Genomic DNA, 143,790 nt, shown 5'->3' on the forward strand with positions numbered 1-143,790 from the left:
GAAGTTTCTGAGAATCCTTCTCTCTAGTTTTTATGTGAAGATATTTCCTTTTCCAACATAGGCCTCAAGGTGCTCCGAATAAACACTTGCAGATTCTACAAACGTAATGTTTCAAAACTGTTCTATCAAAAGGAACGTTCAAGTCTGTGAGTTGAATGCACTCATTGCAAAGAAGTTTCTCAGAATGTTTCTGTCTAGTTTTTAGGTGAAGAGATTTCATTTCCCAGCACAGGCCTCAAAGCGCTCCAAATATCCACTTGAAGATTCTATAAGAAGAGTGTTTCCAAACTGCTCTTTCAAAAGGAAGCTTCAAGTCTGTGAGTTGAATGCATTCATCACAAAGAAGTTTCTGAGAATGCGTCCGTCTAGTTTCTATATGAGGATATTTCCTTTTCCAACATAGGCCTCAAAGCGCTCCAAATAAACACATGCAGATTCTACAAAAGGAGTGTTTCAAAACTGTTCTATCAAAGGGAACGTTCAAGTCTGTGAGTTGAATGCACTCATCACACAGAAGTTTCTCAGAATGCTTCTGTCTAGTTTTTAGGTGAAGAGATTTCATTTCCCAGCATAGGCCTCAAAGCCCTCCAAATATCCACTTGCAGATTCTACGAAAAGAGTGTTTCAAAGCTGCTCTTTCAAAAGCAAGGTTCAAGTCTTTGTGTTGAATGCACTCATCAGAAAGAAGTTTCTGAGAATGCTTCTGTCTAGTTCTTACGTGAAGATATTTCCTCTTCCAGCTTAGGCCTCAAAGCGCTCCAAATGAACACTTGCAAATTCTACAAAAAGAGTGTTTCAATAGAGTTCTATCAAAAGGAACGTTCAAGTCTGTGAGTTGAATGCACTTATCATACAGAAGTTACCTGGAATGCTTCTGTCTAGTTTTTATGTGAAGACATTTCCTTTTCCAGCATAGGCCTCAAAGCGCTCCAAATATCCACTTGCAGATTCTACCAAAAGAGTGTTTCAAAACTGCTCTATCAAAAGCAAGCTTCAACACTGTGAGTAGAATGCACTCATCACAAAGAAGTTTCTGAGAATGCTTCTGTCTAGTTTTTATGTGCAGATATTTCCTTTTCCAACATAGGCCTCAAAGCGCTCCAAATAAACACTTGCAGATTCTACAAAAGGAGTGTTTCAAAACTGCTCTTTCGAGAGGAACGTTCAAGTCTGTGAGTTGAATGCACTCATCACACAGAAGTTTCTGAGAATGCTTCTGTCTAGTTTTTTTGTGAAGATATTTCCTTTTCCAGCATAGGCCTCCGAACGCTCCAAATATCCTCTTGCAGATTCTACAAAAAGAGTGTTTCAAAACTGTTCTATCAAAAGGAAGGTTCAACTCTGTGAGTTGAACGAATGCATCGTGAAGAACTTTCTGAGAATGCTTCTCTGTAGTTTTTAGGTGAAGATATTCCATATCCCAGCACTGGCCTCGAAGTGCTCCAAATAACCACTTGCAGATTTTACCAAAAGAGTGTTTCCAAACTGCTCTTTCTATAGGGAAGTTCAAGTCTGTGAGTTGAATGCACTCAACACAAAGAAGTTTCTGAGAATGCTTCTGTTCAGTTTTTATGTGAAGATATTTCCTTTCCCAGCATAGGCCTCAAACGGCTCCAAATATCCACTTGCAGATTCTACAAAAAGAGTGTTTCCAAACTTCTCTATCAATTGGTAGGTTCAACTCTGTGAGTTGAATGAACTCATCACAAAGAAGTTTCTGAGAATCCTTCTCTCTAGTTTTTATGTGAAGATATTTCCTTTTCCAACATAGGCCTCAAGGTGCTCTGAATAAACACTTGCAGATTCTACAAACGTAATGTTTCAAAACTGTTCTATCAAAAGGAACGTTCAAGTCTGTGAGTTGAATGCACTCATTGCAAAGAAGTTTCTCAGAATGTTTCTGTCTAGTTTTTAGGTGAAGAGATTTCATTTCCCAGCATAGGCCTCAAAGCGCTCCAAATATCCACTTGAAGATGCTATAAGAAGAGTGTTTCCAAACTGCTCTTTCAAAAGGCAGCCTCAAGTCTGTGAGTTGAATGCATTCATCACAAAGAAGTTTCTGAGAATGCTTCCGTCTAGTTTCTATATGAAGATATTTCCTTTTCCAACATAGGCCTCAAAGCGCTCCAAATAAACACATGCAGATTCTACAAAAGGAGTGTTTCAAAACTGTTCTATCAAAGGGAACGTTCAAGTCTGTGAGTTGAATGCACTCATCACACAGAAGTTTCTCAGAATGCTTCTGTCTAGTTTTTAGGTGAAGAGATTTCATTTCCCAGCATAGGCCTCAAAGCCCTCAAAATATCCACTTGCAGATTCTACGAAAAGAGTGTTTCAAAGCTGCTCTTTCAAAAGCAAGGTTCAAGTCTGTGTGTTGAATGCACTCATCAGAAAGAAGTTTCTGAGAATGCTTCTGTCTAGTTCTTACGTGAAGATATTTCCTTTTCCAGCTTAGGCCTCAAAGCGCTCCAAATGAACACTTGCAAATTCTACAAAAGGAGTGTTTCAAAAGAGTTCTATCAAAAGGAACGTTCAAGTCTGTGAGTTGAATGCACTTATCATACAGAAGTTTCCTGGAATGTTTCTGTCTAGTTTTTATGTGAAGACATTTCCTTTTCCAGCATAGGCCTCAAAGCGCTCCAAATATCCACTTGCAGATTCTACCAAAAGAGTGTTTCAAAACTGCTCTATCTAAAGCAAGCTTCAACACTGTGAGTAGAATGCACTCATCACAAAGAAGTTTCTGAGAATGCTTCTGTCTAGTTTTTATGTGCAGATATTTCCATTTCCAACAGAGGCCTCAAAGCGCTCCAAATAAACACTTGCAGATTCTACAAAAGGAGTGTTTCAAAACTGCTCTTTCGAGAGGAACGTTCAAGTCTGTGAGTTGAATGCACTCATCACACAGAAGTTTGTGAGAATGCTTCTGTCTAGTTTTTATGTGAAGATATTTCCTTTTCCAGCATAGGCCTCCGAACGCTCCAAATATCCTCTTGCAGATTCTACAAAAAGAGTGTTTCAAAACTATTCTATCAAAAGGAAGTTTCAACTCTGTGAGTTGAATGAATGCATGGTGAAGAATTTTCTGAGAATGCTTCTCTGTAGTTTTTAGGTGAAGATATTCCATATCCCAGCACAGGCCTCGAAGTGCTCCAAATAACCACTTGCAGATTTTACCAAAAGAGTGTTTCCAAACTGCTCTTTCTATAGGGAAGTTCAAGTCTGTGAGTTGAATGCACTCAACACAAAGAAGTTTCTGAGAATGCTTCTGTTCAGTTTTTATGTGAAGATATTTCCTTTTCCAGCATAGGCCTCAAACGGCTCCAAATATCCACTTGCAGATTCTACAAAAAGAGTGTTTCCAAACTTCTCTATCAATTGGTAGGTTCAACTCTGTGAGTTGAATGAACTCATCACAAAGAAGTTTCTGAGAATCCTTCTCTCTAGTTTTTATGTGAAGATATTTCCTTTTCCAACATAGGCCTCAAGGTGCTCCGAATAAACACTTGCAGATTCTACAAACGTAATGTTTCAAAACTGTTCTATCAAAAGGAACGTTCAAGTCTGTGAGTTGAATGCACTCATTGCAAAGAAGTTTCTCAGAATGTTTCTGTCTAGTTTTTAGGTGAAGAGATTTCATTTCCCAGCACAGGCCTCAAAGCGCTCCAAATATCCACTTGAAGATTCTATAAGAAGAGTGTTTCCAAACTGCTCTTTCAAAAGGAAGCTTCAAGTCTGTGAGTTGAATGCATTCATCACAAAGAAGTTTCTGAGAATGCGTCCGTCTAGTTTCTATATGAAGATATTTCCTTTTCCAACATAGGCCTCAAAGCGCTCCAAATAAACACATGCAGATTCTACAAAAGGAGTGTTTCAAAACTGTTCTATCAAAGGGAACGTTCAAGTCTGTGAGTTGAATGCACTCATCACACAGAAGTTTCTCAGAATGCTTCTGTCTAGTTTTTAGGTGAAGAGATTTCATTTCCCAGCATAGGCCTCAAAGCCCTCCAAATATCCACTTGCAGATTCTACGAAAAGAGTGTTTCAAAGCTGCTCTTTCAAAAGCAAGGTTCAAGTCTGTGTGTTGAATGCACTCATCAGAAAGAAGTTTCTGAGAATGCTTCTGTCTAGTTCTTACGTGAAGATATTTCCTTTTCCAGCTTAGGCCTCAAAGCGCTCCAAATGAACACTTGCAAATTCTACAAAAGGAGTGTTTCAATAGAGTTCTATCAAAAGGAACGTTCAAGTCTGTGAGTTGAATGCACTTATCATACAGAAGTTACCTGGAATGCTTCTGTCTAGTTTTTATGTGAAGACATTTCCTTTTCCAGCATAGGCCTCAAAGCGCTCCAAATATCCACTTGCAGATTCTACCAAAAGAGTGTTTCAAAACTGCTCTATCAAAAGCAAGCTTCAACACTGTGAGTAGAATGCACTCATCACAAAGAAGTTTCTGAGAATGCTTCTGTCTAGTTTTTATGTGCAGATATTTCCTTTTCCAACATAGGCCTCAAAGCGCTCCAAATAAACACTTGCAGATTCTACAAAAGGAGTGTTTCAAAACTGCTCTTTCGAGAGGAACGTTCAAGTCTGTGAGTTGAATGCACTCATCACACAGAAGTTTCTGAGAATGCTTCTGTCTAGTTTTTATGTGAAGATATTTCCTTTTGCAGCATAGGCCTCCGAACGCTCCAAATATCCTCTTGCAGATTCTACAAAAAGAGTGTTTCAAAACTGTTCTATCAAAAGGAAGGTTCAACTCTGTGAGTTGAACGAATGCATCGTGAAGAACTTTCTGAGAATGCTTCTCTGTAGTTTTTAGGTGAAGATATTCCATATCCCAGCACAGGCCTCGAAGTGATCCAAATAACCACTTGCAGATTTTACCCAAAGAGTGTTTCAAAACTGCTCTTTCTATAGGGAAGTTCAAGTCTGTGAGTTGAATGCACTCAACACAAAGAAGTTTCTGAGAATGCTTCTGTTCAGTTTTTATGTGAAGATATTTCCTTTTCCAGCATAGGCCTCAAACGGCTCCAAATATCCACTTGCAGATTCTACAAAAAGAGTGTTTCCAAACTTCTCTATCAATTGGTAGGTTCAACTCTGTGAGTTGAATGAACTCATCAAAAAGAAGTTTCTGAGAATCATTCTCTCTAGTTTTTATGTGAAGATATTTCCTTTTCCAACATAGGCCTCAAGGTGCTCCGAATAAACACTTGCAGATTCTACAAACGTAATGTTTCAAAACTGTTCTATCAAAAGGAACGTTCAAGTCTGTGAGTTGAATGCACTCATTGCAAAGAAGTTTCTCAGAATGTTTCTGTCTAGTTTTTAGGTGAAGAGATTTCATTTCCCAGCACAGGCCTCAAAGCGCTCCAAATATCCACTTGAAGATTCTATAAGAAGAGTGTTTCCAAACTGCTCTTTCAAAAGGCAGCCTCAAGTCTGTGAGTTGAATGCATTCATCACAAAGAAGTTTCTGAGAATGCTTCCGTCTAGTTTCTATATGAAGATATTTCCTTTTCCAACATAGGCCTCAAAGCGCTCCAAATAAACACATGCAGATTCTACAAAAGGAGTGTTTCAAAACTGTTCTATCAAAGGGAACGTTCAAGTCTGTGAGTTGAATGCACTCATCACACAGAAGTTTCTCAGAATGCTTCTGTCTAGTTTTTAGGTGAAGAGATTTCATTTCCCAGCATAGGCCTCAAAGCCCTCCAAATATCCACTTGCAGATTCTACGAAAAGAGTGTTTCAAAGCTGCTCTTTCAAAAGCAAGGTTCAAGTCTGTGTGTTGAATGCACTCATCAGAAAGAAGTTTCTGAGAATGCTTCTGTCTAGTTCTTACGTGAAGATATTTCCTTTTCCAGCTTAGGCCTCAAAGCGCTCCAAATGAACACTTGCAAATTCTACAAAAGGAGTGTTTCAAAAGAGTTCTATCAAAAGGAACGTTCAAGTCTGTGAGTTGAATGCACTTATGATACAGAAGTTTCCTGGAATGCTTCTGTCTAGTTTTTATGTGAAGACATTTCCTTTTCCAGCATAGGCCTCAAAGCGCTCCAAATATCCACTTGCAGACTCTACCAAAAGAGTGTTTCAAAACTGCTCTATCAAAAGCAAGCTTCAACACTGTGAGTAGAATGCACTCATCACAAAGAAGTTTCTGAGAATGCTTCTGTCTAGTTTTTATGTGCAGATATTTCCTTTTCCAACAGAGGCCTCAAAGCGCTCCAAATAAACACTTGCAGATTCTACAAAAGGAGTGTTTCAAAACTGCTCTTTCGAGAGGAACGTTCAAGTCTGTGAGTTGAATGCACTCATCACACAGAAGTTTCTGAGAATGCTTCTGTCTAGTTTTTATGTGAAGATATTTCCTTTTCCAGCATAGGCCTCCGAACGCTCCAAATATCCTCTTGCAGATTCTACAAAAAGAGTGTTTCAAAACTATTCTATCAAAAGGAAGTTTCAAATCTGTGAGTTGAATGAATGCATCGTGAAGAATTTTCTGAGAATGCTTCTCTGTAGTTTTTAGGTGAAGATATTCCATATCCCAGCACAGGCCTCGAAGTGCTCCAAATAACCACTTGCAGATTTTACCAAAAGAGTGTTTCAAAACTGCTCTTTCTATAGGGAAGTTCAAGTCTGTGAGTTGAATGCACTCAACACAAAGAAGTTTCTGAGAATGCTTCTGTTCAGTTTTTATGTGAAGATATTTCCTTTTCCAGCATAGGCCTCAAACGGCTCCAAATATCCACTTGCAGATTCTACAAAAAGAGTGTTTCCAAACTTCTCTATCAATTGGTAGGTTCAACTCTGTGAGTTGAATGAACTCATCACAAAGAAGTTTCTGAGAATCCTTCTCTCTAGTTTTTATGTGAAGATATTTCCTTTTCCAACATAGGCCTCAAGGTGCTCCGAATAAACACTTGCAGATTCTACAAACGTAATGTTTCAAAACTGTTCTATCAAAAGGAACGTTCAAGTCTGTGAGTTGAATGCACTCATTGCAAAGAAGTTTCTCAGAATGTTTCTGTCTAGTTTTTAGGTGAAGAGATTTCATTTCCCAGCACAGGCCTCAAAGCGCTCCAAATATCCACTTGAAGATTCTATAAGAAGAGTGTTTCCAAACTGCTCTTTCAAAAGGCAGCCTCAAGTCTGTGAGTTGAATGCATTCATCACAAAGAAGTTTCTGAGAATGCTTCCGTCTAGTTTCTATATGAAGATATTTCCTTTTCCAACATAGGCCTCAAAGCGCTCCAAATAAACACATGCAGATTCTACAAAAGGAGTGTTTCAAAACTGTTCTATCAAAGGGAACGTTCAAGTCTGTGAGTTGAATGCACTCATCACACAGAAGTTTCTCAGAATGCTTCTGTCTAGTTTTTAGGTGAAGAGATTTCATTTCCCAGCATAGGCCTCAAAGCCCTCCAAATATCCACTTGCAGATTCTACGAAAAGAGTGTTTCAAAGCTGCTCTTTCAAAAGCAAGGTTCAAGTCTGTGTGTTGAATGCACTCATCAGAAAGAAGTTTCTGAGAATGCTTCTGTCTAGTTCTTACGTGAAGATATTTCCTTTTCCAGCTTAGGCCTCAAAGCGCTCCAAATGAACACTTGCAAATTCTACAAAAGGAGTGTTTCAAAAGAGTTCTATCAAAAGGAACGTTCAAGTCTGTGAGTTGAATGCACTTATCATACAGAAGTTTCCTGGAATGCTTCTGTCTAGTTTTTATGTGAAGACATTTCCTTTTCCAGCATAGGCCTCAAAGCGCTCCAAATATCCACTTGCAGACTCTACCAAAAGAGTGTTTCAAAACTGCTCTATCAAAAGCAAGCTTCAACACTGTGAGTAGAATGCACTCATCACAAAGAAGTTTCTGAGAATGCTTCTGTCTAGTTTTTATGTGCAGATATTTCCTTTTCCAACAGAGGCCTCAAAGCGCTCCAAATAAACACTTGCAGATTCTACAAAAGGAGTGTTTCAAAACTGCTCTTTCGAGAGGAACGTTCAAGTCTGTGAGTTGAATGCACTCATCACACAGAAGTTTCTGAGAATGCTTCTGTCTAGTTTTTATGTGAAGATATTTCCTTTTCCAGCATAGGCCTCCGAACGCTCCAAATATCCTCTTGCAGATTCTACAAAAAGAGTGTTTCAAAACTATTCTATCAAAAGGAAGTTTCAAATCTGTGAGTTGAATGAATGCATCGTGAAGAATTTTCTGAGAATGCTTCTCTGTAGTTTTTAGGTGAAGATATTCCATATCCCAGCACAGGCCTCGAAGTGCTCCAAATAACCACTTGCAGATTTTACCAAAAGAGTGTTTCAAAACTGCTCTTTCTATAGGGAAGTTCAAGTCTGTGAGTTGAATGCACTCAACACAAAGAAGTTTCTGAGAATGCTTCTGTTCAGTTTTTATGTGAAGATATTTCCTTTTCCAGCATAGGCCTCAAACGGCTCCAAATATCCACTTGCAGATTCTACAAAAAGAGTGTTTCCAAACTTCTCTATCAATTGGTAGGTTCAACTCTGTGAGTTGAATGAACTCATCACAAAGAAGTTTCTGAGAATCCTTCTCTCTAGTTTTTATGTGAAGATATTTCCTTTTCCAACATAGGCCTCAAGGTGCTCCGAATAAACACTTGCAGATTCTACAAACGTAATGTTTCAAAACTGTTCTATCAAAAGGAACGTTCAAGTCTGTGAGTTGAATGCACTCATTGCAAAGAAGTTTCTCAGAATGTTTCTGTCTAGTTTTTAGGTGAAGAGATTTCATTTCCCAGCACAGGCCTCAAAGCGCTCCAAATATCCACTTGAAGATTCTATAAGAAGAGTGTTTCCAAACTGCTCTTTCAAAAGGAAGCTTCAAGTCTGTGAGTTGAATGCATTCATCACAAAGAAGTTTCTGAGAATGCGTCCGTCTAGTTTCTATATGAAGATATTTCCTTTTCCAACATAGGCCTCAAAGCGCTCCAAATAAACACATGCAGATTCTACAAAAGGAGTGTTTCAAAACTGTTCTATCAAAGGGAACGTTCAAGTCTGTGAGTTGAATGCACTCATCACACAGAAGTTTCTCAGAATGCTTCTGTCTAGTTTTTAGGTGAAGAGATTTCATTTCCCAGCATAGGCCTCAAAGCCCTCCAAATATCCACTTGCAGATTCTACGAAAAGAGTGTTTCAAAGCTGCTCTTTCAAAAGCAAGGTTCAAGTCTGTGTGTTGAATGCACTCATCAGAAAGAAGTTTCTGAGAATGCTTCTGTCTAGTTCTTACGTGAAGATATTTCCTTTTCCAGCTTAGGCCTCAAAGCGCTCCAAATGAACACTTGCAAATTCTACAAAAGGAGTGTTTCAATAGAGTTCTATCAAAAGGAACGTTCAAGTCTGTGAGTTGAATGCACTTATCATACAGAAGTTACCTGGAATGCTTCTGTCTAGTTTTTATGTGAAGACATTTCCTTTTCCAGCATAGGCCTCAAAGCGCTCCAAATATCCACTTGCAGATTCTACCAAAAGAGTGTTTCAAAACTGCTCTATCAAAAGCAAGCTTCAACACTGTGAGTAGAATGCACTCATCACAAAGAAGTTTCTGAGAATGCTTCTGTCTAGTTTTTATGTGCAGATATTTCCTTTTCCAACATAGGCCTCAAAGCGCTCCAAATAAACACTTGCAGATTCTACAAAAGGAGTGTTTCAAAACTGCTCTTTCGAGAGGAACGTTCAAGTCTGTGAGTTGAATGCACTCATCACACAGAAGTTTCTGAGAATGCTTCTGTCTAGTTTTTATGTGAAGATATTTCCTTTTCCAGCATAGGCCTCCGAACGCTCCAAATATCCTCTTGCAGATTCTACAAAAAGAGTGTTTCAAAACTGTTCTATCAAAAGGAAGGTTCAACTCTGTGAGTTGAACGAATGCATCGTGAAGAACTTTCTGAGAATGCTTCTCTGTAGTTTTTAGGTGAAGATATTCCATATCCCAGCACAGGCCTCGAAGTGATCCAAATAACCACTTGCAGATTTTACCCAAAGAGTGTTTCAAAACTGCTCTTTCTATAGGGAAGTTCAAGTCTGTGAGTTGAATGCACTCAACACAAAGAAGTTTCTGAGAATGCTTCTGTTCAGTTTTTATGTGAAGATATTTCCTTTTCCAGCATAGGCCTCAAACGGCTCCAAATATCCACTTGCAGATTCTACAAAAAGAGTGTTTCCAAACTTCTCTATCAATTGGTAGGTTCAACTCTGTGAGTTGAATGAACTCATCACAAAGAAGTTTCTGAGAATCCTTCTCTCTAGTTTTTATGTGAAGATATTTCCTTTTCCAACATAGGCCTCAAGGTGCTCCGAATAAACACTTGCAGATTCTACAAACGTAATGTTTCAAAACTGTTCTATCAAAAGGAACGTTCAAGTCTGTGAGTTGAATGCACTCATTGCAAAGAAGTTTCTCAGAATGTTTCTGTCTAGTTTTTAGGTGAAGAGATTTCATTTCCCAGCACAGGCCTCAAAGCGCTCCAAATATCCACTTGAAGATTCTATAAGAAGAGTGTTTCCAAACTGCTCTTTCAAAAGGCAGCCTCAAGTCTGTGAGTTGAATGCATTCATCACAAAGAAGTTTCTGAGAATGCTTCCGTCTAGTTTCTATATGAAGATATTTCCTTTTCCAACATAGGCCTCAAAGCGCTCCAAATAAACACATGCAGATTCTACAAAAGGAGTGTTTCAAAACTGTTCTATCAAAGGGAACGTTCAAGTCTGTGAGTTGAATGCACTCATCACACAGAAGTTTCTCAGAATGCTTCTGTCTAGTTTTTAGGTGAAGAGATTTCATTTCCCAGCATAGGCCTCAAAGCCCTCCAAATATCCACTTGCAGATTCTACGAAAAGAGTGTTTCAAAGCTGCTCTTTCAAAAGCAAGGTTCAAGTCTGTGTGTTGAATGCACTCATCAGAAAGAAGTTTCTGAGAATGCTTCTGTCTAGTTCTTACGTGAAGATATTTCCTTTTCCAGCTTAGGCCTCAAAGCGCTCCAAATGAACACTTGCAAATTCTACAAAAGGAGTGTTTCAAAAGAGTTCTATCAAAAGGAACGTTCAAGTCTGTGAGTTGAATGCACTTATCATACAGAAGTTTCCTGGAATGCTTCTGTCTAGTTTTTATGTGAAGACATTTCCTTTTCCAGCATAGGCCTCAAAGCGCTCCAAATATCCACTTGCAGACTCTACCAAAAGAGTGTTTCAAAACTGCTCTATCAAAAGCAAGCTTCAACACTGTGAGTAGAATGCACTCATCACAAAGAAGTTTCTGAGAATGCTTCTGTCTAGTTTTTATGTGCAGATATTTCCTTTTCCAACAGAGGCCTCAAAGCGCTCCAAATAAACACTTGCAGATTCTACAAAAGGAGTGTTTCAAAACTGCTCTTTCGAGAGGAACGTTCAAGTCTGTGAGTTGAATGCACTCATCACACAGAATTTTCTGAGAATGCTTCTGCCTAGTTTTTATGTGAAGATATTTCCTTTTCCAGCATAGGCCTCCGAACGCTCCAAATATCCTCTTGCAGATTCTACAAAAAGAGTGTTTCAAAACTGTTCTATCAAAAGGAAGGTTCAACTCTGAGAGTTGAACGATTGCATCGTGAAGAACTTTCTGAGAATGCTTCTCTGTAGTTTTTAGGTGAAGATATTCCATATCCCAGCACGGGCCTCGAAGTGCTCCAAATAACCACTTGCAGATTTTACCAAAAGAGTGTTTCAAAACTGCTCTTTCTATAGGGAAGTTCAAGTCTGTGAGTTGAATGCACTCAACACAAAGAAGTTTCTGAGAATGCTTCTGTTCAGTTTTTATGTGAAGATATTTCCTTTCCCAGCATAGGCCTCAAACGGCTCCAAATATCCACTTGCACATTCTACAAAAAGAGTGTTTCCAAACTTCTCTATCAATTGGTAGGTTCAACTCTGTGAGTTGAATGAACTCATCACAAAGAAGTTTCTGAGAATCCTTCTCTCTAGTTTTTATGTGAAGATATTTCCTTTTCCAACATAGGCCTCAAGGTGCTCCGAATAAACACTTGCAGATTCTACAAACGTAATGTTTCAAAACTGTTCTATCAAAAGGAACGTTCAAGTCTGTGAGTTGAATGCACTCATTGCAAAGAAGTTTCTCAGAATGTTTCTGTCTAGTTTGTAGGTGAAGAGATTTCATTTCCCATCATAGGCCTCAAAGCGCTCCAAATATCCACTTGAAGATTCTATAAGAAGAGTGTTTCCAAACTGCTCTTTCAAAAGGAAGCTTCAAGTCTGTGAGTTGAATGCATTCATCACAAAGAAGTTTCTGAGAATGCTTCCGTCTAGTATCTATATGAAGATATTTCCTTTTCCAACATAGGCCACAAAGCGCTCCAAATAAACACATGCAGATTCTACAAAAGGAGTGTTTCAAAACTGTTCTATCAAAGGGAACGTTCAAGTCTGTGAGTTGAATGCACTCATCACACAGAAGTTTCTCAGAATGCTTCTCTCTAGTTTTTAGGTGAAGAGATTTCATTTCCCAGCATAGGCCTCAAAGCGCTCCAAATATCCACTTGCAGATTCTACGAAAAGAGTGTTTCAAAGCTGCTCTTTCAAAAGCAAGGTTCAAGTCTGTGTGTTGAATGCACTCATCAGAAAGAAGTTTCTGAGAATGCTTCTGTCTAGTTCTTACGTGAAGATATTTCCTTTTCCAGCTTAGGCCTCAAAGCGCTCCAAATGAACACTTGCAAATTCTACAAAAGGAGTGTTTCAAAAGAGTTCTATCAAAAGGAACGTTCAAGTCTGTGAGTTGAATGCACTTATCATACAGAAGTTTCCTGGAATGCTTCTGTCTAGTTTTTATGTGAAGACATTTCCTTTTCCAGCATAGGCCTCAAAGCGCTCCAAATATCCACTTGCAGATTCTACCAAAAGAGTGTTTCAAAACTGCTCTATCAAAAGCAAGCTTCAACACTGTGAGTAGAATGCACTCATCACAAAGAAGTTTCTGAGAATGCTTCTGTCTAGTTTTTATGTGCAGATATTTCCATTTCCAACAGAGGCCTCAAAGCGCTCCAAATAAACACTTGCAGATTCTACAAAAGGAGTGTTTCAAAACTGCTCTTTCGAGAGGAACGTTCAAGTCTGTGAGTTGAATGCACTCATCACACAGAAGTTTCTCAGAATGCTTCTGTCTAGTTTTTATGTGAAGATATTTCCTTTTCCTGAATAGGCCTCCGAACGCTCCAAATATCCTCTTGCAGATTCTACAAAAAGAGTGTTTCAAAACTGTTCTATCAAAAGGAAGGTTCAACTCTGTGAGTTGAATGAATGCATCGTGAAGAACTTTCTGAGAATGCTTCTCTGTAGTTTTTAGGTGAAGATATTCCATATCCCAGCACAGGCCTCGAAGTGCTCCAAATACCCACTTGCAGATTTTACCAAAAGAGTGTTTCCAAACTGCTCTTTCTATAGGGAAGTTCAAGTCTGTGAGTTGAATGCACTCAACACAAAGAAGTTTCTGAGAATGCTTCTGTTCAGTTTTTATGTGAAGATATTTCCTTTTCCAGCATAGGCCTCAAACGGCTCCAAATATCCACTTGCAGATTCTACAAAAAGAGTGTTTCCAAACTTCTCTATCAATTGGTAGGTTCAACTCTGTGAGTTGAATGAACTCATCACAAAGAAGTTTCTGAGAATCCTTCTCTCTAGTTTTTATGTGAAGATATTTCCTTTTCCAACATAGGCCTCAAGGTGCTCCGAATAAACACTTGCAGAGTCTACAAACGTAATGTTTCAAAACTGTTCTATCAAAAGGAACGTTCAAGTCTGTGAGTTGAATGCACTCATTGCAAAGAAGTTTCTCAGAATGTTTCTGTCTAGTTTTTAGGTGAAGAGATTTCATTTCCCAGCATAGGCCTCAAAGCGCTCCAAATATCCACTTGAAGATTCTATAAGAAGAGTGTTTCCAAACTGCTCTTTCAAAAGGAAGCTTCAAGTCTTTGAGTTGAATGCATTCATCACAGAGAAGTTTCTGAGAATGCTTCCGTCTAGTTTCTATATGAAGATATTTCCTTTTCCAACATAGGCCTCAAAGCGCTCCAAATAAACACATGCAGATTCTACAAAAGGAGTGTTTCAAAACTGTTCTATCAAAGGGAACGTTCAAGTCTGTGAGTTGAATGCAATCATCACACAGAAGTTTCTCAGAATGCTTCTGTCTAGTTTTGAGGTGAAGAGATTTCATTTCCCAGCATAGGCCTCAAAGCGCTCCAAATATCCACTTGCAGATTCTACGAAAAGAGTGTTTCAAAGCTGCTCTTTCAAAAGCAAGGTTCAATTCTGTGTGTTGAATGCACTCATCAGAAAGAAGTTTCTGAGAATGCTTCTGTCTAGTTCTTACGTGAAGATATTTCCTTTTCCAGCTTAGGCCTCAAAGCGCTCCAAATGAACACTTGCAAATTCTACAAAAGGAGTGTTTCAAAAGAGTTCTATCAAAAGGAACGTTCAAATCTGTGAGTTGAATGCACTTATCATACAGAAGTTTCCTGGAATGCTTCTGTCTAGTTTTTATGTGAAGACATTTCCTTTTCCAGCATAGGCCTCAAAGCGCTCCAAATATCCACTTGCAGACTCTACCAAAAGAGTGTTTCAAAACTGCTCTATCAAAAGCAAGCTTCAACACTGTGAGTAGAATGCACTCATCACAAAGAAGTTTCTGAGAATGCTTCTGTCTAGTTTTTATGTGCAGATATTTCCTTTTCCAACAGAGGCCTCAAAGCGCTCCAAATAAACACTTGCAGATTCTACAAAAGGAGTGTTTCAAAACTGCTCTTTCAAGAGGAACGTTCAAGTCTGTGAGTTGAATGCACTCATCACACAGAAGTTTGTGAGAATGCTTCTGTCTAGTTTTTATGTGAAGATATTTCCTTTTCCAGCATAGGCCTCCGAACGCTCCAAATATCCTCTTGCAGATTCTACAAAAAGAGTGTTTCAAAACTATTCTATCAAAAGGAAGTTTCAACTCTGTGAGTTGAATGAATGCATCGTGAAGAACTTTCTGAGAATGCTTCTCTGTAGTTTTTAGGTGAAGATATTCCATATCCCAGCACAGGCCTCGAAGTGCTCCAAATAACCACTTGCAGATTTTACCAAAAGAGTGTTTCAAAACTGCTCTTTCTATAGGGAAGTTCAAGTCTGTGAGTTGAATGCACTCAACACAAAGAAGTTTCTGAGAATGCTTCTGTTCAGTTTTTATGTGAAGATATTTCCTTTCCCAGCATAGGCCTCAAACGGCTCCAAATATCCACTTGCAGATTCTACAAAAAGAGTGTTTCCAAACTTCTCTATCAATTGGTAGGTTCAACTCTGTGAGTTGAATGAACTCATCACAAAGAAGTTTCTGAGAATCCTTCTCTCTAGTTTTTATGTGAAGATATTTCCTTTTCCAACATAGGCCTCAAGGTGCTCCGAATAAACACTTGCAGATTCTACAAACGTAATGTTTCAAAACTGTTCTATCAAAAGGAACGTTCAAGTCTGTGAGTTGAATGCACTCATTGCAAAGAAGTTTCTCAGAATGTTTCTGTCTAGTTTTTAGGTGAAGAGATTTCATTTCCCAGCACAGGCCTCAAAGCGCTCCAAATATCCACTTGAAGATTCTATAAGAAGAGTGTTTCCAAACTGCTCTTTCAAAAGGAAGCTTCAAGTCTGTGAGTTGAATGCATTCATCACAAAGAAGTTTCTGAGAATGCGTCCGTCTAGTTTCTATATGAGGATATTTCCTTTTCCAACATAGGCCTCAAAGCGCTCCAAATAAACACATGCAGATTCTACAAAAGGAGTGTTTCAAAACTGTTCTATCAAAGGGAACGTTCAAGTCTGTGAGTTGAGTGCACTCATCACACAGAAGTTTCTCAGAATGCTTCTGTCTAGTTTTTAGGTGAAGAGATTTCATTTCCCAGCATAGGCCTCAAAGCCCTCCAAATATCCACTTGCAGATTCTACGAAAAGAGTGTTTCAAAGCTGCTCTTTCAAAAGCAAGGTTCAAGTCTGTGTGTTGAATGCACTCATCAGAAAGAAGTTTCTGAGAATGCTTCTGTCTAGTTCTTACGTGAAGATATTTCCTTTTCCAGCTTAGGCCTCAAAGCGCTCCAAATGAACACTTGCAAATTCTACAAAAAGAGTGTTTCAATAGAGTTCTATCAAAAGGAACGTTCAAGTCTGTGAGTTGAATGCACTTATCATACAGAAGTTACCTGGAATGCTTCTGTCTAGTTTTTATGTGAAGACATTTCCTTTTCCAGCATAGGCCTCAAAGCGCTCCAAATATCCACTTGCAGATTCTACCAAAAGAGTGTTTCAAAACTGCTCTATCAAAAGCAAGCTTCAACACTGTGAGTAGAATGCACTCATCACAAAGAAGTTTCTGAGAATGCTTCTGTCTAGTTTTTATGTGCAGATATTTCCTTTTCCAACATAGGCCTCAAAGCGCTCCAAATAAACACTTGCAGATTCTACAAAAGGAGTGTTTCAAAACTGCTCTTTCGAGAGGAACGTTCAAGTCTGTGAGTTGAATGCACTCATCACACAGAAGTTTCTGAGAATGCGTCTGTCTAGTTTTTATGTGAAGATATTTCCTTTTCCAGCATAGGCCTCCGAACGCTCCAAATATCCTCTTGCAGATTCTACAAAAAGAGTGTTTCAAAACTGTTCTATCAAAAGGAAGGTTCAACTCTGTGAGTTGAACGAATGCGTCGTGAAGAACTTTCTGAGAATGCTTCTCTGTAGTTTTTAGGTGAAGATATTCCATATCCCAGCACAGGCCTCGAAGTGCTCCAAATAACCACTTGCAGATTTTACCCAAAGAGTGTTTCAAAACTGCTCTTTCTATAGGGAAGTTCAAGTCTGTGAGTTGAATGCACTCAACACAAAGAAGTTTCTGAGAATGCTTCTGTTCAGTTTTTATGTGAAGATATTTCCTTTTCCAGCATAGGCCTCAAACGGCTCCAAATATCCACTTGCAGATTCTACAAAAAGAGTGTTTCCAAACTTCTCTATCAATTGGTAGGTTCAACTCTGTGAGTTGAATGAACTCATCACAAAGTAGTTTCTGAGAATCATTCTCTCTAGTTTTTATGTGAAGATATTTCCTTTTCCAACATAGGCCTCAAGGTGCTCCGAATAAACACTTGCAGATTCTACAAACGTAATGTTTCAAAACTGTTCTATCAAAAGGAACGTTCAAGTCTGTGAGTTGAATGCACTCATTGCAAAGAAGTTTCTCAGAATGTTTCTGTCTAGTTTTTAGGTGAAGAGATTTCATTTCCCAGCATAGGCCTCAAAGCGCTCCAAATATCCACTTGAAGATGCTATAAGAAGAGTGTTTCCAAACTGCTCTTTCAAAAGGCAGCCTCAAGTCTGTGAGTTGAATGCATTCATCACAAAGAAGTTTCTGAGAATGCTTCCGTCTAGTTTCTATATGAAGATATTTCCTTTTCCAACATAGGCCTCAAAGCGCTCCAAATAAACACATGCAGATTCTACAAAAGGAGTGTTTCAAAACTGTTCTATCAAAGGGAACGTTCAAGTCTGTGAGTTGAATGCACTCATCACACAGAAGTTTCTCAGAATGCTTCTGTCTAGTTTTTAGGTGAAGAGATTTCATTTCCCAGCATAGGCCTCAAAGCCCTCCAAATATCCACTTGCAGATTCTACGAAAAGAGTGTTTCAAAGCTGCTCTTTCAAAAGCAAGGTTCAAGTCTGTGTGTTGAATGCACTCATCAGAAAGAAGTTTCTGAGAATGCTTCTGTCTAGTTCTTACGTGAAGATATTTCCTTTTCCAGCTTAGGCCTCAAAGCGCTCCAAATGAACACTTGCAAATTCTACAAAAGGAGTGTTTCAAAAGAGTTCTATCAAAAGGAACGTTCAAGTCTGTGAGTTGAATGCACTTATCATACAGAAGTTTCCTGGAATGCTTCTGTCTAGTTTTTATGTGAAGACATTTCCTTTTCCAGCATAGGCCTCAAAGCGCTCCAAATATCCACTTGCAGATTCTACCAAAAGAGTGTTTCAAAACTGCTCTATCAAAAGCAAGCTTCAACACTGTGAGTAGAATGCACTCATCACAAAGAAGTTTCTGAGAATGCTTCTGTCTAGTTTTTATGTGCAGATATTTCCTTTTCCAACATAGGCCTCAAAGCGCTCCAAATAAACACTTGCAGATTCTACAAAAGGAGTGTTTCAAAACTGCTCTTTCGAGAGGAACGTTCAAGTCTGTGAGTTGAATGCACTCATCACACAGAAGTTTCTGAGAATGCTTCTGTGTAGTTTTTATGTGAAGATATTTCCTTTTCCAGCATAGGCCTCCGAACGCTCCAAATATCCTCTTGCAGAATCTACAAAAAGAGTGTTTCAAAACTGTTCTATCAAAAGGAAGGTTCAACTCTGTGAGTTGAATGATGCATCGTGAAGAACTTTCTGAGAATGCTTCTCTGTAGTTTTTAGGTGAAGATATTCCATATCCCAGCACAGGCCTCGAAGTGCTCCAAATAACCACATGCAGATTTTACCAAAAGAGTGTTTCCAAACTGCTCTTTCTATAGGGAAGTTCAAGTCTGTGAGTTGAATGCACTCAACAAAAAGAAGTTTCTGAGAATGCTTCTGTTCAGTTTTTATGTGAAGATATTTCCTTTCCCAGCATAGGCCTCAAACGGCTCCAAATATCCACTTGCAGATTCTACAAAAAGAGTGTTTTCAAACTTCTCTATCAATTGGTAGGTTCAACTCTGTGAGTTGAATGAACTCATCACAAAGAAGTTTCTGAGAATCCTTCTCTCTAGTTTTTATGTGAAGATATTTCCTTTTCCAACATAGGCCTCAAGGTGCTCCGAATAAACACTTGCAGATTCTACAAACGTAATGTTTCAAAACTGTTCTATCAAAAGGAACGTTCAAGTCTGTGAGTTGAATGCACTCATTGCAAAGAAGTTTCTCAGAATGTTTCTGTCTAGTTTTTAGGTGAAGAGATTTCATTTCCCATCATAGGCCTCAAAGCGCTCCAAATATCCACTTGAAGATTCTATAAGAAGAGTGTTTCCAAACTGCTCTTTCAAAAGGAAGCTTCAAGTCTGTGAGTTGAATGCATTCATCACAAAGAAGTTTCTGAGAATGCTTCCGTCTAGTTTCTATATGAAGATATTTCCTTTTCCAACATAGGCCTCAAAGCGCTCCAAATAAACACATGCAGATTCTACAAAAGGAGTGTTTCAAAACTGTTCTATCAAAGGGAACGTTCAAGTCTGTGAGTTGAATGCACTCATCACACAGAAGTTTCTCAGAATGCTTCTGTCTAGTTTTTAGGTGAAGAGATTTCATTTCCCAGCATAGGCCTCAGAGCCCTCCAAATATCCACTTGCAGATTCTACGAAAAGAGTGTTTCAAAGCTGCTCTTTCAAAAGCAAGGTTCAAGTCTGTGTGTTGAATGCACTCATCAGAAAGAAGTTTCTGAGAATGCTTCTGTCTAGTTCTTACGTGAAGATATTTCCTTTTCCAGCTTAGGCCTCAAAGCGCTCCAAATGAACACTTGCAAATTCTACAAAAGGAGTGTTTCAAAAGAGTTCTATCAAAAGGAACGTTCAAGTCTGTGAGTTGAATGCACTTATCATACAGAAGTTTCCTGGAATGCTTCTGTCTAGTTTTTATGTGAAGACATTTCCTTTTCCAGCATAGGCCTCAAAGCGCTCCAAATATCCACTTGCAGATTCTACCAAAAGAGTGTTTCAAAACTGCTCTATCAAAAGCAAGCTTCAACACTGTGAGTAGAATGCACTCATCACAAAGAAGTTTCTGAGAATGCTTCTGTCTAGTTTTTATGTGCAGATATTTCCTTTTCCAACATAGGCCTCAAAGCGCTCCAAATAAACACTTGCAGATTCTACAAAAGGAGTGTTTCAAAACTGCTCTTTCGAGAGGAACGTTCAAGTCTGTGAGTTGAATGCACTCATCACACAGAAGTTTCTGAGAATGCTTCTGTCTAGTTTTTATGTGAAGATATTTCCTTTTCCAGCATAGGCCTCCGAACGCTCCAAATATCCTCTTGCAGATTCTACAAAAAGAGTGTTTCAAAACTGTTTTATCAAAAGGAAGGTTCAACTCTGTGAGTTGAATGAATGCATCGTGAAGAACTTTCTGAGAATGCTTCTCTGTAGTTTTTAGGTGAAGATATTCCATATCCCAGCACAGGCCTCGAAGTGCTCCAAATAACCACTTGCAGATTTTACCAAAAGAGTGTTTCAAAACTGCTCTTTCTATAGGGAAGTTCAAGTCTGTGAGTTGAATGCACTCAACACAAAGAAGTTTCTGAGAATGCTTCTGTTCAGTTTTTATGTGAAGATATTTCCTTTTCCAGCATAGGCCTCAAACGGCTCCAAATATCCACTTGCAGATTCTACAAAAAGAGTGTTTCCAAACTTCTCTATCAATTGGTAGGTTCAACTCTGTGAGTTGAATGAACTCATCACAAAGAAGTTTCTGAGAATCCTTCTCTCTAGTTTTTATGTGAAGATATTTCCTTTTCCAACATAGGCCTCAAGGTGCTCCGAATAAACACTTGCAGAGTCTACAAACGTAATGTTTCAAAACTGTTCTATCAAAAGGAACGTTCAAGTCTGTGAGTTGAATGCACTCATTGCAAAGAAGTTTCTCAGAATGTTTCTGTCTAGTTTTTAGGTGAAGAGATTTCATTTCCCAGCATAGGCCTCAAAGCGCTCCAAATATCCACTTGAAGATTCTATAAGAAGAGTGTTTCCAAACTGCTCTTTCAAAAGGAAGCTTCAAGTCTTTGAGTTGAATGCATTCATCACAGAGAAGTTTCTGAGAATGCTTCCGTCTAGTTTCTATATGAAGATATTTCCTTTTCCAACATAGGCCTCAAAGCGCTCCAAATAAACACATGCAGATTCTACAAAAGGAGTGTTTCAAAACTGTTCTATCAAAGGGAACGTTCAAGTCTGTGAGTTGAATGCAATCATCACACAGAAGTTTCTCAGAATGCTTCTGTCTAGTTTTGAGGTGAAGAGATTTCATTTCCCAGCATAGGCCTCAAAGCCCTCCAAATATCCACTTGCAGATTCTACGAAAAGAGTGTTTCAAAGCTGCTCTTTCAAAAGCAAGGTTCAAGTCTGTGTGTTGAATGCACTCATCAGAAAGAAGTTTCTGAGAATGCTTCTGTCTAGTTCTTACGTGAGGATATTTCCTTTTCCAGCTTAGGCCTCAAAGCGCTCCAAATGAACACTTGCAAATTCTACAAAAGGAGTGTTTCAAAAGAGTTCTATCAAAAGGAACGTTCAAATCTGTGAGTTGAATGCACTTATCATACAGAAGTTTCCTGGAATGCTTCTGTCTAGTTTTTATGTGAAGACATTTCCTTTTCCAGCATAGGCCTCAAAGCGCTCCAAATATCCACTTGCAGACTCTACCAAAAGAGTGTTTCAAAACTGCTCTATCAAAAGCAAGCTTCAACACTGTGAGTAGAATGCACTCATCACAAAGAAGTTTCTGAGAATGCTTCTGTCTAGTTTTTATGTGCAGATATTTCCTTTTCCAACAGAGGCCTCAAAGCGCTCCAAATAAACACTTGCAGATTCTACAAAAGGAGTGTTTCAAAACTGCTCTTTCAAGAGGAACGTTCAAGTCTGTGAGTTGAATGCACTCATCACACAGAAGTTTGTGAGAATGCTTCTGTCTAGTTTTTATGTGAAGATATTTCCTTTTCCAGCATAGGCCTCCGAACGCTCCAAATATCCTCTTGCAGATTCTACAAAAAGAGTGTTTCAAAACTATTCTATCAAAAGGAAGTTTCAACTCTGTGAGTTGAATGAATGCATCGTGAAGAACTTTCTGAGAATGCTTCTCTGTAGTTTTTAGGTGCAGATATTCCATATCCCAGCACAGGCCTCGAAGTGCTCCAAATAACCACTTGCAGATTTTACCAAAAGAGTGTTTCAAAACTGCTCTTTCTATAGGGAAGTTCAAGTCTGTGAGTTGAATGCACTCAACACAAAGAAGTTTCTGAGAATGCTTCTGTTCAGTTTTTATGTGAAGATATTTCCTTTTCCAGCATAGGCCTCAAACGGCTCCAAATATCCACTTGCAGATTCTACAAAAAGAGTGTTTCCAAACTTCTCTATCAATTGGTAGGTTCAACTCTGTGAGTTGAATGAACTCATCACAAAGAAGTTTCTGAGAATCCTTCTCTCTAGTTTTTATGTGAAGATATTTCCTTTTCCAACATAGGCCTCAAGGTGCTCCGAATAAACACTTGCAGATTCTACAAACGTAATGTTTCAAAACTGTTCTATCAAAAGGAACGTTCAAGTCTGTGAGTTGAATGCACTCATTGCAAAGAAGTTTCTCAGAATGTTTCTGTCTAGTTTTTAGGTGAAGAGATTTCATTTCCCAGCACAGGCATCAAAGCGCTCCAAATATCCACTTGAAGATTCTATAAGAAGAGTGTTTCCAAACTGCTCTTTCAAAAGGAAGCTTCAAGTCTGTGAGTTGAATGCATTCATCACAAAGAAGTTTCTGAGAATGCGTCCGTCTAGTTTCTATATGAAGATATTTCCTTTTCCAACATAGGCCTCAAAGCGCTCCAAATAAACACATGCAGATTCTACAAAAGGAGTGTTTCAAAACTGTTCTATCAAAGGGAACGTTCAAGTCTGTGAGTTGAATGCACTCATCACACAGACGTTTCTCAGAATGCTTCTGTCTAGTTTTTAGGTGAAGAGATTTCATTTCCCAGCATAGGCCTCAAAGCCCTCCAAATATCCACTTGCAGATTCTACGAAAAGAGTGTTTCAAAGCTGCTCTTTCAAAAGCAAGGTTCAAGTCTGTGTGTTGAATGCACTCATCAGAAAGAAGTTTCTGAGAATGCTTCTGTCTAGTTCTTACGTGAAGATATTTCCTTTTCCAGCTTAGGCCTCAAAGCGCTCCAAATGAACACTTGCAAATTCTACAAAAGGAGTGTTTCAATAGAGTTCTATCAAAAGGAACGATCAAGTCTGTGAGTTGAATGCACTTATCATACAGAAGTTACCTGGAATGCTTCTGTCTAGTTTTTATGTGAAGACATTTCCTTTTCCAGCATAGGCCTCAAAGCGCTCCAAATATCCACTTGCAGATTCTACCAAAAGAGTGTTTCAAAACTGCTCTATCAAAAGCAAGCTTCAACACTGTGAGAAGAATGCACTCATCACAAAGAAGTTTCTGAGAATGCTTCTGTCTAGTTTTTATGTGCAGATATTTCCTTTTCCAACATAGGCCTCAAAGCGCTCCAAATAAACACTTGCAGATTCTACAAAAGGAGTGTTTCAAAACTGCTCTTTCGAGAGGAACGTTCAAGTCTGTGAGTTGAATGCACTCATCACACAGAAGTTTCTGAGAATGCTTCTGTCTAGTTTTTATGTGAAGATATTTCCTTTTCCAGCATAGGCCTCCGAACGCTCCAAATATCCTCTTGCAGATTCTACAAAAAGAGTGTTTCAAAACTGTTCTATCAAAAGGAAGGTTCAACTCTGTGAGTTGAACGAATGCATCGTGAAGAACTTTCTGAGAATGCTTCTCTGTAGTTTTTAGGTGAAGATATTCCATATCCCAGCACAGGCCTCGAAGTGCTCCAAATAACCACTTGCAGATTTTACCCAAAGAGTGTTTCAAAACTGCTCTTTCTATAGGGAAGTTCAAGTCTGTGAGTTGAATGCACTCAACACAAAGAAGTTTCTGAGAATGCTTCTGTTCAGTTTTTATGTGAAGATATTTCCTTTTCCAGCATAGGCCTCAAACGGCTCCAAATATCCACTTGCAGATTCTACAAAAAGAGTGTTTCCAAACTTCTCTATCAATTGGTAGGTTCAACTCTGTGAGTTGAATGAACTCATCACAAAGAAGTTTCTGAGAATCATTCTCTCTAGTTTTTATGTGAAGATATTTCCTTTTCCAACATAGGCCTCAAGGTGCTCCGAATAAACACTTGCAGACTCTACAAACGTAATGTTTCAAAACTGTTCTATCAAAAGGAACGTTCAAGTCTGTGAGTTGAATGCACTCATTGCAAAGAAGGTTCTCAGAATGTTTCTGTCTAGTTTTTAGGTGAAGAGATTTCATTTCCCAGCACAGGCCTCAAAGCGCTCCAAATATCCACTTGAAGATTCTATAAGAAGAGTGTTTCCAAACTGCTCTTTCAAAAGGCAGCCTCAAGTCTGTGAGTTGAATGCATTCATCACAAAGAAGTTTCTGAGAATGCTTCCATCTAGTTTCTATATGAAGATATTTCCTTTTCCAACATAGGCCTCAAAGCGCTCCAAATAAACACATGCAGATTCTACAAAAGGAGTGTTTCAAAACTGTTCTATCAAAGGGAACGTTCAAGTCTGTGAGTTGAATGCACTCATCACACAGAAGTTTCTCAGAATGCTTCTGTCTAGTTTTTAGGTGAAGAGATTTCATTTCCCAGCATAGGCCTCAAAGCCCTCCAAATATCCACTTGCAGATTCTACGAAAAGAGTGTTTCAAAGCTGCTCTTTCAAAAGCAAGGTTCAAGTCTGTGTGTTGAATGCACTCATCAGAAAGAAGTTTCTGAGAATGCTTCTGTCTAGTTCTTACGTGAAGATATTTCCTTTTCCAGCTTAGGCCTCAAAGCGCTCCAAATGAACACTTGCAAATTCTACAAAAGGAGTGTTTCAAAAGAGTTCTATCAAAAGGAACGTTCAAGTCTGTGAGTTGAATGCACTTATCATACAGAAGTTTCCTGGAATGCTTCTGTCTAGTTTTTATGTGAAGACATTTCCTTTTCCAGCATAGGCCTCAAAGCGCTCCAAATATCCACTTGCAGATTCTACCAAAAGAGTGTTTCAAAACTGCTCTATCAAAAGCAAGCTTCAACACTGTGAGTAGAATGCACTCATCACAAAGAAGTTTCTGAGAATGCTTCTGTCTAGTTTTTATGTGCAGATATTTCCTTTTCCAACATAGGCCTCAAAGCGCTCCAAATAAACACTTGCAGATTCTACAAAAGGAGTGTTTCAAAACTGCTCTTTTGAGAGGAACGTTCAAGTCTGTGAGTTGAATGCACTCATCACACAGAAGTTTCTGAGAATGCTTCTGTGTAGTTTTTATGTGAAGATATTTCCTTTTCCAGCATAGGCCTCCGAACGCTCCAAATATCCTCTTGCAGAATCTACAAAAAGAGTGTTTCAAAACTGTTCTATCAAAAGGAAGGTTCAACTCTGTGAGTTGAATGATGCATCGTGAAGAACTTTCTGAGAATGCTTCTCTGTAGTTTTTAGGTGAAGATATTCCATATCCCAGCACAGGCCTCGAAGTGCTCCAAATAACCACTTGCAGATTTTACCAAAAGAGTGTTTCCAAACTGCTCTTTCTATAGGGAAGTTCAAGTCTGTGAGTTGAATGCACTCAACACAAAGAAGTTTCTGAGAATGCTTCTGTTCAGTTTTTATGTGAAGATATTTCCTTTCCCAGCATAGGCCTCAAACGGCTCCAAATATCCACTTGCAGATTCTACAAAAAGAGTGTTTCCAAACTTCTCTATCAATTGGTAGGTTCAACTCTGTGAGTTGAATGAACTCATCACAAAGAAGTTTCTGAGAATCCTTCTCTCTAGTTTTTATGTGAAGATATTTCCTTTTCCAACATAGGCCTCAAGGTGCTCCGAATAAACACTTGCAGAGTCTACAAACGTACTGTTTCAAAACTGTTCTATCAAAAGGAACGTTCAAGTCTGTGAGTTGAATGCACTCATTGCAAAGAAGTTTCTCAGAATGTTTCTGTCTAGTTTTTAGGTGAAGAGATTTCATTTCCCAGCACAGGCCTCAAAGCGCTCCAAATATCCACTTGAAGATTCTATAAGAAGAGTGTTTCCAAACTGCTCTTTCAAAAGGAAGCTTCAAGTCTGTGAGTTGAATGCATTCATCACAAAGAAGTTTCTGAGAATGCGTCCGTCTAGTTTCTATATGAGGATATTTCCTTTTCCAACATAGGCCTCAAAGCGCTCCAAATAAACACATGCAGATTCTACAAAAGGAGTGTTTCAAAACTGTTCTATCAAAGGGAACGTTCAAGTCTGTGAGTTGAATGCACTCATCACACAGAAGTTTCTCAGAATGCTTCTGTCTAGTTTTTAGGTGAAGAGATTTCATTTCCCAGCATAGGCCTCAAAGCCCTCCAAATATCCACTTGCAGATTCTACGAAAAGAGTGTTTCAAAGCTGCTCTTTCAAAAGCAAGGTTCAAGTCTGTGTGTTGAATGCACTCATCAGAAAGAAGTTTCTGAGAATGCTTCTGTCTAGTTCTTACGTGAAGATATTTCCTTTTCCAGCTTAGGCCTCAAAGCGCTCCAAATGAACACTTGCAAATTCTACAAAAGGAGTGTTTCAATAGAGTTCTATCAAAAGGAACGATCAAGTCTGTGAGTTGAATGCACTTATCATACAGAAGTTACCTGGAATGCTTCTGTCTAGTTTTTATGTGAAGACATTTCCTTTTCCAGCATAGGCCTCAAAGCGCTCCAAATATCCACTTGCAGATTCTACCAAAAGAGTGTTTCAAAACTGCTCTATCAAAAGCAATCTTCAACACTGTGAGTAGAATGCACTCATCACAAAGAAGTTTCTGAGAATGCTTCTGTCTAGTTTTTATGTGCAGATATTTCCTTTTCCAACATAGGCCTCAAAGCGCTCCAAATAAACACTTGCAGATTCTACAAAAGGAGTGTTTCAAAACTGCTCTTTCGAGAGGAACGTTCAAGTCTGTGAGTTGAATGCACTCATCACACAGAAGTTTCTGAGAATGCTTCTGTCTAGTTTTTATGTGAAGATATTTCCTTTTCCAGCATAGGCCTCCGAACGCTCCAAATATCCTCTTGCAGATTCTACAAAAAGAGTGTTTCAAAACTGTTCTATCAAAAGGAAGGTTCAACTCTGTGAGTTGAACGAATGCATCGTGAAGAACTTTCTGAGAATGCTTCTCTGTAGTTTTTAGGTGAAGATATTCCATATCCCAGCACAGGCCTCGAAGTGCTCCAAATAACCACTTGCAGATTTTACCCAAAGAGTGTTTCAAAACTGCTCTTTCTATAGGGAAGTTCAAGTCTGTGAGTTGAATGCACTCAACACAAAGAAGTTTCTGAGAATGCTTCTGTTCAGTTTTTATGTGAAGATATTTCCTTTCCCAGCATAGGCCTCAAACGGCTCCAAATATCCACTTGCAGATTCTACAAAAAGAGTGTTTCCAAACTTCTCTATCAATTGGTAGGTTCAACTCTGTGAGTTGAATGAACTCATCACAAAGAAGTTTCTGAGAATCATTCTCTCTAGTTTTTATGTGAAGATATTTCCTTTTCCAACATAGGCCTCAAGGTGCTCCGAATAAACACTTGCAGACTCTACAAACGTAATGTTTCAAAACTGTTCTATCAAAAGGAACGTTCAAGTCTGTGAGTTGAATGCACTCATTGCAAAGAAGTTTCTCAGAATGTTTCTGTCTAGTTTTTAGGTGAAGAGATTTCATTTCCCAGCACAGGCCTCAAAGCGCTCCAAATATCCACTTGAAGATTCTATAAGAAGAGTGTTTCCAAACTGCTCTTTCAAAAGGAAGCTTCAAGTCTGTGAGTTGAATGCATTCATCACAAAGAAGTTTCTGAGAATGCGTCCGTCTAGTTTCTATATGAGGATATTTCCTTTTCCAACATAGGCCTCAAAGCGCTCCAAATAAACACATGCAGATTCTACAAAAGGAGTGTTTCAAAACTGTTCTATCAAAGGGAACGTTAAAGTCTGTGAGTTGAATGCACTCATCACACAGAAGTTTCTCAGAATGCTTCTGTCTAGTTTTTAGGTGAAGAGATTTCATTTCCCAGCATAGGCCTCAAAGCCCTCCAAATATCCACTTGCAGATTCTACGAGAAGAGTGTTTCAAAGCTGCTCTTTCAAAAGCAAGGTTCAAGTCTGTGTGTTGAATGCACTCATCAGAAAGTAGTTTCTGAGAATGCTTCTGTCTAGTTCTTACGTGAAGATATTTCCTTTTCCAGCTTAGGCCTCAAAGCGCTCCAAATGAACACTTGCAAATTCTACAAAAGGAGTGTTTCAATAGAGTTCTATCAAAAGGAACGTTCAAGTCTGTGAGTTGAATGCACTTATCATACAGAAGTTACCTGGAATGCTTCTGTCTAGTTTTTATGTGAAGACATTTCCTTTTCCAGCATAGGCCTCAAAGCGCTCCAAATATCCACTTGCAGATTCTACCAAAAGAGTGTTTCAAAACTGCTCTATCAAAAGCAAGCTTCAACACTGTGAGTAGAATGCACTCATCACAAAGAAGTTTCTGAGAATGCTTCTGTCTAGTTTTTATGTGCAGATATTTCCTTTTCCAACATAGGCCTCAAAGCGCTCCAAATAAACACTTGCAGATTCTACAAAAGGAGTGTTTCAAAACTGCTCTTTCGAGAGGAACGTTCAAGTCTGTGAGTTGAATGCACTCATCACACAGAAGTTTCTGAGAATGCTTCTGTCTAGTTTTTATGTGAAGATATTTCCTTTTCCAGCATAGGCCTCCGAACGCTCCAAATATCCTCTTGCAGAATCTACAAAAAGAGTGTTTCAAAACTGTTCTATCAAAAGGAAGGTTCAACACTGTGAGTTGAATGATGCGTCATGAAGAACTTTCTGAGAATGCTTCTCTGTAGTTTTTAGGTGAAGATATTCCATATCCCAGCACAGGCCTCGAAGTGCTCCAAATAACCACATGCAGATTTTACCAAAAGAGTGTTTCCAAACTGCTCTTTCTATAGGGAAGTTCAAGTCTGTGAGTTGAATGCACTCAACACAAAGAAGTTTCTGAGAATGCTTCTGTTCAGTTTTTATGTGAAGATATTTCCTTTCCCAGCATAGGCCTCAAACGGCTCCAAATATCCACTTGCAGATTCTACAAAAAGAGTGTTTCCAAACTTCTCTATCAATTGGTAGGTTCAACTCTGTGAGTTGAATGAACTCATCACAAAGAAGTTTCTGAGAATCCTTCTCTCTAGTTTTTATGTGAAGATATTTCCTTTTCCAACATAGGCCTCAAGGTGCTCCGAATAAACACTTGCAGATTCTACAAACGTAATGTTTCAAAACTGTTCTATCAAAAGGAACGTTCAAGTCTGTGAGTTGAATGCACTCATTGCAAAGAAGTTTCTCAGAATGTTTCTGTCTAGTTTTTAGGTGAAGAGATTTCATTTCCCATCATAGGCCTCAAAGCGCTCCAAATATCCACTTGAAGATTCTATAAGAAGAGTGTTTCCAAACTGCTCTTTCAAAAGGAAGCTTCAAGTCTGTGAGTTGAATGCATTCATCACAAAGAAGTTTCTGAGAATGCTTCCGTCTAGTTTCTATATGAAGATATTTCCTTTTCCAACATAGGCCTCAAAGCGCTCCAAATAAACACATGCAGATTCTACAAAAGGAGTGTTTCAAAACTGTTCTATCAAAGGGAACGTTCAAGTCTGTGAGTTGAATGCACTCATCACACAGAAGTTTCTCAGAATGCTTCTGTCTAGTTTTTAGGTGAAGAGATTTCATTTCCCAGCATAGGCCTCAAAGCCCTCCAAATATCCACTTGCAGATTCTACGAAAAGAGTGTTTCAAAGCTGCTCTTTCAAAAGCAAGGTTCAAGTCTGTGTGTTGAATGCACTCATCAGAAAGAAGTTTCTGAGAATGCTTCTGTCTAGTTCTTACGTGAAGATATTTCCTTTTCCAGCTTAGGCCTCAAAGCGCTCCAAATGAACACTTGCAAATTCTACAAAAGGAGTGTTTCAAAAGAGTTCTATCAAAAGGAACGTTCAAGTCTGTGAGTTGAATGCACTTATCGTACAGAAGTTTCCTGGAATGCTTCTGTCTAGTTTTTATGTGAAGACATTTCCTTTTCCAGCATAGGCCTCAAAGCGCTCCAAATATCCACTTGCAGATTCTACCAAAAGAGTGTTTCAAAACTGCTCTATCAAAAGCAAGCTTCAACACTGTGAGTAGAATGCACTCATCACAAAGAAGTTTCTGAGAATGCTTCTGTCTAGTTTTTATGTGCAGATATTTCCTTTTCCAACATAGGCCTCAAAGCGCTCCAAATAAACACTTGCAGATTCTACAAAAGGAGTGTTTCAAAACTGCTCTTTCGAGAGGAACGTTCAAGTCTGTGAGTTGAATGCACTCATCACACAGAAGTTTCTGAGAATGCTTCTGTGTAGTTTTTATGTGAAGATATTTCCTTTTCCAGCATAGGCCTCCGAACGCTCCAAATATCCTCTTGCAGAATCTACAAAAAGAGTGTTTCAAAACTGTTCTATCAAAAGGAAGGTTCAACTCTGTGAGTTGAATGATGCATCGTGAAGAACTTTCTGAGAATGCTTCTCTGTAGTTTTTAGGTGAAGATATTCCATATCCCAGCACAGGCCTCGAAGTGCTCCAAATAACCACATGCAGATTTTACCAAAAGAGTGTTTCCAAACTGCTCTTTCTATAGGGAAGTTCAAGTCTGTGAGTTGAATGCACTCAACAAAAAGAAGTTTCTGAGAATGCTTCTGTTCAGTTTTTATGTGAAGATATTTCCTTTCCCAGCATAGGCCTCAAACGGCTCCAAATATCCACTTGCAGATTCTACAAAAAGAGTGTTTTCAAACTTCTCTATCAATTGGTAGGTTCAACTCTGTGAGTTGAATGAACTCATCACAAAGAAGTTTCTGAGAATCCTTCTCTCTAGTTTTTATGTGAAGATATTTCCTTTTCCAACATAGGCCTCAAGGTGCTCCGAATAAACACTTGCAGATTCTACAAACGTAATGTTTCAAAACTGTTCTATCAAAAGGAACGTTCAAGTCTGTGAGTTGAATGCACTCATTGCAAAGAAGTTTCTCAGAATGTTTCTGTCTAGTTTTTAGGTGAAGAGATTTCATTTCCCATCATAGGCCTCAAAGCGCTCCAAATATCCACTTGAAGATTCTATAAGAAGAGTGTTTCCAAACTGCTCTTTCAAAAGGAAGCTTCAAGTCTGTGAGTTGAATGCATTCATCACAAAGAAGTTTCTGAGAATGCTTCCGTCTAGTTTCTATATGAAGATATTTCCTTTTCCAACATAGGCCTCAAAGCGCTCCAAATAAACACATGCAGATTCTACAAAAGGAGTGTTTCAAAACTGTTCTATCAAAGGGAACGTTCAAGTCTGTGAGTTGAATGCACTCATCACACAGAAGTTTCTCAGAATGCTTCTGTCTAGTTTTTAGGTGAAGAGATTTCATTTCCCAGCATAGGCCTCAGAGCCCTCAAAATATCCACTTGCAGATTCTACGAAAAGAGTGTTTCAAAGCTGCTCTTTCAAAAGCAAGGTTCAAGTCTGTGTGTTGAATGCACTCATCAGAAAGAAGTTTCTGAGAATGCTTCTGTCTAGTTCTTACGTGAAGATATTTCCTTTTCCAGCTTAGGCCTCAAAGCGCTCCAAATGAACACTTGCAAATTCTACAAAAGGAGTGTTTCAAAAGAGTTCTATCAAAAGGAACGTTCAAGTCTGTGAGTTGAATGCACTTATCTTACAGAAGTTTCCTGGAATGCTTCTGTCTAGTTTTTATGTGAAGACATTTCCTTTTCCAGCATAGGCCTCAAAGCGCTCCAAATATCCACTTGCAGATTCTACCAAAAGAGTGTTTCAAAACTGCTCTATCAAAAGCAAGCTTCAACACTGTGAGTAGAATGCACTCATCACAAAGAAGTTTCTGAGAATGCTTCTGTCTAGTTTTTATGTGCAGATATTTCCTTTTCCAACATAGGCCTCAAAGCGCTCCAAATAAACACTTGCAGATTCTACAAAAGGAGTGTTTCAAAACTGCTCTTTCGAGAGGAACGTTCAAGTCTGTGAGTTGAATGCACTCATCACACAGAAGTTTCTGAGAATGCTTCTGTCTAGTTTTTATGTGAAGATATTTCCTTTTCCAGCATAGGCCTCCGAACGCTCCAAATATCCTCTTGCAGATTCTACAAAAAGAGTGTTTCAAAACTGTTTTATCAAAAGGAAGGTTCAACTCTGTGAGTTGAATGAATGCATCGTGAAGAACTTTCTGAGAATGCTTCTCTGTAGTTTTTAGGTGAAGATATTCCATATCCCAGCACAGGCCTCGAAGTGCTCCAAATACCCACTTGCAGATTTTACCAAAAGAGTGTTTCCAAACTGCTCTTTCTATAGGGAAGTTCAAGTCTGTGAGTTGAATGCACTCAACACAAAGAAGTTTCTGAGAATGCTTCTGTTCAGTTTTTATGTGAAGATATTTCCTTTTCCAGCATAGGCCTCAAACGGCTCCAAATATCCACTTGCAGATTCTACAAAAAGAGTGTTTCCAAACTTCTCTATCAATTGGTAGGTTCAACTCTGTGAGTTGAATGAACTCATCACAAAGAAGTTTCTGAGAATCCTTCTCTCTAGTTTTTATGTGAAGATATTTCCTTTTCCAACATAGGCCTCAAGGTGCTCCGAATAAACACTTGCAGAGTCTACAAACGTAATGTTTCAAAACTGTTCTATCAAAAGGAACGTTCAAGTCTGTGAGTTGAATGCACTCATTGCAAAGAAGTTTCTCAGAATGTTTCTGTCTAGTTTTTAGGTGAAGAGATTTCATTTCCCAGCATAGGCCTCAAAGCGCTCCAAATATCCACTTGAAGATTCTATAAGAAGAGTGTTTCCAAACTGCTCTTTCAAAAGGAAGCTTCAAGTCTTTGAGTTGAATGCATTCATCACAGAGAAGTTTCTGAGAATGCTTCCGTCTAGTTTCTATATGAAGATATTTCCTTTTCCAACATAGGCCTCAAAGCGCTCCAAATAAACACATGCAGATTCTACAAAAGGAGTGTTTCAAAACTGTTCTATCAAAGGGAACGTTCAAGTCTGTGAGTTGAATGCAATCATCACACAGAAGTTTCTCAGAATGCTTCTGTCTAGTTTTGAGGTGAAGAGATTTCATTTCCCAGCATAGGCCTCAAAGCGCTCCAAATATCCACTTGCAGATTCTACGAAAAGAGTGTTTCAAAGCTGCTCTTTCAAAAGCAAGGTTCAATTCTGTGTGTTGAATGCACTCATCAGAAAGAAGTTTCTGAGAATGCTTCTGTCTAGTTCTTACGTGAAGATATTTCCTTTTCCAGCTTAGGCCTCAAAGCGCTCCAAATGAACACTTGCAAATTCTACAAAAGGAGTGTTTCAAAAGAGTTCTATCAAAAGGAACGTTCAAATCTGTGAGTTGAATGCACTTATCATACAGAAGTTTCCTGGAATGCTTCTGTCTAGTTTTTATGTGAAGACATTTCCTTTTCCAGCATAGGCCTCAAAGCGCTCCAAATATCCACTTGCAGACTCTACCAAAAGAGTGTTTCAAAACTGCTCTATCAAAAGCAAGCTTCAACACTGTGAGTAGAATGCACTCATCACAAAGAAGTTTCTGAGAATGCTTCTGTCTAGTTTTTATGTGCAGATATTTCCTTTTCCAACAGAGGCCTCAAAGCGCTCCAAATAAACACTTGCAGATTCTACAAAAGGAGTGTTTCAAAACTGCTCTTTCAAGAGGAACGTTCAAGTCTGTGAGTTGAATGCACTCATCACACAGAAGTTTGTGAGAATGCTTCTGTCTAGTTTTTATGTGAAGATATTTCCTTTTCCAGCATAGGCCTCCGAACGCTCCAAATATCCTCTTGCAGATTCTACAAAAAGAGTGTTTCAAAACTATTCTATCAAAAGGAAGTTTCAACTCTGTGAGTTGAATGAATGCATCGTGAAGAACTTTCTGAGAATGCTTCTCTGTAGTTTTTAGGTGAAGATATTCCATATCCCAGCACAGGCCTCGAAGTGCTCCAAATAACCACTTGCAGATTTTACCAAAAGAGTGTTTCAAAACTGCTCTTTCTATAGGGAAGTTCAAGTCTGTGAGTTGAATGCACTCAACACAAAGAAGTTTCTGAGAATGCTTCTGTTCAGTTTTTATGTGAAGATATTTCCTTTCCCAGCATAGGCCTCAAACGGCTCCAAATATCCACTTGCAGATTCTACAAAAAGAGTGTTTCCAAACTTCTCTATCAATTGGTAGGTTCAACTCTGTGAGTTGAATGAACTCATCACAAAGAAGTTTCTGAGAATCCTTCTCTCTAGTTTTTATGTGAAGATATTTCCTTTTCCAACATAGGCCTCAAGGTGCTCCGAATAAACACTTGCAGATTCTACAAACGTAATGTTTCAAAACTGTTCTATCAAAAGGAACGTTCAAGTCTGTGAGTTGAATGCACTCATTGCAAAGAAGTTTCTCAGAATGTTTCTGTCTAGTTTTTAGGTGAAGAGATTTCATTTCCCAGCACAGGCCTCAAAGCGCTCCAAATATCCACTTGAAGATTCTATAAGAAGAGTGTTTCCAAACTGCTCTTTCAAAAGGAAGCTTCAAGTCTGTGAGTTGAATGCATTCATCACAAAGAAGTTTCTGAGAATGCGTCCGTCTAGTTTCTATATGAGGATATTTCCTTTTCCAACATAGGCCTCAAAGCGCTCCAAATAAACACATGCAGATTCTACAAAAGGAGTGTTTCAAAACTGTTCTATCAAAGGGAACGTTCAAGTCTGTGAGTTGAGTGCACTCATCACACAGAAGTTTCTCAGAATGCTTCTGTCTAGTTTTTAGGTGAAGAGATTTCATTTCCCAGCATAGGCCTCAAAGCCCTCCAAATATCCACTTGCAGATTCTACGAAAAGAGTGTTTCAAAGCTGCTCTTTCAAAAGCAAGGTTCAAGTCTGTGTGTTGAATGCACTCATCAGAAAGAAGTTTCTGAGAATGCTTCTGTCTAGTTCTTACGTGAAGATATTTCCTTTTCCAGCTTAGGCCTCAAAGCGCTCCAAATGAACACTTGCAAATTCTACAAAAAGAGTGTTTCAATAGAGTTCTATCAAAAGGAACGTTCAAGTCTGTGAGTTGAATGCACTTATCATACAGAAGTTACCTGGAATGCTTCTGTCTAGTTTTTATGTGAAGACATTTCCTTTTCCAGCATAGGCCTCAAAGCGCTCCAAATATCCACTTGCAGATTCTACCAAAAGAGTGTTTCAAAACTGCTCTATCAAAAGCAAGCTTCAACACTGTGAGTAGAATGCACTCATCACAAAGAAGTTTCTGAGAATGCTTCTGTCTAGTTTTTATGTGCAGATATTTCCTTTTCCAACATAGGCCTCAAAGCGCTCCAAATAAACACTTGCAGATTCTACAAAAGGAGTGTTTCAAAACTGCTCTTTCGAGAGGAACGTTCAAGTCTGTGAGTTGAATGCACTCATCACACAGAAGTTTCTGAGAATGCGTCTGTCTAGTTTTTATGTGAAGATATTTCCTTTTCCAGCATAGGCCTCCGAACGCTCCAAATATCCTCTTGCAGATTCTACAAAAAGAGTGTTTCAAAACTGTTCTATCAAAAGGAAGGTTCAACTCTGTGAGTTGAACGAATGCGTCGTGAAGAACTTTCTGAGAATGCTTCTCTGTAGTTTTTAGGTGAAGATATTCCATATCCCAGCACAGGCCTCGAAGTGCTCCAAATAACCACTTGCAGATTTTACCCAAAGAGTGTTTCAAAACTGCTCTTTCTATAGGGAAGTTCAAGTCTGTGAGTTGAATGCACTCAACACAAAGAAGTTTCTGAGAATGCTTCTGTTCAGTTTTTATGTGAAGATATTTCCTTTTCCAGCATAGGCCTCAAACGGCTCCAAATATCCACTTGCAGATTCTACAAAAAGAGTGTTTCCAAACTTCTCTATCAATTGGTAGGTTCAACTCTGTGAGTTGAATGAACTCATCACAAAGTAGTTTCTGAGAATCATTCTCTCTAGTTTTTATGTGAAGATATTTCCTTTTCCAACATAGGCCTCAAGGTGCTCCGAATAAACACTTGCAGATTCTACAAACGTAATGTTTCAAAACTGTTCTATCAAAAGGAACGTTCAAGTCTGTGAGTTGAATGCACTCATTGCAAAGAAGTTTCTCAGAATGTTTCTGTCTAGTTTTTAGGTGAAGAGATTTCATTTCCCAGCATAGGCCTCAAAGCGCTCCAAATATCCACTTGAAGATGCTATAAGAAGAGTGTTTCCAAACTGCTCTTTCAAAAGGCAGCCTCAAGTCTGTGAGTTGAATGCATTCATCACAAAGAAGTTTCTGAGAATGCTTCCGTCTAGTTTCTATATGAAGATATTTCCTTTTCCAACATAGGCCTCAAAGCGCTCCAAATAAACACATGCAGATTCTACAAAAGGAGTGTTTCAAAACTGTTCTATCAAAGGGAACGTTCAAGTCTGTGAGTTGAATGCACTCATCACACAGAAGTTTCTCAGAATGCTTCTGTCTAGTTTTTAGGTGAAGAGATTTCATTTCCCAGCATAGGCCTCAAAGCCCTCCAAATATCCACTTGCAGATTCTACGAAAAGAGTGTTTCAAAGCTGCTCTTTCAAAAGCAAGGTTCAAGTCTGTGTGTTGAATGCACTCATCAGAAAGAAGTTTCTGAGAATGCTTCTGTCTAGTTCTTACGTGAAGATATTTCCTTTTCCAGCTTAGGCCTCAAAGCGCTCCAAATGAACACTTGCAAATTCTACAAAAGGAGTGTTTCAAAAGAGTTCTATCAAAAGGAACGTTCAAGTCTGTGAGTTGAATGCACTTATCATACAGAAGTTTCCTGGAATGCTTCTGTCTAGTTTTTATGTGAAGACATTTCCTTTTCCAGCATAGGCCTCAAAGCGCTCCAAATATCCACTTGCAGATTCTACCAAAAGAGTGTTTCAAAACTGCTCTATCAAAAGCAAGCTTCAACACTGTGAGTAGAATGCACTCATCACAAAGAAGTTTCTGAGAATGCTTCTGTCTAGTTTTTATGTGCAGATATTTCCTTTTCCAACATAGGCCTCAAAGCGCTCCAAATAAACACTTGCAGATTCTACAAAAGGAGTGTTTCAAAACTGCTCTTTCGAGAGGAACGTTCAAGTCTGTGAGTTGAATGCACTCATCACACAGAAGTTTCTGAGAATGCTTCTGTGTAGTTTTTATGTGAAGATATTTCCTTTTCCAGCATAGGCCTCCGAACGCTCCAAATATCCTCTTGCAGAATCTACAAAAAGAGTGTTTCAAAACTGTTCTATCAAAAGGAAGGTTCAACTCTGTGAGTTGAATGATGCATCGTGAAGAACTTTCTGAGAATGCTTCTCTGTAGTTTTTAGGTGAAGATATTCCATATCCCAGCACAGGCCTCGAAGTGCTCCAAATAACCACATGCAGATTTTACCAAAAGAGTGTTTCCAAACTGCTCTTTCTATAGGGAAGTTCAAGTCTGTGAGTTGAATGCACTCAACAAAAAGAAGTTTCTGAGAATGCTTCTGTTCAGTTTTTATGTGAAGATATTTCCTTTCCCAGCATAGGCCTCAAACGGCTCCAAATATCCACTTGCAGATTCTACAAAAAGAGTGTTTTCAAACTTCTCTATCAATTGGTAGGTTCAACTCTGTGAGTTGAATGAACTCATCACAAAGAAGTTTCTGAGAATCCTTCTCTCTAGTTTTTATGTGAAGATATTTCCTTTTCCAACATAGGCCTCAAGGTGCTCCGAATAAACACTTGCAGATTCTACAAACGTAATGTTTCAAAACTGTTCTATCAAAAGGAACGTTCAAGTCTGTGAGTTGAATGCACTCATTGCAAAGAAGTTTCTCAGAATGTTTCTGTCTAGTTTTTAGGTGAAGAGATTTCATTTCCCATCATAGGCCTCAAAGCGCTCCAAATATCCACTTGAAGATTCTATAAGAAGAGTGTTTCCAAACTGCTCTTTCAAAAGGAAGCTTCAAGTCTGTGAGTTGAATGCATTCATCACAAAGAAGTTTCTGAGAATGCTTCCGTCTAGTTTCTATATGAAGATATTTCCTTTTCCAACATAGGCCTCAAAGCGCTCCAAATAAACACATGCAGATTCTACAAAAGGAGTGTTTCAAAACTGTTCTATCAAAGGGAACGTTCAAGTCTGTGAGTTGAATGCACTCATCACACAGAAGTTTCTCAGAATGCTTCTGTCTAGTTTTTAGGTGAAGAGATTTCATTTCCCAGCATAGGCCTCAGAGCCCTCCAAATATCCACTTGCAGATTCTACGAAAAGAGTGTTTCAAAGCTGCTCTTTCAAAAGCAAGGTTCAAGTCTGTGTGTTGAATGCACTCATCAGAAAGAAGTTTCTGAGAATGCTTCTGTCTAGTTCTTACGTGAAGATATTTCCTTTTCCAGCTTAGGCCTCAAAGCGCTCCAAATGAACACTTGCAAATTCTACAAAAGGAGTGTTTCAAAAGAGTTCTATCAAAAGGAACGTTCAAGTCTGTGAGTTGAATGCACTTATCATACAGAAGTTTCCTGGAATGCTTCTGTCTAGTTTTTATGTGAAGACATTTCCTTTTCCAGCATAGGCCTCAAAGCGCTCCAAATATCCACTTGCAGATTCTACCAAAAGAGTGTTTCAAAACTGCTCTATCAAAAGCAAGCTTCAACACTGTGAGTAGAATGCACTCATCACAAAGAAGTTTCTGAGAATGCTTCTGTCTAGTTTTTATGTGCAGATATTTCCTTTTCCAACATAGGCCTCAAAGCGCTCCAAATAAACACTTGCAGATTCTACAAAAGGAGTGTTTCAAAACTGCTCTTTCGAGAGGAACGTTCAAGTCTGTGAGTTGAATGCACTCATCACACAGAAGTTTCTGAGAATGCTTCTGTCTAGTTTTTATGTGAAGATATTTCCTTTTCCAGCATAGGCCTCCGAACGCTCCAAATATCCTCTTGCAGATTCTACAAAAAGAGTGTTTCAAAACTGTTTTATCAAAAGGAAGGTTCAACTCTGTGAGTTGAATGAATGCATCGTGAAGAACTTTCTGAGAATGCTTCTCTGTAGTTTTTAGGTGAAGATATTCCATATCCCAGCACAGGCCTCGAAGTGCTCCAAATAACCACTTGCAGATTTTACCAAAAGAGTGTTTCAAAACTGCTCTTTCTATAGGGAAGTTCAAGTCTGTGAGTTGAATGCACTCAACACAAAGAAGTTTCTGAGAATGCTTCTGTTCAGTTTTTATGTGAAGATATTTCCTTTTCCAGCATAGGCCTCAAACGGCTCCAAATATCCACTTGCAGATTCTACAAAAAGAGTGTTTCCAAACTTCTCTATCAATTGGTAGGTTCAACTCTGTGAGTTGAATGAACTCATCACAAAGAAGTTTCTGAGAATCCTTCTCTCTAGTTTTTATGTGAAGATATTTCCTTTTCCAACATAGGCCTCAAGGTGCTCCGAATAAACACTTGCAGAGTCTACAAACGTAATGTTTCAAAACTGTTCTATCAAAAGGAACGTTCAAGTCTGTGAGTTGAATGCACTCATTGCAAAGAAGTTTCTCAGAATGTTTCTGTCTAGTTTTTAGGTGAAGAGATTTCATTTCCCAGCATAGGCCTCAAAGCGCTCCAAATATCCACTTGAAGATTCTATAAGAAGAGTGTTTCCAAACTGCTCTTTCAAAAGGAAGCTTCAAGTCTTTGAGTTGAATGCATTCATCACAGAGAAGTTTCTGAGAATGCTTCCGTCTAGTTTCTATATGAAGATATTTCCTTTTCCAACATAGGCCTCAAAGCGCTCCAAATAAACACATGCAGATTCTACAAAAGGAGTGTTTCAAAACTGTTCTATCAAAGGGAACGTTCAAGTCTGTGAGTTGAATGCAATCATCACACAGAAGTTTCTCAGAATGCTTCTGTCTAGTTTTGAGGTGAAGAGATTTCATTTCCCAGCATAGGCCTCAAAGCCCTCCAAATATCCACTTGCAGATTCTACGAAAAGAGTGTTTCAAAGCTGCTCTTTCAAAAGCAAGGTTCAAGTCTGTGTGTTGAATGCACTCATCAGAAAGAAGTTTCTGAGAATGCTTCTGTCTAGTTCTTACGTGAGGATATTTCCTTTTCCAGCTTAGGCCTCAAAGCGCTCCAAATGAACACTTGCAAATTCTACAAAAGGAGTGTTTCAAAAGAGTTCTATCAAAAGGAACGTTCAAATCTGTGAGTTGAATGCACTTATCATACAGAAGTTTCCTGGAATGCTTCTGTCTAGTTTTTATGTGAAGACATTTCCTTTTCCAGCATAGGCCTCAAAGCGCTCCAAATATCCACTTGCAGACTCTACCAAAAGAGTGTTTCAAAACTGCTCTATCAAAAGCAAGCTTCAACACTGTGAGTAGAATGCACTCATCACAAAGAAGTTTCTGAGAATGCTTCTGTCTAGTTTTTATGTGCAGATATTTCCTTTTCCAACAGAGGCCTCAAAGCGCTCCAAATAAACACTTGCAGATTCTACAAAAGGAGTGTTTCAAAACTGCTCTTTCAAGAGGAACGTTCAAGTCTGTGAGTTGAATGCACTCATCACACAGAAGTTTGTGAGAATGCTTCTGTCTAGTTTTTATGTGAAGATATTTCCTTTTCCAGCATAGGCCTCCGAACGCTCCAAATATCCTCTTGCAGATTCTACAAAAAGAGTGTTTCAAAACTATTCTATCAAAAGGAAGTTTCAACTCTGTGAGTTGAATGAATGCATCGTGAAGAACTTTCTGAGAATGCTTCTCTGTAGTTTTTAGGTGCAGATATTCCATATCCCAGCACAGGCCTCGAAGTGCTCCAAATAACCACTTGCAGATTTTACCAAAAGAGTGTTTCAAAACTGCTCTTTCTATAGGGAAGTTCAAGTCTGTGAGTTGAATGCACTCAACACAAAGAAGTTTCTGAGAATGCTTCTGTTCAGTTTTTATGTGAAGATATTTCCTTTTCCAGCATAGGCCTCAAACGGCTCCAAATATCCACTTGCAGATTCTACAAAAAGAGTGTTTCCAAACTTCTCTATCAATTGGTAGGTTCAACTCTGTGAGTTGAATGAACTCATCACAAAGAAGTTTCTGAGAATCCTTCTCTCTAGTTTTTATGTGAAGATATTTCCTTTTCCAACATAGGCCTCAAGGTGCTCCGAATAAACACTTGCAGATTCTACAAACGTAATGTTTCAAAACTGTTCTATCAAAAGGAACGTTCAAGTCTGTGAGTTGAATGCACTCATTGCAAAGAAGTTTCTCAGAATGTTTCTGTCTAGTTTTTAGGTGAAGAGATTTCATTTCCCAGCACAGGCATCAAAGCGCTCCAAATATCCACTTGAAGATTCTATAAGAAGAGTGTTTCCAAACTGCTCTTTCAAAAGGAAGCTTCAAGTCTGTGAGTTGAATGCATTCATCACAAAGAAGTTTCTGAGAATGCGTCCGTCTAGTTTCTATATGAAGATATTTCCTTTTCCAACATAGGCCTCAAAGCGCTCCAAATAAACACATGCAGATTCTACAAAAGGAGTGTTTCAAAACTGTTCTATCAAAGGGAACGTTCAAGTCTGTGAGTTGAATGCACTCATCACACAGACGTTTCTCAGAATGCTTCTGTCTAGTTTTTAGGTGAAGAGATTTCATTTCCCAGCATAGGCCTCAAAGCCCTCCAAATATCCACTTGCAGATTCTACGAAAAGAGTGTTTCAAAGCTGCTCTTTCAAAAGCAAGGTTCAAGTCTGTGTGTTGAATGCACTCATCAGAAAGAAGTTTCTGAGAATGCTTCTGTCTAGTTCTTACGTGAAGATATTTCCTTTTCCAGCTTAGGCCTCAAAGCGCTCCAAATGAACACTTGCAAATTCTACAAAAGGAGTGTTTCAATAGAGTTCTATCAAAAGGAACGATCAAGTCTGTGAGTTGAATGCACTTATCATACAGAAGTTACCTGGAATGCTTCTGTCTAGTTTTTATGTGAAGACATTTCCTTTTCCAGCATAGGCCTCAAAGCGCTCCAAATATCCACTTGCAGATTCTACCAAAAGAGTGTTTCAAAACTGCTCTATCAAAAGCAAGCTTCAACACTGTGAGTAGAATGCACTCATCACAAAGAAGTTTCTGAGAATGCTTCTGTCTAGTTTTTATGTGCAGATATTTCCTTTTCCAACATAGGCCTCAAAGCGCTCCAAATAAACACTTGCAGATTCTACAAAAGGAGTGTTTCAAAACTGCTCTTTCGAGAGGAACGTTCAAGTCTGTGAGTTGAATGCACTCATCACACAGAAGTTTCTGAGAATGCTTCTGTCTAGTTTTTATGTGAAGATATTTCCTTTTCCAGCATAGGCCTCCGAACGCTCCAAATATCCTCTTGCAGATTCTACAAAAAGAGTGTTTCAAAACTGTTCTATCAAAAGGAAGGTTCAACTCTGTGAGTTGAACGAATGCGTCGTGAAGAACTTTCTGAGAATGCTTCTCTGTAGTTTTTAGGTGAAGATATTCCATATCCCAGCACAGGCCTCGAAGTGCTCCAAATAACCACTTGCAGATTTTACCCAAAGAGTGTTTCAAAACTGCTCTTTCTATAGGGAAGTTCAAGTCTGTGAGTTGAATGCACTCAACACAAAGAAGTTTCTGAGAATGCTTCTGTTCAGTTTTTATGTGAAGATATTTCCTTTTCCAGCATAGGCCTCAAACGGCTCCAAATATCCACTTGCAGATTCTACAAAAAGAGTGTTTCCAAACTTCTCTATCAATTGGTAGGTTCAACTCTGTGAGTTGAATGAACTCATCACAAAGAAGTTTCTGAGAATCCTTCTCTCTAGTTATTATGTGAAGATATTTCCTTTTCCAACATAGGCCTCAAGGTGCTCCGAATAAACACTTGCAGAGTCTACAAACGTAATGTTTCAAAACTGTTCTATCAAAAGGAACGTTCAAGTCTGTGAGTTGAATGCACTCATTGCAAAGAAGTTTCTCAGAATGTTTCTGTCTAGTTTTTAGGTGAAGAGATTTCATTTCCCAGCATAGGCCTCAAAGCGCTCCAAATATCCACTTGAAGATTCTATAAGAAGAGTGTTTCCAAACTGCTCTTTCAAAAGGAAGCTTCAAGTCTTTGAGTTGAATGCATTCATCACAGAGAAGTTTCTGAGAATGCTTCCGTCTAGTTTCTATATGAAGATATTTCCTTTTCCAACATAGGCCTCAAAGCGCTCCAAATAAACACATGCAGATTCTACAAAAGGAGTGTTTCAAAACTGTTCTATCAAAGGGAACGTTCAAGTCTGTGAGTTGAATGCAATCATCACACAGAAGTTTCTCAGAATGCTTCTGTCTAGTTTTGAGGTGAAGAGATTTCATTTCCCAGCATAGGCCTCAAAGCCCTCCAAATATCCACTTGCAGATTCTACGAAAAGAGTGTTTCAAAGCTGCTCTTTCAAAAGCAAGGTTCAAGTCTGTGTGTTGAATGCACTCATCAGAAAGAAGTTTCTGAGAATGCTTCTGTCTAGTTCTTACGTGAGGATATTTCCTTTTCCAGCTTAGGCCTCAAAGCGCTCCAAATGAACACTTGCAAATTCTACAAAAGGAGTGTTTCAAAAGAGTTCTATCAAAAGGAACGTTCAAATCTGTGAGTTGAATGCACTTATCATACAGAAGTTTCCTGGAATGCTTCTGTCTAGTTTTTATGTGAAGACATTTCCTTTTCCAGCATAGGCCTCAAAGCGCTCCAAATATCCACTTGCAGACTCTACCAAAAGAGTGTTTCAAAACTGCTCTATCAAAAGCAAGCTTCAACACTGTGAGTAGAATGCACTCATCACAAAGAAGTTTCTGAGAATGCTTCTGTCTAGTTTTTATGTGCAGATATTTCCTTTTCCAACAGAGGCCTCAAAGCGCTCCAAATAAACACTTGCAGATTCTACAAAAGGAGTGTTTCAAAACTGCTCTTTCAAGAGGAACGTTCAAGTCTGTGAGTTGAATGCACTCATCACACAGAAGTTTGTGAGAATGCTTCTGTCTAGTTTTTATGTGAAGATATTTCCTTTTCCAGCATAGGCCTCCGAACGCTCCAAATATCCTCTTGCAGATTCTACAAAAAGAGTGTTTCAAAACTATTCTATCAAAAGGAAGTTTCAACTCTGTGAGTTGAATGAATGCATCGTGAAGAACTTTCTGAGAATGCTTCTCTGTAGTTTTTAGGTGCAGATATTCCATATCCCAGCACAGGCCTCGAAGTGCTCCAAATAACCACTTGCAGATTTTACCAAAAGAGTGTTTCAAAACTGCTCTTTCTATAGGGAAGTTCAAGTCTGTGAGTTGAATGCACTCAACACAAAGAAGTTTCTGAGAATGCTTCTGTTCAGTTTTTATGTGAAGATATTTCCTTTTCCAGCATAGGCCTCAAACGGCTCCAAATATCCACTTGCAGATTCTACAAAAAGAGTGTTTCCAAACTTCTCTATCAATTGGTAGGTTCAACTCTGTGAGTTGAATGAACTCATCACAAAGAAGTTTCTGAGAATCCTTCTCTCTAGTTTTTATGTGAAGATATTTCCTTTTCCAACATAGGCCTCAAGGTGCTCCGAATAAACACTTGCAGATTCTACAAACGTAATGTTTCAAAACTGTTCTATCAAAAGGAACGTTCAAGTCTGTGAGTTGAATGCACTCATTGCAAAGAAGTTTCTCAGAATGTTTCTGTCTAGTTTTTAGGTGAAGAGATTTCATTTCCCAGCACAGGCATCAAAGCGCTCCAAATATCCACTTGAAGATTCTATAAGAAGAGTGTTTCCAAACTGCTCTTTCAAAAGGAAGCTTCAAGTCTGTGAGTTGAATGCATTCATCACAAAGAAGTTTCTGAGAATGCGTCCGTCTAGTTTCTATATGAAGATATTTCCTTTTCCAACATAGGCCTCAAAGCGCTCCAAATAAACACATGCAGATTCTACAAAAGGAGTGTTTCAAAACTGTTCTATCAAAGGGAACGTTCAAGTCTGTGAGTTGAATGCACTCATCACACAGACGTTTCTCAGAATGCTTCTGTCTAGTTTTTAGGTGAAGAGATTTCATTTCCCAGCATAGGCCTCAAAGCCCTCCAAATATCCACTTGCAGATTCTACGAAAAGAGTGTTTCAAAGCTGCTCTTTCAAAAGCAAGGTTCAAGTCTGTGTGTTGAATGCACTCATCAGAAAGAAGTTTCTGAGAATGCTTCTGTCTAGTTCTTACGTGAAGATATTTCCTTTTCCAGCTTAGGCCTCAAAGCGCTCCAAATGAACACTTGCAAATTCTACAAAAGGAGTGTTTCAATAGAGTTCTATCAAAAGGAACGATCAAGTCTGTGAGTTGAATGCACTTATCATACAGAAGTTACCTGGAATGCTTCTGTCTAGTTTTTATGTGAAGACATTTCCTTTTCCAGCATAGGCCTCAAAGCGCTCCAAATATCCACTTGCAGATTCTACCAAAAGAGTGTTTCAAAACTGCTCTATCAAAAGCAAGCTTCAACACTGTGAGTAGAATGCACTCATCACAAAGAAGTTTCTGAGAATGCTTCTGTCTAGTTTTTATGTGCAGATATTTCCTTTTCCAACATAGGCCTCAAAGCGCTCCAAATAAACACTTGCAGATTCTACAAAAGGAGTGTTTCAAAACTGCTCTTTCGAGAGGAACGTTCAAGTCTGTGAGTTGAATGCACTCATCACACAGAAGTTTCTGAGAATGCTTCTGTCTAGTTTTTATGTGAAGATATTTCCTTTTCCAGCATAGGCCTCCGAACGCTCCAAATATCCTCTTGCAGATTCTACAAAAAGAGTGTTTCAAAACTGTTCTATCAAAAGGAAGGTTCAACTCTGTGAGTTGAACGAATGCGTCGTGAAGAACTTTCTGAGAATGCTTCTCTGTAGTTTTTAGGTGAAGATATTCCATATCCCAGCACAGGCCTCGAAGTGCTCCAAATAACCACTTGCAGATTTTACCCAAAGAGTGTTTCAAAACTGCTCTTTCTATAGGGAAGTTCAAGTCTGTGAGTTGAATGCACTCAACACAAAGAAGTTTCTGAGAATGCTTCTGTTCAGTTTTTATGTGAAGATATTTCCTTTTCCAGCATAGGCCTCAAACGGCTCCAAATATCCACTTGCAGATTCTACAAAAAGAGTGTTTCCAAACTTCTCTATCAATTGGTAGGTTCAACTCTGTGAGTTGAATGAACTCATCACAAAGTAGTTTCTGAGAATCATTCTCTCTAGTTTTTATGTGAAGATATTTCCTTTTCCAACATAGGCCTCAAGGTGCTCCGAATAAACACTTGCAGATTCTACAAACGTAATGTTTCAAAACTGTTCTATCAAAAGGAACGTTCAAGTCTGTGAGTTGAATGCACTCATTGCAAAGAAGTTTCTCAGAATGTTTCTGTCTAGTTTTTAGGTGAAGAGATTTCATTTCCCAGCATAGGCCTCAAAGCGCTCCAAATATCCACTTGAAGATGCTATAAGAAGAGTGTTTCCAAACTGCTCTTTCAAAAGGCAGCCTCAAGTCTGTGAGTTGAATGCATTCATCACAAAGAAGTTTCTGAGAATGCTTCCGTCTAGTTTCTATATGAAGATATTTCCTTTTCCAACATAGGCCTCAAAGCGCTCTAAATAAACACATGCAGATTCTACAAAAGGAGTGTTTCAAAACTGTTCTATCAAAGGGAACGTTCAAGTCTGTGAGTTGAATGCACTCATCACACAGAAGTTTCTCAGAATGCTTCTGTCTAGTTTTTAGGTGAAGAGATTTCATTTCCCAGCATAGGCCTCAAAGCCCTCCAAATATCCACTTGCAGATTCTACGAAAAGAGTGTTTCAAAGCTGCTCTTTCAAAAGCAAGGTTCAAGTCTGTGTGTTGAATGCACTCATCAGAAAGAAGTTTCTGAGAATGCTTCTGTCTAGTTCTTACGTGAAGATATTTCCTTTTCCAGCTTAGGCCTCAAAGCGCTCCAAATGAACACTTGCAAATTCTACAAAAGGAGTGTTTCAAAAGAGTTCTATCAAAAGGAACGTTCAAGTCTGTGAGTTGAATGCACTTATCATACAGAAGTTTCCTGGAATGCTTCTGTCTAGTTTTTATGTGAAGACATTTCCTTTTCCAGCATAGGCCTCAAAGCGCTCCAAATATCCACTTGCAGATTCTACCAAAAGAGTGTTTCAAAACTGCTCTATCAAAAGCAAGCTTCAACACTGTGAGTAGAATGCACTCATCACAAAGAAGTTTCTGAGAATGCTTCTGTCTAGTTTTTATGTGCAGATATTTCCTTTTCCAACATAGGCCTCAAAGCGCTCCAAATAAACACTTGCAGATTCTACAAAAGGAGTGTTTCAAAACTGCTCTTTCGAGAGGAACGTTCAAGTCTGTGAGTTGAATGCACTCATCACACAGAAGTTTCTGAGAATGCTTCTGTGTAGTTTTTATGTGAAGATATTTCCTTTTCCAGCATAGGCCTCCGAACGCTCCAAATATCCTCTTGCAGAATCTACAAAAAGAGTGTTTCAAAACTGTTCTATCAAAAGGAAGGTTCAACTCTGTGAGTTGAATGATGCATCGTGAAGAACTTTCTGAGAATGCTTCTCTGTAGTTTTTAGGTGAAGATATTCCATATCCCAGCACAGGCCTCGAAGTGCTCCAAATAACCACATGCAGATTTTACCAAAAGAGTGTTTCCAAACTGCTCTTTCTATAGGGAAGTTCAAGTCTGTGAGTTGAATGCACTCAACAAAAAGAAGTTTCTGAGAATGCTTCTGTTCAGTTTTTATGTGAAGATATTTCCTTTCCCAGCATAGGCCTCAAACGGCTCCAAATATCCACTTGCAGATTCTACAAAAAGAGTGTTTTCAAACTTCTCTATCAATTGGTAGGTTCAACTCTGTGAGTTGAATGAACTCATCACAAAGAAGTTTCTGAGAATCCTTCTCTCTAGTTTTTATGTGAAGATATTTCCTTTTCCAACATAGGCCTCAAGGTGCTCCGAATAAACACTTGCAGATTCTACAAACGTAATGTTTCAAAACTGTTCTATCAAAAGGAACGTTCAAGTCTGTGAGTTGAATGCACTCATTGCAAAGAAGTTTCTCAGAATGTTTCTGTCTAGTTTTTAGGTGAAGAGATTTCATTTCCCATCATAGGCCTCAAAGCGCTCCAAATATCCACTTGAAGATTCTATAAGAAGAGTGTTTCCAAACTGCTCTTTCAAAAGGAAGCTTCAAGTCTGTGAGTTGAATGCATTCATCACAAAGAAGTTTCTGAGAATGCTTCCGTCTAGTTTCTATATGAAGATATTTCCTTTTCCAACATAGGCCTCAAAGCGCTCCAAATAAACACATGCAGATTCTACAAAAGGAGTGTTTCAAAACTGTTCTATCAAAGGGAACGTTCAAGTCTGTGAGTTGAATGCACTCATCACACAGAAGTTTCTCAGAATGCTTCTGTCTAGTTTTTAGGTGAAGAGATTTCATTTCCCAGCATAGGCCTCAGAGCCCTCCAAATATCCACTTGCAGATTCTACGAAAAGAGTGTTTCAAAGCTGCTCTTTCAAAAGCAAGGTTCAAGTCTGTGTGTTGAATGCACTCATCAGAAAGAAGTTTCTGAGAATGCTTCTGTCTAGTTCTTACGTGAAGATATTTCCTTTTCCAGCTTAGGCCTCAAAGCGCTCCAAATGAACACTTGCAAATTCTACAAAAGGAGTGTTTCAAAAGAGTTCTATCAAAAGGAACGTTCAAGTCTGTGAGTTGAATGCACTTATCATACAGAAGTTTCCTGGAATGCTTCTGTCTAGTTTTTATGTGAAGACATTTCCTTTTCCAGCATAGGCCTCAAAGCGCTCCAAATATCCACTTGCAGATTCTACCAAAAGAGTGTTTCAAAACTGCTCTATCAAAAGCAAGCTTCAACACTGTGAGTAGAATGCACTCATCACAAAGAAGTTTCTGAGAATGCTTCTGTCTAGTTTTTATGTGCAGATATTTCCTTTTCCAACATAGGCCTCAAAGCGCTCCAAATAAACACTTGCAGATTCTACAAAAGGAGTGTTTCAAAACTGCTCTTTCGAGAGGAACGTTCAAGTCTGTGAGTTGAATGCACTCATCACACAGAAGTTTCTGAGAATGCTTCTGTCTAGTTTTTATGTGAAGATATTTCCTTTTCCAGCATAGGCCTCCGAACGCTCCAAATATCCTCTTGCAGATTCTACAAAAAGAGTGTTTCAAAACTGTTTTATCAAAAGGAAGGTTCAACTCTGTGAGTTGAATGAATGCATCGTGAAGAACTTTCTGAGAATGCTTCTCTGTAGTTTTTAGGTGAAGATATTCCATATCCCAGCACAGGCCTCGAAGTGCTCCAAATAACCACTTGCAGATTTTACCAAAAGAGTGTTTCAAAACTGCTCTTTCTATAGGGAAGTTCAAGTCTGTGAGTTGAATGCACTCAACACAAAGAAGTTTCTGAGAATGCTTCTGTTCAGTTTTTATGTGAAGATATTTCCTTTTCCAGCATAGGCCTCAAACGGCTCCAAATATCCACTTGCAGATTCTACAAAAAGAGTGTTTCCAAACTTCTCTATCAATTGGTAGGTTCAACTCTGTGAGTTGAATGAACTCATCACAAAGAAGTTTCTGAGAATCCTTCTCTCTAGTTTTTATGTGAAGATATTTCCTTTTCCAACATAGGCCTCAAGGTGCTCCGAATAAACACTTGCAGAGTCTACAAACGTAATGTTTCAAAACTGTTCTATCAAAAGGAACGTTCAAGTCTGTGAGTTGAATGCACTCATTGCAAAGAAGTTTCTCAGAATGTTTCTGTCTAGTTTTTAGGTGAAGAGATTTCATTTCCCAGCATAGGCCTCAAAGCGCTCCAAATATCCACTTGAAGATTCTATAAGAAGAGTGTTTCCAAACTGCTCTTTCAAAAGGAAGCTTCAAGTCTTTGAGTTGAATGCATTCATCACAGAGAAGTTTCTGAGAATGCTTCCGTCTAGTTTCTATATGAAGATATTTCCTTTTCCAACATAGGCCTCAAAGCGCTCCAAATAAACACATGCAGATTCTACAAAAGGAGTGTTTCAAAACTGTTCTATCAAAGGGAACGTTCAAGTCTGTGAGTTGAATGCAATCATCACACAGAAGTTTCTCAGAATGCTTCTGTCTAGTTTTGAGGTGAAGAGATTTCATTTCCCAGCATAGGCCTCAAAGCGCTCCAAATATCCACTTGCAGATTCTACGAAAAGAGTGTTTCAAAGCTGCTCTTTCAAAAGCAAGGTTCAAGTCTGTGTGTTGAATGCACTCATCAGAAAGAAGTTTCTGAGAATGCTTCTGTCTAGTTCTTACGTGAGGATATTTCCTTTTCCAGCTTAGGCCTCAAAGCGCTCCAAATGAACACTTGCAAATTCTACAAAAGGAGTGTTTCAAAAGAGTTCTATCAAAAGGAACGTTCAAATCTGTGAGTTGAATGCACTTATCATACAGAAGTTTCCTGGAATGCTTCTGTCTAGTTTTTATGTGAAGACATTTCCTTTTCCAGCATAGGCCTCAAAGCGCTCCAAATATCCACTTGCAGACTCTACCAAAAGAGTGTTTCAAAACTGCTCTATCAAAAGCAAGCTTCAACACTGTGAGTAGAATGCACTCATCACAAAGAAGTTTCTGAGAATGCTTCTGTCTAGTTTTTATGTGCAGATATTTCCTTTTCCAACAGAGGCCTCAAAGCGCTCCAAATAAACACTTGCAGATTCTACAAAAGGAGTGTTTCAAAACTGCTCTTTCAAGAGGAACGTTCAAGTCTGTGAGTTGAATGCACTCATCACACAGAAGTTTGTGAGAATGCTTCTGTCTAGTTTTTATGTGAAGATATTTCCTTTTCCAGCATAGGCCTCCGAACGCTCCAAATATCCTCTTGCAGATTCTACAAAAAGAGTGTTTCAAAACTATTCTATCAAAAGGAAGTTTCAACTCTGTGAGTTGAATGAATGCATCGTGAAGAACTTTCTGAGAATGCTTCTCTGTAGTTTTTAGGTGCAGATATTCCATATCCCAGCACAGGCCTCGAAGTGCTCCAAATAACCACTTGCAGATTTTACCAAAAGAGTGTTTCAAAACTGCTCTTTCTATAGGGAAGTTCAAGTCTGTGAGTTGAATGCACTCAACACAAAGAAGTTTCTGAGAATGCTTCTGTTCAGTTTTTATGTGAAGATATTTCCTTTTCCAGCATAGGCCTCAAACGGCTCCAAATATCCACTTGCAGATTCTACAAAAAGAGTGTTTCCAAACTTCTCTATCAATTGGTAGGTTCAACTCTGTGAGTTGAATGAACTCATCACAAAGAAGTTTCTGAGAATCCTTCTCTCTAGTTTTTATGTGAAGATATTTCCTTTTCCAACATAGGCCTCAAGGTGCTCCGAATAAACACTTGCAGATTCTACAAACGTAATGTTTCAAAACTGTTCTATCAAAAGGAACGTTCAAGTCTGTGAGTTGAATGCACTCATTGCAAAGAAGTTTCTCAGAATGTTTCTGTCTAGTTTTTAGGTGAAGAGATTTCATTTCCCAGCACAGGCATCAAAGCGCTCCAAATATCCACTTGAAGATTCTATAAGAAGAGTGTTTCCAAACTGCTCTTTCAAAAGGAAGCTTCAAGTCTGTGAGTTGAATGCATTCATCACAAAGAAGTTTCTGAGAATGCGTCCGTCTAGTTTCTATATGAAGATATTTCCTTTTCCAACATAGGCCTCAAAGCGCTCCAAATAAACACATGCAGATTCTACAAAAGGAGTGTTTCAAAACTGTTCTATCAAAGGGAACGTTCAAGTCTGTGAGTTGAATGCACTCATCACACAGACGTTTCTCAGAATGCTTCTGTCTAGTTTTTAGGTGAAGAGATTTCATTTCCCAGCATAGGCCTCAAAGCCCTCCAAATATCCACTTGCAGATTCTACGAAAAGAGTGTTTCAAAGCTGCTCTTTCAAAAGCAAGGTTCAAGTCTGTGTGTTGAATGCACTCATCAGAAAGAAGTTTCTGAGAATGCTTCTGTCTAGTTCTTACGTGAAGATATTTCCTTTTCCAGCTTAGGCCTCAAAGCGCTCCAAATGAACACTTGCAAATTCTACAAAAGGAGTGTTTCAATAGAGTTCTATCAAAAGGAACGATCAAGTCTGTGAGTTGAATGCACTTATCATACAGAAGTTACCTGGAATGCTTCTGTCTAGTTTTTATGTGAAGACATTTCCTTTTCCAGCATAGGCCTCAAAGCGCTCCAAATATCCACTTGCAGATTCTACCAAAAGAGTGTTTCAAAACTGCTCTATCAAAAGCAAGCTTCAACACTGTGAGTAGAATGCACTCATCACAAAGAAGTTTCTGAGAATGCTTCTGTCTAGTTTTTATGTGCAGATATTTCCTTTTCCAACATAGGCCTCAAAGCGCTCCAAATAAACACTTGCAGATTCTACAAAAGGAGTGTTTCAAAACTGCTCTTTCGAGAGGAACGTTCAAGTCTGTGAGTTGAATGCACTCATCACACAGAAGTTTCTGAGAATGCTTCTGTCTAGTTTTTATGTGAAGATATTTCCTTTTCCAGCATAGGCCTCCGAACGCTCCAAATATCCTCTTGCAGATTCTACAAAAAGAGTGTTTCAAAACTGTTCTATCAAAAGGAAGGTTCAACTCTGTGAGTTGAACGAATGCATCGTGAAGAACTTTCTGAGAATGCTTCTCTGTAGTTTTTAGGTGAAGATATTCCATATCCCAGCACAGGCCTCGAAGTGCTCCAAATAACCACTTGCAGATTTTACCCAAAGAGTGTTTCAAAACTGCTCTTTCTATAGGGAAGTTCAAGTCTGTGAGTTGAATGCACTCAACACAAAGAAGTTTCTGAGAATGCTTCTGTTCAGTTTTTATGTGAAGATATTTCCTTTTCCAGCATAGGCCTCAAACGGCTCCAAATATCCACTTGCAGATTCTACAAAAAGAGTGTTTCCAAACTTCTCTATCAATTGGTAGGTTCAACTCTGTGAGTTGAATGAACTCATCACAAAGAAGTTTCTGAGAATCATTCTCTCTAGTTTTTATGTGAAGATATTTCCTTTTCCAACATAGGCCTCAAGGTGCTCCGAATAAACACTTGCAGACTCTACAAACGTAATGTTTCAAAACTGTTCTATCAAAAGGAACGTTCAAGTCTGTGAGTTGAATGCACTCATTGCAAAGAAGGTTCTCAGAATGTTTCTGTCTAGTTTTTAGGTGAAGAGATTTCATTTCCCAGCACAGGCCTCAAAGCGCTCCAAATATCCACTTGAAGATTCTATAAGAAGAGTGTTTCCAAACTGCTCTTTCAAAAGGCAGCCTCAAGTCTGTGAGTTGAATGCATTCATCACAAAGAAGTTTCTGAGAATGCTTCCATCTAGTTTCTATATGAAGATATTTCCTTTTCCAACATAGGCCTCAAAGCGCTCCAAATAAACACATGCAGATTCTACAAAAGGAGTGTTTCAAAACTGTTCTATCAAAGGGAACGTTCAAGTCTGTGAGTTGAATGCACTCATCACACAGAAGTTTCTCAGAATGCTTCTGTCTAGTTTTTAGGTGAAGAGATTTCATTTCCCAGCATAGGCCTCAAAGCCCTCCAAATATCCACTTGCAGATTCTACGAAAAGAGTGTTTCAAAGCTGCTCTTTCAAAAGCAAGGTTCAAGTCTGTGTGTTGAATGCACTCATCAGAAAGAAGTTTCTGAGAATGCTTCTGTCTAGTTCTTACGTGAAGATATTTCCTTTTCCAGCTTAGGCCTCAAAGCGCTCCAAATGAACACTTGCAAATTCTACAAAAGGAGTGTTTCAAAAGAGTTCTATCAAAAGGAACGTTCAAGTCTGTGAGTTGAATGCACTTATCATACAGAAGTTTCCTGGAATGCTTCTGTCTAGTTTTTATGTGAAGACATTTCCTTTTCCAGCATAGGCCTCAAAGCGCTCCAAATATCCACTTGCAGATTCTACCAAAAGAGTGTTTCAAAACTGCTCTATCAAAAGCAAGCTTCAACACTGTGAGTAGAATGCACTCATCACAAAGAAGTTTCTGAGAATGCTTCTGTCTAGTTTTTATGTGCAGATATTTCCTTTTCCAACATAGGCCTCAAAGCGCTCCAAATAAACACTTGCAGATTCTACAAAAGGAGTGTTTCAAAACTGCTCTTTTGAGAGGAACGTTCAAGTCTGTGAGTTGAATGCACTCATCACACAGAAGTTTCTGAGAATGCTTCTGTGTAGTTTTTATGTGAAGATATTTCCTTTTCCAGCATAGGCCTCCGAACGCTCCAAATATCCTCTTGCAGAATCTACAAAAAGAGTGTTTCAAAACTGTTCTATCAAAAGGAAGGTTCAACTCTGTGAGTTGAATGATGCATCGTGAAGAACTTTCTGAGAATGCTTCTCTGTAGTTTTTAGGTGAAGATATTCCATATCCCAGCACAGGCCTCGAAGTGCTCCAAATAACCACTTGCAGATTTTACCAAAAGAGTGTTTCCAAACTGCTCTTTCTATAGGGAAGTTCAAGTCTGTGAGTTGAATGCACTCAACACAAAGAAGTTTCTGAGAATGCTTCTGTTCAGTTTTTATGTGAAGATATTTCCTTTCCCAGCATAGGCCTCAAACGGCTCCAAATATCCACTTGCAGATTCTACAAAAAGAGTGTTTCCAAACTTCTCTATCAATTGGTAGGTTCAACTCTGTGAGTTGAATGAACTCATCACAAAGAAGTTTCTGAGAATCCTTCTCTCTAGTTTTTATGTGAAGATATTTCCTTTTCCAACATAGGCCTCAAGGTGCTCCGAATAAACACTTGCAGATTCTACAAACGTAATGTTTCAAAACTGTTCTATCAAAAGGAACGTTCAAGTCTGTGAGTTGAATGCACTCATTGCAAAGAAGTTTCTCAGAATGTTTCTGTCTAGTTTTTAGGTGAAGAGATTTCATTTCCCAGCACAGGCCTCAAAGCGCTCCAAATATCCACTTGAAGATTCTATAAGAAGAGTGTTTCCAAACTGCTCTTTCAAAAGGAAGCTTCAAGTCTGTGAGTTGAATGCATTCATCACAAAGAAGTTTCTGAGAATGCGTCCGTCTAGTTTCTATATGAGGATATTTCCTTTTCCAACATAGGCCTCAAAGCGCTCCAAATAAACACATGCAGATTCTACAAAAGGAGTGTTTCAAAACTGTTCTATCAAAGGGAACGTTCAAGTCTGTGAGTTGAATGCACTCATCACACAGAAGTTTCTCAGAATGCTTCTGTCTAGTTTTTAGGTGAAGAGATTTCATTTCCCAGCATAGGCCTCAAAGCCCTCCAAATATCCACTTGCAGATTCTACGAAAAGAGTGTTTCAAAGCTGCTCTTTCAAAAGCAAGGTTCAAGTCTGTGTGTTGAATGCACTCATCAGAAAGAAGTTTCTGAGAATGCTTCTGTCTAGTTCTTACGTGAAGATATTTCCTTTTCCAGCTTAGGCCTCAAAGCGCTCCAAATGAACACTTGCAAATTCTACAAAAGGAGTGTTTCAATAGAGTTCTATCAAAAGGAACGATCAAGTCTGTGAGTTGAATGCACTTATCATACAGAAGTTACCTGGAATGCTTCTGTCTAGTTTTTATGTGAAGACATTTCCTTTTCCAGCATAGGCCTCAAAGCGCTCCAAATATCCACTTGCAGATTCTACCAAAAGAGTGTTTCAAAACTGCTCTATCAAAAGCAATCTTCAACACTGTGAGTAGAATGCACTCATCACAAAGAAGTTTCTGAGAATGCTTCTGTCTAGTTTTTATGTGCAGATATTTCCTTTTCCAACATAGGCCTCAAAGCGCTCCAAATAAACACTTGCAGATTCTACAAAAGGAGTGTTTCAAAACTGCTCTTTCGAGAGGAACGTTCAAGTCTGTGAGTTGAATGCACTCATCACACAGAAGTTTCTGAGAATGCTTCTGTCTAGTTTTTATGTGAAGATATTTCCTTTTCCAGCATAGGCCTCCGAACGCTCCAAATATCCTCTTGCAGATTCTACAAAAAGAGTGTTTCAAAACTGTTCTATCAAAAGGAAGGTTCAACTCTGTGAGTTGAACGAATGCATCGTGAAGAACTTTCTGAGAATGCTTCTCTGTAGTTTTTAGGTGAAGATATTCCATATCCCAGCACAGGCCTCGAAGTGCTCCAAATAACCACTTGCAGATTTTACCCAAAGAGTGTTTCAAAACTGCTCTTTCTATAGGGAAGTTCAAGTCTGTGAGTTGAATGCACTCAACACAAAGAAGTTTCTGAGAATGCTTCTGTTCAGTTTTTATGTGAAGATATTTCCTTTCCCAGCATAGGCCTCAAACGGCTCCAAATATCCACTTGCAGATTCTACAAAAAGAGTGTTTCCAAACTTCTCTATCAATTGGTAGGTTCAACTCTGTGAGTTGAATGAACTCATCACAAAGAAGTTTCTGAGAATCATTCTCTCTAGTTTTTATGTGAAGATATTTCCTTTTCCAACATAGGCCTCAAGGTGCTCCGAATAAACACTTGCAGACTCTACAAACGTAATGTTTCAAAACTGTTCTATCAAAAGGAACGTTCAAGTCTGTGAGTTGAATGCACTCATTGCAAAGAAGTTTCTCAGAATGTTTCTGTCTAGTTTTTAGGTGAAGAGATTTCATTTCCCAGCACAGGCCTCAAAGCGCTCCAAATATCCACTTGAAGATTCTATAAGAAGAGTGTTTCCAAACTGCTCTTTCAAAAGGCAGCCTCAAGTCTGTGAGTTGAATGCATTCATCACAAAGAAGTTTCTGAGAATGCTTCCGTCTAGTTTCTATATGAAGATATTTCCTTTTCCAACATAGGCCTCAAAGCGCTCCAAATAAACACATGCAGATTCTACAAAAGGAGTGTTTCAAAACTGTTCTATCAAAGGGAACGTTCAAGTCTGTGAGTTGAATGCACTCATCACACAGAAGTTTCTCAGAATGCTTCTGTCTAGTTTTTAGGTGAAGAGATTTCATTTCCCAGCATAGGCCTCAAAGCCCTCCAAATATCCACTTGCAGATTCTACGAAAAGAGTGTTTCAAAGCTGCTCTTTCAAAAGCAAGGTTCAAGTCTGTGTGTTGAATGCACTCATCAGAAAGAAGTTTCTGAGAATGCTTCTGTCTAGTTCTTACGTGAAGATATTTCCTTTTCCAGCTTAGGCCTCAAAGCGCTCCAAATGAACACTTGCAAATTCTACAAAAGGAGTGTTTCAAAAGAGTTCTATCAAAAGGAACGTTCAAGTCTGTGAGTTGAATGCACTTATCATACAGAAGTTTCCTGGAATGCTTCTGTCTAGTTTTTATGTGAAGACATTTCCTTTTCCAGCATAGGCCTCAAAGCGCTCCAAATATCCACTTGCAGATTCTACCAAAAGAGTGTTTCAAAACTGCTCTATCAAAAGCAAGCTTCAACACTGTGAGTAGAATGCACTCATCACAAAGAAGTTTCTGAGAATGCTTCTGTCTAGTTTTTATGTGCAGATATTTCCTTTTCCAACATAGGCCTCAAAGCGCTCCAAATAAACACTTGCAGATTCTACAAAAGGAGTGTTTCAAAACTGCTCTTTTGAGAGGAACGTTCAAGTCTGTGAGTTGAATGCACTCATCACACAGAAGTTTCTGAGAATGCTTCTGTCTAGTTTTTATGTGAAGATATTTCCTTTTCCAGCATAGGCCTCCGAACGCTCCAAATATCCTCTTGCAGATTCTACAAAAAGAGTGTTTCAAAACTGTTCTATCAAAAGGAAGGTTCAACTCTGTGAGTTGAATGAATGCATCATGAAGAACTTTCTGAGAATGCTTCTCTGTAGTTTTTAGGTGAAGATATTCCATATCCCAGCACAGGCCTCGAAGTGCTCCAAATACCCACTTGCAGATTTTACCAAAAGAGTGTTTCAAAACTGCTCTTTCTATAGGGAAGTTCAAGTCTGTGAGTTGAATGCACTCAACACAAAGAAGTTTCTGAGAATGCTTCTGTTCAGTTTTTATGTGAAGATATTTCCTTTTCCAGCATATGCCTCAAACGGCTCCAAATATCCACTTGCAGATTCTACAAAAAGAGTGTTTCCAAACTTCTCTATCAATTGGTAGGTTCAACTCTGTGAGTTGAATGAACTCATCACAAAGAAGTTTCTGAGAATCCTTCTCTCTAGTTTTTATGTGAAGATATTTCCTTTTCCAACATAGGCCTCAAGGTGCTCCGAATAAACACTTGCAGATTCTACAAACGTAATGTTTCAAAACTGTTCTATCAAAAGGAACGTTCAAGTCTGTGAGTTGAATGCACTCATTGCAAAGAAGTTTCTCAGAATGTTTCTGTCTAGTTTTTAGGTGAAGAGATTTCATTTCCCAGCACAGGCCTCAAAGCGCTCCAAATATCCACTTGAAGATTCTATAAGAAGAGTGTTTCCAAACTGCTCTTTCAAAAGGCAGCCTCAAGTCTGTGAGTTGAATGCATTCATCACAAAGAAGTTTCTGAGAATGCTTCCGTCTAGTTTCTATATGAAGATATTTCCTTTTCCAACATAGGCCTCAAAGCGCTCCAAATAAACACATGCAGATTCTACAAAAGGAGTGTTTCAAAACTGTTCTATCAAAGGGAACGTTCAAGTCTGTGAGTTGAATGCACTCATCACACAGAAGTTTCTCAGAATGCTTCTGTCTAGTTTTTAGGTGAAGAGATTTCATTTCCCAGCATAGGCCTCAAAGCCCTCCAAATATCCACTTGCAGATTCTACGAAAAGAGTGTTTCAAAGCTGCTCTTTCAAAAGCAAGGTTCAAGTCTGTGTGTTGAATGCACTCATCAGAAAGAAGTTTCTGAGAATGCTTCTGTCTAGTTCTTACGTGAAGATATTTCCTTTTCCAGCTTAGGCCTCAAAGCGCTCCAAATGAACACTTGCAAATTCTACAAAAGGAGTGTTTCAAAAGAGTTCTATCAAAAGGAACGTTCAAGTCTGTGAGTTGAATGCACTTATCATACAGAAGTTTCCTGGAATGCTTCTGTCTAGTTTTTATGTGAAGACATTTCCTTTTCCAGCATAGGCCTCAAAGCGCTCCAAATATCCACTTGCAGATTCTACCAAAAGAGTGTTTCAAAACTGCTCTATCAAAAGCAAGCTTCAACACTGTGAGTAGAATGCACTCATCACAAAGAAGTTTCTGAGAATGCTTCTGTCTAGTTTTTATGTGCAGATATTTCCTTTTCCAACATAGGCCTCAAAGCGCTCCAAATAAACACTTGCAGATTCTACAAAAGGAGTGTTTCAAAACTGCTCTTTTGAGAGGAACGTTCAAGTCTGTGAGTTGAATGCACTCATCACACAGAAGTTTCTGAGAATGCTTCTGTCTAGTTTTTATGTGAAGATATTTCCTTTTCCAGCATAGGCCTCCGAACGCTCCAAATATCCTCTTGCAGATTCTACAAAAAGAGTGTTTCAAAACTGTTCTATCAAAAGGAAGGTTCAACTCTGTGAGTTGAATGAATGCATCATGAAGAACTTTCTGAGAATGCTTCTCTGTAGTTTTTAGGTGAAGATATTCCATATCCCAGCACAGGCCTCGAAGTGCTCCAAATACCCACTTGCAGATTTTACCAAAAGAGTGTTTCAAAACTGCTCTTTCTATAGGGAAGTTCAAGTCTGTGAGTTGAATGCACTCAACACAAAGAAGTTTCTGAGAATGCTTCTGTTCAGTTTTTATGTGAAGATATTTCCTTTTCCAGCATATGCCTCAAACGGCTCCAAATATCCACTTGCAGATTCTACAAAAAGAGTGTTTCCAAACTTCTCTATCAATTGGTAGGTTCAACTCTGTGAGTTGAATGAACTCATCACAAAGAAGTTTCTGAGAATCCTTCTCTCTAGTTTTTATGTGAAGATATTTCCTTTTCCAACATAGGCCTCAAGGTGCTCCGAATAAACACTTGCAGATTCTACAAACGTAATGTTTCAAAACTGTTCTATCAAAAGGAACGTTCAAGTCTGTGAGTTGAATGCACTCATTGCAAAGAAGTTTCTCAGAATGTTTCTGTCTAGTTTTTAGGTGAAGAGATTTCATTTCCCAGCACAGGCCTCAAAGCGCTCCAAATATCCACTTGAAGATTCTATAAGAAGAGTGTTTCCAAACTGCTCTTTCAAAAGGCAGCCTCAAGTCTGTGAGTTGAATGCATTCATCACAAAGAAGTTTCTGAGAATGCTTCCGTCTAGTTTCTATATGAAGATATTTCCTTTTCCAACATAGGCCTCAAAGCGCTCCAAATAAACACATGCAGATTCTACAAAAGGAGTGTTTCAAAACTGTTCTATCAAAGGGAACGTTCAAGTCTGTGAGTTGAATGCACTCATCACACAGAAGTTTCTCAGAATGCTTCTGTCTAGTTTTTAGGTGAAGAGATTTCATTTCCCAGCATAGGCCTCAAAGCCCTCCAAATATCCACTTGCAGATTCTACGAAAAGAGTGTTTCAAAGCTGCTCTTTCAAAAGCAAGGTTCAAGTCTGTGTGTTGAATGCACTCATCAGAAAGAAGTTTCTGAGAATGCTTCTGTCTAGTTCTTACGTGAAGATATTTCCTTTTCCAGCTTAGGCCTCAAAGCGCTCCAAATGAACACTTGCAAATTCTACAAAAGGAGTGTTTCAAAAGAGTTCTATCAAAAGGAACGTTCAAGTCTGTGAGTTGAATGCACTTATCATACAGAAGTTTCCTGGAATGCTTCTGTCTAGTTTTTATGTGAAGACATTTCCTTTTCCAGCATAGGCCTCAAAGCGCTCCAAATATCCACTTGCAGATTCTACCAAAAGAGTGTTTCAAAACTGCTCTATCAAAAGCAAGCTTCAACACTGTGAGTAGAATGCACTCATCACAAAGAAGTTTCTGAGAATGCTTCTGTCTAGTTTTTATGTGCAGATATTTCCTTTTCCAACATAGGCCTCAAAGCGCTCCAAATAAACACTTGCAGATTCTACAAAAGGAGTGTTTCAAAACTGCTCTTTCGAGAGGAACGTTCAAGTCTGTGAGTTGAATGCACTCATCACACAGAAGTTTCTGAGAATGCATCTGTGTAGTTTTTATGTGAAGATATTTCCTTTTCCAGCATAGGCCTCCGAACGCTCCAAATATCCTCTTGCAGAATCTACAAAAAGAGTGTTTCAAAACTGTTCTATCAAAAGGAAGGTTCAACTCTGTGAGTTGAATGATGCATCGTGAAGAACTTTCTGAGAATGCTTCTCTGTAGTTTTTAGGTGAAGATATTCCATATCCCAGCACAGGCCTCGAAGTGCTCCAAATAACCACTTGCAGATTTTACCAAAAGAGTGTTTCCAAACTGCTCTTTCTATAGGGAAGTTCAAGTCTGTGAGTTGAATGCACTCAACACAAAGAAGTTTCTGAGAATGCTTCTGTTCAGTTTTTATGTGAAGATATTTCCTTTCCCAGCATAGGCCTCAAACGGCTCCAAATATCCACTTGCAGATTCTACAAAAAGAGTGTTTCCAAACTTCTCTATCAATTGGTAGGTTCAACTCTGTGAGTTGAATGAACTCATCACAAAGAAGTTTCTGAGAATCCTTCTCTCTAGTTTTTATGTGAAGATATTTCCTTTTCCAACATAGGCCTCAAGGTGCTCCGAATAAACACTTGCAGATTCTACAAACGTAATGTTTCAAAACTGTTCTATCAAAAGGAACGTTCAAGTCTGTGAGTTGAATGCACTCATTGCAAAGAAGTTTCTCAGAATGTTTCTGTCTAGTTTTTAGGTGAAGAGATTTCATTTCCCAGCACAGGCCTCAAAGCGCTCCAAATATCCACTTGAAGATTCTATAAGAAGAGTGTTTCCAAACTGCTCTTTCAAAAGGAAGCTTCAAGTCTGTGAGTTGAATGCATTCATCACAAAGAAGTTTCTGAGAATGCTTCCGTCTAATTTCTATATGAAGATATTTCCTTTTCCAACATAGGCCTCAAAGCGCTCCAAATAAACACATGCAGATTCTACAAAAGGAGTGTTTCAAAACTGTTCTATCAAAGGGAACGTTCAAGTCTGTGAGTTGAATGCACTCATCACACAGAAGTTTCTCAGAATGCTTCTGTCTAGTTTTTAGGTGAAGAGATTTCATTTCCCAGCATAGGCCTCAAAGCCCTCCAAATATCCACTTGCAGATTCTACGAAAAGAGTGTTTCAAAGCTGCTCTTTCAAAAGCAAGGTTCAAGTCTGTGTGTTGAATGCACTCATCAGAAAGAAGTTTCTGAGAATGCTTCTGTCTAGTTCTTACGTGAAGATATTTCCTTTTCCAGCTTAGGCCTCAAAGCGCTCCAAATGAACACTTGCAAATTCTACAAAAGGAGTGTTTCAAAAGAGTTCTATCAAAAGGAACGTTCAAGTCTGTGAGTTGAATGCACTTATCTTACAGAAGTTTCCTGGAATGCTTCTGTCTAGTTTTTATGTGAAGACATTTCCTTTTCCAGCATAGGCCTCAAAGCGCTCCAAATATCCACTTGCAGATTCTACCAAAAGAGTGTTTCAAAACTGCTCTATCAAAAGCAAGCTTCAACACTGTGAGTAGAATGCACTCATCACAAAGAAGTTTCTGAGAATGCTTCTGTCTAGTTTTTATGTGCAGATATTTCCTTTTCCAACATAGGCCTCAAAGCGCTCCAAATAAACACTTGCAGATTCTACAAAAGGAGTGTTTCAAAACTGCTCTTTCGAGAGGAACGTTCAAGTCTGTGAGTTGAATGCACTCATCACACAGAAGTTTCTGAGAATGCTTCTGTCTAGTTTTTATGTGAAGATATTTCCTTTTCCAGCATAGGCCTCCGAACGCTCCAAATATCCTCTTGCAGAATCTACAAAAAGAGTGTTTCAAAACTGTTCTATCAAAAGGAAGGTTCAACTCTTTGAGTTGAATGATGCATCGTGAAGAACTTTCTGAGAATGCTTCTCTGTAGTTTTTAGGTGAAGATATTCCATATCCCAGCACAGGCCTCGAAGTGCTCCAAATAACCACTTGCAGATTTTACCAAAAGAGTGTTTCCAAACTGCTCTTTCTATAGGGAAGTTCAAGTCTGTGAGTTGAATGCACTCAACACAAAGAAGTTTCTGAGAATGCTTCTGTTCAGTTTTTATGTGAAGATATTTCCTTTCCCAGCATAGGCCTCAAACGGCTCCAAATATCCACTTGCAGATTCTACAAAAAGAGTGTTTCCAAACTTCTCTATCAATTGGTAGGTTCAACTCTGTGAGTTGAATGAACTCATCACAAAGAAGTTTCTGAGAATCCTTCTCTCTAGTTTTTATGTGAAGATATTTCCTTTTCCAACATAGGCCTCAAGGTGCTCCGAATAAACACTTGCAGATTCTACAAACGTAATGTTTCCAAACTGTTCTATCAAAAGGAACGTTCAAGTCTGTGAGTTGAATGCACTCATTGCAAAGAAGTTTCTCAGAATGTCTCTGTCTAGTTTGTAGGTGAAGAGATTTCATTTCCCAGCACAGGCCTCAAAGCGCTCCAAATATCCACTTGAAGATTCTATAAGAAGACTGTTTCCAAACTGCTCTTTCAAAAGGAAGCTTCAAGTCTGTGAGTTGAATGCATTCATCACAAAGAAGTTTCTGAGAATGCTTCCGTCTAGTTTCTATATGAAGATATTTCCTTTTCCAACATAGGCCACAAAGCGCTCCAAATAAACACATGCAGATTCTACAAAAGGAGTGTTTCAAAACTGTTCTATCAAAGGGAACGTTCAAGTCTGTGAGTTGAATGCACTCATCACACAGAAGTTTCTCAGAATGCTTCTGTCTAGTTTTTAGGTGAAGAGATTTCATTTCCCAGCATAGGCCTCAAAGCGCTCCAAATATCCACTTGCAGATCCTACGAAAAGAGTGTTTCAAAGCTGCTCTTTCAAAAGCAAGGTTCAAGTCTGTGTGTTGAATGCACTCATCAGAAAGAAGTTTCTGAGAATGCTTCTGTCTAGTTCTTACGTGAAGATATTTCCTTTTCCAGCTTAGGCCTCAAAGCGCTCCAAATGAACACTTGCAAATTCTACAAAAGGAGTGTTTCAAAAGAGTTCTATCAAAAGGAACGTTCAAGTCTGTGAGTTGAATGCACTTATCATACAGAAGTTTCCTGGAATGTTTCTGTCTAGTTTTTATGTGAAGACATTTCCTTTTCCAGCATAGGCCTCAAAGTGCTCCAAATATCCACTTGCAGATTCTACCAAAAGAGTGTTTCAAAACTGCTCTTTCTATAGGGAAGTTCAAGTCTGTGAGTTGAATGCACTCAACACAAAGAAGTTTCTGAGAATGCTTCTGTTCAGTTTTTATGTGAAGATATTTCCTTTTCCAGCATAGGCCTCAAACGGCTCCAAATATCCACTTGCAGATTCTACAAAAAGAGTGTTTCCAAACTTCTCTATCAATTGGTAGGTTCAACTCTGTGAGTTGAACGAACTCATCACAAAGAAGTTTCTGAGAATCCTTCTCTCTAGTTTTTATGTGAAGATATTTCCTTTTCCAACATAGGCCTCAAGGTGCTCCGAATAAACACTTGCAGATTCTACAAACGTAATGTTTCAAAACTGTTCTATCAAAAGGAACGTTCAAGTCTGTGAGTTGAATGCACTCATTGCAAAGAAGTTTCTCAGAATGTTTCTGTCTAGTTTTTAGGTGAAGAGATTTCATTTCCCAGCACAGGCCTCAAAGCGCTCCAAATATCCACTTGAAGATTCTATAAGAAGAGTGTTTCCAAACTGCTCTTTCAAAAGGAAGCTTCAAGTCTGTGAGTTGAATGCATTCATCACAAAGAAGTTTCTGAGAATGCTTCCGTCTAGTTTCTATATGAAGATATTTCCTTTTCCAACATAGGCCTCAAAGCGCTCCAAATAAACACATGCAGATTCTACAAAAGGAGTGTTTCAAAACTGTTCTATCAAAGGGAACGTTCAAGTCTGTGAGTTGAATGTACTCATCACACAGAAGTTTCTCAGAATGCTTCTGTCTAGTTTTTAGGTGAAGAGATTTCATTTCCCAGCATAGGCCTCAAATCCCTCCAAATATCCACTTGCAGATTCTACGAAAAGAGTGTTTCAAAGCTGCTCTTTCAAAAGCAAGGTTCAAGTCTGTGTGTTTAATGCACTCATCAGAAAGAAGTTTCTGAGAATGCTTCTGTCTAGTTCTTACGTGAAGATATTTCCTTTTCCAGCTTAGGCCTCAAAGCGCTCCAAATGAACACTTGCAAATTCTACAAAAGGAGTGTTTCAAAAGAGTTCTATCAAAAGGAACGTTCAAGTCTGTGAGTTGAATGCACTTATCATACAGAAGTTTCCTGGAATGCTTCTGTCTAGTTTTTATGTGAAGACATTTCCTTTTCCAGCATAGGCCTCAAAGCGCTCCAAATATCCACTTGCAGATTCTACCAAAAGAGTGTTTCAAAACTGCTCTATCAAAAGCAAGCTTCAACACTGTGAGTAGAATGCACTCATCACAAAGAAGTTTCTGAGAATGCTTCTGTCTAGTTTTTATGTGCAGATATTTCCATTTCCAACAGAGGCCTCAAAGCGCTCCAAATAAACACTTGCAGATTCTACAAAAGGAGTGTTTCAAAACTGCTCTTTCGAGAGGAACGTTCAAGTCTGTGAGTTGAATGCACTCATCACACAGAATTTTCTGAGAATGCTTCTGCCTAGTTTTTATGTGAAGATATTTCCTTTTCCAGCATAGGCCTCCGAACGCTCCAAATATCCTCTTGCAGATTCTACAAAAAGTGTGTTTCAAAACTGTTCTATCAAAAGGAAGGTTCAACTCTGAGAGTTGAATGAATGCATCGTGAAGAACTTTCTGAGAATGCTTCTCTGTAGTTTTTAGGTGAAGATATTCCATATCCCAGCACGGGCCTCGAAGTGCTCCAAATAACCACTTGCAGATTTTACCAAAAGAGTGTTTCAAAACTGCTCTTTCTATAGGGAAGTTCAAGTCTGTGAGTTGAATGCACTCAACACAAAGAAGTTTCTGAGAATGCTTCTGTTCAGTTTTTATGTGAAGATATTTCCTTTCCCAGCATAGGCCTCAAACGGCTCCAAATATCCACTTGCAGATTCTACAAAAAGAGTGTTTCCAAACTTCTCTATCAATTGGTAGGTTCAACTCTGTGAGTTGAATGAACTCATCACAAAGAAGTTTCTGAGAATCCTTCTCTCTAGTTTTTATGTGAAGATATTTCCTTTTCCAACATAGGCCTCAAGGTGCTCCGAATAAACACTTGCAGACTCTACAAACGTAATGTTCCAAAACTGTTCTATCAAAAGGAACGTTCAAGTCTGTGAGTTGAATGCACTCATTGCAAAGAAGTTTCTCAGAATGTTTCTGTCTAGTTTTTAGGTGAAGAGATTTCATTTCCCAGCATAGGCCTCAAAGCGCTCCAAATATCCACTTGAAGATTCTATAAGAAGAGTGTTTCCAAAATGCTCTTTCAAAAGGAAGCTTCAAGTCTGTGAGTTGAATGCATTCATCACAAAGAAGTTTCTGAGAATGCTTCCGTCTAGTTTCTATATGAAGATATTTCCTTTTCCAACATAGGCCTCAAACCGCTCCAAATAAACACATGCAGATTCTACAAAAGGAGTGTTTCAAAACTGTTCTATCAAAGGGAACGTTCAAGTCTGTGAGTTGAATGCACTCATCACACAGAAGTTTCTCAGAATTCTTCTGTGTAGTTTTTAGGTGAAGAGATTTCATTTCCCAGCATAGGCCTCAAAGCGCTCCAAATATCCACTTGCAGATTCTACGAAAAGAGTGTTTCAAAGCTGCTCTTTCAAAAGCAAGGTTCAAGTCTGTGTGTTGAATGCACTCATAAGAAAGAAGTTTCTGAGAATGCTTCTGTCTAGTTCTTACGTGAAGATATTTCCTTTTCCAGCTTAGGCCTCAAAGCGCTCCAAATGAACACTTGCAAATTCTACAAAAGGAGTGTTTCAAAAGAGTTCTATCAAAAGGAACGTTCAAGTCTGTGAGTTGAATGCACTTATCATACAGAAGTTTCCTGGAATGCTTCTGTCTAGTTTTTATGTGAAGACATTTCCTTTTCCAGCATAGGCCTCAAAGCGCTCCAAATATCCACTTGCAGATTCTACCAAAAGAGTGTTTCAAAACTGCTCTATCAAAAGCAAGCTTCAACACTGTGAGTAGAATGCACTCATCACAAAGAAGTTTCTGAGAATGCTTCTGTCTAGTTTTTATGTGCAGATATTTCCATTTCCAACAGAGGCCTCAAAGCGCTCCAAATAAACACTTGCAGATTCTACAAAAGGAGTGTTTCAAAACTGCTCTTTCGAGAGGAACGTTCAAGTCTGTGAGTTGAATGCACTCATCACACAGAATTTTCTGAGAATGCTTCTGCCTAGTTTTTATGTGAAGATATTTCCTTTTCCAGCATAGGCCTCCGAACGCTCCAAATATCCTCTTGCAGATTCTACAAAAAGAGTGTTTCAAAACTGTTCTATCAAAAGGAAGGTTCAACTCTGAGAGTTGAATGAATGCATCGTGAAGAACTTTCTGAGAATGCTTCTCTGTAGTTTTTAGGTGAAGATATTCCATATCCCAGCACGGGCCTCGAAGTGCTCCAAATAACCACTTGCAGATTTTACCAAAAGAGTGTTTCAAAACTGCTCTTTCTATAGGGAAGTTCAAGTCTGTGAGTTGAATGCACTCAACACAAAGAAGTTTCTGAGAATGCTTCTGTTCAGTTTTTATGTGAAGATATTTCCTTTCCCAGCATAGGCCTCAAACGGCTCCAAATATCCACTTGCAGATTCTACAAAAAGAGTGTTTCCAAACTTCTCTATCAATTGGTAGGTTCAACTCTGTGAGTTGAATGAACTCATCACAAAGAAGTTTCTGAGAATCCTTCTCTCTAGTTTTTATGTGAAGATATTTCCTTTTCCAACATAGGCCTCATGGTGCTCCGAATAAACACTTGCAGATTCTACAAACGTAATGTTTCAAAACTGTTCTATCAAAAGGAACGTTCAAGTCTGTGAGTTGAATGCACTCATTGCAAAGAAGTTTCTCAGAATGTTTCTGTCTAGTTTTTAGGTGAAGAGATTTCATTTCCCAGCACAGGCCTCAAAGCGCTCCAAGTATCCACTTGAAGATTCTATAAGAAGAGTGTTTCCAAACTGCTCTTTCAAAAGGAAGCTTCAAGTCTGTGAGTTGAATGCATTCATCACAAAGAAGTTTCTGAGAATGCTTCCGTCTAGTTTCTATATGAAGATATTTCCTTTTCCAACATAGGCCACAAAGCGCTCCAAATAAACACATGCAGATTCTACAAAAGGAGTGTTTCAAAACTGTTCTATCAAAGGGAACGTTCAAGTCTGTGAGTTGAATGCACTCATCACACAGAAGTTTCTCAGAATGCTTCTGTCTAGTTTTTAGGTGAAGAGATTTCATTTCCCAGCATAGGCCTCAAAGCCCTCCAAATATCCACTTGCAGATTCTACGAAAAGTGTGTTTCAAAGCTGCTCTTTCAAAAGCAAGGTTCAAGTCTGTGTGTTGAATGCACTCATCGGAAAGAAGTTTCTGAGAATGCTTCTGTCTAGTTCTTACGTGAAGATATTTCCTTTTCCAGCTTAGGCCTCAAAGCGCTCCAAATGAACACTTGCAAATTCTACAAAAGGAGTGTTTCAAAAGAGTTCTATCAAAAGGAACGTTCAAGTCTGTGAGTTGAATGCACTTATCATACAGAAGTTTCCTGGAATGCTTCTGTCTAGTTTTTATGTGAAGACATTTCCTTTTCCAGCATAGGCCTCAAAGCGCTCCAAATATCCACTTGCAGATTCTACCAAAGGAGTGTTTCAAAACTGCTCTATCAAAAGCAAGCTTCAACACTGTGAGTAGAATGCACTCATCACAAAGAAGTTTCTGAGAATGCTTCTGTCTAGTTTTTATGTGCAGATATTTCCTTTTCCAACATAGGCCTCAAAGCGCTCCAAATAAACACTTGCAGATTCTACAAAAGGAGTGTTTCAAAACTGCTCTTTCAAGAGGAACGTTCAAGTCTGTGAGTTGAATGCACTCATCACACAGAAGTTTCTGAGAATGCTTCTGTCTAGTTTTTATGTGAAGATATTTCCTTTTCCAGCATAGGCCTCCGAACGCTCCAAATATCCTCTTGCAGATTCTACAAAAAGAGTGTTTCAAAACTGTTCTATCAAAAGGAAGGTTCAACTCTGTGAGTTGAATGAATGCATCGTGAAGAACTTTCTGAGAATGCTTCTCTGTAGTTTTTAGGTGAAGATATTCCATATCCCAGCACAGGCCTCGAAGTGCTCCAAATAACCACTTGCAGATTTTACCAAAAGAGTGTTTCAAAACTGCTCTTTCTATAGGGAAGTTCAAGTCTGTGAGTTGAATGCACTCAACACAAAGAAGTTTCTGAGAATGCTTCTGTTCAGTTTTTATGTGAAGATATTTCCTTTTCCAGCATAGGCCTCAAACGGCTCCAAATATCCACTTGCAGATTCTACAAAAAGAGTGTTTCCAAACTTCTCTATCAATTGGTAGGTTCAACTCTGTGAGTTGAACGAACTCATCACAAAGAAGTTTCTGAGAATCCTTCTCTCTAGTTTTTATGTGAAGATATTTCCTTTTCCAACATAGGCCTCAAGGTGCTCCGAATAAATACTTGCAGATTCTACAAACGTAATGTTTCAAAACTGTTCTATCAAAAGGAACGTTCAAGTCTGTGAGTTGAATGCACTCATTGCAAAGAAGTTTCTCAGAATGTTTCTGTCTAGTTTGTAGGTGAAGAGATTTCATTTCCCAGCACAGGCCTCAAAACGCTCCAAATATCCACTTGAAGATTCTATAAGAAGAGTGTTTCCAAACTGCTCTTTCAAAAGGAAGCTTCAAGTCTGTGAGTTGAATGCATTCATCACAAAGAAGTTTCTGAGAATGCTTCCGTCTAGTTTCTATATGAAGATATTTCCTTTTCCAACATAGGCCTCAAAGCGCTCCAAATAAACACATGCAGATTCTACAAAAGGAGTGTTTCAAAACTGTTCTATCAAAGGGAACGTTCAAGTCTGTGAGTTGAATGTACTCATCACACAGAAGTTTCTCAGAATGCTTCTGTCTAGTTTTTAGGTGAAGAGATTTCATTTCCCAGCATAGGCCTCAAATCCCTCCAAATATCCACTTGCAGATTCTACGAAAAGAGTGTTTCAAAGCTGCTCTTTCAAAAGCAAGGTTCAAGTCTGTGTGTTGAATGCACTCATCAGAAAGAAGTTTCTGAGAATGCTTCTGTCTAGTTCTTACGTGAAGATATTTCCTTTTCCAGCTTAGGCCTCAAAGCGCTCCAAATGAACACTTGCAAATTCTACAAAAGGAGTGTTTCAAAAGAGTTCTATCAAAAGGAACGTTCAAGTCTGTGAGTTGAATGCACTTATCATACAGAAGTTTCCTGGAATGCTTCTGTCTAGTTTTTATGTGAAGACATTTCCTTTTCCAGCATAGGCCTCAAAGCGCTCCAAATATCCACTTGCAGATTCTACCAAAAGAGTGTTTCAAAACTGCTCTATCAAAAGCAAGCTTCAACACTGTGAGTAGAATGCACTCATCACAAAGAAGTTTCTGAGAATGCTTCTGTCTAGTTTTTATGTGCAGATATTTCCATTTCCAACAGAGGCCTCAAAGCGCTCCAAATAAACACTTGCAGATTCTACAAAAGGAGTGTTTCAAAACTGCTCTTTCGAGAGGAACGTTCAAGTCTGTGAGTTGAATGCACTCATCACACAGAATTTTCTGAGAATGCTTCTGCCTAGTTTTTATGTGAAGATATTTCCTTTTCCAGCATAGGCCTCCGAACGCTCCAAATATCCTCTTGCAGATTCTACAAAAAGAGTGTTTCAAAACTGTTCTATCAAAAGGAAGGTTCAACTCTGAGAGTTGAATGAATGCATCGTGAAGAACTTTCTGAGAATGCTTCTCTGTAGTTTTTAGGTGAAGATATTCCATATCCCAGCACGGGCCTCGAAGTGCTCCAAATAACCACTTGCAGATTTTACCAAAAGAGTGTTTCAAAACTGCTCTTTCTATAGGGAAGTTCAAGTCTGTGAGTTGAATGCACTCAACACAAAGAAGTTTCTGAGAATGCTTCTGTTCAGTTTTTATGTGAAGATATTTCCTTTCCCAGCATAGGCCTCAAACGGCTCCAAATATCCACTTGCAGATTCTACAAAAAGAGTGTTTCCAAACTTCTCTATCAATTGGTAGGTTCAACTCTGTGAGTTGAATGAACTCATCACAAAGAAGTTTCTGAGAATCCTTCTCTCTAGTTTTTATGTGAAGATATTTCCTTTTCCAACATAGGCCTCAAGGTGCTCCGAATAAACACTTGCAGACTCTACAAACGTAATGTTTCAAAACTGTTCTATCAAAAGGAACGTTCAAGTCTGTGAGTTGAATGCACTCATTGCAAAGAAGTTTCTCAGAATGTTTCTGTCTAGTTTTTAGGTGAAGAGATTTCATTTCCCAGCATAGGCCTCAAAGCGCTCCAAATATCCACTTGAAGATTCTATAAGAAGAGTGTTTCCAAAATGCTCTTTCAAAAGGAAGCTTCAAGTCTGTGAGTTGAATGCATTCATCACAAAGAAGTTTCTGAGAATGCTTCCGTCTAGTTTCTATATGAAGATATTTCCTTTTCCAACATAGGCCTCAAAGCGCTCCAAATAAACACATGCAGATTCTACAAAAGGAGTGTTTCAAAACTGTTCTATCAAAGGGAACGTTCAAGTCTGTGAGTTGAATGCACTCATCACACAGAAGTTTCTTAGAATTCTTCTGTGTAGTTTTTAGGTGAAGAGATTTCATTTCCCAGCATAGGCCTCAAAGCGCTCCAAATATCCACTTGCAGATTCTACGAAAAGAGTGTTTCAAAGCTGCTCTTTCAAAAGCAAGGTTCAAGTCTGTGTGTTGAATGCACTCATCAGAAAGAAGTTTCTGAGAATGCTTCTGTCTAGTTCTTACGTGAAGATATTTCCTTTTCCAGCTTAGGCCTCAAAGCGCTCCAAATGAACACTTGCAAATTCTACAAAAGGAGTGTTTCAAAAGAGTTCTATCAAAAGGAACGTTCAAGTCTGTGAGTTGAATGCACTTATCATACAGAAGTTTCCTGGAATGCTTCTGTCTAGTTTTTATGTGAAGACATTTCCTTTTCCAGCATAGGCCTCAAAGCGCTCCAAATATCCACTTGCAGATTCTACCAAAAGAGTGTTTCAAAACTGCTCTATCAAAAGCAAGCTTCAACACTGTGAGTAGAATGCACTCATCACAAAGAAGTTTCTGAGAATGCTTCTGTCTAGTTTTTATGTGCAGATATTTCCATTTCCAACAGAGGCCTCAAAGCGCTCCAAATAAACACTTGCAGATTCTACAAAAGGAGTGTTTCAAAACTGCTCTTTCGAGAGGAACGTTCAAGTCTGTGAGTTGAATGCACTCATCACACAGAATTTTCTGAGAATGCTTCTGCCTAGTTTTTATGTGAAGATATTTCCTTTTCCAGCATAGGCCTCCGAACGCTCCAAATATCCTCTTGCAGATTCTACAAAAAGTGTGTTTCAAAACTGTTCTATCAAAAGGAAGGTTCAACTCTGAGAGTTGAATGAATGCATCGTGAAGAACTTTCTGAGAATGCTTCTCTGTAGTTTTTAGGTGAAGATATTCCATATCCCAGCACGGGCCTCGAAGTGCTCCAAATAACCACTTGCAGATTTTACCAAAAGAGTGTTTCAAAACTGCTCTTTCTATAGGGAAGTTCAAGTCTGTGAGTTGAATGCACTCAACACAAAGAAGTTTCTGAGAATGCTTCTGTTCAGTTTTTATGTGAAGATATTTCCTTTCCCAGCATAGGCCTCAAACGGCTCCAAATATCCACTTGCAGATTCTACAAAAAGAGTGTTTCCAAACTTCTCTATCAATTGGTAGGTTCAACTCTGTGAGTTGAATGAACTCATCACAAAGAAGTTTCTGAGAATCCTTCTCTCTAGTTTTTATGTGAAGATATTTCCTTTTCCAACATAGGCCTCAAGGTGCTCCGAATAAACACTTGCAGACTCTACAAACGTAATGTTTCAAAACTGTTCTATCAAAAGGAACGTTCAAGTCTGTGAGTTGAATGCACTCATTGCAAAGAAGTTTCTCAGAATGTTTCTGTCTAGTTTTTAGGTGAAGAGATTTCATTTCCCAGCATAGGCCTCAAAGCGCTCCAAATATCCACTTGAAGATTCTATAAGAAGAGTGTTTCCAAAATGCTCTTTCAAAAGGAAGCTTCAAGTCTGTGAGTTGAATGCATTCATCACAAAGAAGTTTCTGAGAATGCTTCCGTCTAGTTTCTATATGAAGATATTTCCTTTTCCAACATAGGCCTCAAAGCGCTCCAAATAAACACATGCAGATTCTACAAAAGGAGTGTTTCAAAACTGTTCTATCAAAGGGAACGTTCAAGTCTGTGAGTTGAATGCACTCGTCACACAGAAGTTTCTCAGAATTCTTCTGTGTAGTTTTTAGGTGAAGAGATTTCATTTCCCAGCATAGGCCTCAAAGCGCTCCAAATATCCACTTGCAGATTCTACGAAAAGAGTGTTTCAAAGCTGCTCTTTCAAAAGCAAGGTTCAAGTCTGTGTGTTGAATGCACTCATCAGAAAGAAGTTTCTGAGAATGCTTCTGTCTAGTTCTTACGTGAAGATATTTCCTTTTCCAGCTTAGGCCTCAAAGCGCTCCAAATGAACACTTGCAAATTCTACAAAAGGAGTGTTTCAAAAGAGTTCTATCAAAAGGAACGTTCAAGTCTGTGAGTTGAATGCACTTATCATACAGAAGTTTCCTGGAATGCTTCTGTCTAGTTTTTATGTGAAGACATTTCCTTTTCCAGCATAGGCCTCAAAGCGCTCCAAATATCCACTTGCAGATTCTACCAAAAGAGTGTTTCAAAACTGCTCTATCAAAAGCAAGCTTCAACACTGTGAGTAGAATGCACTCATCACAAAGAAGTTTCTGAGAATGCTTCTGTCTAGTTTTTATGTGCAGATATTTCCATTTCCAACAGAGGCCTCAAAGCGCTCCAAATAAACACTTGCAGATTCTACAAAAGGAGTGTTTCAAAACTGCTCTTTCGAGAGGAACGTTCAAGTCTGTGAGTTGAATGCACTCATCACACAGAATTTTCTGAGAATGCTTCTGCCTAGTTTTTATGTGAAGATATTTCCTTTTCCAGCATAGGCCTCCGAACGCTCCAAATATCCTCTTGCAGATTCTACAAAAAGAGTGTTTCAAAACTGTTCTATCAAAAGGAAGGTTCAACTCTGAGAGTTGAATGAATGCATCGTGAAGAACTTTCTGAGAATGCTTCTCTGTAGTTTTTAGGTGAAGATATTCCATATCCCAGCACGGGCCTCGAAGTGCTCCAAATAACCACTTGCAGATTTTACCAAAAGAGTGTTTCAAAACTGCTCTTTCTATAGGGAAGTTCAAGTCTGTGAGTTGAATGCACTCAACACAAAGAAGTTTCTGAGAATGCTTCTGTTCAGTTTTTATGTGAAGATATTTCCTTTCCCAGCATAGGCCTCAAACGGCTCCAAATATCCACTTGCAGATTCTACAAAAAGAGTGTTTCCAAACTTCTCTATCAATTGGTAGGTTCAACTCTGTGAGTTGAATGAACTCATCACAAAGAAGTTTCTGAGAATCGTTCTCTCTAGTTTTTATGTGAAGATATTTCCTTTTCCAACATAGGCTTCATGGTGCTCCGAATAAACACTTGCAGATTCTACAAACGTAATGTTTCAAAACTGTTCTATCAAAAGGAACGTTCAAGTCTGTGAGTTGAATGCACTCATTGCAAAGAAGTTTCTCAGAATGTTTCTGTCTAGTTTTTAGGTGAAGAGATTTCATTTCCCAGCACAGGCCTCAAAGCGCTCCAAGTATCCACTTGAAGATTCTATAAGAAGAGTGTTTCCAAACTGCTCTTTCAAAAGGAAGCTTCAAGTCTGTGAGTTGAATGCATTCATCACAAAGAAGTTTCTGAGAATGCTTCCGTCTAGTTTCTATATGAAGATATTTCCTTTTCCAACATAGGCCACAAAGCGCTCCAAATAAACACATGCAGATTCTACAAAAGGAGTGTTTCAAAACTGTTCTATCAAAGGGAACGTTCAAGTCTGTGAGTTGAATGCACTCATCACACAGAAGTTTCTCAGAATGCTTCTGTCTAGTTTTTAGGTGAAGAGATTTCATTTCCCAGCATAGGCCTCAAAGCCCTCCAAATATCCACTTGCAGATTCTACGAAAAGTGTGTTTCAAAGCTGCTCTTTCAAAAGCAAGGTTCAAGTCTGTGTGTTGAATGCACTCATCGGAAAGAAGTTTCTGAGAATGCTTCTGTCTAGTTCTTACGTGAAGATATTTCCTTTTCCAGCTTAGGCCTCAAAGCGCTCCAAATGAACACTTGCAAATTCTACAAAAGGAGTGTTTCAAAAGAGTTCTATCAAAAGGAACGTTCAAGTCTGTGAGTTGAATGCACTTATCATACAGAAGTTTCCTGGAATGCTTCTGTCTAGTTTTTATGTGAAGACATTTCCTTTTCCAGCATAGGCCTCAAAGCGCTCCAAATATCCACTTGCAGATTCTACCAAAGGAGTGTTTCAAAACTGCTCTATCAAAAGCAAGCTTCAACACTGTGAGTAGAATGCACTCATCACAAAGAAGTTTCTGAGAATGCTTCTGTCTAGTTTTTATGTGCAGATATTTCCTTTTCCAACATAGGCCTCAAAGCGCTCCAAATAAACACTTGCAGATTCTACAAAAGGAGTGTTTCAAAACTGCTCTTTCAAGAGGAACGTTCAAGTCTGTGAGTTGAATGCACTCATCACACAGAAGTTTCTGAGAATGCTTCTGTCTAGTTTTTATGTGAAGATATTTCCTTTTCCAGCATAGGCCTCCGAACGCTCCAAATATCCTCTTGCAGATTCTACAAAAAGAGTGTTTCAAAACTGTTCTATCAAAAGGAAGGTTCAACTCTGTGAGTTGAATGAATGCATCGTGAAGAACTTTCTGAGAATGCTTCTCTGTAGTTTTTAGGTGAAGATATTCCATATCCCAGCACAGGCCTCGAAGTGCTCCAAATAACCACTTGCAGATTTTACCAAAAGAGTGTTTCAAAACTGCTCTTTCTATAGGGAAGTTCAAGTCTGTGAGTTGAATGCACTCAACACAAAGAAGTTTCTGAGAATGCTTCTGTTCAGTTTTTATGTGAAGATATTTCCTTTTCCAGCATAGGCCTCAAACGGCTCCAAATATCCACTTGCAGATTCTACAAAAAGAGTGTTTCCAAACTTCTCTATCAATTGGTAGGTTCAACTCTGTGAGTTGAACGAACTCATCACAAAGAAGTTTCTGAGAATCCTTCTCTCTAGTTTTTATGTGAAGATATTTCCTTTTCCAACATAGGCCTCAAGGTGCTCCGAATAAATACTTGCAGATTCTACAAACGTAATGTTTCAAAACTGTTCTATCAAAAGGAACGTTCAAGTCTGTGAGTTGAATGCACTCATTGCAAAGAAGTTTCTCAGAATGTTTCTGTCTAGTTTGTAGGTGAAGAGATTTCATTTCCCAGCACAGGCCTCAAAACGCTCCAAATATCCACTTGAAGATTCTATAAGAAGAGTGTTTCCAAACTGCTCTTTCAAAAGGAAGCTTCAAGTCTGTGAGTTGAATGCATTCATCACAAAGAAGTTTCTGAGAATGCTTCCGTCTAGTTTCTATATGAAGATATTTCCTTTTCCAACATAGGCCTCAAAGCGCTCCAAATAAACACATGCAGATTCTACAAAAGGAGTGTTTCAAAACTGTTCTATCAAAGGGAACGTTCAAGTCTGTGAGTTGAATGTACTCATCACACAGAAGTTTCTCAGAATGCTTCTGTCTAGTTTTTAGGTGAAGAGATTTCATTTCCCAGCATAGGCCTCAAATCCCTCCAAATATCCACTTGCAGATTCTACGAAAAGAGTGTTTCAAAGCTGCTCTTTCAAAAGCAAGGTTCAAGTCTGTGTGTTGAATGCACTCATCAGAAAGAAGTTTCTGAGAATGCTTCTGTCTAGTTCTTACGTGAAGATATTTCCTTTTCCAGCTTAGGCCTCAAAGCGCTCCAAATGAACACTTGCAAATTCTACAAAAGGAGTGTTTCAAAAGAGTTCTATCAAAAGGAACGTTCAAGTCTGTGAGTTGAATGCACTTATCATACAGAAGTTTCCTGGAATGCTTCTGTCTAGTTTTTATGTGAAGACATTTCCTTTTCCAGCATAGGCCTCAAAGCGCTCCAAATATCCACTTGCAGATTCTACCAAAAGATTGTTTCAAAACTGCTCTATCAAAAGCAAGCTTCAACACTGTGAGTAGAATGCACTCATCACAAAGAAGTTTCTGAGAATGCTTCTGTCTAGTTTTTATGTGCAGATATTTCCATTTCCAACAGAGGCCTCAAAGCGCTCCAAATAAACACTTGCAGATTCTACAAAAGGAGTGTTTCAAAACTGCTCTTTCGAGAGGAACGTTCAAGTCTGTGAGTTGAATGCACTCATCACACAGAAGTTTCTGAGAATGCTTCTGCCTAGTTTTTATGTGAAGATATTTCCTTTTCCAGCATAGGCCTCCGAACGCTCCAAATATCCTCTTGCAGATTCTACAAAAAGAGTGTTTCAAAACTGTTCTATCAAAAGGAAGGTTCAACTCTGAGAGTTGAATGAATGCATCGTGAAGAACTTTCTGAGAATGCTTCTCTGTAGTTTTTAGGTGAAGATATTCCATATCCCAGCACGGGCCTCGAAGTGCTCCAAATAACCACTTGCAGATTTTACCAAAAGAGTGTTTCAAAACTGCTCTTTCTATAGGGAAGTTCAAGTCTGTGAGTTGAATGCACTCAACACAAAGGAGTTTCTGAGAATGCTTCTGTTCAGTTTTTATGTGAAGATATTTCCTTTCCCAGCATAGGCCTCAAACGGCTCCAAATATCCACTTGCAGATTCTACAAAAAGAGTGTTTCCAAACTTCTCTATCAATTGGTAGGTTCAACTCTGTGAGTTGAATGAACTCATCACAAAGAAGTTTCTGAGAATCCTTCTCTCTAGTTTTTATGTGAAGATATTTCCTTTTCCAACATAGGCTTCATGGTGCTCCGAATAAACACTTGCAGATTCTACAAACGTAATGTTTCAAAACTGTTCTATCAAAAGGAACGTTCAAGTCTGTGAGTTGAATGCACTCATTGCAAAGAAGTTTCTCAGAATGTTTCTGTCTAGTTTTTAGGTGAAGAGATTTCATTTCCCAGCACAGGCCTCAAAGCGCTCCAAGTATCCACTTGAAGATTCTATAAGAAGAGTGTTTCCAAACTGCTCTTTCAAAAGGAAGCTTCAAGTCTGTGAGTTGAATGCATTCATCACAAAGAAGTTTCTGAGAATGCTTCCGTCTAGTTTCTATATGAAGATATTTCCTTTTCCAACATAGGCCACAAAGCGCTCCAAATAAACACATGCAGATTCTACAAAAGGAGTGTTTCAAAACTGTTCTATCAAAGGGAACGTTCAAGTCTGTGAGTTGAATGCACTCATCACACAGAAGTTTCTCAGAATGCTTCTGTCTAGTTTTTAGGTGAAGAGATTTCATTTCCCAGCATAGGCCTCAAAGCCCTCCAAATATCCACTTGCAGATTCTACGAAAAGTGTGTTTCAAAGCTGCTCTTTCAAAAGCAAGGTTCAAGTCTGTGTGTTGAATGCACTCATCGGAAAGAAGTTTCTGAGAATGCTTCTGTCTAGTTCTTACGTGAAGATATTTCCTTTTCCAGCTTAGGCCTCAAAGCGCTCCAAATGAACACTTGCAAATTCTACAAAAGGAGTGTTTCAAAAGAGTTCTATCAAAAGGAACGTTCAAGTCTGTGAGTTGAATGCACTTATCATACAGAAGTTTCCTGGAATGCTTCTGTCTAGTTTTTATGTGAAGACATTTCCTTTTCCAGCATAGGCCTCAAAGCGCTCCAAATATCCACTTGCAGATTCTACCAAAGGAGTGTTTCAAAACTGCTCTATCAAAAGCAAGCTTCAACACTGTGAGTAGAATGCACTCATCACAAAGAAGTTTCTGAGAATGCTTCTGTCTAGTTTTTATGTGCAGATATTTCCTTTTCCAACATAGGCCTCAAAGCGCTCCAAATAAACACTTGCAGATTCTACAAAAGGAGTGTTTCAAAACTGCTCTTTCAAGAGGAACGTTCAAGTCTGTGAGTTGAATGCACTCATCACACAGAAGTTTCTGAGAATGCTTCTGTCTAGTTTTTATGTGAAGATATTTCCTTTTCCAGCATAGGCCTCCGAACGCTCCAAATATCCTCTTGCAGATTCTACAAAAAGAGTGTTTCAAAACTGTTCTATCAAAAGGAAGGTTCAACTCTGTGAGTTGAATGAATGCATCGTGAAGAACTTTCTGAGAATGCTTCTCTGTAGTTTTTAGGTGAAGATATTCCATATCCCAGCACAGGCCTCGAAGTGCTCCAAATAACCACTTGCAGATTTTACCAAAAGAGTGTTTCAAAACTGCTCTTTCTATAGGGAAGTTCAAGTCTGTGAGTTGAATGCACTCAACACAAAGAAGTTTCTGAGAATGCTTCTGTTCAGTTTTTATGTGAAGATATTTCCTTTTCCAGCATAGGCCTCAAACGGCTCCAAATATCCACTTGCAGATTCTACAAAAAGAGTGTTTCCAAACTTCTCTATCAATTGGTAGGTTCAACTCTGTGAGTTGAACGAACTCATCACAAAGAAGTTTCTGAGAATCCTTCTCTCTAGTTTTTATGTGAAGATATTTCCTTTTCCAACATAGGCCTCAAGGTGCTCCGAATAAATACTTGCAGATTCTACAAACGTAATGTTTCAAAACTGTTCTATCAAAAGGAACGTTCAAGTCTGTGAGTTGAATGCACTCATTGCAAAGAAGTTTCTCAGAATGTTTCTGTCTAGTTTGTAGGTGAAGAGATTTCATTTCCCAGCACAGGCCTCAAAACGCTCCAAATATCCACTTGAAGATTCTATAAGAAGAGTGTTTCCAAACTGCTCTTTCAAAAGGAAGCTTCAAGTCTGTGAGTTGAATGCATTCATCACAAAGAAGTTTCTGAGAATGCTTCCGTCTAGTTTCTATATGAAGATATTTCCTTTTCCAACATAGGCCTCAAAGCGCTCCAAATAAACACATGCAGATTCTACAAAAGGAGTGTTTCAAAACTGTTCTATCAAAGGGAACGTTCAAGTCTGTGAGTTGAATGTACTCATCACACAGAAGTTTCTCAGAATGCTTCTGTCTAGTTTTTAGGTGAAGAGATTTCATTTCCCAGCATAGGCCTCAAATCCCTCCAAATATCCACTTGCAGATTCTACGAAAAGAGTGTTTCAAAGCTGCTCTTTCAAAAGCAAGGTTCAAGTCTGTGTGTTGAATGCACTCATCAGAAAGAAGTTTCTGAGAATGCTTCTGTCTAGTTCTTACGTGAAGATATTTCCTTTTCCAGCTTAGGCCTCAAAGCGCTCCAAATGAACACTTGCAAATTCTACAAAAGGAGTGTTTCAAAAGAGTTCTATCAAAAGGAACGTTCAAGTCTGTGAGTTGAATGCACTTATCATACAGAAGTTTCCTGGAATGCTTCTGTCTAGTTTTTATGTGAAGACATTTCCTTTTCCAGCATAGGCCTCAAAGCGCTCCAAATATCCACTTGCAGATTCTACCAAAAGAGTGTTTCAAAACTGCTCTATCAAAAGCAAGCTTCAACACTGTGAGTAGAATGCACTCATCACAAAGAAGTTTCTGAGAATGCTTCTGTCTAGTTTTTATGTGCAGATATTTCCATTTCCAACAGAGGCCTCAAAGCGCTCCAAATAAACACTTGCAGATTCTACAAAAGGAGTGTTTCAAAACTGCTCTTTCGAGAGGAACGTTCAAGTCTGTGAGTTGAATGCACTCATCACACAGAATTTTCTGAGAATGCTTCTGCCTAGTTTTTATGTGAAGATATTTCCTTTTCCAGCATAGGCCTCCGAACGCTCCAAATATCCTCTTGCAGATTCTACAAAAAGAGTGTTTCAAAACTGTTCTATCAAAAGGAAGGTTCAACTCTGAGAGTTGAATGAATGCATCGTGAAGAACTTTCTGAGAATGCTTCTCTGTAGTTTTTAGGTGAAGATATTCCATATCCCAGCACGGGCCTCGAAGTGCTCCAAATAACCACTTGCAGATTTTACCAAAAGAGTGTTTCAAAACTGCTCTTTCTATAGGGAAGTTCAAGTCTGTGAGTTGAATGCACTCAACACAAAGAAGTTTCTGAGAATGCTTCTGTTCAGTTTTTATGTGAAGATATTTCCTTTCCCAGCATAGGCCTCAAACGGCTCCAAATATCCACTTGCAGATTCTACAAAAAGAGTGTTTCCAAACTTCTCTATCAATTGGTAGGTTCAACTCTGTGAGTTGAATGAACTCATCACAAAGAAGTTTCTGAGAATCCTTCTCTCTAGTTTTTATGTGAAGATATTTCCTTTTCCAACATAGGCCTCAAGGTGCTCCGAATAAACACTTGCAGACTCTACAAACGTAATGTTTCAAAACTGTTCTATCAAAAGGAACGTTCAAGTCTGTGAGTTGAATGCACTCATTGCAAAGAAGTTTCTCAGAATGTTTCTGTCTAGTTTTTAGGTGAAGAGATTTCATTTCCCAGCATAGGCCTCAAAGCGCTCCAAATATCCACTTGAAGATTCTATAAGAAGAGTGTTTCCAAAATGCTCTTTCAAAAGGAAGCTTCAAGTCTGTGAGTTGAATGCATTCATCACAAAGAAGTTTCTGAGAATGCTTCCGTCTAGTTTCTATATGAAGATATTTCCTTTTCCAACATAGGCCTCAAAGCGCTCCAAATAAACACATGCAGATTCTACAAAAGGAGTGTTTCAAAACTGTTCTATCAAAGGGAACGTTCAAGTCTGTGAGTTGAATGCACTCATCACACAGAAGTTTCTTAGAATTCTTCTGTGTAGTTTTTAGGTGAAGAGATTTCATTTCCCAGCATAGGCCTCAAAGCGCTCCAAATATCCACTTGCAGATTCTACGAAAAGAGTGTTTCAAAGCTGCTCTTTCAAAAGCAAGGTTCAAGTCTGTGTGTTGAATGCACTCATCAGAAAGAAGTTTCTGAGAATGCTTCTGTCTAGTTCTTACGTGAAGATATTTCCTTTTCCAGCTTAGGCCTCAAAGCGCTCCAAATGAACACTTGCAAATTCTACAAAAGGAGTGTTTCAAAAGAGTTCTATCAAAAGGAACGTTCAAGTCTGTGAGTTGAATGCACTTATCATACAGAAGTTTCCTGGAATGCTTCTGTCTAGTTTTTATGTGAAGACATTTCCTTTTCCAGCATAGGCCTCAAAGCGCTCCAAATATCCACTTGCAGATTCTACCAAAAGAGTGTTTCAAAACTGCTCTATCAAAAGCAAGCTTCAACACTGTGAGTAGAATGCACTCATCACAAAGAAGTTTCTGAGAATGCTTCTGTCTAGTTTTTATGTGCAGATATTTCCATTTCCAACAGAGGCCTCAAAGCGCTCCAAATAAACACTTGCAGATTCTACAAAAGGAGTGTTTCAAAACTGCTCTTTCGAGAGGAACGTTCAAGTCTGTGAGTTGAATGCACTCATCACACAGAATTTTCTGAGAATGCTTCTGCCTAGTTTTTATGTGAAGATATTTCCTTTTCCAGCATAGGCCTCCGAACGCTCCAAATATCCTCTTGCAGATTCTACAAAAAGAGTGTTTCAAAACTGTTCTATCAAAAGGAAGGTTCAACTCTGAGAGTTGAATGAATGCATCGTGAAGAACTTTCTGAGAATGCTTCTCTGTAGTTTTTAGGTGAAGATATTCCATATCCCAGCACGGGCCTCGAAGTGCTCCAAATAACCACTTGCAGATTTTACCAAAAGAGTGTTTCAAAACTGCTCTTTCTATAGGGAAGTTCAAGTCTGTGAGTTGAATGCACTCAACACAAAGAAGTTTCTGAGAATGCTTCTGTTCAGTTTTTATGTGAAGATATATCCTTTCCCAGCATAGGCCTCAAACGGCTCCAAATATCCACTTGCAGATTCTACAAAAAGAGTGTTTCCAAATTTCTCTATCAATTGGTAGGTTCAACTCTGTGAGTTGAATGAACTCATCACAAAGAAGTTTCTGAGAATCCTTCTCTCTAGTTTTTATGTGAAGATATTTCCTTTTCCAACATAGGCCTCAAGGTGCTCCGAATAAACACTTGCAGACTCTACAAACGTAATGTTTCAAAACTGTTCTATCAAAAGGAACGTTCAAGTCTGTGAGTTGAATGCACTCATTGCAAAGAAGTTTCTCAGAATGTTTCTGTCTAGTTTTTAGGTGAAGAGATTTCATTTCCCAGCATAGGCCTCAAAGCGCTCCAAATATCCACTTGAAGATTCTATAAGAAGAGTGTTTCCAAAATGCTCTTTCAAAAGGAAGCTTCAAGTCTGTGAGTTGAATGCATTCATCACAAAGAAGTTTCTGAGAATGCTTCCGTCTAGTTTCTATATGAAGATATTTCCTTTTCCAACATAGGCCTCAAAGCGCTCCAAATAAACACATGCAGATTCTACAAAAGGAGTGTTTCAAAACTGTTCTATCAAAGGGAACGTTCAAGTCTGTGAGTTGAATGCACTCATCACACAGAAGTTTCTCAGAATGCTTCTGTCTAGTTTTTAGGTGAAGAGATTTCATTTCCCAGCATAGGCCTCAAAGCGCTCCAAATATCCACTTGCAGATTCTACGAAAAGAGTGTTTCAAAGCTGCTCTTTCAAAAGCAAGGTTCAAGTCTGTGTGTTGAATGCACTCATCAGAAAGAAGTTTCTGAGAATGCTTCTGTCTAGTTCTTACGTGAAGATATTTCCTTTTCCAGCTTAGGCCTCAAAGCGCTCCAAATGAACACTTGCAAATTCTACAAAAGGAGTGTTTCAAAAGAGTTCTATCAAAAGGAACGTTCAAGTCTGTGAGTTGAATGCACTTATCATACAGAAGTTTCCTGGAATGCTTCTGTCTAGTTTTTATGTGAAGACATTTCCTTTTCCAGCATAGGCCTCAAAGCGCTCCAAATATCCGCTTGCAGATTCTACCAAAAGAGTGTTTCAAAACTGCTCTATCAAAAGCAAGCTTCAACACTGTGAGTAGAATGCACTCATCACAAAGAAGTTTCTGAGAATGCTTCTGTCTAGTTTTTATGTGCAGATATTTCCATTTCCAACAGAGGCCTCAAAGCGCTCCAAATAAACACTTGCAGATTCTACAAAAGGAGTGTTTCAAAACTGCTCTTTCGAGAGGAACGTTCAAGTCTGTGAGTTGAATGCACTCATCACACAGAATTTTCTGAGAATGCTTCTGCCTAGTTTTTATGTGAAGATATTTCCTTTTCCAGCATAGGCCTCCGAACGCTCCAAATATCCTCTTGCAGATTCTACAAAAAGAGTGTTTCAAAACTGTTCTATCAAAAGGAAGGTTCAACTCTGAGAGTTGAATGAATGCATCGTGAAGAACTTTCTGAGAATGCTTCTCTGTAGTTTTTAGGTGAAGATATTCCATATCCCAGCACGGGCCTCGAAGTGCTCCAAATAACCACTTGCAGATTTTACCAAAAGAGTGTTTCAAAACTGCTCTTTCTATAGGGAAGTTCAAGTCTGTGAGTTGAATGCACTCAACACAAAGAAGTTTCTGAGAATGCTTCTGTTCAGTTTTTATGTGAAGATATTTCCTTTCCCAGCATAGGCCTCAAACGGCTCCAAATATCCACTTGCAGATTCTACAAAAAGAGTGTTTCCAAACTTCTCTATCAATTGGTAGGTTCAACTCTGTGAGTTGAATGAACTCATCACAAAGAAGTTTCTGAGAATCCTTCTCTCTAGTTTTTATGTGAAGATATTTCCTTTTCCAACATAGGCCTCATGGTGCTCCGAATAAACACTTGCAGATTCTACAAACGTAATGTTTCAAAACTGTTCTATCAAAAGGAACGTTCAAGTCTGTGAGTTGAATGCACTCATTGCAAAGAAGTTTCTCAGAATGTTTCTGTCTAGTTTTTAGGTGAAGAGATTTCATTTCCCAGCACAGGCCTCAAAGCGCTCCAAGTATCCACTTGAAGATTCTATAAGAAGAGTGTTTCCAAACTGCTCTTTCAAAAGGAAGCTTCAAGTCTGTGAGTTGAATGCATTCATCACAAAGAAGTTTCTGAGAATGCTTCCGTCTAGTTTCTATATGAAGATATTTCCTTTTCCAACATAGGCCACAAAGCGCTCCAAATAAACACATGCAGATTCTACAAAAGGAGTGTTTCAAAACTGTTCTATCAAAGGGAACGTTCAAGTCTGTGAGTTGAATGCACTCATCACACAGAAGTTTCTCAGAATGCTTCTGTCTAGTTTTTAGGTGAAGAGATTTCATTTCCCAGCATAGGCCTCAAAGCCCTCCAAATATCCACTTGCAGATTCTACGAAAAGTGTGTTTCAAAGCTGCTCTTTCAAAAGCAAGGTTCAAGTCTGTGTGTTGAATGCACTCATCGGAAAGAAGTTTCTGAGAATGCTTCTGTCTAGTTCTTACGTGAAGATATTTCCTTTTCCAGCTTAGGCCTCAAAGCGCTCCAAATGAACACTTGCAAATTCTACAAAAGGAGTGTTTCAAAAGAGTTCTATCAAAAGGAACGTTCAAGTCTGTGAGTTGAATGCACTTATCATACAGAAGTTTCCTGGAATGCTTCTGTCTAGTTTTTATGTGAAGACATTTCCTTTTCCAGCATAGGCCTCAAAGCGCTCCAAATATCCACTTGCAGATTCTACCAAAGGAGTGTTTCAAAACTGCTCTATCAAAAGCAAGCTTCAACACTGTGAGTAGAATGCACTCATCACAAAGAAGTTTCTGAGAATGCTTCTGTCTAGTTTTTATGTGCAGATATTTCCTTTTCCAACATAGGCCTCAAAGCGCTCCAAATAAACACTTGCAGATTCTACAAAAGGAGTGTTTCAAAACTGCTCTTTCAAGAGGAACGTTCAAGTCTGTGAGTTGAATGCACTCATCACACAGAAGTTTCTGAGAATGCTTCTGTCTAGTTTTTATGTGAAGATATTTCCTTTTCCAGCATAGGCCTCCGAACGCTCCAAATATCCTCCTGCAGATTCTACAAAAAGAGTGTTTCCAATCTGTTCTATCAAAAGGAAGGTTCAACTCTGAGAGTTGAATGAATGCATCGTGAAGAACTTTCTGAGAATGCTTCTCTGTAGTTTTTAGGTGAAGATATTCCATATCCCAGCACGGGCCTCGAAGTGCTCCAAATAACCACTTGCAGATTTTACCAAAAGAGTGTTTCAAAACTGCTCTTTCTATAGGGAAGTTCAAGTCTGTGAGTTGAATGCACTCAACACAAAGAAGTTTCTGAGAATGCTTCTGTTCAGTTTTTATGTGAAGATATTTCCTTTTCCAGCATAGGCCTCAAACGGCTCCAAATATCCACTTGCAGATTCTACAAAAAGAGTGTTTCCAAACTTCTCTATCAATTGGTAGGTTCAACTCTGTGAGTTGAATGAACTCATCACAAAGAAGTTTCTGAGAATCCTTCTCTCTAGTTTTTATGTGAAGATATTTCCTTTTCCAACATAGGCCTCAAGGTGCTCCGAATAAACACTTGCAGATTCTACAAACGTAATGTTTCAAAACTGTTCTATCAAAAGGAACGTTCAAGTCTGTGAGTTGAATGCACTCATTGCAAAGAAGTTTCTCAGAATGTTTCTGTCTAGTTTGTAGGTGAAGAGATTTCATTTCCCAGCATAGGCCTCAAAGCGCTCCAAATATCCACTTGAAGATTCTATAAGAAGAGTGTTTCCAAACTGCTCTTTCAAAAGGAAGCTTCAAGTCTGTGAGTTGAATGCATTCATCACAAAGAAGTTTCTGAGAATGCTTCCGTCTAGTTTCTATATGAAGATATTTCCTTTTCCAACATAGGCCTCAAAGCGCTCCAAATAAACATATGCAGATTCTACAAAAGGAGTGTTTCAAAACTGTTCTATCAAAGGGAACGTTCAAGTCTGTGAGTTGAATGCACTCATCACACAGAAGTTTCTCAGAATGCTTCTGTCTAGTTTTTAGGTGAAGAGATTTCATTTCCCAGCATAGGCCTCAAAGCGCTCCAAATATCCACTTGCAGATTCTACGAAAAGAGTGTTTCAAAGCTGCTCTTTCAAAAGCAAGGTTCAAGTCTGTGTGTTGAATGCACTCATCAGAAAGAAGTTTCTGAGAATGCTTCTGTCTAGTTCTTACGTGAAGATATTTCCTTTTCCAGCTTAGGCCTCAAAGCGCTCCAAATGAACACTTGCAAATTCTACAAAAGGAGTGTTTCAAAAGAGTTCTATCAAAAGGAACGTTCAAGTCTGTGAGTTGAATGCACTTATCATACAGAAGTTTCCTGGAATGCTTCTGTCTAGTTTTTATGTGAACACATTTCCTTTTCCAGCATAGGCCTCAAAGCGCTCCAAATATCCACTTGCAGATTCTACCAAAAGAGTGTTTCAAAACTGCTCTATCAAAAGCAAGCTTCAACACTGTGAGTAGAATGCACTCATCACAAAGAAGTTTCTGAGAATGCTTCTGTCTAGTTTTTATGTGCAGATATTTCCATTTCCAACAGAGGCCTCAAAGCGCTCCAAATAAACACTTGCAGATTCTACAAAAGGAGTGTTTCAAAACTGCTCTTTCGAGAGGAACGTTCAAGTCTGTGAGTTGAATGCACTCATCACACAGAAGTTTCTGAGAATGCTTCTGTCTAGTTTTTATGTGAAGATATTTCCTTTTCCAGCATAGGCCTCCGAACGCTCCAAATATCCTCTTGCAGATTCTACAAAAAGAGTGTTTCAAAACTGTTCTATCAAAAGGAAGGTTCAACTCTGAGAGTTGAATGAATGCATCGTGAAGAACTTTCTGAGAATGCTTCTCTGTAGTTTTTAGGTGAAGATATTCCATATCCCAGCACGGGCCTCGAAGTGCTCCAAATAACCACTTGCAGATTTTACCAAAAGAGTGTTTCAAAACTGCTCTTTCTATAGGGAAGTTCAAGTCTGTGAGTTGAATGCACTCAACACAAAGAAGTTTCTGAGAATGCTTCTGTTCAGTTTTTATGTGAAGATATTCCCTTTCCCAGCATAGGCCTCAAACGGCTCCAAATATCCACTTGCAGATTCTACAAAAAGAGTGTTTCCAAACTTCTCTATCAATTGGTAGGTTCAACTCTGTGAGTTGAATGAACTCATCACAAAGAAGTTTCTGAGAATCCTTCTCTCTAGTTTTTATGTGAAGATAGTTCCTTTTCCAACATAGGCCTCAAGGTGCTCCGAATAAACACTTGCAGATTCTACAAACGTAATGTTTCAAAACTGTTCTATCAAAAGGAACGTTCAAGTCTGTGAGTTGAATGCACTCATTGCAAAGAAGTTTCTCAGAATGTTTCTGTCTAGTTTTTAGGTGAAGAGATTTCATTTCCCAGCATAGGCCTCAAAGCGCTCCAAATATCCACTTGAAGATTCTATAAGAAGAGTGTTTCCAAACTGCTCTTTCAAAAGGAAGCTTCAAGTCTGTGAGTTGAATGCATTCATCACAAAGAAGTTTCTGAGAATGCTTCCGTCTAGTTTCTATATGAAGATATTTCCTTTTCCAACATAGGCCTCAAAACGCTCCAAATAAACACATGCAGATTCTACAAAAGGAGTGTTTCAAAACTGTTCTATCAAAGGGAACGTTCAAGTCTGTGAGTTGAATGCACTCATCACACAGAAGTTTCTGAGAATGCTTCTGTTCAGTTTTTATGTGAAGATATTTCCTTTCCCAGCATAGGCCTCAAACGGCTCCAAATATCCACTTGCAGATTCTACAAAAAGAGTGTTTCCAAACTTCTCTATCAATTGGTAGGTTCAACTCTGTGTGTTGAATGAACTCATCACAAAGAAGTTTCTGAGAATCCTTCTCTCTAGTTTTTATGTGAAGATATTTCCTTTTCCAATATAGGCCTCAAGGTGCTCCAAATAAACACTTGCAGATTCTACAAACGTAATATTTCAAAACTGTTCTATCAAAAGGAACTTTCAAATCTGTGAGTTGAATGCACTCATTGCAAAGAAGTTTCTCAGAATGTTTCTGTCTAGTTTTTAGGTGAAGAGATTTCATTTCCCAGCATAGGCCTCAAAGCGCTCCAAATATCCACTTGAAGATTCTATAAGAAGAGTGTTTCCAAACTGCTCTTTCAAAAGGAAGCTTCAAGTCTGTGAGTTGAATGCATTCATCACAAAGAAGTTTCTGAGAATGCTTCCGTCTAGTTTCTATATGAAGATATTTCCTTTTCCAACATAGGCCTCAAAACGCTCCAAATAAACACATGCAGATTCTACAAAAGGAGTGTTTCAAAACTGTTCTATCAAAGGGAACGTTCAAGTCTGTGAGTTGAATGCACTCATCACACAGAAGTTTCTGAGAATGCTTCTGTTCAGTTTTTATGTGAAGATATTTCCTTTCCCAGCATAGGCCTCAAACGGCTCCAAATATCCACTTGCAGATTCTACAAAAAGAGTGTTTCCAAACTTCTCTATCAATTGGTAGGTTCAACTCTGTGTGTTGAATGAACTCATCACAAAGAAGTTTCTGAGAATCCTTCTCTCTAGTTTTTATGTGAAGATATTTCCTTTTCCAATATAGGCCTCAAGGTGCTCCGAATAAACACTTGCAGATTCTACAAACGTAATATTTCAAAACTGTTCTATCAAAAGGAACTTTCAAATCTGTGAGTTGAATGCACTCATTGCAAAGAAGTTTCTCAGAATGTTTCTGTCTAATTTTTAGGTGAAGAGATTTCATTTCCCAGCATAGGCCTCAAAGCGCTCCAAGTATCCACTTGAAGATTATATAAGAAGAGTGTTTCCAAACTGCTCTTTCAAAAGGAAGCTTCAAGTCTGTGAGTTGAATGCATTCATCACAAAGAAGTTTCTGAGAATGCTTCCGTCTAGTTTCTATATGAAGATATTTCCTTTTCCAACATAGGCCACAAAGCGCTCCAAATAAACACATGCAGATTCTACAAAAGGAGTGTTTCAAAACTGTTCTATCAAAGGGAACGTTCAAGTCTGTGAGTTGAATGCACTCATCACACAGAAGTTTCTCAGAATGCTTCTGTCTAGTTTTTAGGTGAAGAGATTTCATTTCCCAGCATAGGCCTCAAAGCGCTCCAAATATCCACTTGCAGATTCTACGAAAAGAGTGTTTCAAAGCTGCTCTTTCAAAAGCAAGGTTCAAGTCTGTGTGTTGAATGCACTCATCAGAAAGAAGTTTCTGAGAATGCTTCTGTCTAGTTCTTACGTGAAGATATTTCCTTTTCCAGCTTAGGCCTCAAAGCGCTCCAAATGAACACTTGCAAATTCTACAAAAGGAGTGTTTCAAAAGAGTTCTATCAAAAGGAACGTTCAAGTCTGTGAGTTGAATGCACTTATCATACAGAAGTTTCCTGGAATGTTTCTGTCTAGTTTTTATGTGAAGACATTTCCTTTTCCAGCATAGGCCTCAAAGCGCTCCAAATATCCACTTGCAGATTCTACCAAAAGAGTGTTTCAAAACTGCTCTATCTAAAGCAAGCTTCAACACTGTGAGTAGAATGCACTCATCACAAAGAAGTTTCTGAGAATGCTTCTGTCTAGTTTTTATGTGCAGATATTTCCTTTTCCAACATAGGCCTCAAAGCGCTCCAAATAAACACTTGCAGATTCTACAAAAGGAGTGTTTCAAAACTGCTCTTTCGAGAGGAACGTTCAAGTCTGTGAGTTGAATGCACTCATCACACAGAAGTTTCTGAGAATGCTTCTGTCTAGTTTTTATGTGAAGATATTTCCTTTTCCAGCATAGGCCTCCGAACGCTCCAAATATCCTCTTGCAGATTCTACAAAAAGAGTGTTTCAAAACTGTTCTATCAAAAGGAAGGTTCAACTCTGTGAGTTGAATGAATGCATCGTGAAGAACTTTCTGAGAATGCTTCTCTGTAGTTTTTAGGTGAAGATATTCCATATCCCAGCACAGGCCTCGAAGTGCTCCAAATAACCACTTGCAGATTTTACCAAAAGAGTGTTTCAAAACTGCTCTTTCTATAGGGAAGTTCAAGTCTGTGAGTTGAATGCACTCAACACAAAGAAGTTTCTGAGAATGCTTCTGTTCAGTTTTTATGTGAAGATATTTCCTTTTCCAGCATAGGCCTCAAACGGCTCCAAATATCCACTTGCAGATTCTACAAAAAGAGTGTTTCCAAACTTCTCTATCAATTGGTAGGTTCAACTCTGTGAGTTGAATGAACTCATCACAAAGAAGTTTCTGAGAATCCTTCTCTCTAGTTTTTATGTGAAGATATTTCCTTTTCCAACATAGGCCTCAAGGTGCTCCGAATAAACACTTGCAGATTCTACAAACGTAATGTTTCAAAACTGTTCTATCAAAAGGAACGTTCAAGTCTGTGAGTTGAATGCACTCATTGCAAAGAAGTTTCTCAGAATGTTTCTGTCTAGTTTTTAGGTGAAGAGATTTCATTTCCCAGCATAGGCCTCAAAGCGCTCCAAATATCCACTTGAAGATTCTATAAGAAGAGTGTTTCCAAACTGCTCTTTCAAAAGGAAGCTTCAAGTCTGTGAGTTGAATGCATTCATCACAAAGAAGTTTCTGAGAATGCTTCCGTCTAGTTTCTATATGAAGATATTTCCTTTTCCAACATAGGCCTCAAAGCGCTCCAAATAAACACATGCAGATTCTACAAAAGGAGTGTTTCAAAACTGTTCTATCAAAGGGAACGTTCAAGTCTGTGAGTTGAATGCACTCATCACACAGAAGTTTCTCAGAATGCTTCTGTCTAGTTTTTAGGTTAAGAGATTTCATTTCCCAGCATAGGCCTCAAAGCGCTCCAAATATCCACTTGCAGATTCTACGAAAAGAGTGTTTCAAAACTGCTCTTTCAAAAGCAAGGTTCAAGTCTGTGTGTTGAATGCACTCATCGGAAAGAAGTTTCTGAGAATGCTTCTGTCTAGTTCTTACGTGAAGATATTTCCTTTTCCAGCTTAGGCCTCAAAGCGCTCCAAATGAACACTTGCAAATTCTACAAAAGGAGTGTTTCAAAAGAGTTCTATCAAAAGGAACGTTCAAGTCTGTGAGTTGAATGCACTTATCATACAGAAGTTTCCTGGAATGCTTCTGTCTAGTTTTTATGTGAAGACATTTCCTTTTCCAGCATAGGCCTCAAAGCGCTCCAAATATCCACTTGCAGATTCTACCAAAGGAGTGTTTCAAAACTGCTCTATCAAAAGAAAGCTTCAACACTGTGAGTAGAATGCACTCATCACAAAGAAGTTTCTGAGAATGCTTCTGTCTAGTTTTTATGTGCAGATATTTCCTTTTCCAACATAGGCCTCAAAGCGCTCCAAATAAACACTTGCAGATTCTACAAAAGGAGTGTTTCAAAACTGCTCTTTCGAGAGGAACGTTCAAGTCTGTGAGTTGAATGCACTCATCACACAGAAGTTTCTGAGAATGCTTCTGTCTAGTTTTTATGTGAAGATATTTCCTTTTCCAGCATAGGCCTCCGAACGCTCCAAATATCCTCTTGCAGATTCTACAAAAAGAGTGTTTCAAAACTGTTCTATCAAAAGGAAGGTTCAACTCTGTGAGTTGAATGAATGCATCGTGAAGAACTTTCTGAGAATGCTTCTCTGTAGTTTTTAGGTGAAGATATTCCATATCCCAGCACAGGCCTCGAAGTGCTCCAAATAACCACTTGCAGATTTTACCAAAAGAGTGTTTCAAAACTGCTCTTTCTATAGGGAAGTTCAAGTCTGTGAGTTGAATGCACTCAACACAAAGAAGTTTCTGAGAATGCTTCTGTTCAGTTTTTATGTGAAGATATTTCCTTTTCCAGCATAGGCCTCAAACGGCTCCAAATATCCACTTGCAGATTCTACAAAAAGAGTGTTTCCAAACTTCTCTATCAATTGGTTGGTTCAACTCTGTGAGTTGAATGAACTCATCACAAAGAAGTTTCTGAGAATCCTTCTCTCTAGTTTTTATGTGAAGATATTTCCTTTTCCAACATAGGCCTCAAGGTGCTCCGAATAAACACTTGCAGATTCTACAAACGTAATGTTTCAAAACTGTTCTATCAAAAGGAACGTTCAAGTCTGTGAGTTGAATGCACTCATTGCAAAGAAGTTTCTCAGAATGTTTCTGTCTAGTTTTTAGGTGAAGAGATTTCATTTCCCAGCACAGGCCTCAAAGCGCTCCAAGTATCCACTTGAAGATTCTATAAGAAGAGTGTTTCCAAACTGCTCTTTCAAAAGGAAGCTTCAAGTCTGTGAGTTGAATGCATTCATCACAAAGAAGTTTCTGAGAATGCTTCCGTCTAGTTTCTATATGAAGATATTTCCTTTTCCAACATAGGCCACAAAGCGCTCCAAATAAACACATGCAGATTCTACAAAAGGAGTGTTTCAAAACTGTTCTATCAAAGGGAACGTTCAAGTCTGTGAGTTGAATGCACTCATCACACAGAAGTTTCTCAGAATGCTTCTGTGTAGTTTTTAGGTGAAGAGATTTCATTTCCCAGCATAGGCCTCAAAGCGCTCCAAATATCCACTTGCAGATTCTACGAAAAGAGTGTTTCAAAACTGCTCTTTCAAAAGCAAGGTTCAAGTCTGTGTGTTGAATGCACTCATCGGAAAGAAGTTTCTGAGAATGCTTCTGTCTAGTTCTTACGTGAAGATATTTCCTTTTCCAGCTTAGGCCTCAAAGCGCTCCAAATGAACACTTGCAAATTCTACAAAAGGAGTGTTTCAAAAGAGTTCTATCAAAAGGAACGTTCAAGTCTGTGAGTTGAATGCACTTATCATACAGAAGTTTCCTGGAATGCTTCTGTCTAGTTTTTATGTGAAGACATTTCCTTTTCCAGCATAGGCCTCAAAGCGCTCCAAATATCCACTTGCAGATTCTACCAAAGGAGTGTTTCAAAACTGCTCTATCAAAAGAAAGCTTCAACACTGTGAGTAGAATGCACTCATCACAAAGAAGTTTCTGAGAATGCTTCTGTCTAGTTTTTATGTGCAGATATTTCCTTTTCCAACATAGGCCTCAAAGCGCTCCAAATAAACACTTGCAGATTCTACAAAAGGAGTGTTTCAAAACTGCTCTTTCGAGAGGAACGTTCAAGTCTGTGAGTTGAATGCACTCATCACACAGAAGTTTCTGAGAATGCTTCTGTCTAGTTTTTATGTGAAGATATTTCCTTTTCCAGCATAGGCCTCCGAACGCTCCAAATATCCTCTTGCAGATTCTACAAAAAGAGTGTTTCAAAACTGTTCTATCAAAAGGAAGGTTCAACTCTGTGAGTTGAATGAATGCATCGTGAAGAACTTTCTGAGAATGCTTCTCTGTAGTTTTTAGGTGAAGATATTCCATATCCCAGCACAGGCCTCGAAGTGCTCCAAATAACCACTTGCAGATTTTACCAAAAGAGTGTTTCAAAACTGCTCTTTCTATAGGGAAGTTCAAGTCTGTGAGTTGAATGCACTCAACACAAAGAAGTTTCTGAGAATGCTTCTGTTCAGTTTTTATGTGAAGATATTTCCTTTTCCAGCATAGGCCTCAAACGGCTCCAAATATCCACTTGCAGATTCTACAAAAAGAGTGTTTCCAAACTTCTCTATCAATTGGTAGGTTCAACTCTGTGAGTTGAATGAACTCATCACAAAGAAGTTTCTGAGAATCCTTCTCTCTAGTTTTTATGTGAAGATATTTCCTTTTCCAACATAGGCCTCAAGGTGCTCCGAATAAACACTTGCAGATTCTACAAACGTAATGTTTCGAAACTGTTCTATCAAAAGGAACGTTCAAGTCTGTGAGTTGAATGCACTCATTGCAAAGAAGTTTCTCAGAATGTTTCTGTCTAGTTTTTAGGTGAAGAGATTTCATTTCCCAGCACAGGCCTCAAAGCGCTCGAAATATCCACTTGAAGATTCTATAAGAAGACTGTTTCCAAACTGCTCTTTCAAAAGGAAGCTTCAAGTCTGTGAGTTGAATGCATTCATCACAAAGAAGTTTCTGAGAATGCTTCCGTCTAGTTTCTATATGAAGATATTTCCTTTTCCAACATAGGCCACAAAGCGCTCCAAATAAACACATGCAGATTCTACAAAAGGAGTGTTTCAAAACTGTTCTATCAAAGGGAACGTTCAAGTCTGTGAGTTGAATGCACTCATCACACAGAAGTTTCTCAGAATGCTTCTGTCTAGTTTTTAGGTGAAGAGATTTCATTTCCCAGCATAGGCCTCAAAGCGCTCCAAATATCCACTTGCAGATTCTACGAAAAGAGTGTTTCAAAGCTGCTCTTTCAAAAGCAAGGTTCAAGTCTGTGTGTTGAATGCACTCTTCAGAAAGAAGTTTCTGAGAATGCTTCTGTCTAGTTCTTACGTGAAGATATTTCCTTTTCCAGCTTAGGCCTCAAAGCGCTCCAAATGAACACTTGCAAATTCTACAAAAGGAGTGTTTCAAAAGAGTTCTATCAAAAGGAACGTTCAAGTCTGTGAGTTGAATGCACTTATCATACAGAAGTTTCCTGGAATGCTTCTGTCTAGTTTTTATGTGAAGACATTTCCTTTTCCAGCATAGGCCTCAAAGCGCTCCAAATATCCACTTGCAGATTCTACCAAAAGAGTGTTTCAAAACTGCTCTATCTAAAGCAAGCTTCAACACTGTGAGTAGAATGCACTCATCACAAAGAAGTTTCTGAGAATGCTTCTGTCTAGTTTTTATGTGCAGATATTTCCATTTCCAACAGAGGACTCAAAGCGCTCCAAATAAACACTTGCAGATTCTACAAAAGGAGTGTTTCAAAACTGCTCTTTCGAGAGGAACGTTCAAGTCTGTGAGTTGAATGCACTCATCACACAGAAGTTTCTCAGAATGCTTCTGTCTAGTTTTTATGTGAAGATATTTCCTTTTCCAGCATAGGCCTCCGAACGCTCCAAATATCCTCTTGCAGATTTTACAAAAAGAGTGTTTCAAAACTGTTCTATCAAAAGGAAGGTTCAACTCTGAGAGTTGAATGAATGCATCGTGAAGAACTTTCTGAGAATGCTTCTCTGTAGTTTTTAGGTGAAGATATTCCATATCCCAGCACGGGCCTCGAAGTGCTCCAAATAACCACTTGCAGATTTTACCAAAAGAGTGTTTCAAAACTGCTCTTTCTATAGGGAAGTTCAAGTCTGTGAGTTGAATGCACTCAACACAAGGAAGTTTCTGAGAATGCTTCTGTTCAGTTTTTATGTGAAGATATTTCCTTTCCCAGCATAGGCCTCAAACGGCTCCAAATATCCACTTGCAGATTCTACAAAAAGAGTGTTTCCAAACTTCTCTATCAATTGGTAGGTTCAACTCTGTGTGTTGAATGAACTCATCACAAAGAAGTTTCTGAGAATCCTTCTCTCTAGTTTTTATGTGAAGATATTTCCTTTTCCAACATAGGCCTCAAGGTGCTCCGAATAAACACTTGCAGATTCTACAAACGTAATGTTTCAAAACTGTTCTATCAAAAGGAACGTTCAAGTCTGTGAGTTGAATGCACTCATTGCAAAGAAGTTTCTCAGAATGTTTCTGTCTAGTTTGTAGGTGAAGAGATTTCATTTCCCAGCACAGGCCTCAAAGCGCTCCAAGTATCCACTTGAAGATTCTATAAGAAGAGTGTTTCCAAACTGCTCTTTCAAAAGGAAGCTTCAAGTCTGTGAGTTGAATGCATTCATCACAAAGAAGTTTCTGAGAATGCTTCCGTCTAGTTTCTATATGAAGATATTTCCTTTTCCAACATAGGCCACAAAGCGCTCCAAATAAACACATGCAGATTCTACAAAAGGAGTGTTTCAAAACTGTTCTATCAAAGGGAACGTTCAAGTCTGTGAGTTGAATGCACTCATCACACAGAAGTTTCTCAGAATGCTTCTGTGTAGTTTTTAGGTGAAGAGATTTCATTTCCCAGCATAGGCCTCAAAGCGCTCCAAATATCCACTTGCAGATTCTACGAAAAGTGTGTTTCAAAGCTGCTCTTTCAAAAGCAAGGTTCAAGTCTGTGTGTTGAATGCACTCATCGGAAAGAAGTTTCTGAGAAAGCTTCTGTCTAGTTCTTACGTGAAGATATTTCCTTTTCCAGCTTAGGCCTCAAAGCGCTCCAAATGAACACTTGCAAATTCTACAAAAGGAGTGTTTCAAAAGAGTTCTATCAAAAGGAACGTTCAAGTCTGTGAGTTGAATGCACTTATCATACAGAAGTTTCCTGGAATGCTTCTGTCTAGTTTTTATGTGAAGACATTTCCTTTTCCAGCATAGGCCTCAAAGCGCTCCAAATATCCACTTGCAGATTCTACCAAAGGAGTGTTTCAAAACTGCTCTATCAAAAGCAAGCTTCAACACTGTGAGTAGAATGCACTCATCACAAAGAAGTTTCTGAGAATGCTTCTGTCTAGTTTTTATGTGCAGATATTTCCTTTTCCAACATAGGCCTCAAATCGCTCCAAATAAACACTTGCAGATTCTACAAAAGGAGTGTTTCAAAACTGCTCTTTCAAGAGGAACGTTCAAGTCTGTGAGTTGAATGCACTCATCACACAGAAGTTTCTGAGAATGCTTCTGTTCAGTTTTTATGTGAAGATATTTCCTTTTCCAGCATAGGCCTCAAACGGCTCCAAATATCCACTTGCAGATTCTACAAAAAGAGTGTTTCCAAACTTCTCTATCAATTGGTAGGTTCAACTCTGTGAGTTGAATGAACTCATCACAAAGAAGTTTCTGAGAATCCTTCTCTCTAGTTTTTATGTGAAGATATTTCCTTTTCCAACATAGGCCTCAAGGTGCTCCGAATAAACACTTGCAGATTCTACAAACGTAATGTTTCAAAACTGTTCTATCAAAAGGAACGTTCAAGTCTGTGAGTTGAATGCACTCATTGCAAAGAAGTTTCTCAGAATGTTTCTGTCTAGTTTGTAGGTGAAGAGATTTCATTTCCCAGCACAGGCCTCAAAGCGCTCCAAATATCCACTTGAAGATTCTATAAGAAGACTGTTTCCAAACTGCTCTTTCAAAAGGAAGCTTCAAGTCTGTGAGTTGAATGCATTCATCACAAAGAAGTTTCTGAGAATGCTTCCGTCTAGTTTCTATATGAAGATATTTCCTTTTCCAACATAGGCCACAAAGCGCTCCAAATAAACACATGCAGATTCTACAAAAGGAGTGTTTCAAAACTGTTCTATCAAAGGGAACGTTCAAGTCTGTGAGTTGAATGTACTCATCACACAGAAGTTTCTCAGAATGCTTCTGTCTAGTTTTTAGGTGAAGAGATTTCATTTCCCAGCATAGGCCTCAAAGCGCTCCAAATATCCACTTGCAGATCCTACGAAAAGAGTGTTTCAAAGCTGCTCTTTCAAAAGCAAGGTTCAAGTCTGTGTGTTGAATGCACTCATCAGAAAGAAGTTTCTGAGAATGCTTCTGTCTAGTTCTTACGTGAAGATATTTTCTTTTCCAGCTTAGGCCTCAAAGCGCTCCAAATGAACACTTGCAAATTCTACAAAAGAAGTGTTTCAAAAGAGTTCTATCAAAAGGAACGTTCAAGTCTGCGAGTTGAATGCACTTATCATACAGAAGTTTCCTGGAATGTTTCTGTCTAGTTTTTATGTGAAGACATTTCCTTTTCCAGCATAGGCCTCAAAGTGCTCCAAATATCCACTTGCAGATTCTACCAAAAGAGTGTTTCAAAACTGCTCTATCTAAAGCAAGCTTCAACACTGTGAGTAGAATGCACTCATCACAAAGAAGTTTCTGAGAATGCTTCTGTCTAGTTTTTATGTGCAGATATTTCCATTTCCAACAGAGGCCTCAAAGCGCTCCAAATAAACACTTGCAGATTCTACAAAAGGAGTGTTTCAAAACTGCTCTTTCGAGAGGAACGTTCAAGTCTGTGAGTTGAATGCACTCATCACACAGAATTTTCTGAGAATGCTTCTGCCTAGTTTTTATGTGAAGATATTTCCTTTTCCAGCATAGGCCTCCGAACGCTCCAAATATCCTCTTGCAGATTCTACAAAAAGAGTGTTTCAAAACTGTTCTATCAAAAGGAAGGTTCAACTCTGAGAGTTGAATGAATGCATCGTGAAGAACTTTCTGAGAATGCTTCTCTGTAGTTTTTAGGTGAAGATATTCCATATCCCAGCACGGGCCTCGAAGTGCTCCAAATAACCACTTGCAGATTTTACCAAAAGAGTGTTTCAAAACTGCTCTTTCTATAGGAAAGTTCAAGTCTGTGAGTTGAATGCACTCAACACAAAGAAGTTTCTGAGAATGCTTCTGTTCAGTTTTTATGTGAAGATATTTCCTTTCCCAGCATATGCCTCAAACGGCTCCAAATATCCACTTGCAGATTCTACAAAAAGAGTGTTTCCAAACTTCTCTATCAATTGGTAGGTTCAACTCTGTGAGTTGAATGAACTCATCACAAAGAAGTTTCTGAGAATCCTTCTCTCTAGTTTTTATGTGAAGATATTTCCTTTTCCAACATAGGCCTCAAGGTGCTCCGAATAAACACTTGCAGATTCTACAAACGTAATGTTTCAAAACTGTTCTATCAAAAGGAACGTTCAAGTCTGTGAGTTGAATGCACTCATTGCAAAGAAGTTTCTCAGAATGTTTCTGTCTAGTTTGTAGGTGAAGAGATTTCATTTCCCAACATAGGCCTCAAAGCGCTCCAAATATCCACTTGAAGATTCTATAAGAAGAGTGTTTCCAAACTGCTCTTTCAAAAGGAAGCTTCAAGTCTGTGAGTTGAATGCATTCATCACAAAGAAGTTTCTGAGAATGCTTCCGTCTAGTTTCTATATGAAGATATTTCCTTTTCCAACATAGGCCTCAAAGCGCTCCAGATAAACACATGCAGATTCTACAAAAGGAGTGTTTCAAAACTGTTCTATCAAAGGGAACGTTCAAGTCTGTGAGTTGAATGCACTCATCACACAGAAGTTTCTCAGAATGCTTCTGTGTAGTTTTTAGGTGAAGAGATTTCATTTCCCAGCATAGGCCTCAAAGCGCTCCAAATATCCACTTGCAGATTCTACGAAAAGAGTGTTTCAAAGCTGCTCTTTCAAAAGCAAGGTTCAAGTCTGTGTGTTGAATGCACTCATCCGAAAGAAGTTTCTGAGAATGCTTCTGTCAAGTTCTTACGTGAAGATATTTCCTTTTCCAGCTTAGGCCTCAAAGCGCTCCAAATGAACACTTGCAAATTCTACAAAAGGAGTGTTTCAAAAGAGTTCTATCAAAAGGAACGTTCAAGTCTGTGAGTTGAATGCACTTATCATACAGAAGTTTCCTGGAATGCTTCTGTCTAGTTTTTATGTGAAGACATTTCCTTTTCCAGCATAGGCCTCAAAGCGCTCCAAATATCCACTTGCAGATTCTACCAAAAGAGTGTTTCAAAACTGCTCTATCTAAAGCAAGCTTCAACACTGTGAGTAGAATGCACTCATCACAAAGAAGTTTCTGAGAATGCTTCTGTCTAGTTTTTATGTGCAGATATTTCCATTTCCAACAGAGGCCTCAAAGCGCTCCAAATAAACACTTGCAGATTCTACAAAAGGAGTGTTTCAAAACTGCTCTTTCGAGAGGAACGTTCAAGTCTGTGAGTTGAATGCACTCATCACACAGAAGTTTCTGAGAATGCTTCTGTCTAGTTTTTAGGTGAAGATATTTCCTTTTCCAGCATAGGCCTCCGAACGCTCCAAATATCCTCTTGCAGATTCTACAAAAAGAGTGTTTCAAAACTGTTCTATCAAAAGGAAGGTTCAACTCTGTGAGTTGAATGAATGCATCGTGAAGAACTTTCTGAGAATGCTTCTCTGTAGTTTTTAGGTGAAGATATTCCATATCCCAGCACAGGCCTCGAAGTGCTCCAAATAACCACTTGCAGATTTTACCAAAAGAGTGTTTCAAAACTGCTCTTTCTATAGGGAAGTTCAAGTCTGTGAGTTGAATGCACTCAACACAAAGAAGTTTCTGAGAATGCTTCTGTTCAGTTTTTATGTGAAGATATTTCCTTTTCCAGCATAGGCCTCAAACGGCTCCAAATATCCATTTGCAGATTCTACAAAAAGAGTGTTTCCAAACTTCTCTATCAATTGGTAGGTTCAACTCTGTGAGTTGAATGAACTCATCACAAAGAAGTTTCTGAGAATCCTTCTCTCTAGTTTTTATGTGAAGATATTTCCTTTTCCAACATAGGCCTCAAGGTGCTCCGAATAAACACTTGCAGATTCTACAAACGTAATGTTTCAAAACTGTTCTATCAAAAGGAACGTTCAAGTCTGTGAGTTGAATGCACTCATTGCAAAGAAGTTTCTCAGAATGTTTCTGTCTAGTTTTTAGGTGAAGAGATTTCATTTCCCAGCACAGGCCTCAAAGCGCTCCAAGTATCCACTTGAAGATTCTATAAGAAGAGTGTTTCCAAACTGCTCTTTCAAAAGGAAGCTTCAAGTCTGTGAGTTGAATGCATTCATCACAAAGAAGTTTCTGAGAATGCTTCCGTCTAGTTTCTATATGAAGATATTTCCTTTTCCAACATAGGCCACAAAGCGCTCCAAATAAACACATGCAGATTCTACAAAAGGAGTGTTTCAAAACTGTTCTGTCAAAGGGAACGTTCAAGTCTGTGAGTTGAATGCACTCATCACACAGAAGTTTCTCAGAATGCTTCTGTCTAGTTTTTAGGTGAAGAGATTTCATTTCCCAGCATAGGCCTCAAAGCGCTCCAAATATCCACTTGCAGATCCTACGAAAAGAGTGTTTCAAAGCTGCTCTTTCAAAAGCAAGGTTCAAGTCTGTGTGTTGAATGCACTCATCAGAAAGAAGTTTCTGAGAATGCTTCTGTCTAGTTCTTACGTGAAGATATTTCCTTTTCCAGCTTAGGCCTCAAAGCGCTCCAAATGAACACTTGCAAATTCTACAAAAGGAGTGTTTCAAAAGAGTTCTATCAAAAGGAACGTTCAAGTCTGTGAGTTGAATGCACTTATCATACAGAAGTTTCCTGGAATGTTTCTGTCTAGTTTTTATGTGAAGACATTTCCTTTTCCAGCATAGGCCTCAAAGTGCTCCAAATATCCACTTGCAGATTCTACCAAAAGAGTGTTTCAAAACTGCTCTATCTAAAGCAAGCTTCAACACTGTGAGTAGAATGCACTCATCACAAAGAAGTTTCTGAGAATGCTTCTGTCTAGTTTTTATGTGCAGATATTTCCTTTTCCAACATAGGCCTCAAAGCGCTCCAAATAAACACTTGCAGATTCTACAAAAGGAGTGTTTCAAAACTGCTCTTTCAAGAGGAACGTTCAAGTCTGTGAGTTGAATGCACTCATCACACAGAAGTTTCTGAGAATGCTTCTGTCTAGTTTTTATGTGAAGATATTTCCTTTTCCAGCATAGGCCTCCGAACGCTCCAAATATCCTCTTGCAGATTCTACAAAAAGAGTGTTTCAAAACTGTTCTATCAAAAGGAAGGTTCAACTCTGTGAGTTGAATGAATGCATCGTGAAGAACTTTCTGAGAATGCTTCTCTGTAGTTTTTAGGTGAAGATATTCCATATCCCAGCACAGGCCTCGAAGTGCTCCAAATAACCACTTGCAGATTTTACCAAAAGAGTGTTTCAAAACTGCTCTTTCTATAGGGAAGTTCAAGTCTGTGAGTTGAATGCACTCAACACAAAGAAGTTTCTGAGAATGCTTCTGTTCAGTTTTTATGTGAAGATATTTCCTTTTCCAGCATAGGCCTCAAACGGCTCCAAATATCCACTTGCAGATTCTACAAAAAGAGTGTTTCCAAACTTCTCTATCAATTGGTAGGTTCAACTCTGTGAGTTGAACGAACTCATCACAAAGAAGTTTCTGAGAATCCTTCTCTCTAGTTTTTATGTGAAGATATTTCCTTTTCCAACATAGGCCTCAAGGTGCTCCGAATAAATACTTGCAGATTCTACAAACGTAATGTTTCAAAACTGTTCTATCAAAAGGAACGTTCAAGTCTGTGAGTTGAATGCACTCATTGCAAAGAAGTTTCTCAGAATGTTTCTGTCTAGTTTGTAGGTGAAGAGATTTCATTTCCCAGCACAGGCCTCAAAACGCTCCAAATATCCACTTGAAGATTCTATAAGAAGAGTGTTTCCAAACTGCTCTTTCAAAAGGAAGCTTCAAGTCTGTGAGTTGAATGCATTCATCACAAAGAAGTTTCTGAGAATGCTTCCGTCTAGTTTCTATATGAAGATATTTCCTTTTCCAACATAGGCCTCAAAGCGCTCCAAATAAACACATGCAGATTCTACAAAAGGAGTGTTTCAAAACTGTTCTATCAAAGGGAACGTTCAAGTCTGTGAGTTGAATGTACTCATCACACAGAAGTTTCTCAGAATGCTTCTGTCTAGTTTTTAGGTGAAGAGATTTCATTTCCCAGCATAGGCCTCAAATCCCTCCAAATATCCACTTGCAGATTCTACGAAAAGAGTGTTTCAAAGCTGCTCTTTCAAAAGCAAGGTTCAAGTCTGTGTGTTGAATGCACTCATCAGAAAGAAGTTTCTGAGAATGCTTCTGTCTAGTTCTTACGTGAAGATATTTCCTTTTCCAGCTTAGGCCTCAAAGCGCTCCAAATGAACACTTGCAAATTCTACAAAAGGAGTGTTTCAAAAGAGTTCTATCAAAAGGAACGTTCAAGTCTGTGAGTTGAATGCACTTATCATACAGAAGTTTCCTGGAATGCTTCTGTCTAGTTTTTATGTGAAGACATTTCCTTTTCCAGCATAGGCCTCAAAGCGCTCCAAATATCCACTTGCAGATTCTACCAAAAGAGTGTTTCAAAACTGCTCTATCAAAAGCAAGCTTCAACACTGTGAGTAGAATGCACTCATCACAAAGAAGTTTCTGAGAATGCTTCTGTCTAGTTTTTATGTGCAGATATTTCCATTTCCAACAGAGGCCTCAAAGCGCTCCAAATAAACACTTGCAGATTCTACAAAAGGAGTGTTTCAAAACTGCTCTTTCGAGAGGAACGTTCAAGTCTGTGAGTTGAATGCACTCATCACACAGAATTTTCTGAGAATGCTTCTGCCTAGTTTTTATGTGAAGATATTTCCTTTTCCAGCATAGGCCTCCGAACGCTCCAAATATCCTCTTGCAGATTCTACAAAAAGAGTGTTTCAAAACTGTTCTATCAAAAGGAAGGTTCAACTCTGAGAGTTGAATGAATGCATCGTGAAGAACTTTCTGAGAATGCTTCTCTGTAGTTTTTAGGTGAAGATATTCCATATCCCAGCACGGGCCTCGAAGTGCTCCAAATAACCACTTGCAGATTTTACCAAAAGAGTGTTTCAAAACTGCTCTTTCTATAGGGAAGTTCAAGTCTGTGAGTTGAATGCACTCAACACAAAGAAGTTTCTGAGAATGCTTCTGTTCAGTTTTTATGTGAAGATATTTCCTTTCCCAGCATAGGCCTCAAACGGCTCCAAATATCCACTTGCAGATTCTACAAAAAGAGTGTTTCCAAATTTCTCTATCAATTGGTAGGTTCAACTCTGTGAGTTGAATGAACTCATCACAAAGAAGTTTCTGAGAATCCTTCTCTCTAGTTTTTATGTGAAGATATTTCCTTTTCCAACATAGGCCTCAAGGTGCTCCGAATAAACACTTGCAGACTCTACAAACGTAATGTTTCAAAACTGTTCTATCAAAAGGAACGTTCAAGTCTGTGAGTTGAATGCACTCATTGCAAAGAAGTTTCTCAGAATGTTTCTGTCTAGTTTTTAGGTGAAGAGATTTCATTTCCCAGCATAGGCCTCAAAGCGCTCCAAATATCCACTTGAAGATTCTATAAGAAGAGTGTTTCCAAAATGCTCTTTCAAAAGGAAGCTTCAAGTCTGTGAGTTGAATGCATTCATCACAAAGAAGTTTCTGAGAATGCTTCCGTCTAGTTTCTATATGAAGATATTTCCTTTTCCAACATAGGCCTCAAAGCGCTCCAAATAAACACATGCAGATTCTACAAAAGGAGTGTTTCAAAACTGTTCTATCAAAGGGAACGTTCAAGTCTGTGAGTTGAATGCACTCATCACACAGAAGTTTCTCAGAATTCTTCTGTGTAGTTTTTAGGTGAAGAGATTTCATTTCCCAGCATAGGCCTCAAAGCGCTCCAAATATCCACTTGCAGATTCTACGAAAAGAGTGTTTCAAAGCTGCTCTTTCAAAAGCAAGGTTCAAGTCTGTGTGTTGAATGCACTCATCAGAAAGAAGTTTCTGAGAATGCTTCTGTCTAGTTCTTACGTGAAGATATTTCCTTTTCCAGCTTAGGCCTCAAAGCGCTCCAAATGAACACTTGCAAATTCTACAAAAGGAGTGTTTCAAAAGAGTTCTATCAAAAGGAACGTTCAAGTCTGTGAGTTGAATGCACTTATCATACAGAAGTTTCCTGGAATGCTTCTGTCTAGTTTTTATGTGAAGACATTTCCTTTTCCAGCATAGGCCTCAAAGCGCTCCAAATATCCACTTGCAGATTCTACCAAAAGAGTGTTTCAAAACTGCTCTATCAAAAGCAAGCTTCAACACTGTGAGTAGAATGCACTCATCACAAAGAAGTTTCTGAGAATGCTTCTGTCTAGTTTTTATGTGCAGATATTTCCATTTCCAACAGAGGCCTCAAAGCGCTCCAAATAAACACTTGCAGATTCTACAAAAGGAGTGTTTCAAAACTGCTCTTTCGAGAGGAACGTTCAAGTCTGTGAGTTGAATGCACTCATCACACAGAATTTTCTGAGAATGCTTCTGCCTAGTTTTTATGTGAAGATATTTCCTTTTCCAGCATAGGCCTCCGAACGCTCCAAATATCCTCTTGCAGATTCTACAAAAAGAGTGTTTCAAAACTGTTCTATCAAAAGGAAGGTTCAACTCTGAGAGTTGAATGAATGCATCGTGAAGAACTTTCTGAGAATGCTTCTCTGTAGTTTTTAGGTGAAGATATTCCATATCCCAGCACGGGCCTCGAAGTGCTCCAAATAACCACTTGCAGATTTTACCAAAAGAGTGTTTCAAAACTGCTCTTTCTATAGGGAAGTTCAAGTCTGTGAGTTGAATGCACTCAACACAAAGAAGTTTCTGAGAATGCTTCTGTTCAGTTTTTATGTGAAGATATTTCCTTTCCCAGCATAGGCCTCAAACGGCTCCAAATATCCACTTGCAGATTCTACAAAAAGAGTGTTTCCAAACTTCTCTATCAATTGGTAGGTTCAACTCTGTGAGTTGAATGAACTCATCACAAAGAAGTTTCTGAGAATCCTTCTCTCTAGTTTTTATGTGAAGATATTTCCTTTTCCAACATAGGCCTCATGGTGCTCCGAATAAACACTTGCAGATTCTACAAACGTAATGTTTCAAAACTGTTCTATCAAAAGGAACGTTCAAGTCTGTGAGTTGAATGCACTCATTGCAAAGAAGTTTCTCAGAATGTTTCTGTCTAGTTTTTAGGTGAAGAGATTTCATTTCCCAGCACAGGCCTCAAAGCGCTCCAAGTATCCACTTGAAGATTCTATAAGAAGAGTGTTTCCAAACTGCTCTTTCAAAAGGAAGCTTCAAGTCTGTGAGTTGAATGCATTCATCACAAAGAAGTTTCTGAGAATGCTTCCGTCTAGTTTCTATATGAAGATATTTCCTTTTCCAACATAGGCCACAAAGCGCTCCAAATAAACACATGCAGATTCTACAAAAGGAGTGTTTCAAAACTGTTCTATCAAAGGGAACGTTCAAGTCTGTGAGTTGAATGCACTCATCACACAGAAGTTTCTCAGAATGCTTCTGTCTAGTTTTTAGGTGAAGAGATTTCATTTCCCAGCATAGGCCTCAAAGCCCTCCAAATATCCACTTGCAGATTCTACGAAAAGTGTGTTTCAAAGCTGCTCTTTCAAAAGCAAGGTTCAAGTCTGTGTGTTGAATGCACTCATCGGAAAGAAGTTTCTGAGAATGCTTCTGTCTAGTTCTTACGTGAAGATATTTCCTTTTCCAGCTTAGGCCTCAAAGCGCTCCAAATGAACACTTGCAAATTCTACAAAAGGAGTGTTTCAAAAGAGTTCTATCAAAAGGAACGTTCAAGTCTGTGAGTTGAATGCACTTATCATACAGAAGTTTCCTGGAATGCTTCTGTCTAGTTTTTATGTGAAGACATTTCCTTTTCCAGCATAGGCCTCAAAGCGCTCCAAATATCCACTTGCAGATTCTACCAAAGGAGTGTTTCAAAACTGCTCTATCAAAAGCAAGCTTCAACACTGTGAGTAGAATGCACTCATCACAAAGAAGTTTCTGAGAATGCTTCTGTCTAGTTTTTATGTGCAGATATTTCCTTTTCCAACATAGGCCTCAAAGCGCTCCAAATAAACACTTGCAGATTCTACAAAAGGAGTGTTTCAAAACTGCTCTTTCAAGAGGAACGTTCAAGTCTGTGAGTTGAATGCACTCATCACACAGAAGTTTCTGAGAATGCTTCTGTCTAGTTTTTATGTGAAGATATTTCCTTTTCCAGCATAGGCCTCCGAACGCTCCAAATATCCTCCTGCAGATTCTACAAAAAGAGTGTTTCCAATCTGTTCTATCAAAAGGAAGGTTCAACTCTGAGAGTTGAATGAATGCATCGTGAAGAACTTTCTGAGAATGCTTCTCTGTAGTTTTTAGGTGAAGATATTCCATATCCCAGCACGGGCCTCGAAGTGCTCCAAATAACCACTTGCAGATTTTACCAAAAGAGTGTTTCAAAACTGCTCTTTCTATAGGGAAGTTCAAGTCTGTGAGTTGAATGCACTCAACACAAAGAAGTTTCTGAGAATGCTTCTGTTCAGTTTTTATGTGAAGATATTTCCTTTTCCAGCATAGGCCTCAAACGGCTCCAAATATCCACTTGCAGATTCTACAAAAAGAGTGTTTCCAAACTTCTCTATCAATTGGTAGGTTCAACTCTGTGAGTTGAATGAACTCATCACAAAGAAGTTTCTGAGAATCCTTCTCTCTAGTTTTTATGTGAAGATATTTCCTTTTCCAACATAGGCCTCAAGGTGCTCCGAATAAACACTTGCAGATTCTACAAACGTAATGTTTCAAAACTGTTCTATCAAAAGGAACGTTCAAGTCTGTGAGTTGAATGCACTCATTGCAAAGAAGTTTCTCAGAATGTTTCTGTCTAGTTTGTAGGTGAAGAGATTTCATTTCCCAGCATAGGCCTCAAAGCGCTCCAAATATCCACTTGAAGATTCTATAAGAAGAGTGTTTCCAAACTGCTCTTTCAAAAGGAAGCTTCAAGTCTGTGAGTTGAATGCATTCATCACAAAGAAGTTTCTGAGAATGCTTCCGTCTAGTTTCTATATGAAGATATTTCCTTTTCCAACATAGGCCTCAAAGCGCTCCAAATAAACATATGCAGATTCTACAAAAGGAGTGTTTCAAAACTGTTCTATCAAAGGGAACGTTCAAGTCTGTGAGTTGAATGCACTCATCACACAGAAGTTTCTCAGAATGCTTCTGTCTAGTTTTTAGGTGAAGAGATTTCATTTCCCAGCATAGGCCTCAAAGCGCTCCAAATATCCACTTGCAGATTCTACGAAAAGAGTGTTTCAAAGCTGCTCTTTCAAAAGCAAGGTTCAAGTCTGTGTGTTGAATGCACTCATCAGAAAGAAGTTTCTGAGAATGCTTCTGTCTAGTTCTTACGTGAAGATATTTCCTTTTCCAGCTTAGGCCTCAAAGCGCTCCAAATGAACACTTGCAAATTCTACAAAAGGAGTGTTTCAAAAGAGTTCTATCAAAAGGAACGTTCAAGTCTGTGAGTTGAATGCACTTATCATACAGAAGTTTCCTGGAATGCTTCTGTCTAGTTTTTATGTGAACACATTTCCTTTTCCAGCATAGGCCTCAAAGCGCTCCAAATATCCACTTGCAGATTCTACCAAAAGAGTGTTTCAAAACTGCTCTATCAAAAGCAAGCTTCAACACTGTGAGTAGAATGCACTCATCACAAAGAAGTTTCTGAGAATGCTTCTGTCTAGTTTTTATGTGCAGATATTTCCATTTCCAACAGAGGCCTCAAAGCGCTCCAAATAAACACTTGCAGATTCTACAAAAGGAGTGTTTCAAAACTGCTCTTTCGAGAGGAACGTTCAAGTCTGTGAGTTGAATGCACTCATCACACAGAAGTTTCTGAGAATGCTTCTGTCTAGTTTTTATGTGAAGATATTTCCTTTTCCAGCATAGGCCTCCGAACGCTCCAAATATCCTCTTGCAGATTCTACAAAAAGAGTGTTTCAAAACTGTTCTATCAAAAGGAAGGTTCAACTCTGAGAGTTGAATGAATGCATCGTGAAGAACTTTCTGAGAATGCTTCTCTGTAGTTTTTAGGTGAAGATATTCCATATCCCAGCACGGGCCTCGAAGTGCTCCAAATAACCACTTGCAGATTTTACCAAAAGAGTGTTTCAAAACTGCTCTTTCTATGGGGAAGTTCAAGTCTGTGAGTTGAATGCACTCAACACAAAGAAGTTTCTGAGAATGCTTCTGTTCAGTTTTTATGTGAAGATATTCCCTTTCCCAGCATAGGCCTCAAACGGCTCCAAATATCCACTTGCAGATTCTACAAAAAGAGTGTTTCCAAACTTCTCTATCAATTGGTAGGTTCAACTCTGTGAGTTGAATGAACTCATCACAAAGAAGTTTCTGAGAATCCTTCTCTCTAGTTTTTATGTGAAGATAGTTCCTTTTCCAACATAGGCCTCAAGGTGCTCCGAATAAACACTTGCAGATTCTACAAACGTAATGTTTCAAAACTGTTCTATCAAAAGGAACGTTCAAGTCTGTGAGTTGAATGCACTCATTGCAAAGAAGTTTCTCAGAATGTTTCTGTCTAGTTTTTAGGTGAAGAGATTTCATTTCCCAGCATAGGCCTCAAAGCGCTCCAAATATCCACTTGAAGATTCTATAAGAAGAGTGTTTCCAAACTGCTCTTTCAAAAGGAAGCTTCAAGTCTGTGAGTTGAATGCATTCATCACAAAGAAGTTTCTGAGAATGCTTCCGTCTAGTTTCTATATGAAGATATTTCCTTTTCCAACATAGGCCTCAAAACGCTCCAAATAAACACATGCAGATTCTACAAAAGGAGTGTTTCAAAACTGTTCTATCAAAGGGAACGTTCAAGTCTGTGAGTTGAATGCACTCATCACACAGAAGTTTCTGAGAATGCTTCTGTTCAGTTTTTATGTGAAGATATTTCCTTTCCCAGCATAGGCCTCAAACGGCTCCAAATATCCACTTGCAGATTCTACAAAAAGAGTGTTTCCAAACTTCTCTATCAATTGGTAGGTTCAACTCTGTGTGTTGAATGAACTCATCACAAAGAAGTTTCTGAGAATCCTTCTCTCTAGTTTTTATGTGAAGATATTTCCTTTTCCAATATAGGCCTCAAGGTGCTCCGAATAAACACTTGCAGATTCTACAAACGTAATATTTCAAAACTGTTCTATCAAAAGGAACTTTCAAATCTGTGAGTTGAATGCACTCATTGCAAAGAAGTTTCTCAGAATGTTTCTGTCTAGTTTTTAGGTGAAGAGATTTCATTTCCCAGCATAGGCCTCAAAGCGCTCCAAATATCCACTTGAAGATTCTATAAGAAGAGTGTTTCCAAACTGCTCTTTCAAAAGGAAGCTTCAAGTCTGTGAGTTGAATGCATTCATCACAAAGAAGTTTCTGAGAATGCTTCCGTCTAGTTTCTATATGAAGATATTTCCTTTTCCAACATAGGCCTCAAAACGCTCCAAATAAACACATGCAGATTCTACAAAAGGAGTGTTTCAAAACTGTTCTATCAAAGGGAACGTTCAAGTCTGTGAGTTGAATGCACTCATCACACAGAAGTTTCTGAGAATGCTTCTGTTCAGTTTTTATGTGAAGATATTTCCTTTCCCAGCATAGGCCTCAAACGGCTCCAAATATCCACTTGCAGATTCTACAAAAAGAGTGTTTCCAAACTTCTCTATCAATTGGTAGGTTCAACTCTGTGTGTTGAATGAACTCATCACAAAGAAGTTTCTGAGAATCCTTCTCTCTAGTTTTTATGTGAAGATATTTCCTTTTCCAATATAGGCCTCAAGGTGCTCCGAATAAACACTTGCAGATTCTACAAACGTAATATTTCAAAACTGTTCTATCAAAAGGAACTTTCAAATCTGTGAGTTGAATGCACTCATTGCAAAGAAGTTTCTCAGAATGTTTCTGTCTAATTTTTAGGTGAAGAGATTTCATTTCCCAGCATAGGCCTCAAAGCGCTCCAAGTATCCACTTGAAGATTATATAAGAAGAGTGTTTCCAAACTGCTCTTTCAAAAGGAAGCTTCAAGTCTGTGAGTTGAATGCATTCATCACAAAGAAGTTTCTGAGAATGCTTCCGTCTAGTTTCTATATGAAGATATTTCCTTTTCCAACATAGGCCACAAAGCGCTCCAAATAAACACATGCAGATTCTACAAAAGGAGTGTTTCAAAACTGTTCTATCAAAGGGAACGTTCAAGTCTGTGAGTTGAATGCACTCATCACACAGAAGTTTCTCAGAATGCTTCTGTCTAGTTTTTAGGTGAAGAGATTTCATTTCCCAGCATAGGCCTCAAAGCGCTCCAAATATCCACTTGCAGATTCTACGAAAAGAGTGTTTCAAAGCTGCTCTTTCAAAAGCAAGGTTCAAGTCTGTGTGTTGAATGCACTCATCAGAAAGAAGTTTCTGAGAATGCTTCTGTCTAGTTCTTACGTGAAGATATTTCCTTTTCCAGCTTAGGCCTCAAAGCGCTCCAAATGAACACTTGCAAATTCTACAAAAGGAGTGTTTCAAAAGAGTTCTATCAAAAGGAACGTTCAAGTCTGTGAGTTGAATGCACTTATCATACAGAAGTTTCCTGGAATGCTTCTGTCTAGTTTTTATGTGAAGACATTTCCTTTTCCAGCATAGGCCTCAAAGCGCTCCAAATATCCACTTGCAGATTCTACCAAAGGAGTGTTTCAAAACTGCTCTATCAAAAGCAAGCTTCAACACTGTGAGTAGAATGCACTCATCACAAAGAAGTTTCTGAGAATGCTTCTGTCTAGTTTTTATGTGCAGATATTTCCTTTTCCAACATAGGCCTCAAAGCGCTCCAAATAAACACTTGCAGATTCTACAAAAGGAGTGTTTCAAAACTGCTCTTTCAAGAGGAACGTTCAAGTCTGTGAGTTGAATGCACTCATCACACAGAAGTTTCTGAGAATGCTTCTGTCTAGTTTTTATGTGAAGATATTTCCTTTTCCAGCATAGGCCTCCGAACGCTCCAAATATCCTCTTGCAGATTCTACAAAAAGAGTGTTTCAAAACTGTTCTATCAAAAGGAAGGTTCAACTCTGTGAGTTGAATGAATGCATCGTGAAGAACTTTCTGAGAATGCTTCTCTGTAGTTTTTAGGTGAAGATATTCCATATCCCAGCACAGGCCTCGAAGTGCTCCAAATAACCACTTGCAGATTTTACCAAAAGAGTGTTTCAAAACTGCTCTTTCTATAGGGAAGTTCAAGTCTGTGAGTTGAATGCACTCAACACAAAGAAGTTTCTGAGAATGCTTCTGTTCAGTTTTTATGTGAAGATATTTCCTTTTCCAGCATAGGCCTCAAACGGCTCCAAATATCCACTTGCAGATTCTACAAAAAGAGTGTTTCCAAACTTCTCTATCAATTGGTAGGTTCAACTCTGTGAGTTGAATGAACTCATCACAAAGAAGTTTCTGAGAATCCTTCTCTCTAGTTTTTATGTGAAGATATTTCCTTTTCCAACATAGGCCTCAAGGTGCTCCGAATAAACACTTGCAGATTCTACAAACGTAATGTTTCAAAACTGTTCTATCAAAAGGAACGTTCAAGTCTGTGAGTTGAATGCACTCATTGCAAAGAAGTTTCTCAGAATGTTTCTGTCTAGTTTTTAGGTGAAGAGATTTCATTTCCCAGCACAGGCCTCAAAGCGCTCCAAGTATCCACTTGAAGATTCTATAAGAAGAGTGTTTCCAAACTGCTCTTTCAAAAGGAAGCTTCAAGTCTGTGAGTTGAATGCATTCATCACAAAGAAGTTTCTGAGAATGCTTCCGTCTAGTTTCTATATGAAGATATTTCCTTTTCCAACATAGGCCACAAAGCGCTCCAAATAAACACATGCAGATTCTACAAAAGGAGTGTTTCAAAACTGTTCTATCAAAGGGAACGTTCAAGTCTGTGAGTTGAATGCACTCATCACACAGAAGTTTCTCAGAATGCTTCTGTGTAGTTTTTAGGTGAAGAGATTTCATTTCCCAGCATAGGCCTCAAAGCGCTCCAAATATCCACTTGCAGATTCTACGAAAAGAGTGTTTCAAAACTGCTCTTTCAAAAGCAAGGTTCAAGTCTGTGTGTTGAATGCACTCATCGGAAAGAAGTTTCTGAGAATGCTTCTGTCTAGTTCTTACGTGAAGATATTTCCTTTTCCAGCTTAGGCCTCAAAGCGCTCCAAATGAACACTTGCAAATTCTACAAAAGGAGTGTTTCAAAAGAGTTCTATCAAAAGGAACGTTCAAGTCTGTGAGTTGAATGCACTTATCATACAGAAGTTTCCTGGAATGCTTCTGTCTAGTTTTTATGTGAAGACATTTCCTTTTCCAGCATAGGCCTCAAAGCGCTCCAAATATCCACTTGCAGATTCTACCAAAGGAGTGTTTCAAAACTGCTCTATCAAAAGAAAGCTTCAACACTGTGAGTAGAATGCACTCATCACAAAGAAGTTTCTGAGAATGCTTCTGTCTAGTTTTTATGTGCAGATATTTCCTTTTCCAACATAGGCCTCAAAGCGCTCCAAATAAACACTTGCAGATTCTACAAAAGGAGTGTTTCAAAACTGCTCTTTCGAGAGGAACGTTCAAGTCTGTGAGTTGAATGCACTCATCACACAGAAGTTTCTGAGAATGCTTCTGTCTAGTTTTTATGTGAAGATATTTCCTTTTCCAGCATAGGCCTCCGAACGCTCCAAATATCCTCTTGCAGATTCTACAAAAAGAGTGTTTCAAAACTGTTCTATCAAAAGGAAGGTTCAACTCTGTGAGTTGAATGAATGCATCGTGAAGAACTTTCTGAGAATGCTTCTCTGTAGTTTTTAGGTGAAGATATTCCATATCCCAGCACAGGCCTCGAAGTGCTCCAAATAACCACTTGCAGATTTTACCAAAAGAGTGTTTCAAAACTGCTCTTTCTATAGGGAAGTTCAAGTCTGTGAGTTGAATGCACTCAACACAAAGAAGTTTCTGAGAATGCTTCTGTTCAGTTTTTATGTGAAGATATTTCCTTTTCCAGCATAGGCCTCAAACGGCTCCAAATATCCACTTGCAGATTCTACAAAAAGAGTGTTTCCAAACTTCTCTATCAATTGGTTGGTTCAACTCTGTGAGTTGAATGAACTCATCACAAAGAAGTTTCTGAGAATCCTTCTCTCTAGTTTTTATGTGAAGATATTTCCTTTTCCAACATAGGCCTCAAGGTGCTCCGAATAAACACTTGCAGATTCTACAAACGTAATGTTTCAAAACTGTTCTATCAAAAGGAACGTTCAAGTCTGTGAGTTGAATGCACTCATTGCAAAGAAGTTTCTCAGAATGTTTCTGTCTAGTTTTTAGGTGAAGAGATTTCATTTCCCAGCACAGGCCTCAAAGCGCTCCAAGTATCCACTTGAAGATTCTATAAGAAGAGTGTTTCCAAACTGCTCTTTCAAAAGGAAGCTTCAAGTCTGTGAGTTGAATGCATTCATCACAAAGAAGTTTCTGAGAATGCTTCCGTCTAGTTTCTATATGAAGATATTTCCTTTTCCAACATAGGCCACAAAGCGCTCCAAATAAACACATGCAGATTCTACAAAAGGAGTGTTTCAAAACTGTTCTATCAAAGGGAACGTTCAAGTCTGTGAGTTGAATGCACTCATCACACAGAAGTTTCTCAGAATGCTTCTGTGTAGTTTTTAGGTGAAGAGATTTCATTTCCCAGCATAGGCCTCAAAGCGCTCCAAATATCCACTTGCAGATTCTACGAAAAGAGTGTTTCAAAACTGCTCTTTCAAAAGCAAGGTTCAAGTCTGTGTGTTGAATGCACTCATCGGAAAGAAGTTTCTGAGAATGCTTCTGTCTAGTTCTTACGTGAAGATATTTCCTTTTCCAGCTTAGGCCTCAAAGCGCTCCAAATGAACACTTGCAAATTCTACAAAAGGAGTGTTTCAAAAGAGTTCTATCAAAAGGAACGTTCAAGTCTGTGAGTTGAATGCACTTATCATACAGAAGTTTCCTGGAATGCTTCTGTCTAGTTTTTATGTGAAGACATTTCCTTTTCCAGCATAGGCCTCAAAGCGCTCCAAATATCCACTTGCAGATTCTACCAAAGGAGTGTTTCAAAACTGCTCTATCAAAAGAAAGCTTCAACACTGTGAGTAGAATGCACTCATCACAAAGAAGTTTCTGAGAATGCTTCTGTCTAGTTTTTATGTGCAGATATTTCCTTTTCCAACATAGGCCTCAATGCGCTCCAAATAAACACTTGCAGATTCTACAAAAGGAGTGTTTCAAAACTGCTCTTTCGAGAGGAACGTTCAAGTCTGTGAGTTGAATGCACTCATCACACAGAAGTTTCTGAGAATGCTTCTGTCTAGTTTTTATGTGAAGATATTTCCTTTTCCAGCATAGGCCTCCGAACGCTCCAAATATCCTCTTGCAGATTCTACAAAAAGAGTGTTTCAAAACTGTTCTATCAAAAGGAAGGTTCAACTCTGTGAGTTGAATGAATGCATCGTGAAGAACTTTCTGAGAATGCTTCTCTGTAGTTTTTAGGTGAAGATATTCCATATCCCAGCACAGGCCTCGAAGTGCTCCAAATAACCACTTGCAGATTTTACCAAAAGAGTGTTTCAAAACTGCTCTTTCTATAGGGAAGTTCAAGTCTGTGAGTTGAATGCACTCAACACAAAGAAGTTTCTGAGAATGCTTCTGTTCAGTTTTTATGTGAAGATATTTCCTTTTCCAGCATAGGCCTCAAACGGCTCCAAATATCCACTTGCAGATTCTACAAAAAGAGTGTTTCCAAACTTCTCTATCAATTGGTAGGTTCAACTCTGTGAGTTGAATGAACTCATCACAAAGAAGTTTCTGAGAATCCTTCTCTCTAGTTTTTATGTGAAGATATTTCCTTTTCCAACATAGGCCTCAAGGTGCTCCGAATAAACACTTGCAGATTCTACAAACGTAATGTTTCGAAACTGTTCTATCAAAAGGAACGTTCAAGTCTGTGAGTTGAATGCACTCATTGCAAAGAAGTTTCTCAGAATGTTTCTGTCTAGTTTTTAGGTGAAGAGATTTCATTTCCCAGCACAGGCCTCAAAGCGCTCGAAATATCCACTTGAAGATTCTATAAAAGACTGTTTCCAAACTGCTCTTTCAAAAGGAAGCTTCAAGTCTGTGAGTTGAATGCATTCATCACAAAGAAGTTTCTGAGAATGCTTCCGTCTAGTTTCTATATGAAGATATTTCCTTTTCCAACATAGGCCACAAAGCGCTCCAAATAAACACATGCAGATTCTACAAAAGGAGTGTTTCAAAACTGTTCTATCAAAGGGAACGTTCAAGTCTGTGAGTTGAATGCACTCATCACACAGAAGTTTCTCAGAATGCTTCTGTCTAGTTTTTAGGTGAAGAGATTTCATTTCCCAGCATAGGCCTCAAAGCGCTCCAAATATCCACTTGCAGATTCTACGAAAAGAGTGTTTCAAAGCTGCTCTTTCAAAAGCAAGGTTCAAGTCTGTGTGTTGAATGCACTCTTCAGAAAGAAGTTTCTGAGAATGCTTCTGTCTAGTTCTTACGTGAAGATATTTCCTTTTCCAGCTTAGGCCTCAAAGCGCTCCAAATGAACACTTGCAAATTCTACAAAAGGAGTGTTTCAAAAGAGTTCTATCAAAAGGAACGTTCAAGTCTGTGAGTTGAATGCACTTATCATACAGAAGTTTCCTGGAATGCTTCTGTCTAGTTTTTATGTGAAGACATTTCCTTTTCCAGCATAGGCCTCAAAGCGCTCCAAATATCCACTTGCAGATTCTACCAAAAGAGTGTTTCAAAACTGCTCTATCTAAAGCAAGCTTCAACACTGTGAGTAGAATGCACTCATCACAAAGAAGTTTCTGAGAATGCTTCTGTCTAGTTTTTATGTGCAGATATTTCCATTTCCAACAGAGGACTCAAAGCGCTCCAAATAAACACTTGCAGATTCTACAAAAGGAGTGTTTCAAAACTGCTCTTTCGAGAGGAACGTTCAAGTCTGTGAGTTGAATGCACTCATCACACAGAAGTTTCTCAGAATGCTTCTGTCTAGTTTTTATGTGAAGATATTTCCTTTTCCAGCATAGGCCTCCGAACGCTCCAAATATCCTCTTGCAGATTTTACAAAAAGAGTGTTTCAAAACTGTTCTATCAAAAGGAAGGTTCAACTCTGAGAGTTGAATGAATGCATCGTGAAGAACTTTCTGAGAATGCTTCTCTGTAGTTTTTAGGTGAAGATATTCCATATCCCAGCACGGGCCTCGAAGTGCTCCAAATAACCACTTGCAGATTTTACCAAAAGAGTGTTTCAAAACTGCTCTTTCTATAGGGAAGTTCAAGTCTGTGAGTTGAATGCACTCAACACAAGGAAGTTTCTGAGAATGCTTCTGTTCAGTTTTTATGTGAAGATATTTCCTTTCCCAGCATAGGCCTCAAACGGCTCCAAATATCCACTTGCAGATTCTACAAAAAGAGTGTTTCCAAACTTCTCTATCAATTGGTAGGTTCAACTCTGTGTGTTGAATGAACTCATCACAAAGAAGTTTCTGAGAATCCTTCTCTCTAGTTTTTATGTGAAGATATTTCCTTTTCCAACATAGGCCTCAAGGTGCTCCGAATAAACACTTGCAGATTCTACAAACGTAATGTTTCAAAACTGTTCTATCAAAAGGAACGTTCAAGTCTGTGAGTTGAATGCACTCATTGCAAAGAAGTTTCTCAGAATGTTTCTGTCTAGTTTGTAGGTGAAGAGATTTCATTTCCCAGCACAGGCCTCAAAGCGCTCCAAGTATCCACTTGAAGATTCTATAAGAAGAGTGTTTCCAAACTGCTCTTTCAAAAGGAAGCTTCAAGTCTGTGAGTTGAATGCATTCATCACAAAGAAGTTTCTGAGAATGCTTCCGTCTAGTTTCTATATGAAGATATTTCCTTTTCCAACATAGGCCACAAAGCGCTCCAAATAAACACATGCAGATTCTACAAAAGGAGTGTTTCAAAACTGTTCTATCAAAGGGAACGTTCAAGTCTGTGAGTTGAATGCACTCATCACACAGAAGTTTCTCAGAATGCTTCTGTGTAGTTTTTAGGTGAAGAGATTTCATTTCCCAGCATAGGCCTCAAAGCGCTCCAAATATCCACTTGCAGATTCTACGAAAAGTGTGTTTCAAAGCTGCTCTTTCAAAAGCAAGGTTCAAGTCTGTGTGTTGAATGCACTCATCGGAAAGAAGTTTCTGAGAAAGCTTCTGTCTAGTTCTTACGTGAAGATATTTCCTTTTCCAGCTTAGGCCTCAAAGCGCTCCAAATGAACACTTGCAAATTCTACAAAAGGAGTGTTTCAAAAGAGTTCTATCAAAAGGAACGTTCAAGTCTGTGAGTTGAATGCACTTATCATACAGAAGTTTCCTGGAATGCTTCTGTCTAGTTTTTATGTGAAGACATTTCCTTTTCCAGCATAGGCCTCAAAGCGCTCCAAATATCCACTTGCAGATTCTACCAAAGGAGTGTTTCAAAACTGCTCTATCAAAAGCAAGCTTCAACACTGTGAGTAGAATGCACTCATCACAAAGAAGTTTCTGAGAATGCTTCTGTCTAGTTTTTATGTGCAGATATTTCCTTTTCCAACATAGGCCTCAAATCGCTCCAAATAAACACTTGCAGATTCTACAAAAGGAGTGTTTCAAAACTGCTCTTTCAAGAGGAACGTTCAAGTCTGTGAGTTGAATGCACTCATCACACAGAAGTTTCTGAGAATGCTTCTGTTCAGTTTTTATGTGAAGATATTTCCTTTTCCAGCATAGGCCTCAAACGGCTCCAAATATCCACTTGCAGATTCTACAAAAAGAGTGTTTCCAAACTTCTCTATCAATTGGTAGGTTCAACTCTGTGAGTTGAATGAACTCATCACAAAGAAGTTTCTGAGAATCCTTCTCTCTAGTTTTTATGTGAAGATATTTCCTTTTCCAACATAGGCCTCAAGGTGCTCCGAATAAACACTTGCAGATTCTACAAACGTAATGTTTCAAAACTGTTCTATCAAAAGGAACGTTCAAGTCTGTGAGTTGAATGCACTCATTGCAAAGAAGTTTCTCAGAATGTTTCTGTCTAGTTTGTAGGTGAAGAGATTTCATTTCCCAGCACAGGCCTCAAAGCGCTCCAAATATCCACTTGAAGATTCTATAAGAAGACTCTTTCCAAACTGCTCTTTCAAAAGGAAGCTTCAAGTCTGTGAGTTGAATGCATTCATCACAAAGAAGTTTCTGAGAATGCTTCCGTCTAGTTTCTATATGAAGATATTTCCTTTTCCAACATAGGCCACAAAGCGCTCCAAATAAACACATGCAGATTCTACAAAAGGAGTGTTTCAAAACTGTTCTATCAAAGGGAACGTTCAAGTCTGTGAGTTGAATGTACTCATCACACAGAAGTTTCTCAGAATGCTTCTGTCTAGTTTTTAGGTGAAGAGATTTCATTTCCCAGCATAGGCCTCAAAGCGCTCCAAATATCCACTTGCAGATCCTACGAAAAGAGTGTTTCAAAGCTGCTCTTTCAAAAGCAAGGTTCAAGTCTGTGTGTTGAATGCACTCATCAGAAAGAAGTTTCTGAGAATGCTTCTGTCTAGTTCTTACGTGAAGATATTTTCTTTTCCAGCTTAGGCCTCAAAGCGCTCCAAATGAACACTTGCAAATTCTACAAAAGAAGTGTTTCAAAAGAGTTCTATCAAAAGGAACGTTCAAGTCTGCGAGTTGAATGCACTTATCATACAGAAGTTTCCTGGAATGTTTCTGTCTAGTTTTTATGTGAAGACATTTCCTTTTCCAGCATAGGCCTCAAAGTGCTCCAAATATCCACTTGCAGATTCTACCAAAAGAGTGTTTCAAAACTGCTCTACCTAAAGCAAGCTTCAACACTGTGAGTAGAATGCACTCATCACAAAGAAGTTTCTGAGAATGCTTCTGTCTAGTTTTTATGTGCAGATATTTCCATTTCCAACAGAGGCCTCAAAGCGCTCCAAATAAACACTTGCAGATTCTACAAAAGGAGTGTTTCAAAACTGCTCTTTCGAGAGGAACGTTCAAGTCTGTGAGTTGAATGCACTCATCACACAGAATTTTCTGAGAATGCTTCTGCCTAGTTTTTATGTGAAGATATTTCCTTTTCCAGCATAGGCCTCCGAACGCTCCAAATATCCTCTTGCAGATTCTACAAAAAGAGTGTTTCAAAACTGTTCTATCAAAAGGAAGGTTCAACTCTGAGAGTTGAATGAATGCATCGTGAAGAACTTTCTGAGAATGCTTCTCTGTAGTTTTTAGGTGAAGATATTCCATATCCCAGCACGGGCCTCGAAGTGCTCCAAATAACCACTTGCAGATTTTACCAAAAGAGTGTTTCAAAACTGCTCTTTCTATAGGAAAGTTCAAGTCTGTGAGTTGAATGCACTCAACACAAAGAAGTTTCTGAGAATGCTTCTGTTCAGTTTTTATGTGAAGATATTTCCTTTCCCAGCATATGCCTCAAACGGCTCCAAATATCCACTTGCAGATTCTACAAAAAGAGTGTTTCCAAACTTCTCTATCAATTGGTAGGTTCAACTCTGTGAGTTGAATGAACTCATCACAAAGAAGTTTCTGAGAATCCTTCTCTCTAGTTTTTATGTGAAGATATTTCCTTTTCCAACATAGGCCTCAAGGTGCTCCGAATAAACACTTGCAGATTCTACAAACGTAATGTTTCAAAACTGTTCTATCAAAAGGAACGTTCAAGTCTGTGAGTTGAATGCACTCATTGCAAAGAAGTTTCTCAGAATGTTTCTGTCTAGTTTGTAGGTGAAGAGATTTCATTTCCCAACATAGGCCTCAAAGCGCTCCAAATATCCACTTGAAGATTCTATAAGAAGAGTGTTTCCAAACTGCTCTTTCAAAAGGAAGCTTCAAGTCTGTGAGTTGAATGCATTCATCACAAAGAAGTTTCTGAGAATGCTTCCGTCTAGTTTCTATATGAAGATATTTCCTTTTCCAACATAGGCCTCAAAGCGCTCCAGATAAACACATGCAGATTCTACAAAAGGAGTGTTTCAAAACTGTTCTATCAAAGGGAACGTTCAAGTCTGTGAGTTGAATGCACTCATCACACAGAAGTTTCTCAGAATGCTTCTGTGTAGTTTTTAGGTGAAGAGATTTCATTTCCCAGCATAGGCCTCAAAGCGCTCCAAATATCCACTTGCAGATTCTACGAAAAGAGTGTTTCAAAGCTGCTCTTTCAAAAGCAAGGTTCAAGTCTGTGTGTTGAATGCACTCATCCGAAAGAAGTTTCTGAGAATGCTTCTGTCAAGTTCTTACGTGAAGATATTTCCTTTTCCAGCTTAGGCCTCAAAGCGCTCCAAATGAACACTTGCAAATTCTACAAAAGGAGTGTTTCAAAAGAGTTCTATCAAAAGGAACGTTCAAGTCTGTGAGTTGAATGCACTTATCATACAGAAGTTTCCTGGAATGCTTCTGTCTAGTTTTTATGTGAAGACATTTCCTTTTCCAGCATAGGCCTCAAAGCGCTCCAAATATCCACTTGCAGATTCTACCAAAAGAGTGTTTCAAAACTGCTCTATCTAAAGCAAGCTTCAACACTGTGAGTAGAATGCACTCATCACAAAGAAGTTTCTGAGAATGCTTCTGTCTAGTTTTTATGTGCAGATATTTCCATTTCCAACAGAGGCCTCAAAGCGCTCCAAATAAACACTTGCAGATTCTACAAAAGGAGTGTTTCAAAACTGCTCTTTCGAGAGGAACGTTCAAGTCTGTGAGTTGAATGCACTCATCACACAGAAGTTTCTGAGAATGCTTCTGTCTAGTTTTTAGGTGAAGATATTTCCTTTTCCAGCATAGGCCTCCGAACGCTCCAAATATCCTCTTGCAGATTCTACAAAAAGAGTGTTTCAAAACTGTTCTATCAAAAGGAAGGTTCAACTCTGTGAGTTGAATGAATGCATCGTGAAGAACTTTCTGAGAATGCTTCTCTGTAGTTTTTAGGTGAAGATATTCCATATCCCAGCACAGGCCTCGAAGTGCTCCAAATAACCACTTGCAGATTTTACCAAAAGAGTGTTTCAAAACTGCTCTTTCTATAGGGAAGTTCAAGTCTGTGAGTTGAATGCACTCAACACAAAGAAGTTTCTGAGAATGCTTCTGTTCAGTTTTTATGTGAAGATATTTCCTTTTCCAGCATAGGCCTCAAACGGCTCCAAATATCCATTTGCAGATTCTACAAAAAGAGTGTTTCCAAACTTCTCTATCAATTGGTAGGTTCAACTCTGTGAGTTGAATGAACTCATCACAAAGAAGTTTCTGAGAATCCTTCTCTCTAGTTTTTATGTGAAGATATTTCCTTTTCCAACATAGGCCTCAAGGTGCTCCGAATAAACACTTGCAGATTCTACAAACGTAATGTTTCAAAACTGTTCTATCAAAAGGAACGTTCAAGTCTGTGAGTTGAATGCACTCATTGCAAAGAAGTTTCTCAGAATGTTTCTGTCTAGTTTGTAGGTGAAGAGATTTCATTTCCCAGCACAGGCCTCAAAGCGCTCCAAATATCCACTTGAAGATTCTATAAGAAGACTGTTTCCAAACTGCTCTTTCAAAAGGAAGCTTCAAGTCTGTGAGTTGAATGCATTCATCACAAAGAAGTTTCTGAGAATGCTTCCGTCTAGTTTCTATATGAAGATATTTCCTTTTCCAACATAGGCCACAAAGCGCTCCAAATAAACACATGCAGATTCTACAAAAGGAGTGTTTCAAAACTGTTCTGTCAAAGGGAACGTTCAAGTCTGTGAGTTGAATGCACTCATCACACAGAAGTTTCTCAGAATGCTTCTGTCTAGTTTTTAGGTGAAGAGATTTCATTTCCCAGCATAGGCCTCAAAGCGCTCCAAATATCCACTTGCAGATCCTACGAAAAGAGTGTTTCAAAGCTGCTCTTTCAAAAGCAAGGTTCAAGTCTGTGTGTTGAATGCACTCATCAGAAAGAAGTTTCTGAGAATGCTTCTGTCTAGTTCTTACGTGAAGATATTTCCTTTTCCAGCTTAGGCCTCAAAGCGCTCCAAATGAACACTTGCAAATTCTACAAAAGGAGTGTTTCAAAAGAGTTCTATCAAAAGGAACGTTCAAGTCTGTGAGTTGAATGCACTTATCATACAGAAGTTTCCTGGAATGTTTCTGTCTAGTTTTTATGTGAAGACATTTCCTTTTCCAGCATAGGCCTCAAAGTGCTCCAAATATCCACTTGCAGATTCTACCAAAAGAGTGTTTCAAAACTGCTCTATCTAAAGCAAGCTTCAACACTGTGAGTAGAATGCACTCATCACAAAGAAGTTTCTGAGAATGCTTCTGTCTAGTTTTTATGTGCAGATATTTCCATTTCCAACAGAGGCCTCAAAGCGCTCCAAATAAACACTTGCAGATTCTACAAAAGGAGTGTTTCAAAACTGCTCTTTCGAGAGGAACGTTCAAGTCTGTGAGTTGAATGCACTCATCACACAGAATTTTCTGAGAATGCTTCTGCCTAGTTTTTATGTGAAGATATTTCCTTTTCCAGCATAGGCCTCCGAACGCTCCAAATATCCTCTTGCAGATTCTACAAAAAGAGTGTTTCAAAACTGTTCTATCAAAAGGAAGGTTCAACTCTGAGAGTTGAATGAATGCATCGTGAAGAACTTTCTGAGAATGCTTCTCTGTAGTTTTTAGGTGAAGATATTCCATATCCCAGCACGGGCCTCGAAGTGCTCCAAATAACCACTTGCAGATTTTACCAAAAGAGTGTTTCAAAACTGCTCTTTCTATAGGAAAGTTCAAGTCTGTGAGTTGAATGCACTCAACACAAAGAAGTTTCTGAGAATGCTTCTGTTCAGTTTTTATGTGAAGATATTTCCTTTCCCAGCATAGGCCTCAAACGGCTCCAAATATCCACTTGCAGATTCTACAAAAAGAGTGTTTCCAAACTTCTCTATCAATTGGTAGGTTCAACTCTGTGAGTTGAATGAACTCATCACAAAGAAGTTTCTGAGAATCCTTCTCTCTAGTTTTTATGTGAAGATATTTCCTTTTCCAACATAGGCCTCAAGGTGCTCCGAATAAACACTTGCAGATTCTACAAACGTAATGTTTCAAAACTGTTCTATCAAAAGGAACGTTCAAGTCTGTGAGTTGAATGCACTCATTGCAAAGAAGTTTCTCAGAATGTTTCTGTCTAGTTTGTAGGTGAAGAGATTTCATTTCCCAACATAGGCCTCAAAGCGCTCCAAATATCCACTTGAAGATTCTATAAGAAGAGTGTTTCCAAACTGCTCTTTCAAAAGGAAGCTTCAAGTCTGTGAGTTGAATGCATTCATCACAAAGAAGTTTCTGAGAATGCTTCCGTCTAGTTTCTATATGAAGATATTTCCTTTTCCAACATAGGCCTCAAAGCGCTCCAAATAAACACATGCAGATTCTACAAAAGGAGTGTTTCAAAACTGTTCTATCAAAGGGAACGTTCAAGTCTGTGAGTTGAATGCACTCATCACACAGAAGTTTCTCAGAATGCTTCTGTGTAGTTTTTAGGTGGAGAGATTTCATTTCCCAGCATAGGCCTCAAAGCGCTCCAAATATCCACTTGCAGATTCTACGAAAAGAGTGTTTCAAAGCTGCTCTTTCAAAAGCAAGGTTCAAGTCTGTGTGTTGAATGCACTCATCCGAAAGAAGTTTCTGAGAATGCTTCTGTCAAGTTCTTACGTGAAGATATTTCCTTTTCCAGCTTAGGCCTCAAAGCGCTCCAAATGAACACTTGCAAATTCTACAAAAGGAGTGTTTCAAAAGAGTTCTATCAAAAGGAACGTTCAAGTCTGTGAGTTGAATGCACTTATCATACAGAAGTTTCCTGGAATGCTTCTGTCTAGTTTTTATGTGAAGACATTTCCTTTTCCAGCATAGGCCTCAAAGCGCTCCAAATATCCACTTGCAGATTCTACCAAAAGAGTGTTTCAAAACTGCTCTATCTAAAGCAAGCTTCAACACTGTGAGTAGAATGCACTCATCACAAAGAAGTTTCTGAGAATGCTTCTGTCTAGTTTTTATGTGCAGATATTTCCATTTCCAACAGAGGCCTCAAAGCGCTCCAAATAAACACTTGCAGATTCTACAAAAGGAGTGTTTCAAAACTGCTCTTTCGAGAGGAACGTTCAAGTCTGTGAGTTGAATGCACTCATCACACAGATGTTTCTGAGAATGCTTCTGTCTAGTTTTTATGTGAAGATATTTCCTTTTCCAGCATAGGCCTCCGAACGCTCCAAATATCCTCTTGCAGATTCTACAAAAAGAGTGTTTCAAAACTGTTCTATCAAAAGGAAGGTTCAACTCTGTGAGTTGAATGAATGCATCGTGAAGAACTTTCTGAGAATGCTTCTCTGTAGTTTTTAGGTGAAGATATTCCATATCCCAGCACAGGCCTCGAAGTGCTCCAAATAACCACTTGCAGATTTTACCAAAAGAGTGTTTCAAAACTGCTCTTTCTATAGGGAAGTTCAAGTCTGTGAGTTGAATGCACTCAACACAAAGAAGTTTCTGAGAATGCTTCTGTTCAGTTTTTATGTGAAGATATTTCCTTTTCCAGCATAGGCCTCAAACGGCTCCAAATATCCACTTGCAGATTCTACAAAAAGAGTGTTTCCAAACTTCTCTATCAATTGGTAGGTTCAACTCTGTGAGTTGAATGAACTCATCACAAAGAAGTTTCTGAGAATCCTTCTCTCTAGTTTTTATGTGAAGATATTTCCTTTTCCAACATAGGCCTCAAGGTGCTCCGAATAATCACTTGCAGATTCTACAAACGTAATGTTTCAAAACTGTTCTATCAAAAGGAACGTTCAAGTCTGTGAGTTGAATGCACTCATTGCAAAGAAGTTTCTCAGAATGTTTCTGTCTAGTTTTTAGGTGAAGAGATTTCATTTCCCAACATAGGCCTCAAAGCGCTCCAAATATCCACTTGAAGATTCTATAAGAAGAGTGTTTCCAAACTGCTCTTTCAAAAGGAAGCTTCAAGTCTGTGAGTTGAATGCATTCATCACAAAGAAGTTTCTGAGAATGCTTCCGTCTAGTTTCTATATGAAGATATTTCCTTTTCCAACATAGGCCTCAAAGCGCTCCAAATAAACACATGCAGATTCTACAAAAGGAGTGTTTCAAAACTGTTCTATCAAAGGGAACGTTCAAGTCTGTGAGTTGAATGCACTCATCACACAGAAGTTTCTCAGAATGCTTCTGTGTAGTTTTTAGGTGAAGAGATTTCATTTCCCAGCATAGGCCTCAAAGCGCTCCAAATATCCACTTGCAGATTCTACGAAAAGAGTGTTTCAAAGCTGCTCTTTCAAAAGCAAGGTTCAAGTCTGTGTGTTGAATGCACTCATCCGAAAGAAGTTTCTGAGAATGCTTCTGTCAAGTTCTTACGTGAAGATATTTCCTTTTCCAGCTGAGGCCTCAAAGCGCTCCAAATGAACACTTGCAAATTCTACAAAAGGAGTGTTTCAAAAGAGTTCTATCAAAAGGAACGTTCAAGTCTGTGAGTTGAATGCACTTATCATACAGAAGTTTCCTGGAATGCTTCTGTCTAGTTTTTATGTGAACACATTTCCTTTTCCAGCATAGGCCTCAAAGCGCTCCAAATATCCACTTGCAGATTCTACCAAAAGAGTGTTTCAAAACTGCTCTATCTAAGGCAAGCTTCAACACTGTGAGTAGAATGCACTCATCACAAAGAAGTTTCTGAGAATGCTTCTGTCTAGTTTTTATGTGCAGATATTTCCATTTCCAACAGAGGCCTCAAAGCGCTCCAAATAAACACTTGCAGATTCTACAAAAGGAGTGTTTCAAAACTGCTCTTTCGAGAGGAACGTTCAAGTCTGTGAGTTGAATGCACTCATCACACAGAATTTTCTGAGAATGCTTCTGCCTAGTTTTTATGTGAAGATATTTCCTTTTCCAGCATAGGCCTCCGAACGCTCCAAATATCCTCTTGCAGATTCTACAAAAAGAGTGTTTCAAAACTGTTCTATCAAAAGGAAGGTTCAACTCTGAGAGTTGAATGAATGCATCGTGAAGAACTTTCTGAGAATGCTTCTCTGTAGTTTTTAGGTGAAGATATTCCATATCCCAGCACGGGCCTCGAAGTGCTCCAAATAACCACTTGCAGATTTTACCAAAAGAGTGTTTCAAAACTGCTCTTTCTATAGGAAAGTTCAAGTCTGTGAGTTGAATGCACTCAACACAAAGAAGTTTCTGAGAATGCTTCTGTTCAGTTTTTATGTGAAGATATTTCCTTTCCCAGCATAGGCCTCAAACGGCTCCAAATATCCACTTGCAGATTCTACAAAAAGAGTGTTTCCAAACTTCTCTATCAATTGGTAGGTTCAACTCTGTGAGTTGAATGAACTCATCACAAAGAAGTTTCTGAGAATCCTTCTCTCTAGTTTTTATGTGAAGATATTTCCTTTTCCAACATAGGCCTCAAGGTGCTCCGAATAAACACTTGCAGATTCTACAAACGTAATGTTTCAAAACTGTTCTATCAAAAGGAACGTTCAAGTCTGTGAGTTGAATGCACTCATTGCAAAGAAGTTTCTCAGAATGTTTCTGTCTAGTTTGTAGGTGAAGAGATTTCATTTCCCAACATAGGCCTCAAAGCGCTCCAAATATCCACTTGAAGATTCTATAAGAAGAGTGTTTCCAAACTGCTCTTTCAAAAGGAAGCTTCAAGTCTGTGAGTTGAATGCATTCATCACAAAGAAGTTTCTGAGAATGCTTCCGTCTAGTTTCTATATGAAGATATTTCCTTTTCCAACATAGGCCTCAAAGCGCTCCAAATAAACACATGCAGATTCTACAAAAGGAGTGTTTCAAAACTGTTCTATCAAAGGGAACGTTCAAGTCTGTGAGTTGAATGCACTCATCACACAGAAGTTTCTCAGAATGCTTCTGTGTAGTTTTTAGGTGAAGAGATTTCATTTCCCAGCATAGGCCTCAAAGCGCTCCAAATATCCACTTGCAGATTCTACGAAAAGAGTGTTTCAAAGCTGCTCTTTCAAAAGCAAGGTTCAAGTCTGTGTGTTGAATGCACTCATCCGAAAGAAGTTTCTGAGAATGCTTCTGTCAAGTTCTTACGTGAAGATATTTCCTTTTCCAGCTTAGGCCTCAAAGCGCTCCAAATGAACACTTGCAAATTCTACAAAAGGAGTGTTTCAAAAGAGTTCTATCAAAAGGAACGTTCAAGTCTGTGAGTTGAATGCACTTATCATACAGAAGTTTCCTGGAATGCTTCTGTCTAGTTTTTATGTGAAGACATTTCCTTTTCCAGCATAGGCCTCAAAGCGCTCCAAATATCCACTTGCAGATTCTACCAAAAGAGTGTTTCAAAACTGCTCTATCTAAAGCAAGCTTCAACACTGTGAGTAGAATGCACTCATCACAAAGAAGTTTCTGAGAATGCTTCTGTCTAGTTTTTATGTGCAGATATTTCCATTTCCAACAGAGGCCTCAAAGCGCTCCAAATAAACACTTGCAGATTCTACAAAAGGAGTGTTTCAAAACTGCTCTTTCGAGAGGAACGTTCAAGTCTGTGAGTTGAATGCACTCATCACACAGAAGTTTCTGAGAATGCTTCTGTCTAGTTTTTAGGTGAAGATATTTCCTTTTCCAGCATAGGCCTCCGAACGCTCCAAATATCCTCTTGCAGATTCTACAAAAAGAGTGTTTCAAAACTGTTCTATCAAAAGGAAGGTTCAACTCTGTGAGTTGAATGAATGCATCATGAAGAACTTTCTGAGAATGCTTCTCTGTAGTTTTTAGGTGAAGATATTCCATATCCCAGCACAGGCCTCGAAGTGCTCCAAATAACCACTTGCAGATTTTACCAAAAGAGTGTTTCAAAACTGCTCTTTCTATAGGGAAGTTCAAGTCTGTGAGTTGAATGCACTCAACACAAAGAAGTTTCTGAGAATGCTTCTGTTCAGTTTTTATGTGAAGATATTTCCTTTTCCAGCATAGGCCTCAAACGGCTCCAAATATCCACTTGCAGATTCTACAAAAAGAGTGTTTCCAAACTTCTCTATCAATTGGTAGGTTCAACTCTGTGAGTTGAATGAACTCATCACAAAGAAGTTTCTGAGAATCCTTCTCTCTAGTTTTTATGTGAAGATATTTCCTTTTCCAACATAGGCCTCAAGGTGCTCAGAATAAACACTTGCAGATTCTACAAACGTAATGTTTCAAAACTGTTCTATCAAAAGGAACGTTCAAGTCTGTGAGTTGAATGCACTCATTGCAAAGAAGTTTCTCAGAATGTTTCTGTCTAGTTTTTAGGTGAAGAGATTTCATTTCCCAGCATAGGCCTCAAAGCGCTCCAAATATCCACTTGAAGATTCTATAAGAAGAGTGTTTCCAAACTGCTCTTTCAAAAGGAAGCTTCAAGTCTGTGAGTTGAATGCATTCATCACAAAGAAGTTTCTGAGAATGCTTCCGTCTAGTTTCTATATGAAGATATTTCCTTTTCCAACATAGGCCTCAAAGCGCTCCAAATAAACGCATGCAGATTCTACAAAAGGAGTGTTTCAAAACTGTTCTATCAAAGGGAACGTTCAAGTCTGTGAGTTGAATGCACTCATCACACAGAAGTTTCTCAGAATGCTTCTGTCTAGTTTTTAGGTGAAGAGATTTCATTTCACAGCATAGGCCTCAAAGCGCTCCAAATATCCACTTGCAGATTCTACGAAAAGAGTGTTTCAAAGCTGCTCTTTCAAAAGCAAGGTTCAAGTCTGTGTGTTGAATGCACTCATCAGAAAGAAGTTTCTGAGAATGCTTCTGTCTAGTTCTTACGTGAAGATATTTCCTTTTCCAGCTTAGGCCTCAAAGCGCTCCAAATGAACACTTGCAAATTCTACAAAAGGAGTGTTTCAAAAGAGTTCTATCAAAAGGAACGTTCAAGTCTGTGAGTTGAATGCACTTATCATACAGAAGTTTCCTGGAATGCTTCTGTCTAGTTTTTATGTGAAGACATTTCCTTTTCCAGCATAGGCCTCAAAGTGCTCCAAATATCCACTTGCAGATTCTACCAAAAGAGTGTTTCAAAACTGCTCTATCAAAAGCAAGCTTCAACACTGTGAGTAGAATGCACTCATCACAAAGAAGTTTCTGAGAATGCTTCTGTCTAGTTTTTATGTGCAGATATTTCCTTTTCCAACATAGGCCTCAAAGCGCTCCAAATAAACACTTGCAGATTCTACAAAAGGAGTGTTTCAAAACTGCTCTTTCGAGAGGAATGTTCAAGTCTGTGAGTTGAATGCACTCATCACACAGAATTTTCTGAGAATGCTTCTGCCTAGTTTTTATGTGAAGATATTTCCTTTTCCAGCATAGGCCTCCGAACGCTCCAAATATCCTCTTGCAGATTCTACAAAAAGAGTGTTTCAATACTGTTCTATCAAAAGGAAGGTTCAACTCTGAGAGTTGAATGAATGCATCGTGAAGAACTTTCTGAGAATGCTTCTCTGTAGTTTTTAGGTGAAGATATTCCATATCCCAGCACGGGCCTCGAAGTGCTCCAAATAACCACTTGCAGATTTTACCAAAAGAGTGTTTCAAAACTGCTCTTTCTATAGGGAAGTTCAAGTCTGTGAGTTGAATGCACTCAACACAAGGAAGTTTCTGAGAATGCTTCTGTTCAGTTTTTATGTGAAGATATTTCCTTTCCCAGCATAGGCCTCAAACGGCTCCAAATATCCACTTGCAGATTCTACAAAAAGAGTGTTTCCAAACTTCTCTATCAATTGGTAGGTTCAACTCTGTGAGTTGAATGAACTCATCACAAAGAAGTTTCTGAGAATCCTTCTCTCTAGTTTTTATGTGAAGATATTTCCTTTTCCAACATAGGCCTCAAGGTGCTCCGAATAAACACTTGCAGATTCTACAAACGTAATGTTTCAAAACTGTTCTATCAAAAGGAACGTTCAAGTCTGTGAGTTGAATGCACTCATTGCAAAGAAGTTTCTCAGAATGTTTCTGTCTAGTTTGTAGGTGAAGAGATTTCATTTCCCAGCACAGGCCTCAAAGCGCTCCAAGTATCCACTTGAAGATTCTATAAGAAGAGTGTTTCCAAACTGCTCTTTCAAAAGGAAGCTTCAAGTCTGTGAGTTGAATGCATTCATCACAAAGAAGTTTCTGAGAATGCTTCCGTCTAGTTTCTATATGAAGATATTTCCTTTTCCAACATAGGCCACAAAGCGCTCCAAATAAACACATGCAGATTCTACAAAAGGAGTGTTTCAAAACTGTTCTATCAAAGGGAACGTTCAAGTCTGTGAGTTGAATGCACTCATCACACAGAAGTTTCTCAGAATGCTTCTGTGTAGTTTTTAGGTGAAGAGATTTCATTTCCCAGCATAGGCCTCAAAGCGCTCCAAATATCCACTTGCAGATTCTACGAAAAGTGTGTTTCAAAGCTGCTCTTTCAAAAGCAAGGTTCAAGTCTGTGTGTTGAATGCACTCATCGGAAAGAAGTTTCTGAGAATGCTTCTGTCTAGTTCTTACGTGAAGATATTTCCTTTTCCAGCTTAGGCCTCAAAGCGCTCCAAATGAACACTTGCAAATTCTACAAAAGGAGTGTTTCAAAAGAGTTCTATCAAAAGGAACGTTCAAGTCTGTGAGTTGAATGCACTTATCATACAGAAGTTTCCTGGAATGCTTCTGTCTAGTTTTTATGTGAAGACATTTCCTTTTCCAGCATAGGCCTCAAAGCGCTCCAAATATCCACTTGCAGATTCTACCAAAGGAGTGTTTCAAAACTGCTCTATCAAAAGCAAGCTTCAACACTGTGAGTAGAATGCACTCATCACAAAGAAGTTTCTGAGAATGCTTCTGTCTAGTTTTTATGTGCAGATATTTCCTTTTCCAACATAGGCCTCAAAGCGCTCCAAATAAACACTTGCAGATTCTTCAAAAGGAGTGTTTCAAAACTGCTCTTTCAAGAGGAACGTTCAAGTCTGTGAGTTGAATGCACTCATCACACAGAAGTTTCTGAGAATGCTTCTGTCTAGTTTTTATGTGAAGATATTTCCTTTTCCAGCATAGGCCTCCGAACGCTCCAAATATCCTCTTGCAGATTCTACAAAAAGAGTGTTTCAAAACTGTTCTATCAAAAGGAAGGTTCAACTCTGTGAGTTGAATGAATGCATCGTGAAGAACTTTCTGAGAATGCTTCTCTGTAGTTTTTAGGTGAAGATATTCCATATCCCAGCACAGGCCTCGAAGTGCTCCAAATAACCACTTGCAGATTTTACCAAAAGAGTGTTTCAAAACTGCTCTTTCTATAGGGAAGTTCAAGTCTGTGAGTTGAATGCACTCAACACAAAGAAGTTTCTGAGAATGCTTCTGTTCAGTTTTTAAGTGAAGATATTTCCTTTTCCAGCATAGGCCTCAAACGGCTCCAAATATCCACTTGCAGATTCTACAAAAAGAGTGTTTCCAAACTTCTCTATCAATTGGTAGGTTCAACTCTGTGAGTTGAATGAACTCATCACAAAGAAGTTTCTGAGAATCCTTCTCTCTAGTTTTTATGTGAAGATATTTCCTTTTCCAACATAGGCCTCAAGGTGCTCCGAATAAACACTTGCAGATTCTACAAACGTAATGTTTCAAAACTGTTCTATCAAAAGGAACGTTCAAGTCTGTGAGTTGAATGCACTCATTGCAAAGAAGTTTCTCAGAATGTTTCTGTCTAGTTTGTAGGTGAAGAGATTTCATTTCCCAGCACAGGCCTCAAAGCGCTCCAAATATCCACTTGAAGATTCTATAAGAAGACTGTTTCCAAACTGCTCTTTCAAAAGGAAGCTTCAAGTCTGTGAGTTGAATGCATTCATCACAAAGAAGTTTCTGAGAATGCTTCCGTCTAGTTTCTATATGAAGATATTTCCTTTTCCAACATAGGCCACAAAGCGCTCCAAATAAACACATGCAGATTCTACAAAAGGAGTGTTTCAAAACTGTTCTATCAAAGGGAACGTTCAAGTCTGTGAGTTGAATGCACTCATCACACAGAAGTTTCTCAGAATGCTTCTGTCTAGTTTTTAGGTGAAGAGATTTCATTTCCCAGCATAGGCCTCAAAGCGCTCCAAATATCCACTTGCAGATCCTACGAAAAGAGTGTTTCAAAGCTGCTCTTTCAAAAGCAAGGTTCAAGTCTGTGTGTTGAATGCACTCATCAGAAAGAAGTTTCTGAGAATGCTTCTGTCTAGTTCTTACGTGAAGATATTTCCTTTTCCAGCTTAGGCCTCAAAGCGCTCCAAATGAACACTTGCAAATTCTACAAAAGGAGTGTTTCAAAAGAGTTCTATCAAAAGGAACGTCCAAGTCTGTGAGTTGAATGCACTTATCATACAGAAGTTTCCTGGAATGTTTCTGTCTAGTTTTTATGTGAAGACATTTCCTTTTCCAGCATAGGCCTCAAAGTGCTCCAAATATCCACTTGCAGATTCTACCAAAAGAGTGTTTCAAAACTGCTCTATCTAAAGCAAGCTTCAACACTGTGAGTAGAATGCACTCATCACAAAGAAGTTTCTGAGAATGCTTCTGTCTAGTTTTTATGTGCAGATATTTCCATTTCCAACAGAGGCCTCAAAGCGCTCCAAATAAACACTTGCAGATTCTACAAAAGGAGTGTTTCAAAACTGCTCTTTCGAGAGGAACGTTCAAGTCTGTGAGTTGAATGCACTCATCACACAGAATTTTCTGAGAATGCTTCTGCCTAGTTTTTATGTGAAGATATTTCCTTTTCCAGCATAGGCCTCCGAACGCTCCAAATATCCTCTTGCAGATTCTACAAAAAGAGTGTTTCAAAACTGTTCTATCAAAAGGAAGGTTCAACTCTGAGAGTTGAATGAATGCATCGTGAAGAACTTTCTGAGAATGCTTCTCTGTAGTTTTTAGGTGAAGATATTCCATATCCCAGCACGGGCCTCGAAGTGCTCCAAATAACCACTTGCAGATTTTACCAAAAGAGTGTTTCAAAACTGCTCTTTCTATAGGAAAGTTCAAGTCTGTGAGTTGAATGCACTCAACACAAAGAAGTTTCTGAGAATGCTTCTGTTCAGTTTTTATGTGAAGATATTTCCTTTTCCAGCATAGGCCTCAAACGGCTCCAAATATCCACTTGCAGATTCTACAAAAAGAGTGTTTCCAAACTTCTCTATCAATTGGTAGGTTCAACTCTGTGAGTTGAATGAACTCATCACAAAGAAGTTTCTGAGAATCCTTCTCTCTAGTTTTTATGTGAAGATATTTCCTTTTCCAACATAGGCCTCAAGGTGCTCCGAATAAACACTTGCAGATTCTACAAACGTAATATTTCAAAACTGTTCTATCAAAAGGAACGTTCAAGTCTGTGAGTTGAATGCACTCATTGCAAAGAAGTTTCTCAGAATGTTTCTGTCTAGTTTTTAGGTGAAGAGATTTCATTTCCCAACATAGGCCTCAAAGCGCTCCAAATATCCACTTGAAGATTCTATAAGAAGAGTGTTTCCAAACTGCTCTTTCAAAAGGAAGCTTCAAGTCTGTGAGTTGAATGCATTCATCACAAAGAAGTTTCTGAGAATGCTTCCGTCTAGTTTCTATATGAAGATATTACCTTTTCCAACATAGGCCTCAAAGCGCTCCAAATAAACACATGCAGATTCTACAAAAGGAGTGTTTCAAAACTGTTCTATCAAAGGGAACGTTCAAGTCTGTGAGTTGAATGCACTCATCACACAGAAGTTTCTCAGAATGTTTCTGTCTAGTTTTTAGGTGAAGAGATTTCATTTCCCAGCATAGGCCTCAAAGCCCTCCAAATATCCACTTGCAGATTCTACGAAAAGAGTGTTTCAAAGCTGCTCTTTCAAAAGCAAGGTTCAAGTCTGTGTGTTGAATGCACTCATCAGAAAGAAGTTTCTGAGAATGCTTCTGTCTAGTTCTTACGTGAAGATATTTCCTTTTCCAGCTTAGGCCTCAAAGCGCTCCAAATGAACACTTGCAAATTCTACAAAAGGAGTGTTTCAAAAGAGTTCTATCAAAAGGAACGTTCAAGTCTGTGAGTTGAATGCACTTATCATACAGAAGTTTCCTGGAATGCTTCTGTCTAGTTTTTATGTGAAGACATTTCCTTTTCCAGCATAGGCCTCAAAGCGCTCCAAATATCCACTTGCAGATTCTACCAAAAGAGTGTTTCAAAACTGCTCTATCAAAAGCAAGCTTCAACACTGTGAGTAGAATGCACTCATCACAAAGAAGTTTCTGAGAATGCTTCTGTCTAGTTTTTATGTGCAGATATTTCCATTTCCAACAGAGGCCTCAAAGCGCTCCAAATAAACACTTGCAGATTCTACAAAAGGAGTGTTTCAAAACTGCTCTTTCGAGAGGAACGTTCAAGTCTGTGAGTTGAATGCACTCATCACACAGAATTTTCTGAGAATGCTTCTGCCTAGTTTTTATGTGAAGATATTTCCTTTTCCAGCATAGGCCTCCGAACGCTCCAAATATCCTCTTGCAGATTCTACAAAAAGAGTGTTTCAAAACTGTTCTATCAAAAGGAAGGTTCAACTCTGAGAGTTGAATGAATGCATCGTGAAGAACTTTCTGAGAATGCTTCTTTGTAGTTTTTAGGTGAAGATATTCCATATCAAAGCACGGGCCTCGAAGTGCTCCAAATAACCACTTGCAGATTTTACCAAAAGAGTGTTACAAAACTGCTCTTTCTATAGGGAAGTTCAAGTCTGTGAGTTGAATGCACTCAACACAAAGAAGTTTCTGAGAATGCTTCTGTTCAGTTTTTATGTGAAGATATTTCCTTTCCCAGCATAGGCCTCAAACGGCTCCAAATATCCACTTGCAGATTCTACAAAAAGAGTGTTTCCAAACTTCTCTATCAATTGGTAGGTTCAACTCTGTGAGTTGAATGAACTCATCACAAAGAAGTTTCTGAGAATCCTTCTCTCTAGTTTTTATGTGAAGATATTTCCTTTTCCAACATAGGCCTCAAGGTGCTCCGAATAAACACTTGCAGATTCTACAAACGTAATGTTTCAAAACTGTTCTATCAAAAGGAACGTTCAAGTCTGTGAGTTGAATGCACTCATTGCAAAGAAGTTTCTCAGAATGTTTCTGTCTAGTTTGTAGGTGAAGAGATTTCATTTCCCAGCATAGGCCTCAAAGCGCTCCAAATATCCACTTGAAGATTCTATAAGAAGAGTGTTTCCAAACTGCTCTTTCAAAAGGAAGCTTCAAGTCTGTGAGTTGAATGCATTCATCACAAAGAAGTTTCTGAGAATGCTTCCGTCTAGTTTCTATATGAAGATATTTCCTTTTCCAACATAGGCCTCAAAGCGCTCCAAATAAACACATGCAGATTGTACAAAAGGAGTGTTTCAAAACTGTTCTATCAAAGGGAACGTTCAAGTCTGTGAGTTGAATGCACTCATCACACAGAAGTTTCTCAGAATGCTTCTGTCTAGTTTTTAGGTGAAGAGATTTCATTTCCCAGCATAGGCCTCAAAGCGCTCCAAATATCCACTTGCAGATTCTACGAAAAGAGTGTTTCAAAGCTGCTCTTTCAAAAGCAAGGTTCAAGTCTGTGTGTTGAATGCACTCATCAGAAAGAAGTTTCTGAGAATGCTTCTGTCTAGTTCTTACGTGAAGATATTTCCTTTTCCAGCTTAGGCCTCAAAGCGCTCCAAATGAACACTTGCAAATTCTACAAAAGGAGTGTTTCAAAAGAGTTCTATCAAAAGGAACGTTCAAGTCTGTGAGTTGAATGCACTTATCATACAGAAGTTTCCTGGAATGCTTCTGTCTAGTTTTTATGTGAAGACATTTCCTTTTCCAGCATAGGCCTCAAAGCGCTCCAAATATCCACTTGCAGATTCTACCAAAAGAGTGTTTCAAAACTGCTCTATCAAAAGCAAGCTTCAACACTGTGAGTAGAATGCACTCATCACAAAGAAGCTTCTGAGAATGCTTCTGTCTAGTTTTTATGTGCAGATATTTCCTTTTCCAACATAGGCCTCAAAGCGCTCCAAATAAACACTTGCAGATTCTACAAAAGGAGTGTTTCAAAACTGCTCTTTCGAGAGGAACGTTCAAGTCTGTGAGTTGAATGCACTCATCACACAGAATTTTCTGAGAATGCTTCTGCCTAGTTTTTATGTGAAGATATTTCCTTTTCCAGCATAGGCCTCCGAACGCTCCAAATATCCTCTTGCAGATTCTACAAAAAGAGTGTTTCAAAACTGTTCTATCAAAAGGAAGGTTCAACTCTGAGAGTTGAATGAATGCATCGTGAAGAACTTTCTGAGAATGCTTCTCTGTAGTTTTTAGGTGAAGATATTCCATATCCCAGCACGGGCCTCGAAGTGCTCCAAATAACCACTTGCAGATTTTACCAAAAGAGTGTTTCAAAACTGCTCTTTCTATAGGGAAGTTCAAGTCTGTGAGTTGAATGCACTCAACACAAAGAAGTTTCTGAGAATGCTTCTGTTCAGTTTTTATGTGAAGATATTTCCTTTCCCAGCATAGGCCTCAAACGGCTCCAAATATCCACTTGCAGATTCTACAAAAAGAGTGTTTCCAAACTTCTCTATCAATTGGTAGGTTCAACTCTGTGAGTTGAATGAACTCATCACAAAGAAGTTTCTGAGAATCCTTCTCTCTAGTTTTTATGTGAAGATATTTCCTTTTCCAACATAGGCCTCAAGGTGCTCCGAATAAACACTTGCAGATTCTACAAACGTAATGTTTCAAAACTGTTCTATCAAAAGGAACGTTCAAGTCTGTGAGTTGAATGCACTCATTGCAAAGAAGTTTCTCAGAATGTTTCTGTCTAGTTTGTAGGTGAAGAGATTTCATTTCCCAGCATAGGCCTCAAAGCGCTCCAAATATCCACTTGAAGATTCTATAAGAAGAGTGTTTCCAAACTGCTCTTTGAAAAGGAAGCTTCAAGTCTGTGAGTTGAATGCATTCATCACAAAGAAGTTTCTGAGAATGCTTCCGTCTAGTTTCTATATGAAGATATTTCCTTTTCCAACATAGGCCTCAAAGCGCTCCAAATAAACACATGCAGATTCTACAAAAGGAGTGTTTCAAAACTGTTCTATCAAAGGGAACGTTCAATTCTGTGAGTTGAATGCACTCATCACACAGAAGTTTCTCAGAATGCTTCTGTCTAGTTTTTAGGTGAAGAGATTTCATTTCCCAGCATAGGCCTCAAAGCGCTCCAAATATCCACTTGCAGATTCTACGAAAAGAGTGTTTCAAAGCTGCTCTTTCAAAAGCAAGGTTCAAGTCTGTGTGTTGAATGCACTCATCAGAAAGAAGTTTCTGAGAATGCTTCTGTCAAGTTCTTACGTGAAGATATTTCCTTTTCCAGCTTAGGCCTCAAAGCGCTCCAAATGAACACTTGCAAATTCTACAAAAGGAGTGTTTCAAAAGAGTTCTATCTAAAGGAACGTTCAAGTCTGTGAGTTGAATGCACTTATCATACAGAAGTTTCCTGGAATGCTTCTGTCTAGTTTTTATTTGAAGACATTTCCTTTTCCAGCATAGGCCTCAAAGCGCTCCAAATATCCACTTGCAGATTCTACCAAAAGAGTGTTCCAAAACTGCTCTATCTAAAGCAAGCTTCAACACTGTGAGTAGAATGCACTCATCACAAAGAAGTTTCTGAGAATGCTTCTGTCTAGTTTTTATGTGCAGATATTTCCATTTCCAACAGAGGCCTCAAAGCGCTCCAAATAAACACTTGCAGATTCTACAAAAGGAGTGTTTCAAAACTGCTCTTTCGAGAGGAACGTTCAAGTCTGTGAGTTGAATGCACTCATCACAGAGAAGTTTCTGAGAATGCTTCTGTCTAGTTTTTTTGTGAAGATATTTCCTTTTGCAGCATAGGCCTCCGAACGCTCCAAATATCCTCTTGCAGATTCTACAAAAAGAGTGTTTCAAAACTGTTCTATCAAAAGGAAGGTTCAACTCTGTGAGTTGAATGAATGCATCGTGAAGAACTTTCTGAGAATGCTTCTCTGTAGTTTTTAGGTGAAGATATTCCATATCCCAGCACAGGCCTCGAAGTGCTCCAAATAACCACTTGCAGATTTTACAAAAGAGTGTTTCAAAACTGCTCTTTCTATAGGGAAGTTCAAGACTGTGAGTTGAATGCACTCAACAAAAAGAAGTTTCTGAGAATGCTTCTGTTCAGTTTTTATGTGAAGATATTTCCTTTTCCAGCATAGGCCTCAAACGGCTCCAAATATCCACTTGCAGATCCTACAAAAAGAGTGTTTCCAAACTTCTCTATCAATTGGTAGGTTCAACTCTGTGAGTTGAATGAACTCATCACAAAGAAGTTTCTGAGAATCCTTCTCTCTAGTTTTTATGTGAAGATATTTCCTTTTCCAACATAGGCCTCAAGGTGCTCCGAATAAACACTTGCAGACTCTACAAACGTAATGTTTCAAAACTGTTCTATCAAAAGGAACGTTCAAGTCTGTGAGTTGAATGCACTCATTGCAAAGAAGTTTCTCAGAATGTTTCTGTCTAGTTTGTAGGTGAAGAGATTTCATTTCCCAGCATAGGCCTCAAAGCGCTCCAAATATCCACTTGAAGATTCTACAAGAAGAGTGTTTCCAAACTGCTCTTTGAAAAGGAAGCTTCAAGTCTGTGAGTTGAATGCATTCATCACAAAGAAGTTTCTGAGAATGCTTCCGTCTAGTTTCTATATGAAGATATTTCCTTTTCCAACATAGGCCTCAAAGCGCTCCAAATAAACACATGCAGATTCTACAAAAGGAGTGTTTCAAAACTGTTCTATCAAAGGGAACGTTCAAGTCTGTGAGTTGAATGCACTCATCACACAGAAGTTTCTCAGAATGCTTCTGTCTAGTTTTTAGGTGAAGAGATTTCATTTCCCAGCATAGGCCTCAAAGCGCTCCAAATATCCACTTGCAGATTCTACGAAAAGAGTGTTTCAAAGCTGCTCTTTCAAAAGCAAGGTTCAAGTCTGTGTGTTGAATGCACTCATCAGAAAGAAGTTTCTGAGAATGCTTCTGTCAAGTTCTTACGTGAAGATATTTCCTTTTCCAGCTTAGGCCTCAAAGCGCTCTAAATGAACACTTGCAAATTCTACAAAAGGAGTGTTTCAAAAGAGTTCTATCAAAAGGAACGTTCAAGTCTGTGAGTTGAATGCACTTATCATACAGAAGTTTCCTGGAATGCTTCTGTCTAGTTTTTATGTGAAGACATTTCCTTTTCCAGCATAGGCCTCAAAGCGCTCCAAATATCCACTTGCAGATTCTACCAAAAGAGTGTTTCAAAACTGCTCTATCAAAAGCAAGCTTCAACACTGTGAGTAGAATGCACTCATCACAAAGAAGTTTCTGAGAATGCTTCTGTCTAGTTTTTATGTGCAGATATTTCCTTTTCCAACATAGGCCTCAAAGCGCTCCAAATAAACACTTGCAGATTCTACAAAAGGAGTGTTTCCAAACTGCTCTTTCGAGAGGAACGTTCAAGTCTGTGAGTTGAATGCACTCATCACACAGAATTTTCTGAGAATGCTTCTGCCTAGTTTTTATGTGAAGATATTTCCTTTTCCAGCATAGGCCTCCGAACGCTCCAAATATCCTCTTGCAGATTCTACAAAAAGAGTGTTTCAAAACTGTTCTATCAAAAGGAAGGTTCAACTCTGAGAGTTGAATGATTGCATCGTGAAGAACTTTCTGAGAATGCTTCTCTGTAGTTTTTAGGTGAAGATATTCCATATCCCAGCACGGGCCTCGAAGTGCTCCAAATAACCACTTGCAGATTTTACCAAAAGAGTGTTTCAAAACTGCTCTTTCTATAGAGAAGTTCAAGTCTGTGAGTTGAATGCACTCAACACAAAGAAGTTTCTGAGAATGCTTCTGTTCAGTTTTTATGTGAAGATATTTCCTTTCCCAGCATAGGCCTCAAACGGCTCCAAATATCCACTTGCACATTCTACAAAAAGAGTGTTTCCAAACTTCTCTATCAATTGGTAGGTTCAACTCTGTGAGTTGAATGAACTCATCACAAAGAAGTTTCTGAGAATCCTTCTCTCTAGTTTTTATGTGAAGATATTTCCTTTTCCAACATAGGCCTCAAGGTGCTCCGAATAAACACTTGCAGATTCTACAAACGTAATGTTTCAAAACTGTTCTATCAAAAGGAACGTTCAAGTCTGTGAGTTGAATGCACTCATTGCAAAGAAGTTTCTCAGAATGTTTCTGTCTAGTTTGTAGGTGAAGAGATTTCATTTCCCATCATAGGCCTCAAAGCGCTCCAAATATCCACTTGAAGATTCTATAAGAAGAGTGTTTCCAAACTGCTCTTTCAAAAGGAAGCTTCAAGTCTGTGAGTTGAATGCATTCATCACAAAGAAGTTTCTGAGAATGCTTCCGTCTAGTTTCTATATGAAGATATTTCCTTTTCCAACATAGGCCACAAAGCGCTCCAAATAAACACATGCAGATTCTACAAAAGGAGTGTTTCAAAACTGTTCTATCAAAGGGAACGTTCAAGTCTGTGAGTTGAATGCACTCATCACACAGAAGTTTCTCAGAATGCTTCTGTCTAGTTTTTAGGTGAAGAGATTTCATTTCCCAGCATAGGCCTCAAAGCGCTCCAAATATCCACTTGCAGATTCTACGAAAAGAGTGTTTCAAAGCTGCTCTTTCAAAAGCAAGGTTCAAGTCTGTGTGTTGAATGCACTCATCAGAAAGAAGTTTCTGAGAATGCTTCTGTCTAGTTCTTACGTGAAGATATTTCCTTTTCCAGCTTAGGCCTCAAAGCGCTCCAAATGAACACTTGCAAATTCTACAAAAGGAGTGTTTCAAAAGAGTTCTATCAAAAGGAACGTTCAAGTCTGTGAGTTGAATGCACTTATCATACAGAAGTTTCCTGGAATGTTTCTGTCTAGTTTTTATGTGAAGACATTTCCTTTTCCAGCATAGGCCTCAAAGCGCTCCAAATATCCACTTGCAGATTCTACCAAAAGAGTGTTTCAAAACTGCTCTATCTAAAGCAAGCTTCAACACTGTGAGTAGAATGCACTCATCACAAAGAAGTTTCTGAGAATGCTTCTGTCTAGTTTTTATGTGCAGATATTTCCATTTCCAACAGAGGCCTCAAAGCGCTCCAAATAAACACTTGCAGATTCTACAAAAGGAGTGTTTCAAAACTGCTCTTTCGAGAGGAACGTTCAAGTCTGTGAGTTGAATGCACTCATCACACAGAATTTTCTGAGAATGCTTCTGCCTAGTTTTTATGTGAAGATATTTCCTTTTCCAGCATAGGCCTCCGAACGCTCCAAATATCCTCTTGCAGATTCTACAAAAAGAGTGTTTCAAAACTGTTCTATCAAAAGGAAGGTTCAACTCTGAGAGTTGAATGAATGCATCGTGAAGAACTTTCTGAGAATGCTTCTCTGTAGTTTTTAGGTGAAGATATTCCATATCCCAGCACGGGCCTCGAAGTGCTCCAAATAACCACTTGCAGATTTTACCAAAAGAGTGTTTCAAAACTGCTCTTTCTATAGGGAAGTTCAAGTCTGTGAGTTGAATGCACTCAACACAAAGAGGCTTCTGAGAATGCTTCTGTTCAGTTTTTATGTGAAGATATTTTCTTTTCCAGCATAGACCTCAAACGGCTCCAAATATCCACTTGCAGATTCTACAAAAAGAGTGTTTCCAAACTTCTCTATCAATTGGTAGGTTCAACTCTGTGAGTTGAATGAACTCATCACAAAGAAGTTTCTGAGAATCCTTCTCTCTAGTTTTTATGTGAAGATATTTCCTTTTCCAACATAGGCCTCAAGGTGCTCCGAATAAACACTTGCAGATTCTACAAACATAATGTTTCAAAACAGTTCTATCAAAAGGAACGTTTAAGTCTGTGAGTTGAATGCACTCATTGCAAAGAAGTTTCTCAGAATGTTTCTGTCTAGTTTTTAGGTGAAGAGATTTCATTTCCCAGCATAGGCCTCAAAGCGCTCCAAATATCCACTTGAAGATTCTATAAGAAGAGTGTTTCCAAACTGCTCTTTCAGAAGGAAGCTTCAAGTCTGTGAGTTGAATGCAT

Source organism: Pongo pygmaeus, chromosome 21, assembly GCF_028885625.2.
Source record: "Pongo pygmaeus isolate AG05252 chromosome 21, NHGRI_mPonPyg2-v2.0_pri, whole genome shotgun sequence".
Taxonomy (NCBI): Eukaryota; Metazoa; Chordata; class Mammalia; order Primates; family Hominidae; genus Pongo; species Pongo pygmaeus.